Source organism: Pygocentrus nattereri, chromosome 13, assembly GCF_015220715.1.
Source record: "Pygocentrus nattereri isolate fPygNat1 chromosome 13, fPygNat1.pri, whole genome shotgun sequence".
Taxonomy (NCBI): Eukaryota; Metazoa; Chordata; class Actinopteri; order Characiformes; family Serrasalmidae; genus Pygocentrus; species Pygocentrus nattereri.
In genome coordinates, this window is record NC_051223.1 from 11437224 (window position 1) to 11549412 (window position 112189).

General features: G+C 40.3%; 4 protein-coding genes across 6 annotated transcripts; 1 reads left to right on the top strand and 3 right to left on the bottom strand.

The window, feature by feature from the left end:
- Positions 1-4923: 4923 nt before the first annotated feature.
- Positions 4924-34602, top strand: mapk8b (mitogen-activated protein kinase 8b). 3 transcript variants are annotated; one of them, XM_017714337.2, is made up of 12 exons: positions 4924-5074; positions 10845-11023; positions 12288-12417; positions 14954-15012; positions 16595-16733; positions 18856-19021; positions 23469-23540; positions 26939-27121; positions 28063-28187; positions 30155-30218; positions 30455-30532; positions 30884-34602. In XM_017714337.2, exons 2-12 carry the CDS (start codon positions 10902-10904, stop codon positions 31033-31035), a joined length of 1290 nt encoding a protein of 429 aa, XP_017569826.1. In that variant the 5' UTR covers positions 4924-5074; positions 10845-10901; the 3' UTR covers positions 31036-34602. The 3 variants fall into 3 exon arrangements, with proteins under 3 accessions (XP_017569826.1, XP_017569825.1, XP_037400095.1); XM_017714336.2 differs by lacking the exon at positions 23469-23540 and adding an exon at positions 25486-25557 and having other exon boundaries at positions 30884-31035; XM_037544198.1 differs by having other exon boundaries at positions 30879-31034.
- Positions 34603-39457: 4855 nt separating this feature from the next.
- On the bottom strand, positions 39458-74517 carry si:dkey-191m6.4 (rho GTPase-activating protein 22). The gene is made up of 10 exons (XM_017714321.2): positions 73945-74517; positions 63009-63208; positions 59114-59201; positions 50840-50968; positions 45984-46191; positions 44602-44734; positions 43345-43418; positions 43140-43261; positions 42051-42975; positions 39458-40269 (listed from the first exon to the last, which is right to left on the bottom strand). The coding sequence occupies exons 1-10, from the start codon at positions 73985-73987 to the stop codon at positions 40047-40049; spliced, it is 2145 nt and encodes a 714-aa protein (XP_017569810.2). The 5' UTR covers positions 73988-74517; the 3' UTR covers positions 39458-40046.
- A 5062-nt stretch (positions 74518-79579) lies between these two features.
- lrrc18b (leucine rich repeat containing 18b) lies at positions 79580-82536 on the bottom strand. Its single transcript, XM_017714322.2, has 2 exons — positions 82312-82536; positions 79580-81325 (listed from the first exon to the last, which is right to left on the bottom strand). The coding sequence occupies exon 2, from the start codon at positions 81318-81320 to the stop codon at positions 80553-80555; it is 768 nt and encodes a 255-aa protein (XP_017569811.1). The 5' UTR covers positions 81321-81325; positions 82312-82536; the 3' UTR covers positions 79580-80552.
- A 7730-nt stretch (positions 82537-90266) lies between these two features.
- vstm4b (V-set and transmembrane domain containing 4b) lies at positions 90267-108289 on the bottom strand. Its single transcript, XM_017714339.2, has 8 exons — positions 108157-108289; positions 105450-105848; positions 97674-97727; positions 95394-95501; positions 95259-95292; positions 94315-94436; positions 94134-94198; positions 90267-92273 (listed from the first exon to the last, which is right to left on the bottom strand). The coding sequence occupies exons 1-8, from the start codon at positions 108206-108208 to the stop codon at positions 92148-92150; spliced, it is 960 nt and encodes a 319-aa protein (XP_017569828.1). The 5' UTR covers positions 108209-108289; the 3' UTR covers positions 90267-92147.
- Positions 108290-112189: the final 3900 nt, after the last annotated feature.

The window sequence follows — 112189 nt, forward strand, 5'->3', positions numbered from 1 at the left end:
AGCTTCTTTGTTTGAAGTGTCCGTCTCCTTTTCTCAGTGAGGTTCTTCTTGATCAGCTACACATCCTTTCAGACCCACAGCGCTGAGTGGTCTTCTCACACTGCAAGGATGGACAGAAACACCTGTGGATGTTTTCAGATCTGAAGCAACTTGATTTTCTCCTCTCTCTCAGAGATCAAAGCTTTCAGTGCTACTTATCTGATGGGGGCAGTTTTGGGGTCGACCAGCTCTTCCAGGTGGTTGCTAGGAGACGTATTTTCTCTGTAGCTGTTTATCAGTTTTTGGAAACTCCTGTTTTTTCACTCTGACTTTCTCCTTCATTATACAAGTGGATTATCTAACATCTAATCTCCTCACAGGCGCCTCCTGAAAATGAATAACTTCTACATAACGGCTGTTTTGACTGGACATTAAATAAATACATGAATTAATGATGTGTCTCTGATGTTTACGTAGTGCTGTATATTATAAAACCATTCTTATGTAAGAACTTAATGTCATTTAAATGTTACATTTTAATCTAAATGTAAACATTGCTGAGCACAAAGGCAGATTTTCAAGATGCGACCTTAAGCTGGTATCTCTACACAATATCATTTAACACAGAAAATGCACATCTGGACATGGTAAGGGTCAATTTCAACACCGAACAACTCCAATATCACAACAACTGGCCGGGATTTATCACTGAGATTCATACAAACGAAAAAAGGATTAATTTAAAAGGGAATTTGACCGATTTGTCAATATTTTGGTAGAATTATACTGTTCAGGAATGGTTTGACAAAAAAATAAGTCAACACGGTTCACCTGCGAAAGGCTTTGGGATGTATTTGCTGAAATTCAGGTGACTATTGAGATCTACTGGCTTTTGTTTTAGCCTCAAGGCTCCAGCGCCAAACTAAAGAAGCAAAAAAAATAAAATACAGCTCTTCCAGGTGGTTGTTAGAAAACACATTTTCTCTGGAGCGTTTTAACCATCTGAAAAGGAAATTAGTTGGATGGTTTGGCTACAGCACCCACATTTCTTAGTACTATTTTTGTCCTTTAGGTGAACATAGTTGTCACGATTGGCCCCTCCCAGTCGTCTGTGTGCTTGTGTTTACCTTCTGGTCTTGTCCATGTGCTTCCTTGTTTTGATTCTTCCCTGTCCTGCCCCCTTGTTTCTGGACTCCACCCTTGATTATTTTCAGCTGTGTCTCGTTAACCTCTTCCTGTATTTAAGCCCTGTGTTTTCCCCTGTGAGTTTGCTGGTCTTTGTATTATATTATACAGTGTTTTTTGGTGTCATATCTTCTGGCCTCGTCTAGTTAGCAATCTAAAACTAGTCTCTGTTTTTGTGTTTAGTCTGTGTTCCTTTTTGTCATGTCTGTACATCGTTCTTTCCGTGTTGGTTCTGTTACCCTGGATCGTCTAGGCCCTGCATCTGGATTTGCCCCAATACATCTCGCTTCTCTTCGTATATGTGTCTGCCTCATCATTGTTCCCCACGTTACAAGAGTCACCCTTTTTATTATTTTTTTAGACATTTTTAAGCAAAATTAATATCGTTTTCATCTCAGTTTGACTGTTTCTCATGAAACTTCTCATTTTATGAGAAATGATCAAATTGCAACGACATTAGTTTTTTGTTCAGTCTGTCAGATGCAGCTCGTTGAATAATTCTGGCCGCCAGCAGCTCCGGAACATCAGCTCTAGGTGACCCTGTTTTGAAGACGTTTTAATATAATAACCATCTGGTTTTATGTGATCATGGAAAAACCAGCCTGCTTGCTCCATACTGTGGAAATTCCTGCTGTCTTTACAGAAGCTCTACATGCATCCTGGTTTATTTATTAGTTCAGAAAAGCCATGTGGAGCCTCACAGCGGCCTCAGAGCACCACGGCGCCAAAACAGACGTTAAGACCTTTCACTGGTGTAGAGCAGATCTCATCTGAGTAGATCTTATACAGACCTTATCACTCTTTAGGTGATAAATAAATAAATAAATAAATAAATAAAGGAATGAACTCAATGTCAAAGGCAGATCCATTTGGGAAAACCAGGAGACAAAGTGAGGGTCAAAAACAGGAGAGTAGTACAAGGAAAACAACAGCTCAGAACTCGGAAAACAACAGTCTTCCCCAACACTACACCAAACAAAGGGTTTATAAAAGAGGGACAACCTGTCAGGGGTTGCTTGCAGGTGAGGCTATGAATTAATATATTGCAGTGTCCCGCCGGCTCGTTTACTGCGGCCAGCTGGAGCGGCAAACGCGGAGAACCATGGGTATCGCCATGGCAGCGATGAGATACTTAAAACCATGTAAATAGTTGTTGTTGTGTGTGTCTGAGGGTGTGTGTGTCTATGTGTATGTGTGTGTGTGTCTGTGTTTGTCTGTGTGTATGTATGTGTGTGTGTATATGTGTGTGTGTCTGTGTGTGTATGCATGTGTTTTGTATGTGTATATGTATGTGTGTGTGCATGTATGTGTATATGTGTGTCTGTGTGTATGTATGTGTTGTGTGTGTGTGTATATATGTGTGTGTGTCTGTGTTTGTGTGTATGCATGTGTGTGTGAGTGTGTGTATCTGTGTGTGTGTCTGTGTTCAGTGTTTTGTCTGATTCTCTGTGCTGTGATTCCCATTTTTGTAAAGCTGCTTTGTGACAACATCAGTTGTAAAAAGCGCTATATAAATAAATTTGATTTGATGATTTGATTTGTGTGTATGCATGTGTGTATGTATGTGTTGTGTGTGTCTGTGTGTATGTATGTATGTGTGTGTGAGTGTGTGGGTGTGTGTGTGTATGTATGTGTGTGTGTGCGTGTGTGTATGTGTGTGTATCTATGTGTCTGTGTGTGGGTGTGTGTGTGTGTGAGTGTGTGTATGTGTAAGTGTGTATGTGTATGGGTGTGTATGCATGTGTGTGTGAGTGTGTGTGTCTGTGTGTATGCATGTGTGTATGTATGTGTTGTGTGTGTGTGTGTGTCTGTGTGTATGTGTGTGAGTGTGTGGGTGTGTAAGTGTGTATGTGTATGGGTGTGTATGCATGTGTGTGTGAGTGTGTGTGTCTGTGTGTATGCATGTGTGTATGTATGTGTTGTGTGTGTGTGTGTCTGTGTGTATGTGTGTGTGAGTGTGTGGGTGTGTGTGTGTATGTATGTGTGTGTGTCTGTGTGTGTATGCGTGTGTGTATGTATGTGTTTGGTTGTGTGTGCGTATGCCTGTGTGTGTAGGTGTTCCTGTGTGTGTGTGTATGTGTAAGTGTGTATGTGTATGGGTGTGTATGCATGTGTGTGTGAGTGTGTGTATCTGTGTGTGTGTCTGTGTGTATGCATGTGTGTATGTATGTGTTGTGTGTGTGTGTGTGTGTCTGTGTGTATGTATGTATGTGTGTGTGAGTGTGTATGTGTGTGTGTCTGTGTGTGTATGTGTGTGTGTGGGTATGTATGCATGTGTGTGTGAGTGTGTGTGCGTGTATGCATGTGTGTGTAGGTGTTCCTGTGTGTGGGTGTGTGTGAGTGTGTGTATGTATGTATGTGTGTGTGTGTGTGTGAGTGTGTGTAAGTGTAAGTGTGTATGTGTCTGTGTGTTTATGCATGTGTGTGTGAGTGTGTGTGGGGGGGGGGTGTATGCATGTGTGTGAGTGTGTGTAAGTGTAAGTGTGTATGTGGCTGTGTGTTTATGCATGTGTGTGTGAGTGTGTGTGTGTGTGGGTGTATGTGTAAGTGTGTGTGTGTATGCATGTGTGTATGTATGTGTTGTGTGTGTCTGTGTGTATGTATGTGTGTGTGTGTGTGTGTCTGTGTGTGGGTGTGTATGCATGTGTGTGTCAGTGTGTGGGTGTCTGTGTGTGTATGCATGTGTGTATGTATGTGTTGTGTGTGTGTGTGTATGCATGTGTGTGTGTAGGTGCTCCTGTCTGTGTGTATGTGTGTGGGTGTGTATGTGTCTGTGTGTGTATGTATGTATGTGTGTGTGTGTGTGTGGGTGTGTATGCATGTGTGTGTGAGTGTGTGTAAGTGTGTATGTGTCTGTGTGTTTATGCATGTGTGTGTGAGTGTGTGTGTATGTGTAAGTGTGTGTGTGAGTGTGTGTAAGTGTAGGTGTGTATGTGTCTGTGTGTTTAGGCATGTGTATGTGTGTGTGTGTATGCATGTGTGTGTGAGTGTGTGTAAGTGTAAGTGTGTGTCTGTGTATTTATGCATGTGTATGTGTGTGTGTATGCATGTGTGTGAGCGTGTGTAAGTGTGTATGTGTCTGTGTGTTTATGCATGTGTGTGTGAGTGTGTGGGTGTATGTGTAAGTGTGTGTGTGAGTGTGTGTAAGTGTAGGTGTTTGTGTCTGTGTGTTTATGCATGTGTATGTGTGTGTGAGTGGGTGTAAGTGTAAGTGTGTGTCTGTGTGTTTATGCATGTGTATGTGTGGGTGTGTGTATGCATGTGTGTGAGTGTGTGTAAGTGTGTATGTGCCTGTGTGTTTATGCATGTGTGTGTGAGTGTGTGTGTATGTGTAAGTGTGTGTGTGAGTGTGTGTAAGTGTAAGTGTGTATGTGTCTGTGTGTTTATGCATGTGTATGTGTGTGTGAGTGGGTGTAAGTGTATGTGTGTGTCTGTGTGTTTATGCATGTGTATGTGTGTGTGTGTGTATGCATGTGTGTGAGTGTGTGTTTATGCATGTGTATGTGTGTGTGTGTGTGTGTGTGTATATGTGTAAGTGTGTGTGTGTGTGTGTTGACAAATTAATATATTGAAACCACGAGGTACTACATTGAGGCCACTAATTAATACATTTAGACCACAAGTCTAACTATATATTATGATATAAACAAAAATAAACAAACAAAACAACAACAAAAAATGAATTAGAGTAAAGAGCGCAGAAACTGCCTACGTAGGCTTGAGCGCAGAAATGGTGTGACGTAGTACACCAGTGTGTGCTCCTGGCCTGGCAGGGGAAGGAGAGGCGGCGGGCTGAGGCTCCGAGACAGAAAAACAACCGGGATATTTACACCATTCCGCCGCTGCTCCGCACAGAGGACACGGAACCCGTTCCTGTGGGTGTGGAACCTTCTAGACCCTGTTCCAGTGGGTGAGTGAAGGCCGGGGTGACCTGCTCTGAGGGCTGTGTTGTTGCCCGTGGTGGGGGGGAGCAGGAACAGTAATTATATTAAAATCATTACACGGGAAATCCCGCAAATCCCGTAGCCCAAAGCTTCCCGATCGGAGTTCAGATATCCTGGGAATGCGTGTAAGACGATGCTAAAGAAGACGGCTGCCTATTCGCCAGCTTCTCATTCGAATTTCCCGTTCCACCTTAAACGGTGCGAGCGCCAGAATGTAACTGCTGCTCCAGTTAAGGTGGAACGGGAAATTCGAACGAGAAGCTGGTTCTAGGTCAGTAGAAGGGGTGTGTTATTATTTTATCACCTTTCTGAATATCACAGGTGGTCCCTTTACGCTTCTTACCTATCACTATTTTTACGTTTTCGAGGCGAGTGCTGTACTGTCCCTTTAAGGGGGCTAACGTTTAAAGGGACGTTCCACCCCACTTTCATAATTCCTGCATAATGTCCGTCTGAAACAGTGCAGTTCAGCTGTGTAGCCATTTAGAGTGGTTTGACGTAAAACTGCATTGCAGAGACACCTACTGGTTTCTTTACTGTGGTGGTAATGGGAACCAGACGTCATGATATCCACAATTCACTGTATTTGCTATAAAATGTCAATTTGCAGTATTTTTCATGTGCATATGTGCAGATTCTTATATATGAGCTTATATATGCGAACACTGGAGCCGTTTAACAGGAGTTAGTGCGTCACAGTTTGCCGGATATTTTGTAGAAATCATTCTGAGCGCAGTTTTGATAGTATTTTTTTTAAATATAACACAACTGGCTCTGTTTTCTCTGTTGAAACGGATCAGATATGTGAAAAAATAAATATTGTGTGTTGTTACAATTTCTTGAAATGTATGAACAGGAATTAGATGAACCTGCACTGACACTATAGTGAGATATACACTGCTTATTTACATCTGTAATCTACTGTCCATCTGCCGAAATAATCAAATTTATGCTGTTTTTCACTTGCGCTGGATTGAGTCGACCAGCTGAGACTTGTTTGGTGCCCAAATTTTGCTTCTTTGGTTTGGCACTGGAGCTTTGAGGCTAAAACAAAAACCAGTGGATCTCAATAGTCATTGAAATTTCAGCAAATACATCCCAAAGCCTTGCTCAGGTGAACCGTGTTGACTTATTTTTTTTGTCAAACCATTCCTGAACAGTGTAATTCTACCCAAATATTGACAAGTCGGTGAAATTCCCTTTTAAATACATCCTTTTTTTCATTTGTATGAGTCTCAGTGATAAATCCTGGCCAGTTGTTGTGATATTGGAGTTGATAAACTGGTTTAATTGTGTTGTTCAGTGTTAAAATTGACCCATACCTTGTCCAGATGTGCATTTTCTGTGTTAAATGATATTGTGTAGAGATACCAGCTTAAGGTCGCATCTTGAAAATCTGCCTTTGTGCTCAGCAATGTTTACATTTAGATTAAAATGTAAAATTTAAATGACATTAAGTTCTTACATAAGAATGGTTTTATAATATACAGCACCACGTAAACATCAGAGACACATCATTAATTCATGTATTTATTTAATGTCCAGTCAAAACAGCCGTTATGTAGAAGTTATTCATTTTCAGGAGGCGCCTGTGAGGAGATTAGATGTTAGATAATCCACTTGTATAATGAAGGAGAAAGTCAGAGTGAAAAAACAGGAGTTTCCAAAAACTGATAAACAGCTACAGAGAAAACGGGTCTCCTAGCAACCACCTGGAAGAGCTGGTCGACCCCAAAACTGCCCCCATCACATAAAGCTTTGATCTCTGAGAGAGAGAGTGGAGAAAGTCAAGCTGCTTCAGATCTGAAAACATCCACAGCTGTTTCTGTCCATCCATCCACTGTGAGAAGACCACTCAGCACTGTGGGTCTGAAAGGATGTGTAGCTGATCAAGAAGAACCTCACTGAGAAAAGGAGATGGACACATCAAACAAAGAAGCTGAATGATGGACTGACCGCCCCAGAGTCCAGACCTCAACACCACTGAATGAGTTTGATCACTTCAGAAAATACAATCAGCTTCTAAGACCAAGCTTTGGAGGTGTGTCTGCAGATTCTTTGAGGAGCTGAATGTGAGTCTCCTGAGAAGAATGGAAGCTGGAATAAAGGTGAAGAGAGACTCACTGAACACTGATGAATGCAGGTCACTGTGTCACTGTCCATCGCTGATGTTTCTCTGCTTCATTAAACTGATAGCACTGCAGGGATGATTGTATACATGATGTGAGACGAACTGTATTGTCTTAATTGTCTTGCGTTAAGCTGTTATTACGTTCCTCCCCTCCCTCCTCCTCCTTTTTTCTTCTCCTATTGTTTCTTCTTCTTTCCTTCCTTACTTCTTTTCTCTTCTTTTTATGTTGGGCCAGTTTTTATCTTCATGGTCTGAAAGATGGTTTTGTTACTCAGACCGAATGAATAAACACATTATAGCAGAATCACAGTTTAAGAGAGCAGTTTCATGTTCCTGAAAAAAGGGTTCTTTAGTAAAGAAAGTCATTTTATATAGAACCATCAACACTCAGGGACCCATTTGCACGATTAAATGGTTCTTCAGATTGATTGAGAATGTGTAGTATACGGTGCTGTATAGAACCATAAACACGTTCTCCGTTAATCTGAAGAACAAGTTCTCCATGCAGAGAACCCTTTAAGCACACAAAAGGGTCTTTGGTGGTTTGTGGTTCTTTTTTTAAGTCTGTACATTAACAAAAATGATATCTTAAGTTTTAAGAGGAAAATTTTAACCTAATAAAACATCTTCAGACCAATCAGATGCAAGCAAACCTACATGTGTTGTGACATCACAACCACATCTTGCTGGCAGTCTGGCCGTTCAGAGGTTGAGCCTCAGGCCAGAAAAAGTGGGTATTCTGCCCACTTCCTCTAGGCCAGAACATCAGGATCTGAATCTCAATTAAAGACAATAATTGCAGTTTAAATTTCATTCGTAATATTAGTCCAGAGATCATTCGGCTCTGTTTATTCCAGCTCAACTGCATTTTTTACTGACTTTTCATTTTCGTAGTCGTTTCCGATGCCCTGGAGTACATTAAAGTGAAAATGGTCCTCAGAAAGTGAAGCGTTATGAAACGGGCCTGTTAGTGCAGGTCTGGCTCTGACTGGGTGAAGCCTTTAGTCAAAGACCTGGGAAGCTTTTCTTAGACTCCACATCCCGTGTGAGACCTCCAGGCTTTTAACTTGATGGTTTTCTACAAAGGGGAAGCATTTCTTTGCTTGGAAAGAGATGGAACGATGTGGCAAAATACTTCAGTTTTTTACAGTGTTTCATGATGTGTATTTTTTCAGGAAAAGACAAATTAGTGCCGTGGTGCTGCACTAATTAAACAGGACTAATTAACCTCTCTTTATAATCATGCAGTTGATCCACAGTGTACTCAGAAAGACGTCTTGTGACATAATTTATTATGGTAACGATAAATATTGTCATATTTCACACCCTAGATATGATTATAAGTGTGAGTGCTATAGGTGAAATATTTGTCATAGATTTTGTAACAATTCAGAAGTCATTTGCAAAGTTATACCCCATAATAATTAATCTGTGTCATATACAACCCAAAAAAGTTGGGAAGCTGTGCAAAATGTAAATAAAAACAAAATGCAATGTGCAAATCATTCTAGTGTTAAACCCAACATTTCATTGAAACTATTACAAAGACAACAAATAATGTTGAAACTGAGAAATTTATTGTTTATTATAAAATATTTGCCCATTTTGAATTTGATATCAGCTACATGTTCCAAAAAAGTTGGGACAGGGGAGCAAAAGGCTTGTAAAGTTGTGTGATGCTAAAAACACCTGGTGGTTGATTGACAGCAGGTCAGTAACATCATTGGGTATAAAGAGCATCTCAGAGAGGCTGAGTCTTTCAGAAGTAAAGATGAGAAGGGGTCAACACTCTGTGAAAGGCTGCACCATGAAATAGTGCAACAATTCAAGAACTTTTCTCAACATAAAACAGCAAAGAAGTTCTGCTTTTCATCGTCTACGGTACGTAATATCATTAAAAGACTCATAGAATCTGGAGAAATCTCTGTATGTGAGGGACGAGGCCAAAAACCAGTATTTGCTGGACGTGATCTTTGGGCCCTCAGGCAGCACTCCATTAAAAACAGACATGATTGTGTAGTGGAAATCACTGCATGGGCTCAGAAACACTTCAGAAAACCACTGTCTTTAAAAACAGTTATTCATTGTGTCCACAAATGCAAGTTAAAACTCTAAAACACAAAGAAGAAACCAAATATAAACAGGATCCAGAAATGCTGCCACCTTCTCTGGGCCAGAGCTCATTTAAAATGGACTGAGGGGAAGTGGAAAAGTGTCCTGTGGTCTGATGAATCAACATTTGAAATTCTTTTTGGAAATCATGGACACTGGATCAACAAGAAATTGATGGCTCATGTGCAGCTGCTCCAGAGAGTCACATTTCATTGATCAGTGCTTTTCTGTGGAGATCAAATGAGCCGTGTCAGCAGTGTGTGACGAAGTAGTTGAAGTCACTCATTAGAAGGAGTGGCCAGATACCGGACAGACGGTGCGTTATTAGAAGAATCAACCCATTGGAATAGACAGTGATGCTGGGAGGAGTTGAAGTTACTCAGGAAGAGGATGACCAACAAGATGGATGGAGATGATCAGAGGAATCATGAACGAGCCATTAATAAGCCTGAACCCCAAACAGAAGACGGGACATTCTGGAGAAACACCCTGTTTATCTTATCTTGCGTCAACATATCTCAAGTTAGGAAATCCTAATCTACTCAGTAGATTAGTCGAAAATTGGCTGTCGTGTCGGTTTCCTAGCAACCGACCATATGTACACAGATGAAACATAAACCCGTAATTAAAATAATCAAGTCAGTTGGCCAGACATATGTAAAAAATGTCAAAACAGAACTGAGGTACGATAAACTGTAGGTTGTGAATACTGTGAGAGCTCCCCCTGCTGTTTATCAGAGTCGCCCCCTGCTGTTAATCAGAGTGTCGCCGCTCCCCAGTTTCAGTCTGTTTCCCAAGCGCTTTAGCCGAGCGGGCTAGCGTTACTCCTCCTAATAAAAAGACACAAGTTCAGCTCCGCCTCCTCATTATTCACCACCATCACTGTAATATTTCATCCTCAGCATTAACACAAGAAGGTGATCAGATGGGCCGTGGAGTTCGAGACGGCAGTGTCTAAGATTTTTAAAACGCAGAGTTAGAAAAGAAAAACATCTCCCAGGGAAAGTCGCGTTTTCCAGTAGAAATAAATGGAGCTCATTATGTTGGTAGTGAACTACACTGCCTGACTCAGCTGCCTAAAAACCATAGAAACGGGCCTTAAACAGAAGTTAGGACCCTGTTGGGGCTCATCCTAGAGTTAGGACAGGATTTAGGAGGTTTAGTCTAGTAAGGATGTTTTTGTGATGCTGTTTTCTGATCTGGAGTTAACGATGAGATTATGAAGGTAGGATCTGTTATCCTGTAATAGATACTGTCCAGAATTCAGTCAATGAGACCAAATGGATCAGATTTCAGAGTTAGGATGTTTCTGTAATTCGCCTCCAGGAGCGTCTTGATAGCGCTTAACGATATAAAATAGACATTTTTTCCTGTTATTTCTGACTTGCAGGTCAAGAGAATTGTTTTCAGATGTAGCGTTCAAGCCCTCATGATTTGGTGGTGGCTCCGTTGAACAGCAGCAGTGAAGCTAACGTGTCTTTTCTTTTTTTCAGATCTTGCGTCCCGATTTCCATTTGAATGCTGAAGACGCAATCGTCCCGAATATCACCATGAACAGGAATAAGCGTGAAAGAGAGTACTACAGTATAGACGTAGGAGATTCAACGTTCACTGTTCTGAAACGCTATCAGAATTTAAGACCTATTGGCTCTGGAGCTCAAGGCATTGTCTGGTAAGCTCTTGGAATAATTTTCACTAGGGTGCCCCCCTATCAAAGGGTTGTTCACCACATATTGTCAATTTTTTATGAAAATAATGTGGCGCATCAAGTTGGAAAAAAAAGATAATTTTTTGCAAATTGTGCACAATTTAGATTTGAAAAACTAAAATATGAAAAGGTGCCTTAACTTATGCACAGGCTACATTGTATTTTACTTGTTTTTCCTCCAATATGTCAGATTCAGAAAATAGGTATTTTAATTGTGCACTGAAATGGTTAGAAGCATGTTCTCTGTAGAGAACGTGTTAGCAAATTTTTACTTAGAAAATCAGTGAAAACATAGAAGTTTGCCAGGTGTGCCCAAACTTTTGCCTTCAGCTGTGTATATGCACCAGTCAGGCAAAACGTTCTGACTGCCTCCTCGTTTCTGCACTCCTTGTCCATTTTATCAGCTCCACTTACTGTATAGCTCCACTTTGTAGTTCTACAGTTACAGACTGCAGTCCATCTGTTTCTCTGATACTTTGTTACCCTGTTCTTCAGTGGTCAGGACCCCCATGGACCCTCACAGAGCAGGTACTATTTGGGTGGTGGGTCATTCTCAGCACTGCAGTAACACTGACGTGGTGGTGGTGTGTTAGTATTACTTGTGCTGGTCTGAGTGGATCAGACACAGCATTGCTGCTGGAGTTTTTAAACGCTGTGTCTACTCACTGTCCACTCTATTAGACATTACTACCTTGTCGGTCCACCTTGTACATGTAAAGTCAGAGATGATAGCTCATCTGCTGCTGCACAGTTTGTGTTGGTCGTCTACTAGTCCTTCATCAGTGGTCACAGGACGCTGTGGGCTGGACATTTTTGGTTGGTGGGCTATTCTCAGTCCAGCAGCGACACTGAGGTGTTTAAAAACTCCAGTAGCACTGCTGTGTCTGATCTACTTAGACCAGCACAACACACACTAACACACCACCACCACGTCAGTGTTACTGCGGTGCTGAGAATGATCCACCACCCAAATAGTACCTGCTCTGTGAGGGTCCATGGGGGTCCTGACCACTGAAGAACAGGGTAACAAAGTATCAGAGAAACAGATGGACTACAGTCTGTAACTGTAGAACTACAGAGTGAAACTAAACGGTCAGTGGAGCTGATTAAGCGGACAGTGAGTGTAGAAACAAGGAGGTGTTTCTATTAAAGTGCTCAGGGAGTGATGGATTTTTCTGAAAGTCATGGCTTGAGGTCACATGGGGTCACTTTCTGTCTTGTGTTCTAGCTCGGCGTATGACCACATTTTGGAGAGAAATGTTGCGATTAAGAAACTCAGCCGACCCTTTCAGAACCAGACGCACGCTAAGAGGGCCTACAGAGAGCTGGTGCTCATGAAGTGCGTTAACCACAAGAATGTAAGCCGTGTTTTTACCTCACGCTCACGCACACAGTGACGCACATGTGGTCATTTTTATATTCAAGTGTCCATAGGAGTTCATGACCGGATGCCTGGTTAACTGATGTGAAGAGGAAAAAAAATATTGTGTAACATGATTGCAAAATGATCGCAGTGTAAGCTGACTGCAGTATTTTTCCACAGATGTTAGATTGCACAGTCATATTATGCTGCAATAAATGCAGCAAATAAATGTGAATGGAAGAAAGCAGGAAATCTTTCCGCTGAGGTATCATAGTAGGGCTGGGCAAAATTACATTATATGTATCATTATTGTGATAAATTGTCAAAATACAATACAATACGCTCATTATATAATATATTAGTGTGTGTGTGTGTGTGTGTGTGTGTGTATATATATATAAATTTATTTACATAATTTCCCACTGATAAAACTAAAGTTGGATCCAAAATGGCCACCATGGTCACCACTCATCTCATCCCATATACTAATCTACCACAAACAGGAAGTTAATATCAGCCATTCTCATTTTATTTGGGTGTATCCATATAAATGGCCCACCCTGTATAATATTACTCTGAGCCAAGGCAATAAAGTGTTGTTCCAATGTGCACTGTACGGTGTTCATTTGAATGACAAAGTCTGTCCAAGTGTAATTATACTACATACATGCATACACACACACACACACACACACACACACACACACACACACATCATGACATAGTATTGCGATAATTTTGCCATATCGCCCACCTCTACGATTATGTACTGCTATCATGATAAATTACACCACAATATGCTTTTCTGAGTATATGACAGTATTAAAAACGAAATGCATACGTGATATATTATTATATTGCCCACCCCTAGGATACAAACTGATGGACATCGGGCTGTTATGTCATTTTCTTCTGTAAAAAATAACTTGATTTCCCTTTTTAAATCACTTAATTTTTGTATTATGTATGTATGTATGTATGTGTGTGTGTATGTGTGTGTGTGTGTGTGTGTGTGTGTGTATGTATGTATGTGTATGTATATATATATATATATATATATATATATATATATATTGTGTGTGTGTGTGTGTGTGGCGCTTATGAATACTTATAAGGCAGTGCTGAGGAATGTTTATTAGAGGCTGAATGAGTTTTATGGTTTCACTCCTATGAAAAACTTAACTTTTCTCGACTCTGCATATAATTCTGTGTAACTGTAGACGTTTGTGTGAGTTTGTCCTCAGTATTGATGTGACGGTACCAATTGGTAAACGTGGCCAATCGGCCTATTTGACTTCTTTAGACTTGTATTTTAATAGCTGCAGACAATGAACATGAAAATTAAACCCATTCACTGAGGACAATCAGCTAAAATGCTGTGATTGAGATTTGCCTTAACGACAAAAAGGCAAAATAATGAATATAGAGGTGTGGTTTATCCTTTTAGCTGACTTGAGCTGCCATCACAGTGGGACGCATTTAAAAACAATGACGTTATATTATTAAAATAGTAATAATAGCCGAGGGATGCCTGTTCACAGTTATTACAAAATTCCCTTATTGCAGTTGAGATGATGGCGTTTATTTCAGCTGACTGCAGGTGTCCTCTTCAGTAAATGCGTTCATTGAGACATTGTGGGGCTTAAAGAGAAGATATCACAATAGCAGACAACATTTAGCCAAAGATAATTGGATGTTAATTTGTTTGGCTGTAGTTTTTAGCAATGCAGTCACTTGTTTAGCCGTAGTGGAGCTGAGAGAAGGAGATAAACCGTGATGGCAGGCTAGCTAATCGCTTTAGCAGATTCCTACATGATTCACTACATGACCAAAAGTATATGGACACCCCTCCTAATGATTGGCTTCAAGTGTTCCAGCCACACTTGTTGCTAAAAGGTGTATAAAATCAAGCACATAGCTGTGCAGTCTCTGTAGACAAACACTGGCAGTAGAGGGTTGCACTGATGAGCTCGGTGCATTTAAACATGGCGCTGACATAGGATGATGCCTCTGCCTCAAGTCTGTTCCTAAAATTTCTGCCCGGCTGGATCGGCCTCGTCAACTGTAAGTGCTATTATTATAAAAATTAAGCTTCTAGGAGCAACAACAGCTCATTCGCGAAGTAGTAGACCACACAAATTCACAGAGCGAGTAAAAATGGTCCATCCTCTGTCACATCAGAGTTCCAAACTGCCTCTGGAAGCAACATCAGCACAAGACCTGAGCATCAGGAGCTTCATGAAATGGGTTTCTAAGGCTGAGCAGCTGCACACAAGCCTAAGATCACTATATGCAATGCCAAGTGTCAGTTGGAGGGTCAGATCAAACATCATCAGACACTCTCCAAAATCCTATTGGAGCTTCCCAGAATTGTGGAAGCTGTTGCAGCAGCAAACATATTAATGCCTAACGTCCAGCAAGCCATATAAATAGGTGTGATGATCAAGTGTCCATGTACTTTTGTCCTTAAAGTGCACATGGAACACTGAGGCATCAGAAACCTCATTAAAGTCTCTCTCTTCTTTTCACAGATCATCGGCTTATTAAACGTGTTCACGCCACAGAAGACTCTGGAGGAGTTTCAGGACGTGTGAGTTGATGTGCTGAAGCATGTGGCAGTAAAACGTCTCATTTTCTGAACCCAATCACACGTGTAGAATCTGGATGTAGATTAGTGTTTGGCTGAATGTGCGTGACAGAAGTTAAAGAGATAATTGATGGATTTGCACATTGATCACTGCTGTGTGGAGGGAAGAGTTATGCAGTGCTAATGTGCGGCCTGCTCTTAGAAGCTCTGCGTGCTTGATGGTGCTCTAAAGAACGTTAAAATGTTCATCCCAGGGCAAGTGGAGCGATAGAGGTGTTAGATACGTTAGAATGGCAGGAGTGTTTTTGATTTTTTACAAGGAGTTATGTTCCTTTTCACAAGCTTTATGATTAATCAGTTAAGTTCCATTTAAAAATGACTCCAGTAATTCAGCAGTGATTCGTCGGCAATATGTATTGTTTATTTCTTTTCAAGTGATGTACAGTGATATTGCAATGGGTAAATATTAGTTTAAAAACTCTCTGCATTGGTCAGATGTTTAGATCATTATCCATATTTCAAACTGATATTTTAATGATATATTTATTGAACTCCAGTGCAGTGTTTGATTCTGGGCTGCTGTGCCCAATTTTTTGCATTTTAGTCATTTTAATATTGCATTTGTGACCCTGTACAGCAGATACACTGATCAGGCATAACATTCTGACCACCTCTCTGTTTCTACGCTCATTGTCCATTTTATCAGCTCCACTTACTGTATAGGTGCACTTTGTAGTTCTACAGTTACAGACTGTAGTCCATCTGTTTCTCTGATACTTTGTCACCCTGTTCTTCAGTGGTCAGGACCCTCACAGTCCCTCACAGAGCAGCTACTATTTGGGTGGTGGGTCATTCTCAGCACTAACACTGACATGGTGGTGGTGCTGGAGTTTTTACACACTCACTGTCCACTCACTGTCCACTCTATTAGACACTCCTACCTTGTTGGTCCACCTTGTAGATGTAAAGTCAGAGATGAGAGCTCATCTGCTGCTGCACAGTTTGTGTTGGTCATCCTCTCGTCCTTCATCAGTGGCCACAGGACGCTGCCCACAGGACGCTGCCCACAGGACGCTGCCCACAGGACGCTGCCCACAGGACGCTGCTGGATGGATATTTTTGGTTGGTGGACTATTCTCAGTCCAGCAGTGACACTGAGGTGTTTAAAAACTCCAGCAGCACTGCTGTGTCTGATCCACTCTGACCAGCACAACACACACTAACACACCGCCACTTTCAGTGTTACTGCAGTGCTGAGAATGACCCACCACCCAAATAATAGCTGCTCTGTGAGGGTCCATGGGGGTCCTCACCACTGAAGAACAGGGTAAAGCGGGGTAACAAAGTATCAGAGAAACAGATGGACTACAGTCAAACTGTAGAACTACAAAGTGCACCTATAGAGTAAGTGGAGCTAATAAAATGGACAATGAGCATAGAAACAAGGAGGTGGTCTTAAAGTTATGCCTGATCGGTGTAGACTTGCATGCAAAAGTTTGAGCTCTAGCCTTTTGATTTGTATAGAACAAACTCTGAACCTCCTCCTGAATGTATGTGTCTGACTGTCTTCTGGCGTCACCTGCAGTTACCTGGTGATGGAGCTGATGGATGCTAACCTGTGCCAGGTGATTCAGATGGAGCTGGACCATGAGAGACTGTCCTATCTGCTCTACCAAATGCTCTGTGGCATCAAACACCTACATGCAGCTGGCATCATACACAGGGTGAGCTCCTGAAGCCTTGACTGTTTAACGTAATGATGAATGGTTAATGTTTCAGTGCTGCGTTGATTATTTTCATGCAGATTGTCAAAGCTTGCCAAACTGATATTTCACACTCGGAGAGCTTCTTTTCCATCGAAACCCACTGCTTATGGAATCCACAGTGTGCCCTATTGTGGGTTCAGTAAGTCCAACACGTTCTCCAAGATTTGCAGCAGGTTCTCATTACCTCACATTTGGAGGTAGATTCTTTTATGGCTTGGCTGCAGTCGTTTTAACTGACTAAATGATCTTGGCAGTAAAATGAGGTGTGATTAATGGTTTATGCAGTTGAAAGTGAGCCGTGAAGTTAGTTTTACATTTACATTTGTAAAACCTCGTATCTCCAAAATGGTAACTTTACAGGAGAAGGAAAAAACCTACTTTACTTTTAATGTAAGTCAATGGAACCAGCCGTGTTTCAGAGATATTTTGGGTTGTGTCTTTTGGTCCATTCACCGTGAAATTTACCCAGTATTTAAATAACAGGCATTTTCAGATTACGCCAAAAACTGAAAAACGACAAAAATGGAGATACGAGGTTTTCTTCCGACAGCAACGATATGTAAATTATTACTGTTTGCATCTCAGTCAGCTACACTCTTAAAAACGTTGGTTCTTCAAGGGTTCTTTAATAAAGAAAATGGTTCTATATAGAGCCATAAACCCTCAAAGAACCTTTTGTATGATTTAAAGGGTTCCTGCATGGTAAATGGGTTCTTCAGATTGATGGAGAATGTGTTTTGGAAAGGGCTCTATATATATAGCACCAAAAAGGGTTCTATTAATACAAGCTTGACCTTGTAACAACAGAACCACGCTTTTTGGTGCTGTATAGAATCCTATTAAATAGCACCTTCAGCACGTTCTCTGTTTACCTGAAGAACCGTTTTACTATGGCCCTTACCCCTCTGTTTTGTGTGTTCATTTCTACGGATGATAATACATAATTGCCCCCCTCTTTGAAGGCGTATGATGCTGTAAGTAAAGCCCAGCAGTGAGGAGTTGAACTTTACCCTCTTCTACTGTCATTGCAGACGGGCAGGGTCACCTACAGAGCAGTGCTAGTAGCTGTTAATGAGGTGGTACTCTTTTTATTTGAGGGTCCTATTTCAGAGGGAAGATCTCAACCACTGCCCTGTAACTCAGTAACAAGGGATGAGGGTGACACTCGAACACAAGGGGTAGGGGTAAAAAGAAGATGGGACTGGGCCTATGAGTTCCCTTTGAGTGTTAATCTTAAGTTTGAATGTGCATCTTAATTCGTGTCTGAAACTGGCACTGTTTTTCATACAGTGTGTTGATTTCTATGAACAGTCCTGACTGCCGTGAGCTGCTGGGTTTGTCCACAAATATAACTGCGAATAGCGACTTGGTTCAAGCGTGGCGAAGGGAGATTTATGAGTCAGTGTGGGCATTTAAGCAGTTAAATGTGGGGATGCGCCAGCATTTTAAGTATCCTAATGAATTTTTTTTATTAGATTTTTAATTATCCTAATTGATTTTTGGAGATATTTAGTTATTCTAATTTAATTACATTTTTTATTATACTAATAAATTTTTTTATTTGATTTTAATATTCTAGTTTATTTTTTAGATTTTTAATTATCCTAGTTTAATTTTTATTTAGATTTTTAGTTTAATAATGTTCTCCTTTAAAATCTCTTGTTTGAATCATGTTTTTAATTTCTATCTTTACATTTTAAATTACTGTATTTTCTCATTTGGAAAGCACTTTGAATGACAGCAGTGTATGAGAGGTTTTAAATAAACTTGCCTATAATGATTGTGAACATGTGCCAGTTTTTATGAGGTGTAAAGGGGAGGGCTCGGTTTATTTCTGAACTCTCTGAACCTTCTTCACACCTCCTGAGTTTGCAGGTCTGCTATAAAGGCACTTGTTGGATCTCTTTTGGCCTAAAGGCAGTTTAAACACCTGAAAGGTTTGAGTGCTAACATCATAAGGTCATGGTCCTTCAGTCATTTGTTCCTAGGTTTCTAGGAAAGAGCTTTTTGAGAAGCTTGGTGTCCCCAAACTTTTGGCCAGTGTCTCTCAAACCTGTAAAATGCCTCTCTGTTCATCCAGGACCTGAAGCCCAGCAACATCGTGGTGAAATCAGACTGCACGCTGAAGATCCTGGACTTCGGCTTAGCCCGAACGGCCGCCACAGGCCTCCTCATGACCCCCTATGTGGTGACGCGCTACTACCGTGCCCCCGAGGTCATCCTGGGCATGGGTTACCAGGCCAACGGTGAGTGTGCCAGCCTGGCACCATGCCACAGCCTCATCACTGCATTACAGCATGCCCAGAAACAGCTCCTCACACCACGAGCACCCCCCTCACCCCCCCAGCAAAGCGTGAGATGGAAAGGTGTGCTGGCTGATGCTTTATGGGACAGTGGCAGTGCTTTTAGAAGCCAGGGCTCCTCTGCAGACTCAGTGGTTTGAGCCGAGTTGGTTAAATCATTAATGCATGGCTCCTGCTCTTTGGGTTCACCTGCCTCTAAGCGCTTGGCATCCTACAGCCATGACAGCTTGTAAGCACATGCAGAGGGACGTGATTATCATTTTTATCATGATCATCTTGGCTTGAGTTTGAAGCAGGTATTTTCCTGGATTTTGCAGGATTGATGTAGATTATATTGTTAAAGAGGACCTGTTGACTCAAAATGTAGCAGAAGCCACTGGGCAGATGCTGATGTCAGTTAATAAACATTTTGGGGGACGTGGGCCTGTGCCCAGTGACTGGTAATCGAGTTAAAGGGGAATTCCGCCAATTTTTAAAACAGTTTTTCCATAATTCTGTCATTGAGATGTAAACAAAGTCATTCAGAGTGATGCTTCATTGTATCGAAACGTACAGACAGAAGTCACAATGTGTAAATATAAACGCAATTATAGACATTTTATTTACTATCCGAAATTGCCAGTGAACCCACACGTGAGTTTCTTTATGCTATGTTGGTGATGAAAAATGTGAAAAAAAAAATATGTGTATATATATATTTTATATAGGGACCATTTTTGCTTCACAGCACTGTGCATGTTCCCCTCCACTATGAATGAAGTCTTGGCCTAAAGAGTTCTGTAAATCCATAATCCAAACTATCACAAAACTGTGTCTTAGCTAACAAGCAGCGTATTCATAGCTATTTCATGTTCTTTCTGTGAGGGAGCTTTTAGAGGTGGACGTCTAGTTCCTATCACCACCACTGTGAACAGTTCTGACCTGAGATCACAGTATTTCATATCAAACCACTCTGAATGACTTACCACTCTAAGATGTTTACATCTTAACCATGTAGTCATGTAGAAATTTTGAAAAAATTGGTGGAGTTCCTCTTTAACATGGTAACAGCCCCCAGTGAAGATAGAAACTCATTTGCAGCCAATTGAAAAAGGTGATATCCTACATTAATACCACGACATAGATGAGAAAACATGAGTAGGCATGTTTTTGCTCTCGTACGTTACTCTCAGACGGTGAAGTTTATATGATGCTCAGCGTAGATTAATTACAGATTTGGTTTCCAAATTAAAGATCACAGTATGTTACAAGCACAGCATTTACTGAGAGGCTGTAAGGGATGAAACACTATAGCTCCCTTCAAAACCCGGTTTAACCATTAATCATATTTTTTTCCACACATTGCCCAAATAAATGGACTCTGTTACCAGCGCAGGCCTAGAAGGACACATTTTTAAACAAATACCGTTGAATTCTTCAGTCAAACGTGTGTAAATTAAGCTGTGAATCCTTCACAGATGCATCTAGTTTCCCAGAGAGAAGAACTTGCGGTAATTTTATTATAAAGGTTAAAAGGATCCACCTCCTGATCGTGCAGGGATCATGCAGAGAAACTTAAGGAAAGCAGAAGTAACTGGAATATTATTATTATTATTATTATTATTTATTAGGTTTGGATGACACTTCAATGAGCACTTGTTACAGTCCGTCACATTTACAGTATATTAGTTATTTTAACTAGGCTGCCTGAAATCCCTTGAGTCGGTCAGTCTTGTGAACACAGTCGTCTCCTCCTCTTTATATCGCGGTGCATTACCTGGTGAGAAAGTCAGGCACGGTTGAGGCAGCTAGTCATAGTTTTATCGTCAACTGCATGAAGTTTATATGAGATAAACGGACAATATAGACATGTACGTCACGTGAAAACGCAAAACAAGCAGCAACTGCTCCTGCTTTGCAACCTGTGACGTGTCCGGTGGGAAATTTCATTCAGTCTTTCTTTACTAGTAAGTTTTAGGTCAAATTTATGCAGAAATGTAGAAAATCCTAAAGGGTTCACAAACTTCCAAGCAGCAAGTCAAGGCAAGACAAAGTTTATTTATGTGGCGCTTTTTACGACAGGCGTGGTCACAAAGCAGCTTTACAGAACAATCCGGGTCCGAACCCCCATGAGCGTCGCCAGTGGCGACAGTGGTGAGGAAAAACCCTCTAAGAGGAAGAAACCCTGATGGGAACCAAGACTCAGAAGGGGAACCCATCCTCCGCCGGACCACACCTGACAGCAAACAGCGTTAGAATAAAAGATTATAATACAAAACGAGGGAAAACGGGCGGGTCAGCTTTGTATAGCGAGAAGCTCCATGGTAGTTGAAACCCTTGTGGTGACTCTAGCAGCTCGGGTGGCTCCCATGTGGCGACGCTCAAGGGCTCAGAGAAAGAGAGGTTAACAGGACAGCTCCATTTATGGAGAGATATTAGACAGTAATAGTGCAAACAGCTGATATTAGCGAAGCACCACTGTATATATGATAAGAGATCAGAAAACTCCTTAATTTACCCACATAATGTGTCTAACAAGACACGTCTCCCCCTGACGGGTGCAGTAACGAGAGGGCAGCAGTCAGTCCTGTTTGTTTACTTGAGCTCGAGCTGCATCTGTCGATAGATTGAATATCAAAGCAGCAACGTAACTAATCAGCCAGTTTGACTGCGCTGGGCTTCTGCTTTCAAGAGTTGTGTGCAGTGAACAAAGAGCCACAAATAAATGGTTAATTACAGTTTTTTTTCTCTGGTAATTAATCATCAGCTGTCATGATCGTGATGACCCAGTGGCTTGTGGGGACAGAATTGATGATCATTGACTTGGGCTTTGTTCGCACTGCAGATAAGTGGCCCAAATCTGATCTTTTTCTTCATGAGTGACTCAGGTGTGTGTCTGTGCGTCAGTGTGAACAGAAACACTGAATCTTTTCAGTTCCAGTTTGAGACGCTTTCATATGTGGTGCTGTAATCCGTATCCGATCTGTGGGAATGTGACTCAGTCTGAACAGCCACATCGGAATTCATGCTACTTTTACCTCAATCCAGCTCCACATTTGTCATAGTTTTGTGCTGCTGAGACTCATAAACATTTAGGCTGATGTTTCTGTGCAAAAAATGAGAAGAGACTCATCCAAAGCCCGCCGTGTTCAAAGAGGCTTCATACGAAACGGCCGAATGCGTGGGGGGGGGTGAGATGAGCCCAGCTGTCAGTCAGTGAAGCTTCATGGTGGCTCCTGTGATGCTGGTGAAGATGAAGCTGATCCTCCGGGAGCGACTGGCGTTCATTGGCAGTCGTGATTGTTTACTTCTGGACGAGCCGTGAAGCAGCGTGCCGCTCTGTTCTTTTGTGCATGTGGGTCAGTTTAGGAGTTGATGTGTTCAGACTGATGTCTGTACAGATCACATTTAAAAGATAATCTGCATAGCCAAACAAAACAATCAGATTTGGTGAGAAAATCAAATTGCACTTTTACCTGCTGAGTCAACGTAGCCGTAAGATGCACTTAAACTAGTGTATGTTATATAATTTAAATGTATATTTCAAAAAATGGGGGAAAGAAAGGAGACACTACTTCCCTGTTTTTGTTTTTTTTTTTTTCATTTTTTACTGGCACCTCCACCTGGTAAGTGGTCCCGGTCTCACACAATTGTAGTTTCAAATTGGCATTATATAATCACATACTGTAAATGTTTATTCTCAAAGTAAATGAATAAAGTACAGTAAACAGCTGAAACTACGTTCAATGATAATCGAGGCTGTGACAGTTACTGTAGATACAAATTAGGTTGAAAAACACTGGAGTATTTCTTTTAACCTCATTAACCACCGATGGTCCCAAACCGCGCTTAGTCATGTTCTTCATAACCTTCATATTTCATAAGCTACATTCAGAAGCTGGGCGTTGTATGAGGCTGTAACTCTTCCCTCCAGTCTAATAGATGGTGATGTCATTTTAAATCCTTATAACAAAATAAGCTGAACTCAGTTTGCTTTTCTACTGAAAGTCGAGCCATTTTTCCCCAAATCTGAGCTATAAACTATAAACAGACGGTGTTTCTTCAGTGATCTGCTCTGTAAACATTACTTTTATAAAATAACTCAGAGTGTCTGAGATTTTTGGCTTTCAGCAGTAAATTGTAGGCATATAGTAATATGTGTAGATCATAAAACACGTTCTGTTCATTTGAGGGGAACCAAACACCAAAAATTGACATTTATTTCATGCAGTTCCTGAATAATTTTCCTTATGATTTGGGCATGAAACTTCAGATGGGAAAAAAGTGATATACCCACGAGCATAGGAGGTTAAACGGCTTGTTGAGTTGTGGAATCATGACTTCAGCGGTTGACTGGATGCTCTGCTTATGAAGTCTGTTCTCTTCTTCCTCTTCTGCTACACGTGTTTAGTGGATATATGGGCTGTGGGCTGCATAATGGCAGAAATGGTTCGTCACAAAATCCTTTTCCCAGGGAGGGACTGTATCCTTGTACTGCTTGTAAAGCTGTTCTGCACTCGCTTACCAACTTATGTTTGGGTATTTTCATAAATTGCGGTATTGTCTGTTGTGAGAAGCCGAGATCAGGTCAAATAACAGCTTTTCCGCACTTCATCAGTGTCATAAATGCCACCTCATTCCATTATATCTTTCTTAGAAGGTGAGGATGGAATTCAGTTGAATGTCTGCATAAAATACATATGTTTGAGTTATATGTCTTTGTAAAAACCACAGTGATTATGAAGCAGTGCTGATCTTACAGGACACTTTGCATATCATTAAAGGAGAATTCAAACTAATGTTTTAAAATGTCTGCATAATTCAAACATTCAGATGTAAACACAGCGCTTCAGAACACTCTTCTAGATAAACTTACCGATTCAGAACTGTTCACAATGGTGGTGATAGGAACCAGTTCCCCCTCTAAAAGTTCCCCCTCTAAAAGCTCCCTCATGAAATGGTTATGAATAGGTTTTTAAATTCATTTTAATCCATTCATGGTGGAGGGATACATGTTCAAAGGCAAAATTATTTCAGATTTTCCACTATTTTTCATCATCAACATTCCATATAAACTCAGAAGACTTGGGTAGGTTCTCTGGTGGTTCTGGATGGTAAATAAAGTGTCTATATTTGTGTTGTAGTCATGGCGATGCCTGGTTCCTATCACCACCACTGTAAAGACATCTGAACCATTTCATACCAAACCGCTCTGAATCTCTCTGTTTACATCTCAAACAGTGTATTATGACTTTTTTGAAAATTCTCTGGAATTTCCCACTTAACAAATACGAATACTTCATGTTTTCATGAATTATCAGCGTAATATCCAGGTCCAAACTGAACTGGCTACATTTTTCTGCCATCCAACTTAGGGCCTGAACGATATATCAGTTGTCTGATAACATCAGTTGAGGTCTTGCTGGTTTATTGGAGACAGCAGAAATTCAGCATATGACCCTAAGACCCTAAAGCTTGGTAAATTAAGCTTTCCACAAAGATCAGTAGCATGGCTACTTAAATATTTGTTTTTATTTTCTGTCTTGGCATGCACCCTTAAAAAAAAATCTGGTTCTTTAAGGGTTTTTTAGTTATGACAGTAATTCTCTATAGAATCATGAACCATTTGCAAGCTTATAGGGTTCTTTGCATGGTGAAACTTCAGGTTCTTCAGATTGATGTAGAATGCAGTTTTGTACAGCACCAAAGAGGCTTTTTGTGCTGTTATAAGCTTGATATAGTAACAATAGCAGAATCCCTTTTGGTGCTATATAAAATCATGTTCAAAAGGTTATATATATCCTATATATCTATATATAACCATATATCACCATGCAAAGAGCCATTTAAGCATGCATGTTTCTTTTGAGTTTTCATGGTTCTATATAGAACAGTTACATTTACTGAAGAACCCTTGCAGAATCATTGTTTTTTTAAAACTGCAGAAAAGTGAATATGAAAGATATAAATATTTAATTCTGCTTATGATGATGCAGGTTTGTTGTAACACAGAGTGAGAATAGTCATCTCAGTTTGAAGCATTTTTACAGGTTAGTAATTAGATTTAACTTGCAGCCCTAAATTATTTTGATCAATATTACCGATCACCAGAATTTGTAGTCCCTTAAAATCGGTATCAAACGCAGGCTGTTCATATTGGTTCAGGTCCTGTTCGTAATATGTTCCACAGCAGTGTCGGAATGCTCTTTATTGGGAAAATGATTAGATCCACCCAGAAGTGATTTCAGGCCTGCATGCTGTCTTTTATTTTTCCTTTCTTCCGTTGCATCCACATCACTTCACCTGCACACTGTTGTTGTTGGTTGTTTGTTTGTTTGCATTAAGCATGCAGTTTTGTTTGGAATGATTTTTGTGTGTGTGTGTGTGTGTGTGTGATTTTTAATTTGGTTGTCATTTCATTTTTTCAGTTGATGTCTGGTCTATTGGCTGCATCATGGCCGAAATGGTCAGAGGCAGCGTGCTGTTTCCAGGCACAGACCGTATCCTTCCCTGGACCTCCATCGTTCTTCCATTCTGTCTGTTATTGTTTGTGTGTGTGTCCTCCTTTATTTTCTTCTCTCCCTTTTATCATCATTAGTCAGTTGAAACTGCAAATTGAAACGAGCATTGGCCATTTCAGTTTTGTTTCAGCAAGCTGGAAAAACCACTAGCTTGAGGAATAAAAATTTAATATGATGCAATGCTTAAAGTCGCTCATAAAAAAAAAAATTGCTTCTGTTTTTCCTTGAAGAAGCATCTTTTTTTTAAAGAATGTAGTGCTAAAACTAAAAAAGCAACTGGCAATCATGTCTGATCTTCTGTAATTAAGTCGTCAAACAAAGTTTATTTATATAGAGCTTTTTAGGACAGGCGTGGTCACAAAGCGGCTTTACAGAAAAATCCAGGTCTGAGCCTCCATGAGTGTCGCCAGTGGTGAGAAAAAAACTCCCTAAGAACAAGAGGAAGAAACCTTTAGAGGAACCAAGACTCAGAAGGGGAACCCATTCTCCTCTGGACCACAGCGGACACCAAACAGCGTTAGAATAAAATATTAGAGTACAAAACGGGGGAAAAACAGGCGGAGCAACGGTTGATTAGATAGTTTGAGTTTATGCCGCAGCAGGAGGGTCAGTTCATGCAGGTGAGGTTTTTATACAGCATAAAAATCCATGGTGGTCGGAACGGTGAAGATCATGGGAACCACCAGAGCTGCTAGAGCCACCAGAGCTCCATCTCTGGCTCCCATGTGGCAACTCAGGCAAATGTTGCTGAGAGAAAGAGAGAGAGATTTATAGGACAGGCCAATTTATGGAGAGGTATTAAGAGAGTAAATAGTGCAAATACCTAATATCAGCAGAATTCTCATGCAAACAGAGAAGTTTTGACTCTAGTTTTAAATGTAGAGAGGCTGGGATTTTAGGGAGCAATTTTGGGGCTACGTAGGAAAGAGCTCAACCCCCTGCTGTGGTTTTTCTAACTCTAGGAACTCTGAGCTGGCTGTTATTTTGTGGGTTTGTACGACTGAATTAATTCACTTAATAAAATACTGTGGGGCCAATTAATGATTTATACGTTAAAAGAAAAAGCTTATACTCCACGCCAAATTTAACAGGTATGCGAAATTTAACAGATGTTGTGAATAGTTGTTTCGTTTCTTTCTAAGGTGTAGGAGCGTCATTCTCAGTATCTCTCTTCCAAACGTTCACCCTGAGGGTAGAACTCTCTGGAGTTAACAGTGATGCAGTCTGGAGCCTAACATGATTCAGCGTTGACCTCCACACTTTGCCATTTCTCAACCTGGCCAGGTTTGCTCAGTGTCAGAACCGTACGTGTCTTGTATCTGCAGTGTTGTTTTTTTTTCCTAAACTGAGTCAATTGTAGATATTGACCAGTGGAATAAGGTGATCGAGCAGCTGGGCACGCCATCTCAGGAGTTCATGATGAAACTCAATCAGTCTGTGAGGACCTACGTGGAGAACAGACCTCGCTATGCAGGCTACAGCTTCGAGAAGCTTTTCCCTGACGTGCTCTTCCCGGCCGACTCTGACCACAACAAACTGAAGGGTGAGTAGTTTGAGCTTGGACTAGTCTGTGACGGGTGCCTCATTTCTTCTTCACGTTTCTACACAGTGGAGGCCATGATCTGCCGGTCTTCTCAGTGCTTACTGGCCCCTCCTAGATTTCTTACGTTACTAGCAATATTGCCGTGTGTAATTTAGTTTGGAATAACTCGTCAGTAGGGTTGGACAATTATGGCGAAAACAGTATATCACAATATTTTGATGCTGATCAACACATCAGTAAAGTCATATTTACAAAACGCAGATCAGACACACTACAATACACTATAATAATACTGGAGATATCTGCAATATGCTCAGAAATAGGGATGGGTGATATGGCAGAAATTATATCATGACACTTTTATATTTTCAGGATGCACAATATGCTTCAAGTAATACATTTTTTTCTGAGATTTAATAAATTGGAACAAAATTGAGCCAATTGCCCCATATAAAAATAATAATAATAACGATAATAATCCTAAAACTGTAATGATTTTATTCAGAGATTTGCAAGCCTCGCTGCACTAAATCCAGTTAAACAGGTCTAATTATGCTCAGTTTGTAATGAAACGTGTGGTCAGTGTTCTTTAAGTACTGATGATATCCATGATATGCTCAGAAAAGCATATTCTAGCATAATAAATCACGTAACGATAAAATATTGCCATAGTTTGATACATTTTCAAAAAACATGCAGCACATTTTCTGTCAATCTGAAGATCCAGAACCAATGATTATAACCAGAACCTTTTCCCTTACTAAAGAACCCTTGAACCATATTTTCAAGAATGTGGGTTTTTAAAATGGTGCTTTCTTTTGAATCTCCATATGGTACACATGGATAGGATTCAAGCTAAGCTGATTATGTAAAGAAGCTTAAAAAAGAACCTGAAATGTCTTTCATTTCACTTTCTCCTTCCCTTCTGTTTCTCCTTGCAGCCAGCCAAGCTCGAGACCTCTTGTCCAAAATGCTGGTAATAGATGCGTCCAAGCGGATCTCGGTGGACGAGGCTCTTCAGCACCCCTACATCAACGTGTGGTATGACCCCACTGAGGTGGAAGCGGTAGGCATTTATTTACTGGCTCTTGTGCGAAGGACAGCAGGTGTGTGCATCGACAAGGGCTGCCTTCATTAGGTTTAGCCTTCAGAGCTTCTGACCGCCCTGCTGGGCCTCTTCACGGGCTCCCCAGAGAACGAGGCTGATGGGGCACATCACATCTCCTCTAATCGGATATGAACTGTGTGACATCTGGCCCTCTGAGTGGAGACCTCAGCTGTTGTGCAGAAAGACATCAGCATTCGATAAACAGCATTTTTCAAAATTTGTTCAGAAACCTAAATGTCTTTACAGTGCTGCTGATAGGAACCAGGCGTCTCCATGACTACAACACACATAAACATTTTATTTACCATCCAGAACCACCAGTGAACCTACACGAGTCTTCTGAGTTTATATGGAATGCTGATTATGGAAAATAGTGGAAAATCTGGAATAATAAGTTTTCTTTGGGGACTATTTTGCCGCAAAGCACCCTGCATGTATCCCTCCACCATGAATAGAGTTTAAGTTCTCTAAACTATCATAAAACAGCATCTCAGTCATCAGGCAGTGAATTCATAACCATTTAATTTAGGAACTTTCTGTGAGATTTTAGAGGTGGACATCTGCTTCCTATCAGCACCTACTACATAAAGCCAGATCAAATCCAAGTTCCAATCCTGACGTTAGGCTGTTTCACCCCACTGTGGTATGTTTACACCACTGTCAGAGAGGTGACAAAAGTGGATCTTATCCACAACTCTTGGCAGTGAGATGGGTTTTCAGAAGTGGTGCAAATATCTGTTGTACAGTTAAAAAAGAATGCTGTTGATGTTCATCTGCTTGTGATATCTTGGTCAGTGCTTCACCTGTGTTTAAAAAAAAAAAAAAAAAAAAAACTTCTAAATTTAAAGCCTGGCAGTAACATTAATTGTATACTTGAATATGAGAAAAGGACAACATAGCCTACTTCAGATGTGTCATTCAGCACATGTTAAAGATTTTACTGCCGCATTTTAAAGTCTTTGTTTTGGTATTCTCCATTTTTTTTTTTTTTTTGGTGCCATTTTCACATACGGTGTTCATACAATGTTTGTTCACTCTTATTTCAGTATTTGCTGTTAGTTTACTATTGTTCACTTATTGACCAACCACCTGTAGTTACTGTAGCAACAGTCTAGGAGCCTTAGTAACCACCTGGGATTCTATAGCAATGGCGCAGCACTACTTTAGCAACCACCTGGAGAACCATAGCAACACTCTAGCAAGACCTTAGTAACCATCTGGTATTCTATATCAAAGGCACAGCACAACTTTAGCAACCACCTGGAGTACCATAGCAACAGCCTAGCAACACCTTAATACCTATCTGAGATTGTTTAGTAATGTTTTATCAAGAGTACCATAGCAACAGCCCACCAACACCTTGGTAACCACCTGGGATTCTATAGCTACAGCACAGCATCACTTTAGCAACCACATGGAGTGCCATAGCAACAGCCTAGCAACACCTTAGTAACCACCTGAAGTTGTAGTGCAACAGCTTAGCAACCACCTGAAATATCGTAGCAACAGCCCAGCAACACCTAATTAACTACCTCAGATTCCATGACAACAGCCCAGCAACACCTTAGTAACTACCTGGGAATTCATAGTAATATCATTGTCATGGTTTTGTTGTCTTTAATGTTTGTGAAATGTGCAACTACATAATCTTCAAAAATGCAAAGATGGGGTTTCACTTGACATCAGCGGCATTCAGTATTAAAGAACTCTGTATTATAGATTACGGATTAGGGGCAGCCGGACTTGACTAGACTATCCCAACAACAGCTGAACAGCTGCTACATTTCTGTTTAAGGTGCTCTTATCCATCAGAAAGGAATGTCCACTTCATCTGCCAGCTGGAGAGCAACTGGAGCTTGTCTTGCTGTAGATTGATAAATGTGCTGTGTTGGAGTTAAAATGATAATTGCTGTTGTCTTTTCCAGCCACCGCCACTGATCACGGACAAGCAGCTGGATGAGCGAGAGCACACTGTGGAGGAGTGGAAAGGTGCTGTCCTATAATTAACGGCTTTATTATTAACGGAGAAATGATACATGTATCCCTTACCGTGTCTCTTTAGAGGGCCAGTGTTTTATACAGTTATTATGTGATGAAGCACAGCAGCAGCCGTGCACTTTGCTGCTGAAATGAGATCAGGTCTCTGGAGAACGAGCTGTGTGCTAATCGTGAATTTCTCTCCATGCCGTCTGACTCTCCCCTCCGTCTTTCTACTTCCTCATCAGAGCTGATCTACAAGGAGGTGCTGGACTGGGAGGAGCGCTCCAAAAACGGCGTGATCCGCGGGCAGCCGGCCGCGCTAGGTTAGTTTACAAAGTTTCCTCCTCAGACGGCGCCTGGCCGTTCTCACACACGGCAGCCTTCAGAACTTTAGAATCACTTCCATATTGTTCATGATCATCTGTATTTTATAGGCATTATTGTACTGTAATAGCCAGTAGTAGCTGAATGCTAAGCGGTGTGCTGTGGTGCTCAGAGAAACGGAGCCACGTTGGAAGTCATGCCCAAATTTTCGGTAAAAGTGTTTTTATGGAAGAGCGGTAGTGAGTCTGTGTTAGCGTGTCCCTCCTGACCGCGCCGTTCAGAACAGAGCTCTGTTTCCACAGCAGCTCCCAGTCTGATGTTCTGATGTGCTCTTGTTTCTCATAGCACAGGTGCAGCAGTGACTGGTGACACCCAGCGCCCCTCAACGTCCTCCTCATCCGCCAACGACGTGTCGTCCATGTCCACCGATCCCACCCTGGCCTCGGACACGGACAACAGTCTGGAAACCTCTGCCTCTGGGCCGCTGGGCTGCTGCAGATGACCATCACTTTGTCCCCGTCCCTGTCACTATCCCAGCTACCACCCGTCTCCACTGGTGTAGAGTTTAGGCCGGCACGGAGCAGCGTCGTTGCCGTCGTCCCACTTCCGTTTCGGACTGACAGTTTCTTTTAGGTCAGTGGAATAAAAGACAGAAGGTAAGATTTTTTTGAGGGCACCTTCGAAGCTTTTACACCAAACCAGCGTTCATGTAATTTAACTTAGAGTCGAGACTGACGCTGCCGTCGTCTTTGCCATGCGGATGTGGAACTGTCACGGTTTGAGGTCATTTGTAAAGATTGTATGGTAAATATATTTTTAAAGATGTTGTTTTTATTTTTGATTTTGCGGTCTGTCATGTTCATCTTGGAATGATCCCACAGCGTTGGGAGCTCTTCCGTTCTGTTGCTGTTTCCTGGTTGGTGTACAGATTGCGTGGACTGAAGTTCCAGCCTCATCAGATGTCAAATACTAAGCAAGTTTCTTCGTGGTGTTTGTGAGACATCAGGTCATAAAGCATTTACACGTTTCTTTTATCTTCAGTGGAAATCTTCAAATGCTTGTCGAATCCTTAAGCTACTGATTTTTTCCCCTCACTTTGACGCTTACGAAAGATGCAGTACTTCATACTGTACTCAGAATAATACAGCGACATTTGAGAAACAATGTGATCGACTCCAATTTTTAAAGCTAATATCTAAAGAGGAGTAACTTCAATGTCATAGTTCTTTTATTTAGTGCCGTGTGCAGCCCAGTTTGCTATGAACGTGGGAAAGTGTTTGAATGTAAAAATGCATTACAGAGGACAGTAAACATGAACTTGAGTGATGATTTGGCATAAGGCTGTCACAGTCAGTTATATTACTAATTGATTAATCTAATGATTGCTATAATCAAGACATTGGATGCCAGACAGTAAAAGCAGTACTGTATGGTAAAGGATAAATAAAGAGACCTTTAAATAAGCAACATTAAACTAAACGTGGCAAATAGTGCATCTATATGGGTTTGACTGTTAGGCTCTGTTTTTTTTAAAGGTTTCATTAACACATCAAATAAACAACACTTGCCGTTGCCCTCTAAAACTGATATTAACAAACATCAAATAAACAACAAACATCAAGTAAACAAATGTCTCTTGCTGCCACCCTTTAAAGGCGATATTAACAAACATCAATTAAACAGACATCACTCACCAGCACCCCTCTAAAGGCTTCGTTAACGAACATCAAATAAACAAACACTTGCCGTCTCCCACTAAAACTGATATTAGCAAACATCAAGTAAACAAATATTACTTGCCACCATCATAAACAATCATCAAATTAACAAACATCAAATAAACATTACTTGCCGAAACCCTCTAAAGGCAATTTTAACAAAAATCAAATAAATAAACATTACTTGCCGCCATGCTCTAAATGCAATTTTAACAAACATCAAATAAACAAACATCAAATAAACCTCGGTCACTGCCTCTCTCTGAAGGCTTTGCCACTGAAATGATCCCAAAAAGTCAATGTAAATGTGATTATTTTTAAGGTCATTTGACCGTGACGGCCCTATTTGACAGAATACGGTTACGTGGATGGAAATGTATGGTATTCTACAAGCTTGACCCTTAAAGGACTGCCCTCAATGTTTCTCTATTGAAAATCTGAGTGTTTACCATGACTTCATTATTACAACACACACTGTACTTCCAGTAACCAGCTTTCAATAATTGTAATATAGAGTAACTCCAATATAATGCAGTCTGTCTGTAGACTTGTATGCATGCTCTTTGACTGTCCACCCCTATGCTTGATACTTTGAATGCAACTACACTATCACAACCAAATGAAACAGGTCAGTGTTAACACCATATGCAATAGTAGTGTCTTTTCTTTTAAAGGGATATTTTTTGTTGCTAATTAAAGGATAAAGTGCCTGGGTCGAATATTCATTCGCAAATAACTCATGAAAGGAGTAAATGAGGTGAAGCCTATTCATTTCACCAACCAAATTCGAAGGCTGTTGGAATGCTGGTATACTTTAGCATGACGTATACGGTTCTTTGAGTTTTTTACGCTTTTTCGGGCAGTTTTTAGCAAGGTCTTTCATCAAAGTAATTCAGAGGTTTGAGAAAGGTGGTCATACAGGGTTTTCAGCTTTACTTAAACGCAAATTCCATTTTTTTCTGGATAAATTCAGTGATTGTGATGTAAACAGAGAGATGCAGAGCATTGTGGTTCAGATGTCTTTACAGTGGTGGTGATAGGAACCAGGCGTCGCCGTGACTACAACACAAATATAGACATTTTATTTACCGTCCAGAACCACCAGACTCATCTACATGAGTCTTCTGGATCTTATATGAATGTTTATGGTAAAATATGTAAAATAAATAAATAAATAAACTATCTTGGCCCTGTAGGTACCTTAAGTACACTTTAACACTTCTCAGAACTTTTAGCGGTGGACGTCTGGTTCCTATCACCACCACTGTGAACAGTTCTGACTCGGTAAGTTTCTCTAGAAACACCAAACCACTCTACATCTTAACTGTTTAATTATGCAGAAAATTAGAAAAATGTGGAATTTGTGCTAATGCTAATGTCGGAAAGCAAAATTTCGTTCTGGAAGGTAAAGCGATGGGTTATTGAGAGTTTGCGCGTGTGGTGGCTGGTGGACAACGTCGGAGCTTTGAAAAGCAACCGAATGCGGAACGTCTGGCCAGCATGGTTGTATTCATCAATAACGAAGTTAAAGGTTTTTTGCGATTAGCTTTTTGTTCGTCTCCTCAATTTTGTTCTAAGTGCTCTTATGTTTTCTTGACAGCGTTTTGACGTCAGATCTTGCTTTTCTTCCCGTGTGATCTCGCGATTGCAGTTCTCACATTATGATTTTGTTATAATCCTAATTAAAGTAGACTTTGATGAACTACCTCACTCTAAATTTCTACAAGCTCTTGGACATTTAGCTGCCCATGTGTTAGTTGTTGAGAACGTGTTAATACAGATTCCATTATTTATTTATTTGAAAGTAAACTATTGTCAATAGTAGGAAACGTCTAGTTTTGTACAGTATGTATATTTCACTTAGAAATAAAAGGACTGTAATGTAAATGTAATTTTCTTTTTTTTTTTTTTTTTTTACTTTTACAATTCATGTGCAATACCCTCTGCTGTCTGTGCTTGGTCGTAGGTGTATGTTTCTCTAGCTGCAGTATGTTAGCTGTATGTCCCCAAACATTGTTTGGTACTGTCCGTTCAGTTCCATTTATTTCAATTCAATTCACAAATTTCCTTTTTTTTTTTTTTTTTAATGAGTTAACTTACCAAAAAAAAAAAATGGATGAACTGGGACTCGGCAGCGGTGTGTGAACGCCTAAACAACTCGTATAAGCTGGTTTGTAGTGTTTGCTAGCAATATGGGCCCTGAAACGGTTAAGAATTCCCGGCTCTGTGTGCACATTACTGCATACAGCCAACGAGACGTGCACTACTAGAATAAATGCACTGGGATCTCAAGATGCCAATGTTGAAAAAAATGACATGTACTGCAAATAAATACTTCTGTTTGAATCGTGTCTTGTGTTTCTTCTGCTTCTGTGTCTCTGGATTCTCTGAAATTCTTCTGAAGCCCCTGTGTATTATAGCGCTGTCACTGTTGATGAAATTCGGATGTGAAATAAGCTCCCGCCTGGATTCTCGGCATCCAAGCTACAGATGAAATAAAGGGAAGGCCTTGGAAAGATGTTTGCTTTAATGTTCCTTATGTTCATAGATTTTGCACATCAATCGAACTGTTCTGGAGGGATGGAACACCAGTTTTCCTAAAGATATTCCCCAAGATGGTCTTGTCGATAGTGGTGGAGAATGTGGGCTAATCTCCCATAGGTGTTCAACTGGGTTGAGATCTTCAGTCTCAGTAGCCTGAGGTGAACAGAGTCTTTCCACCAGCCCTGTTTACTGATGTCCCTCCCACAGATCTAAAAGCAGAGGTCAGTTAGTGTTCCTATTGAAACACTGGAGACCAGCTCAACAGTCTTTCTGAAGCTCCTGCCCTCTGTGCCTCAATAATAAACCCTCTTTGAGTCACTGAAACCTTTTCCTTTTGGCATCTTGGTCCAGAACTGAGGTCGACTGGTCCTGCTCAGCTTTTTTATACCAGGTTTGCTTGGATTAAAACGAGGCCTGGTGTGATTGCTGTGTTCGTGCGGTTCGTTGCTCCAAACAAGTGGACTGAGACCCCCTGAGTAGGTCAGTCTGGATTCGCTTGTAAACGAACCCTGAAGTTCATTTGAAATGTGAACACAATACAGACCAAAGAAGTGGCGTCTGCACCATGGAGAAGACCAGTTTCTGGTTAAATTAGATTACGTGACCCTTATTTGTCCCACAACGGGGAAATTTGACCCATCCGTGCTGTGAAACACCACACACACACACTAGGGGGCAGTGAGCACACTTGCCCGGACTGGTGGGCGGCCCTATTCACAGCACCCGGGGGTTAGGTGTCTTGCTCAAGGCTCAATCTCAGTCACGCTCAATCTGAGTCACGTACTGTCGGCACTGGGGATCGAACCGGCGACCTTCTGGTCACAGGGCCAGTTCCCTAACCACCAGCCCACAACTGCCCCCTTAAGATGCTGCTGCTGCTGCTGCTGCTGCTGCATTTATCATCTCTTCATCAACTCTGAATCTGTAATTACTGAACAAACACTTTGTGGTTTAAAATGACATTTGAAGTCATAAAATCCTGCATATACACGGACGTGGTAGAGTGTTAGTGTGTGTTGTGCTGGTCTGAGTGGATTAGGGTTAGGGTTACCACTGAAGAACAGGGTAAAACGGGGCTAACAAAGTATCAGAGAAACAGATGGACTACAGTCTGTAACTGTAGAACTACAAAGTGAAACTATACAGTAAGTGGAGCTGATAAAATGGATAAACTAGGCGGCCGGTCAGTGTAGGTTGTATACTTATTTGCTTTTGTTAGTTACTGTAATAAAATTAAGTGCCTGCTGAAAGGCTAAATTCAAGTGTATTGTCACAAAGTTACAACAAGGTCATGTTTTCAAAAAGAAAAGAACAGGACCGAGTGAAATGTCCAGTTTTACATTTATTGATATGTTCATTTCAGCTACGTAGCACCACACTGACTGTTCAAGGAATCCTTCAGATTAATTATGCTATAATACCCTCATTTTCTCAATAAAGATGTAGTAAATTCTGTAGTATAGCACAGATGGTGACAGTTCTCTTGAAAATATATTTGGAAATATCTAAAAACTCTGAAAAGTGGCGACACGCCCCAGCTGAAGGTCAGGAGGTTAAACATTAGCAGCATCATATTAGCACCCAAGTGTTTGGATGCAATCCGCCTTTACCCACTTTTCAAATTGGTCAGTTCCACTTTAGATGGGTCCATAAACATGGACTGAGTGTCAAGGTCACTGAAAGAGGGATTTACTCTGTCACCGAAAGGATCACTTCAGTGTTCAGCGTTTAGGAATCTACCACAGAAACATGAAACATTCATTAGGCGTCCATAAAACACGTTTTTGCACAGTATAAAATAAATGAAGTAGGCCTGTCCAACAACACAGTGACATCATTCTTACAGACACACGTTCTTGTAGCGTTATATTATCTTCTGAAGCATCTTATAGGTTCTGACAATAATAACATCCCATGACTTTTCATAACATGAATCATAACAATCTCATAGAATGACCAAACATCAAATGACAAAAATCGGTTCTGAAACTGAGAGCTATTCTAGTCGAGCAAGCCACGTTATGCTTTTCAACACAAGACCTCCACAAAGGCACTGTCACTGTCACTACTCCTACTTCGATGTCCTGACACCAGAACCTTTGGTTCTGAATGGTCTTTAAAGGCTGCGCTAGTTGGCAGTTAGACTAAACTAAGAGCGCGCAAAATTAGGGCTTGACTGATTTGAACTTGACTGATACAGATTTTAACAGGCTCAAAATTCCATTAAAGTTGACCAGTATTATTTTATATTTATGTTCTGTTTTTAATGTTACACTCCAGCAGTTTTAGTAAAATGCTTTACATATTCAAATCGCAATGGTCATATTTCTTAAACTCCAACAGCACAAAACTCACCGTCTTAAACATAAACACTGAAGCTCTGTGCTCGGTTTTGGTCTCTTTGTTTCATCAGTTTTCTTCATAGAAAAGGTTTTGTGTTGTTATTCTCATGCTAAAGAATAACTGGGGAAAAGTTGCTGATTATCAGAACATCACTGACAGTATTATTGCCAGTACCGAAAAAACTGTTGCACATTTCGTCCATATATATAAATCAGACTACACAATCAGTGGCCGATACAATATTCTTTGATAAATGTGAAGCTTTCAATATTGTTACTGGATCCGATACTGGATGATATTTCATAAAATTATGTAGATCCAATCAGGCATAACATTCTGACCACCTCCTTGTTTCTACGCTCATTGTCCATTTTATCAGCTCCTCTTTCTCTATAGGTTCACTTTGTAGTTCTACAGTTACAGACTGTAGTCCATCTGTTTCTCTGATACTTTGTTAGCCTGTTCTTCAGTGGTCAGGACCCCCATGGACCCTCACAGAGCAGGTACTATTTGGGTGGTGGGTCATTCTCAGCATTGCGGTAACACTGAAATGGTGGTGGTGTGTTAGTGTGTGGTTGCGCTGGTCTGAGTGGATCAGACACAGCAGTGCTGCTGGAGTTTTTAACACCTCATTGTCGCTGCTGGACTGAGAATAGTCCACCAACCAAAAATATCCAGCCAACAGTGTCCTGTGGGCAGTGTTCTGTGACCACTGATGAAGGACTAGAGGATGACCAACATAAACTGTGCAGCAGCAGATGAGCTATCGTCTCTGACTTTACATCTATAAGGTATACCGACAAGGTAGGAGTGTCTAGTAGGGTGCACAGTGAGTGGACACAGTGTTTAAAAACTCCAGCAGCACTGCTGTGTCTGATCCACTCAGACCAGCACAACACACACTAACACACTACCACCACATCAGTGTTACTGCAGTGCTGAGAATGACCCACCACCCAAATATTACGTTCTCTGTGAGGGTCCATGGGGGTCCTGACCACTGAAGAACAGGGTAAAAGATGGCTAATAAAGTATCAGAGAAACTAGAACTACAAAGTGCACTTAAACAGTAAGTGGAGCTGATAAAATGGACAATGAGTGTAGAAACAAGGAGGCGGTCAGAACGTTATGCCTGATCGGTGTAAGTATATAATGGAGATTCACCAGGTTGAATGATGAATTATTTCTCTTTGGGTTTTTACCTGTGTTAAGGCCTTTACACACCAAGCACGACTTGTTCAACATTGATAATTAACAATTAGTTTGATTTTTGAACTTCCACAGGAGACGAACTCACGCCTCTCAAAGTGGGTTCTGGGTGTCCAAATCACTGACAAAATAAAGGAAAAGCCAATATAAAATGTTGTGGTTAGATGTTTGCTTCAATGCTCTTCAAGTCTCTGGAACTGTTCTGGAGGGATGGAACACCAACCTTCCTAAAGATATTCCTACAGTTGGTGTTGTCAGTAGTGGTGGAGAATGCAGGCTAATTTCCCATAGGTGTTTAACTGGGTTAAGATCTTCAGTCTCAGTTGCCTGAGGTGAACAGGCTCTTTCCACCACAGTTTCCAGATCTGTTTACTGATGTCCTTCCCACAGATCTGAAAGCAGAGGTCAATTTAGTCACCGCTGCTATTGAAACACTGGAGACCAGCTCAACAGTCTTTCTGAAGCTCCTGCCATCCGTGCCTCAATAATAAACCCTCTTTGAGTCACTGAAACCTTTTCCTTTTGGCGTCTTGGTCCAGAACTGAGGTCGGCTGGTCCTGCTTAGCTTTTTTATACCAGGTTTGCTTGGATTAAAACGAGGCCTGGTGCGATTGCTGTGTTTGTGCGGTTCATTAGAGCGAGTGTGAAAGCTGCATTCTGTACTCTGCTGCTCCAAACAAGTGGACTGAGACCCCCTGAGTAGGTCAGTCTGGATTCACTTCTAAACCAAGCCTGAAGAAGTTCATTTAAATTGTGAACACAATACAGACCAATGACCAAGCGAGCCTCTTGACATCTTGGTCCAGAATTGAGGTCAGCTGGTTCAGGACCTGTCTGGAAGAACTCACGTTTCTCCACTCATTTTTTCAAAATGAAAAGTCTAGGTAGGACCATGAACATTCAAAGGACGCTTAAATGGTTTTTCAGATAGATGGAGAATGTGTTGTATATAGTTCACATGTTGTAGAACCTTTCTGAAAATGGTTCTGTGTAGCATCAAAAAGAGTTTCTTTTGTTGTTTTTAGCTTGACATCTTAATAGCATGACCATTTTTGGTGCTATGTAGAACCTTTTCATATTCAACTCATTCTTCATCAATCTGAAGTCTTATTTAACCATACAAAGAACAATTTAAGCATGCATGTAGTTCTTTGAATGTTCTTCGTACTATGTAGAACCATTGTCTACTAAAACCCATCAACAATCTTTTTTTAAGAGTGTATGTCACTGTTTTTCAAGGAACAGATGTGCTTTTATTACTTGAAGACAATCTTCCTACGTTATTTTCAGAAAATAGTGGCGCTTCTGTTTTGGTGTCATTAATTTGTGTCTCGTTTGGTGTGTATTGGCCTTTATCTACAAACTTCATGGATTGTAGGGTAAATGTTTTAACAGTATCGGTATCGGTCCGAACAGTGTTATCAGCCCAGAAATTCTGTATCAGTGCATCCCTAGCAGAAAGTGGCTGCCCTTACATGCACAGTGATACACAAACTGAAGGTCTGGATGAATGAGGCCTTTCATACGGATGTCTTTTAGGTCCCCATCAAGACAATCAAGTAAGGTAAGGTTACCATTGAACACATGGAATTATCCCCCCACACTTTCCGAAGGGTAACCTGAGGTAACGCTGCCCACACTTAACCACAGAGGCATTTGTGGCGATTTTCCTGCACATCTTTAAGACGGAGAAGCTCGTTTAAATATCACTTGTCCGAGCTCCGAGAGCCAGGTCCCCAAGGGTGGAGAAAAAGTCCTCCATTTCTTTTTCGAGGAGCCGATTGCGGTTCTCTGCGTCCTCTCGGGCCCTTTCCGAGTTCCGCAGTTTGATCTCCAGCATTCTTTTCTTCTTTCTCTCTTGCTCCATCTCATGTTCTAACCTCTCCATCTGGGCACAGAGCGCCGCACTCGACTCTTCCAGCCTGAACATGGAAAACAAACAGATGCAGTCAGGGCACATAGACGTCTGTTTCCATTACAGTACATCACTGAATGTTAGTGAGCCTTTTTGTGAAGAGAGGAAAAGTATTTTTTGTTTGGTACACTCTTAAAAATGATGGTTCTTCATGGATTCTTTAGTGAAGAAAATGGTTCTATATAGAAGCATGAACATACGAGCCCTTTAAAGGATTCTTGCTTCATTAACTGGCTCCTCAGATTGATGAAAATGCGCTGGTTATATATAGAATCTTTTTGAAAAGGGTTCAATGTCAAGCTTGTAAGTATAGAAGAACCCTCTTTGGTGCTATATAGAACCCTTTTCAAAAAGGTTTTATTCAGAACAATAACACATTTTCCATCATTCTGAAGAATGCCTCAATGTTGCAGAGAACCCTTTAATCATGCAAAGGGTTCTTTGGGTTTGATGGTGCTATATAGAACCATTTTCTTTATTAAAGACCCCGTTCGTAAACAGTTCGTTCTCCAGCTCCACACAGACTGACTGACAGTTTTGGAATTTAGTGTCGTCTCATCTTCAGAGACCAAATCGGCTGTCAGTCAAATCTGATCTTAAAAGTGTCCGTTTTCTGTTTGTGGCAAAGTAAGAAGTAAAAACGTTCAAATGGCTTGAGCGTCTCCCACAGCTGTCAAAGTCGTTGTTTAGCAACAGCGTCTCAGCAGAGTGATGCAGTGTTTGTGAAAAACCTGTGATGTTATGACGCATCAGCATCACAGCACAGTTAGAACGCCTCTCAACCAATCAGCTCACGTGGCCGGAACAAACTGTTGTCTAATTGACTGTTATTACATTCACTAAAGTGTACATTAATAATAAAAAAAAAAGAGCTATGGTGTATTGTTTGTGTGGGACTGTATACACAAAAAATACACCATAGCTCTTTTTAAACAATTCTGAATCGGACCAAAATAATTCAGTTTATGATGCATTAGATTGTTTAAAAAAGATGTGCATTAGAATTCAGTTGAAAGATATACATCCCTACTAGCACCGCAAGCCTATCGTTAGAGAGTCTGGTGCATTTCAGCCCTTAATGTGATGAAGTACCGGTAACTTTGACAGGAAGGGGCCGTCTGACATGCAGAACAGCCAGTCACAGGATGTTACTGTATAAGCACAAGAAACTTTCACAATGGTGCTACAACAAAAATTCACCCTGGGGAAACAAAGTAGTGCGTTGGTTAAAATATGAGATTTTCCCCACTTACAAGCTATTAAATGCTTCAAAGTCTTGAATAAGACATAATTCTGGAGCTTATCCAAAGGGTCTTTGGGCAGACATATACATTCACACCTAGTAGCAATTTAGCATGTTCATTCGGCCTGACTGCATGTCTTTTGACTGTGGGAGGAAACTGGAGTAGTCGAAGGAAACCCACACAGATACAGGGAGAGCCCTGGTCGCCCGGCCGGGGAATCGAACCCAGATCCTTCTTACATGCCACCCAATTAATGTACAAAATGTTGTAAAACGCTATATGTATGTATGGGCAGACCATCTGAGATTACATCCCTTTCTTTAGGAATTAGTCATTAAAATGTATTACTAGCCTGAATTATGTCTGGACGATATCTGACTATAATTATCAGAAAGTAATACACAATCACAAAAAGGTCCACAATCAATTAAATCTGCCTATCAATTTTATTGTCCAAACATGGGCGGTTATTGACTGGCATTGTGTTATTTTCCAGCCATCTCTGATTACATCACCCAACCTTGGCCTAAATGACAGCACTTACTTTTTGATCCTGGATTCATATGCCTGTTTCTGGATCCTCAAGTCCTCTCGCAGTGCAGCCACCACACTGGCCAGTGATGAGGGGCTTTCATCAGCATCTTCGTTCATAACTGTGATGACTGGCACCACGTTGCTGTTGTCGCTGCAGCAAGCACTGCTGATGTACTCCTCCACTATGATGCTAACATCTTCTTCCATAGATTTCACCTCGTCTGCAGTCTGCACAGCATCTGTCAGGTTTTCCTCCGGCTCCGTCCAGCGATCCTTTCCAGGGTCTGCCTCTAAGTGGTCACTCATTGAGTCTGGGACAGAGATATCGCATGATGAGGTGGACCACGGAGTGCTGTCTATACTGGGCACGCTTCCCAGGCTTGAAGATGACGTGACGTTGTCATAGGTGGACAGTCTCTGGGATGACCCTGAGTCTCTGACCCGTTCCCCTGTCGAGGTGCGGCGGTGACCTCTTAGAGAAGATAGCCCGTTCATGAGCCAGTTCCCACTGGAGACGTTGGTGACATTGGTGACGTCTACTGTCGAACCACTGATCTTGGCAGGCTGCGGTCGTGGTGAGGAACTTTTGAAGGTGTACTTCCATGAAGGCAGTGTCTTGGCTTGTTTGCTGGGGCTGACTGCCGTCTCGCCCTTTCCCTGAGGGCCCGATTTACAGGAAGGGCCTGCTGGGCTGCCATCCAGGGATGAGGCACTGCTACTGGTGGGGTTGTCGCTGGCGTTGGAGTTTTTCCCTGCAGCTGTGAGGCTTTGGAGGTCCTCCTCAGAGATCCAACCCACCAGGTTAGATTGCTGGGGTTGCAGGTCTTGAGATTTCACTTCTGCACAGATTTCAGGAGCCTCGGGGTCTCGCTCAGGATACAGCCGGTCATGCTTGCTGATGAGCACAGTCATGAGATGCTGGACAAGAGAGGTTCCTGTGAAAGGTAAGAGAGAAACTTACATCGCGGAGGACCAGGCCTGGTATGGGAGTACCCTTTTTAGTGTTTTCCCTGCTCTCCAACTCTGGAAGGGTTGGGTCTAAATTGTAAAGAATCCACAGTTTCACCTGTAAAGAGTGCTGAATTTCCTGAAAATGTACCTTCCATGATGGCTACCGGATCCTCCAGTTTAGGACGCAGAATGTTTGGTCCGAACACAGTGGCCAGGTTCTGTACACTCATTTTATTCTCAGCAGAATGTGACTGAACTTCATCCAGGAACCTGAAACCACAGATGTTTATTAGAGTGAGAAGCTAAAAGGAAGCTGGTTCTGGTTTTGGTTATCTTCTGTAAGCTGCACTTACTTGCATATATATTTGAGGAGGTTGTAGTTCGCAGGAGGAAGAGTCTTTACCTGCTGCCCCAACTCCTGCAGTCCCTGTAAAAACAGGCGAAAGACCCTTTGTTAAGGCTGGCACATACAAAATGATTGTAGATGTGAGGTACAAATGACATACAAACTACTCTGCATCCGATTCCTGTCATTCAGCATCTAAACAATGATTTCGCTTAACGCAATCAGTGAATCAGAGTTATTGCATGGGAACAAGTAACTGAGCACTGGTGGCTTATTTACATATCATTTGTTTATGAGCTTTATTAGTGGCCTATTATCATTCAGTGGCCTATGATCAGTCTTCTATTTTTATTATTACTGATATTGATGGTGGTGAGAAAGTTTGTGAACAAAGTTTAAGTTGGCTTGAAAAAGTTGCTATCATAGCTGCTGCTATGAAATTCCAAAGTGTTGCTATGGTGTTGCTATGGCATCAACAGTGGTTGCTATGGTATCAACAGTGGTTGCTAGGCTGTTGCTATGGTATCCAAGGTAGTTACTATGGTGTTGCTAGGCTGTTGCTATAGTATCCAAGGTAGTTGCTGTGGTGTTGCTAGGCTGTTGCTATAGTATCCAAGGTAGTTGCTGTGGTGTTGCTAGGCTGTTGCTATAGTATACAAGGTGGTTGCTATGGGGTTACTATGCCATATGGAAACCCAGGCGGTTCCGAAGTTGCTGTTAGGTTGTTATGCTGTCTTGTGTGGTTGCTGTGGTGTTACTAGTACATTGCTATGTTATTCCAGGTGGTTGCTAACTGGGTGTAGATATGTATGTGTGCTAGAATGTATGCATGTAGTATTCACTTCCAATGGGGAAAAAATCTTTTTTGAACAAATGGCTAAAAGCACAAGCTTTAGCTTGAAAACTGCGACCCATGAAAACAGTGAAAAAAAAAAGAATAATAAAATAGTGAAAAGCATTGTTCAGGTTGGTAAACTTTTACTCTCCAATTTAAATTATTCCCACCTCTAACATGAGTTTAACAAAATTGTTATTCATTTTTTAATGATCACATTTAACAAAAATGCCTGATTTGGGGCAAATATCTTTAATTGGGTTGAGTCAAAGTGATCAGTGTTGCTCATTACTTTTGAGGAAGAATCAGTGAATGTGATTCCACATCACTATCCTGGTTCCAGCTCATCTGTTGAGTTCTTTGGCCTCACAGTGTGAGATGTTCTAGCAGCCTGTTGAGCACAGAACCAGCTGGGAGTTGCACACTTACCTCCTGCTCATCTTTGGCCAGGAGCTGAGCACAGGTGAGGAAGTCCTCGTACTTGCAGAAAGGGATGACCGGCTCTGGAAGCTCTCTGAGATACAGCTTCAGCAGTGACGCCACAGTGTGGACATCAGTGTTACTGCAAGCAGGTATAACAGTGTTTGTTCAGGAACGAACAGTTTGGTGATATTTTACAGTTTAGGGCAGTAACCGCAGGACAGGGGATGTTTTATGAAGTAAATGATGTACTGATATGTGGCATTCCAAACTAGGCCTGTTCCTCCTGCACAGTGAAGAATCGATGTGGAAAGAGAGGAAGTGCACAGAGGATTTTATGAACAGCATTATTATCGGTTTTGACACGTTTCATTTTCTTTTACAAATACGTTTGTCACTCATTTATGATTTGGTTTATTAGATATGCCAGTCAACATTGCTGCATTGCTACACTTTCAGCTGCACATTTTACGGGTTAATTAATGTAAACAAACGAACAAAAAAATGTCTAGGTCAAAAAATCTCAAATCAGTCCTACAGGGTGAGTCAAAAGTCACAGGACACCGTTTTACTTTTTATTTTATTATCGATTTTTATCTCTGGGGTCATCTCAAACAAATTGTGTATGCTGAGAAAATCCGCAACAAACACCACCTTCAGCACTGCATCGTGGAGGCTTGTGACAGCATAAAAAATAAAATAAAATGGCGTCCTGTGACTTTTGACTCACCATGTACAATAAACTGGGCTGAGCCCTGGATCTTTACATGCCCAGCCAAAGCCCCTGGATAGCATTCAAATAAAGTGTCGCAAAGACTTTCATCTCATCGTCTTGCTCATGGGCACCTTCCGATCACAGGGCTGGTTCCCTAACCTCCAGCCCATGACTGCCCCAAAAGAGCCTCATGAAGCTTCAACGTGGAAGCAAAGCCCATGGAGATGCGAGGGATTGAACCCTGAGCCTCATACATGCAAAGCATGTGCTCTACCACTAAGCTACATCCCAAGTTTATCAGTGAGTGCAGTAGCCACTTTTGTCAATCATTAACTTTTTAGTTCCTAATTCCCTTTTTGGGATGATTCTTATTCTGTTGTGCTTCACTAATTTTTTCACAACAGTGCTTATTGCTTTTCTCCTTCCATCCTCTCACTTCAGAACCGTAACATTTTATTTCAGAACCAAAGTTTCCAAAAAAGAGAAGAACGGACCCATACAAACTTCAGCTGCTGTACAGCAATACTCTTTTTACAGTACTCTGGTGGTTTGGTTAGTTGATTACTTGGTTAGGTTGTTTGATTGACTGGTTGAGTGGTTTGTTAGTTGGTTATTTGGTTGATTTATTGTTTGGTTAGCTAGTTGGTTAATTGATTGCTTAGTTAATTGGTTATACCTGTCAAACTGTGGTTTATCTCCACAGTCAAAAGCATCTTGAAGCTCCTTTACTAGGTTGGCCTGGCCCGGCATCCTGAAGAGACCCTCCTCATCCAGTCCCCGCTCTCGGATAAAATCCACACACTGCTCAACCAGGAGAGGAGCGAGACGTGGACCAAACTTCTTCTCATACTGAACCGTGTCCTCCAGCCTTTGCCCAAATATTCCTGTAGGATTGTAGAAAAGCAGACAGAAGTCACTAATTTTACTAAATTCCTGGATAATTAAATGGTGTAAACAGAGTGGGTTCAGAGTGGTTTGGTGTGAAACGCTCCGTTCAAGATAAACTCACCAAGTCAGAACTGTTCACAGTGGTGGTGATAGGAACCAGACATCCCCCTCTAAAAGCTCCCTCACAGAAAGTTCCTACATGAAGTGGTTATGAATTCACTGCCTGATGACTGAGACACTGTTTTATGATAGTTTAGAGAACGTAAACTGCATTCATGGAGTTACATGCAGGGCGCTGTGCGGCAAAATACTTATTAAAGAAAACGTATTATTCCAGATTTTCCACTATTTTCCATCATTAACATTCCATATAATCTCAGAAGACTTGTGTAGGTTATCTGGTGGTTCTGGATGGTAAATAAAATGTCTATATCTGTGCTGTAGTCATGGTGACGCCTGGTTCCCATCACCACCACTGTAAAGACGTCTGAACCATTTCATACCAAACACCTCGGAATCTCTCTGAATCACACAGTTATGCAGAAAAATCAATGGAAGCGGTAGGATGTTCTCACCCATAAAGCCCATAAGGGTAATACTGTAAGTCCTGCATTAAAACAACACTCAGTTATTCGCACACCTGCATTTCTCCATCCAGCGTCTGGACCACAATCACAGTGTCCATATACTGTGCAGGAATCGTAGTAATTCAGCGAGGAGCAAGAACTACATAGGAACAGCCTTTTCTCAGCTACAAAAAAGCCATGCTTTCTGTTTTCTTGGGTCTCTGCTGGTCGTGGTCCCATTCTGTGAGATGCCATGAGGCTCACTGCCAGCCCAGTTGGTGTGAGAGTAGTTGGTTATGTTGTGAAGGCAGATTTGGACCTCAGCTCACCAAACAGTCCAACAGCCTACATGTCATAATATTTAACACCAAATGTAGCCGTTTGTACCTTCCAGTGACCATATTAGCTGCTCAGAGCTGCCAGGTTCTGAGAGAGAAACTCAAACCTTCCTGTGAAGCCACAGCAAGAGATTTCTTCCTCTCCTTCTGCTTTAAATGCAAATGAAATTCTTCTGTTTTCGGTCCTGGCGGCCTCCACATCAGAAATGTGAAGTTCATTGTTCCTGAGGCTGGATTTCCCTGCGGAGAGAACAGCGCTCCTCCATGCGCTCCATGCGTGGGAGGTTCACTGGTCCATGTGTTTAACAGGGCTAGCTTTACATCTCATGATGCTGCTATTAATAACATAGACTTTGAAACCTAATCTCGGGAGGGGCAGCCCATGACACCCCGCGCTAGAAGTCTGATGATATTTTTGTTGTCAGCCGGTTTGAGATAAAATAAGCGAGAAGAGTCTGTAATGTGTTGAAGGATTTGTTAATGTGGGAACCTACAGATGTTGTTTATGTGCAAACATGATGGGTTAATATGAGGCCGTGAAGCTGGCTCATTTCTGACATCTGGTGGTGGAGAGGAAATCTTACAAGCTATGACACAGTTTCGGCACCAGACTCACTGCTGTGGAAGATCTGGGCCTGTTGTTTTCTGATATTACACAACGACAGTTCAGCTGATATTATTCTCATGACTGACGCTGAGACGTGATATGAAAAGTGAAAATGACTTTTTTTGGATATTTGGATATGTGAACGATGATGCGGCGACGCTGAAGTGCACTGCATTCTCTTGTTAAATGTTCTAAAATGCAATGACTTCTGATTTGTATTATTTATTTTATATATTATTTATTTTTTTAATCCATGGCCCTTTGGAATAATTAAATAATAGTTTTCAATTCAGGTGACGCAACACTTTAAAGATGAAAAAATGCCCCCCCAAAACTTTTCATAGTGTGTATGCTATGAATGAAGTATTTTAAAGCAAAATATATCTTTTATCTTGTAATTTTATGTCATTAACACAACATGTTTTTTCTTTGTGCTGGTGTCACGTGTTCTCATCCTGATAGTTTACAAAGAAAACATTAGAAAGATTCAACAAACTTATGAATTCTAATTTAAAAATAAATAAATAAATGATAATTTGCTGCCACACATAGAGCTTCAATCGAGGTACGGAATTCTATGCTTGTTGTTTCTCTATGTGATCATCATAACACTTAAATATTTTGTAAGGTTCTAATCTGTTCTAATATCTTCCTACATTTTGAGAAATCTGTCGTTCCTTTTGGTTTCTGTGTGTATAAAAACGTAACATGTCAAAATGAAAGAAGCGCAAAGCAAGAACACCAATCAGGACACAGCGGTCACTTTGTTTATAGCTGGTTTTGACCTGTTGGTCATACCGACCCAGTGCAGCACATGGTTCAACGTCAGTGCAGCAGCGTAAAATTTTGGGAGAGTCTGTTCAACATAAATGATGAACTAACCTAACTTTGTGTAAATAGAGCACAATATAGAAATATGTCCACATATGCAGTCGTGACTGATGCGGCTTTTTACTGAATTTATACAAACACCATTTCATTTTATAGTAAATTAGTTTGGGCTGGTTTATGTTTATGAACAGAGGCCTACAGATCAACATAGTAAAGGAAGCTCATTTGTGATCCTGAGTTTAAAGCCAGTTTTTATTAAACGTAAACTTGGAACTAAGTTGTAAATAAATCTTAAACTGAAACTTTGCTTGTTTGTAAAAAGTGATTTCAGAAGCACTCGGTTCTACCTGATGGAAACTAATTAATGACGTTCTATTAAAAGACTGGTTTACCAAGAGAGACACTGGAGGATTTTCACCTAAAATGAGTTCATGAAGCGAGTCTTGTTATAAAAATGATAACAGGACATTACAGCCATAATTAATCTTTTAGTACTTTTACTTTTGATAGTTAAGTACTAAAGGGAGGAACTTCTACTTTTACTGGAGTAATATTTAACCTTGGGTGTCTCTAACTCAACTACAAGGTTTGTGTACTTCATCCACCACTGTTATTTAGATGAAAAGAAAAGAAAAGGAAAGGAAAAAGAAAAGAGATAAATTGTCCCAAAAATAACAGAAAGAAGCAAAAGAAAGGGCAAAAAATGACTAAACTGCCCCAAAACCACTTAAAAAACAAACAAAAAAAAGCTTGAACAAGAAACGGCCGCAAGCCAGACAAAAGTATTTGTTCCACAAAGAGCAAATAGGTGAAACATAAAGCTAACCTTCCTCTCATTCACCTCAGATGAAGTGTCTTTTATTTCACTTTTCTATCTCAAAGTTGAGCACGCAACTTTCAGCGTCCCCTTTATTTGCCCTTTCCTGACGTTTTTATTTTCCATTCATTGAGGTGGTCAGCAGTTCGAGGCTCTAGTGGTGGTTCTGAGCCACCTCAGCCACTCAACTTACACTCCATCACCTCATTAATTCATTTAAAAGACTTTCCCACAGGTTTCACTCTCTGCACTTGGGTCCACCTCCCTGCTGTCACATAACATATTTATGGCGTTATTGTAAGAATGGGACGTTTTTTACATTTGGTGATTTAAAAAGAAAGGCTACCATAGAGCTGGGAGATATGACAAAATGTAATGTCTTGACACTATCAAAAGTTTTCATGCTACACAATATACATCACAATATTTCACTGTTGTCGGGACAAAACCTTGTATCTCCATTTTTGACGTTTTTCAGTTTTTGGCATAGTTTGAAAATACCAGTCACCCTTTACACTGTGTGTAAATTTCATAATGAATGGAGCAAAAGAAACGACCCAAAATGACTTGGAAAACCGTCTGGTTCCATTGACTTACATTAAAAGTAAAGCAGGTAAAACTGCGATTTGTTTTTTTCTGACATTTGATAAGATGCAGCAAAAAAAAATCAGAAACTATTAATCCAATTATTTTTATTTAACATACTATGCTGCACTAATTCCAGTTAAACGTGAATAATTCTGCTTTATTTGTAATCAAACAAGCAGTTGGGAAATGATTTTAAGCACTGATGATGTCCACGATATTCTCAGAAGAGCATGTTGTTGCATACTTTATCACAATAAAGATAAAGATGGTCATTTTGCCCAGCCCTGGATTAACATGTACTAAAATCACCAAATCACTTTAAACTATCACTCCATTAACTTAAAATATAATTTAGAAAAGTAAAGAGTTCAAAGGGCCCATTTATTTTACAACAAGAGTGTGATGTAGAATATTTAAACACTATTAAAGTTTCCGGAGCCCACACAGTGCAAGTTTTGAATGTGTTGCTTTTGTGATGTCACAAAAAACAACAGCTTTAGATGCATCTGCAGTTTAGCTGCACCCATTTACACTGGAGTTATAAGGAGTGTTTCAGCCCAGACTGCCTTTTGAATGAGGCAGCCAATCAGAACAGAGCTCATTTACATACATTAGTCTTAAAGGCGCAGCCTGTTTAAGTGTAAGGGATAAAGAGAGGTTTGAAAAAATGCTCATGTGAAATGAATTACGGTTGTTTTTTTGTCACATAAACACACGTGTTAAAAGTGGAAAAGGTAAAATACAAGAAAAGTGGCTTAACGAGCTTAAAGCACTAAATTTGCTTTTTCTATGTAATACGATTAAAAGGGGAGAAAAGGCTTGTAAGCCGAAATCTGGGATCCTAATCACTCCACCTCTGTTTAAATCAGCATCACATGCATGCTCTTCTGGTTTTACCTCCTCCAAAAGGAGCCCAGATGACCCGTCTGATGGCCTTGACCCAGTCATCCATATCGTTCTGGGAGTTTGCCATAAGTAAGAAGGCCTCATGGCTGACGGCTGCTCGCTCTTTCTCCCCAGCTGCTCCTGAGAAACAGAACAGAAGTGAAAATAATTTTTTTTTTATAATTTATAAGCTGCTTATGGGTAGTTTATATATAAAACTATATTATAATGAAATGATAAATAATAAATAAAAAAAGAGTAAATATATGAATGTAAATATAAACAAATATAATGATATAACAAATAATATATATATTATACAATGTATACACTACATTGCCAAAAGGGTTTGGTGCTGAAGCATTAAGAGTTCCTTTCACTGGAACTAAGGGGCCGAGCCCAACTCCTGAAAAACAACCCCACACCATAATCCCCCCTCCACCAAACTTTACACTCGGCACAGTGCAGTCAGACAAGTACCGTTCTGCTGGCAACTGCCAAACCTGGACTCGTCCATCAGATTTCCAGATGGAGAAGCGTAATTAGTCACTCCAGAGAACATGTCTCCACTGCTCTTGAATCCAGTGGCGGTGCTTTACACCACTGCATTCCACGCTTTGCATTGCGCTTGGTGATGTAAGGCTTGGGTGCAGCTGCTCAGCCATGGAAACCCATTCCATGAACGTCTCTATGCTGTTCTTGCGCTGATCTGAAGGCCACATGAAGTTTGGAGGTCTGTAGTGATTGACTCTGCAGAAAGTTGGCGACCTCTGCGCACTATGCGCCTCAGCATCCGCTGAGCCCGCTCTGACATTTTATGTAGCCGACCACTTCATGGCTGAGTTGCTGTCATTCCCAATCCCTTCCACTTTGTTATAATACCACTGACAGTTGACTGGAACATTTAGTAGTGAGGAAATTTCATGACTGGACTTGCACAGGTGGCATCATGCAACCACACTGGAATTCACTGAGCTCCTGAGAGCGACCCATTTTTTCATTAATGTTTGTAGAAGCAGTCTGCAGGCCTAGGGGCTTGGCTTTATACACCTGTGGCCATGGAAGTGATTGGAACACCTGAATTCAATGATTTGGATGGGTGAGTGAAAACGTTTGTAAATATAGTGTATATACTATAACATTTGAATCATCATCTGCTGAAGCCTAATCTTTACTCAGGAGGAAACACTGGAGCTGATATGTCATTAACATGTTTATGTTTGTATATAGAAAGCTGAATATTCGATTTATTGCCAGCAGATGGTACTGCTTTCCTTATAAAAGACTGTAGAAGTTACACCTCTGTCCTCTCAGAGAGAAAATGAAATAATTAAGCCTTGACTAAAGCTTAATAAGGCATGATCCCATTCCCACACTTTACTAAGTCGTGGCCACACATAAGCTCTATAAAACCAGTCAACACATGATTTTAAAGAAATGTTTAGTGCTCAGTACTGATATGTACAAAGTAGTGGAACCTTTGGCACTAGAACAACTAGAATTGTGCTTTTATCCAGGTCTAAATGTTCCAGTTGTATGGTTTTAAGTACAGTGTTTAAGACTGGCACCAACAGATTCTAATGGTAGTGGAGGGCAAGATAGAGTTTATGTGAAGGATAGAGTTTGACTTAATTATCTTGTTCCCACGCCTTACTAAACCATTGGATCTTGTTAGTATGAGTGTTAATACAGCCTGGCCACACATTATCTTTATTTATAAGGAATGTCACCGGCAGGGAACCATAGATGTTTGGCTCATACTGTGATAATACAGTGTCTTAGGACTGGAAGCAGTTCCTACTCAAGTTACTGTTGGAAGATTGGGTCAGTTAGACATCTGAAGGTAACATGTTCCCTCCAAGCAAATGGAAAAGCTGGTGGCTCATTTCCCACCGAGGTGAGGCATTCAGACAAGTGTCACAGTGCACACTGATGCTGCAGGGAAGAATGTGATAAATCGGCCACAACTGTGCTGTATCCACTCGGCTGAGCAGATTTTAGGCACCTGCAAGTCCTTCAGTCAGGCATGAACATCTCAAACACAGACCACTGTGTGCTCCAGCAGACGAGCGCACACATATGAACGCTGACTGTTGTGAGTGGTGATAATGTGGAATGTCATTACACTCTGGATCAGAGCAGATTAACTCCAGCTGACCTTTGGAGATTGAATCATTCCCAGGAATGACAACTAACAGGAAATCCCTGCACAGAGATAAACAAGCTGCCACTTCATGGGCTACTAAGAGGAGTTTACGTCAAACATCACAGCTACTGATGGGCAATCCAGCTCTTTACGGAGGTCAAGTCAACTGGGTGAGAGTCACTCTTTTGGCTCCCAAAAATCTCTTTGTTTAGTTGCAATCTCGTACCTGAAATTAGCAATCAATTATTTATTTATTGATATACCGTTCACACCTATCTTGTTTGGTATGGACCTTCTGACTTTTTAGTTAGGTCCGAACCAAATGGCACGGCTTTGGTCCTGACTAAAATTGGGTCTGAACAATAAAGGTGGTCTCACCCTGGATCAAACTGAACCATGATTTGGTCTGTCTGCAGTGTGAAGGAGCTTTTTTGGATGCTTTGGACTTGATCTTTGAAAGTTGAGGCAGGCTGTCGACTCCCATTAAACAACAGAAGAAGAAAAAGAACTGGGCTCACAGGGATGAGACCTAATATTTAACTGTAAATTAGTACAATGAACTTCCGCCCAGCTGCTATGAAAATTCAGATGACTTTGCTATGGGAAGATGAGAAACTACAAAACCTCATCTTAAGTTGTTCTCCCTGCTTTTCTGCTAATTCATGAACATATTTTGCAGATATGCAATAATTACATCAATAGATTGTCGTGTAACTTTGTTAAACTGGCCACTGTATATCCTGAAGATCTCATTAAGAGGTCTGACTGTACCTTTTGGTGGTTTGCGCCTCCTTCTCTTACAGCAGCCCTGCCCCATGTCACGCTGGCAGAGTCCTACAGCAGTTCCAGGCCACTCAGTCCAACGGGCAGCCCTTGGACCCAAACCCAGTACAGGCACCGAACACTGCAGATGAGAAGCTCAACCGCGCCATCGCTGCCTGTCACGCCAGCCAAGGAGCTCAACCACAACATTGCTGCACAAAGCCTGAAGAACGAGTCCTCATTTGCTTCATTAATCCTTATTTATGTCTCATTATTCCATCAAAAAGCCGGTTTGCAATCCATTCATCCTCCAAAACATCAGTTTCACTCCGTTCTCACCGTGGACTGACTGACTGAGGAGACCATCTCCTCTGGCCTTCCCTCTGTCCTAACAAACCCCCAACCTTGGACAAACAAGTAATCAAACAAATAAACAGACAGACCCGTGGCTCAGTTGGTCCAGGGCTACTCCTGAGCTGCTAGTGTCTTTCCTTCTTAAAGGTATTTCCTCTTATTGGTAGAGGCCACTGAGAAGAGGCTGGTATACAGTGTGGGTTAAGCAGATGCTCAGGCAGCGAGCCTCAGGGTCACAGTCATGCTCCGTAAGGCTTAAGCCTCCAACAAACACAGATGCATGAAATTCCAGCCAGCCAGCAGCGTTTTGTAAATCTATAGAGATCACCGCCCTCTGCAGTGCTCGTCACTCACGCCTCAGTAATGAACAAAGCCAGTTTCTGGTTTTGTACAAGTAAACAGACGCATGACTTGAGCCACAATAGGGGGAGAAACTGATGGCAAAACAAAATGGTCCAAGATGTAATATATTAATAGCGTTTTAGATGTCATTGCTTCTCTGCGCCATTTCTTTTAGAATTAATAATGTTGACTAAGTTTTATTTGAGTTTTCTTGATATCTAGAGAAGCGTGGGGCACAATTTAGCGCAGACGTTTTATGCTGTTACAGAGTGTCGGTCAACGTGAGATTCTGGCCACATCACCACATTTCCAGGCAGCGGCCTCCCACCAAAATTCAGAGAGATCGGTCAGCGTTTTAAAGAGATCTGAGCCAAAGAGTGTTTTCAGGGCACGCCGGTCACTTATTTCAACAAGTTTTTTTCGGTTGCTGTAAATCACAAAATCCAGCCTCATATTACTGTGATCACTGTCTTGTTTCCTACAGTGCAGCACCGTTTAGAAGCAGCTGACCAGCTCACAGCTGGGCTTCAGTCCAGCCTCTGCACTGTGGGGTCAGTCCTTACACAGTGTTACAGCTCAGACACCTTCAGTACACAAAGACTAATGAAGCACATTCAGTCTTCCAGTTCCAGTTTACACAGATTTTAAACTGAAACAGAGAAACGTCTGAAATCAGGGATCTTCTGCTTTATCAGTGTATTGGTTTTAAATAAGTTCATTAATGGAATTTATTTTATCAGCTGATTAATCTGTAGTTATTCAGCAGCAATGTGCATAGTTTACTGATGTTTTTATTAATTGGACTAAAATAAATCTGTCGCTGTTTGGCTTACAGACAATCAGTGTTCATATATAATCTGTGTATCAGCTGATCTGTCTGTCTGATAGATGATAATATATAATGGCGTATGGAAATATAATACGTAAATATATATGTAAACTCTGTTTACACTGACTGATCAGTTTCTAGCAGGTGTTAAACTGACCCTCTGTCTGTTACAGTGAACCCACCCATGGGCTAAACTGGAACATTGCGCTTCCCTCATTTAGGGTGGACTTGTCCTGAACAGTAGAAGCTGGAAACAAAGTTCAAGTGTTTGTTTGTAGCAGAGATGTTTATGTTGCTTATATAAAAACTTGAGCTCATATATTTTTACCGTTATTTCGCAAATAAAGGCTGGGCCCGCACCACTACTTTTTGTTTCATTTGTAAATCTGACAGTTTTTGTAAAATATGTTATTATTATTATTATTATTATTATTATTATAAATCTCTTTCCTGCCCATACTTAGAGCAGGCCCTGACAATGTACATAGTTCTGTAATGTTTGCAGATAAAATAAACAAAATCTATTACATAAATAAATACATAAATAAATAATTAATATATGCGCTTGTGGCACTTTAATTAAGCCTTATCAGGCCAATAATTGCTAAGTAATTGGTGAAAATTAAGCAGTATTAAGAGGGTTAAATGCAGGGCGCTGTGCGGCAAAAGAGTCCCCAAAGAAAACTTATTATTCCAGATTTTCCACTATTTTCCATCATCAACATTCCATATAAACTTGTGTAGGTTCTCTGGTGGTTCTGTATCGTCAATAAAATGTCTATATCTGTGTTATTGTCATGGTGATGCCTGGTTCTTATCACCACCACTGTAAAGAAGTCTGAATGATGTTGCATCTCAACCAGTGAAATATGCAAAATAATTTTAAGCATCTGTGGAATTCCCTTCCTGTAGACTTGTCCTGACTGAATTCCTCTTTGGTTGCCCCTGGTTTGCTCATTGGGCTAGACCTGCGTTTCTGGAGGTGTGTTTGTGACTGCATGCTGTTAGTTCAATACTGATAGATCTGGATTAAATTTACGTGGCTCCTGAAAGCTTCTCAGTGTGTGAAATGAGAGGAAAGCTCTGTAGCACTGGGACTGATACATTAACACACGTTCCTTCCCAGGCACATTAGTACATCATTGATTTCAAGGAGCTTACATGAGTTTTCCATTAGAAATTCCCCTGTCAGGTAAAAATCCCTAACATACTGAGGCAATACAATTTATATATGTTCTGTGTTTATTGGTATCACACGGCTAAGACAAAAAACTGCCTGGATGTATGATATTACTTTGGTGTAATGCATAGATGGGTGGCAAATGGAAAAACTGACAATAAATCTACTGAAGCCAGAGGGGTGGCCATCCTGGCTGCCACCACAAACTCCCTGTCATGTAATTGGCTGTTTAGAATGATTCCATCCAGATGAACCAACTAGTAGACAGTAGTTCTGCACGTTACATTACATTAAGGGTGGGTAGCTATTCTTCTACATACAGTCAATTTACTGAAATGAATGCAGATAAAAAACTAGAGCAGTTATTTTGTATTTCTACCAGTAACGTTATTCTAATTTCTGGCTATTAAAATCTAGTTCTTGCCACAATATCATGAGCTCTGGGGTCCTCAAACATGCCTGCGTGTCAGGTTCTCTGTTTCTATATCTGTATCTGTGTCTTTGTGATGATCCAGCTCAGAAATCCAGCTCAAACCCTTCTTGAATCCGTAGAGCCGCCCTTTCCATTCCATCTCATCTCGAGATCGTACGAGACTCACATCCGGAGTTATGAGCCTATGAAGCGGGGCTGAGATAGACGTCATCTGCCTCTCACCGTGTGGAGCTGGTGGATTTGTGTGTCTGTCTATATTTTCTGTGAAACTGACCAACGGACACTCAGGAAATCACTAAGGACTGACCGTCATGCCGGGAAACCCTTCATTCTTCATTCAGTCCACATCGGAGAGTCGTGTGAAACGGCGTCAGAGAGTTTACAGCTGCTGAAGCTGCTGCAGTGGGTTTGGAAAGTGGGAGCGTTTAGATATGAAACATATGTGGATCGTGTTCTATGAAAAGCCTTTAGAAGAAAGTTTAAGAAGAGATGGACAAACCAACAATATGACCTCAGACCACAGTGGATTTACTAACCTTTGAAATAAAGGGGGCGACCTGAAGAGCTGAACTAACTAGCTGCTAGTAAAGGTTAGTCGCTTTGTCTCTGCACACATCTCTGACTGCCTGACAGAATGTGATCCATATTTTGTTTTAATATTATTGTATGCTTATTAAATGTTCTCAGGATCTCAGGATTAAGCACAGGTGACGGTGAAGTGGCACACCGAAATCTGGAAATCTTTACCAATTCACATTCATCAGATAGCTCAGCAGTCTGTTTCCTGTTGTATTTTATGTTTATTTTGTTACAATTTCTTCATATTTGAATGTTTAATTGTTTATATTTCTTTTTATTTGTTAACTACAATTTTTTAATCAAACAAGCACTTATTTCGATTGTTTTTCTTTTACTATTATTATAAAATTATATATTAATTTCCCACTAATGTTATGTATGAATTAGGTGGGTCTGTTTCTTCCAGTTTTTGTTTTAATGTTTGAGCCGCGCTGCTTTCAGCTTTAAAGCCATTGCTGACCCAAACAGCTCTTGTACGTGCTGAGGAATGAAAAACATCACACTTAATCTGTTTAGAGTAGAAAAGAAGAAGGAAACTTTGTAAGGTGCCGTCTTATAAGCTCAGAGTGAATGAAATATGCTGTGAACAGTGGGGGGTTTGGGGGCGTGTGCAGGTTGTTGTATGTTTACCTAAGTGACAGGTGTTGTTACAGAGCACGGCTGCAATCTGAGTCTTAGTTCGGCTCTGTGGGATCTGCTATAAGGCCTTCGGTCACAGTGAAGACCAACTTGCTGCTGCCTCGGAAACTTACCCATCGGCTTTTCAGAGCTGATGCCTGTCACACTGCTGTGCCGTGTTTGCTGGCAGTAAATAAAGCACACATAGCTCTGCAGCAGTGAGTTACAGTAAACAGGGATGAAATCGAGAGAACCCACTAGAGTAGGGGAACTCAGACTGGGATTAGGTTTCTCACTGACAACAAATAATTCTAGGCCTCCTTGAGGAAAGTTTTGAAGCTCATTATATACGGATGGAGACTGAAACCTACAGTTTATCAAACTTTAGTTCAGTTTTACCTTTTTCACATCAGTAACTGTAGCTGTCTGGTTAACTAACTTGATTACTTGGTTTACGTGTTTACGTTTCAACCATGTGTATGGTTGGTTGCTAGGCAACAGATCTGACAGTTGGTTGCTGACTTCGATCGAGCAGGTTAAGATTTCCAAAGTGGAGATAAGAAGATAAAAAAATTAAGATTTCTTCTGTAATATGAATTAGTGAAAAATCTTATTTTGACCTGTTAGATCTTAATTTAGAACTAAGATTAAGAGACCCTTATTATTTCACCTCTGCAATTTAACCCATCCGTGCAGTGAAAAACCACATGCACAAAAGTGAACACACACACACTAGGGGGCAGTGAGCACACTTGCCCAGAGTGGTGGGCAGCTCTATCCACAGCACCCAGGGAGCAGTTGGAGGGGGTTAGGTGTCTTGCTCAAGGGCACCTCAGTCACATACTGTCTGCTCAACGGATCGAACCGGCGATCTTCCCGTCACAAGGCTGGTTCCCTGACCTCCAGCCCCCAAAAGAGAAGAAGTTTCTCTAATACGGCCCCAGAGCTCCAGCCCAAGCTCCTTCACCTCCTACAGCTCACAGCCACTCCTCATAGTACATCCAGGTTCTGCTGCTTTTGGGATAGTGATCATTATCACTTACCTGGGACAATCTCAAACAGGTGTCGGCCAGGCTCCTCTGGGTTGGCTGTGATCTCATTCACTTGACTGCCCTTGAGTGGAATGCATCCCTGCGGTGGATAAAAGGAAGCTCAAACTTAACAAACCACTGATCTTCCCCATACATTTGTTGAAGTTATTGGATTGCATTATGTGAGTTGTCTTGTGTAGGAGCAGTGGCTGTGATTATGTGGTTTGCTTGTGACTTTGAGAAGTCACTTTACACTCACTTACACTCACTCACTGTGAGTGACATGGGACATGGCACAAAGCCACTGAGCTCATTTAAGCAATTAATCAGACATTGCCCCCACAGACTGCACATTAAACAATGCCCACTGAAGCTGAAATTTGGCCTGAGCTTGAAATTTAAAAGTTAAAACTATTGTGAGATGTTTTTCAGAGTGATTCAGAGGGGTTTTGTGTGAAATTACTCAGATGTCTTTACAGTGATGGTGATAGGAACCAGGGGTCGCCATGACTACAACACAGATATCGACATTTTATTTACCATCCAGAATCACCAGTGAACCTACATGAGTCTTCTCAGTTTATATGGAATGTTGATGATGGAAAATAGTGGAAAATCTGGAATAATACGTTTTCTTTGGGGACTATTTTGCCGCACAGCGCCCTGCATGTATCCCTCCACCATGAATGGAGTTTAAGTTCTCTAAACTATCATAAAGCAGCGTCTCAGTCATCAGGCAGTGAATTCATAACCATTTCATGTAGGAACTTTCTGTGAGGGAGCTTTTAGAGGTGGACGTCTGGTTCCTATCATCACCACTCAAACCACTTCACATCTTTACCATTTATGTATGCAAAAACTTTGGAAAAAAATTGTGGAATTCCCCTTTAAGACTCTGTATGAGAAAGTGCTACTGGCTTATTTGACTTGAACGCCTCCTCCAGGAAGCTGAACCACGAAAGAAATGGCCAGATTATTCACCATGACAACAAACTATTGGATTTAGCAGCAGCACTGCAGCCAGAAGACGTCAAGCCATTCATCACTGTGACGGACAGAGCAGGTTAACATCACTGAGCACAGCACATTACAGTTTCATTCACTGGTGGTTGCTGGTGAATGAACTCTGGGCTAAGGCAATAAATGATCAGTTCCTATTAATGCGATTGGCAATTTATAGCATCAATGCAAGTGGATTATTATGTTTAATTAGAATAATTTCATTTGATTTGCAAATGTGATCAACCGCTTGGTTTGGTTTTGTTGCTCTCTGAGCTATTAATGACTCCCATCATCATGGAGTGAATAAAATATCTGCACATCTTTCTTCTCAGTACAATCCGGTCTCCTCCGCATCCTTTCATCCCAGCATGTGATTCGCTGTGTGATTTGAGTACACAGTTTGCCGCTGCTTTGAATCTCCATTGATTAAAGGCAGGAGAAGCGGGCCAGGCTGACATTTTCAGACGCCCTGGAGAGCGAAGCACAGAGACGGATCAATTGTGACGAGTATTGATGGGCTGACAAGTGAAGCTGTCCATCACACTTCGAACCAAGAGCTTAATATAAATCTATGATATTGATTGACTGGCAGAAAATTGTCAGCATCCTGTTCAAATTATTGTCTACAGCTTGGTAAAAATGGCGAACAATCTTTCTGTCCATGTACTTCTATTGTGTGCTAGATGTCTTGCAGCTGGTACGGTTCTCCAGGAGTCTGCAGAGAATAATGGCTGTCACATCACATAATGAGCTTCAGCAGCTTTAGCAACAGCTTAAAGGTAAATTCAAAAAGTTGTGTAATTACATGAATGTAAACAAGGTAACTGGGTAAGACTTTCTATGGATCCTGTATCCATAATGCATTATAAATAAATGCATAAGCTGTTATGTGGCACCTTATAATACTGGGCATATGCTTGTGTAATGTCTTGTAAGTACACTCTTAAAAAAGGTGGTTCTTCAAGGGTTCTTTAGTAAAGAAAGTGGTTCTATATAGGACCATGAACACTCAAAGAACATTTTGCATGATCAGATGGTTCTTCAGACATATGGAGAGTTCTATATAGCACCCAAAAGTGTTCTGTTTGTAAGGGCCCAGCCTGCGCCGCTGGCTGCCAGCAGAGGGCAACAGTGGCGAGGTGTCACAAGTTCAGGGAAGCCCTCAGGCTGATTAGGCCCAACCTGGCACACCTGTGGACTTTTACACTTAAGGCTGGGGCAAACAGCAGCCCTTTGTCACACTTTTGTAGAGGGGTGACCAGTATGGTAGTTAGCCCAGGTGGGTATTTAGACAAAAAGAAAAGAAAGCAGGGCTGGAAAAACAAGAGAGAAATTGCCTCAAAACTACTTAAAAGTGAAAAAGAAGGCCTGAGCAAGAAACAGCTCCAAGCCAAACAAAAGGTGATTGATCTGCAAAGAGCAAACAGGTGAAACATAAAGCTGATCTTCCTCTCATCACAGAGGAAGTGTCTTTGTTTTCTGATTATCTTTTTATTTCACTTTTCTATCTCAGCCTTTGTTTGAGCACGCAGCTTTCAGCGTCCCCTTTGTTTGCCTTTTCTCCGCATTTTAGTTTCCCATTTGTTGAGGTGTTTTTCCCGTTGTTGCCATCAGTATATTGATGGTTCGAGCCACCTCAACTCCAATGTGCACAATCACCCAATTCACCCTCCATCACCTCACTGCCATCCCACAACACTCTATACAGCAAGCGTATATGACTTCATAAAGTCAGGTACCACATGGTATTAAAATTTCTGTTATGTTACCAGCTATTATTATTATTATTATCATTATTATTATTATTATTATTGTTAAGTGCCGTCAAGTCATTTCTGACTCCTGGTGACCGTATGGACAGCATTTCTCCAGAATGTTCTGTCTTCTGTTTAGGTCTTTGGCTTCTGAATGGCTGGTTCATGATTCCTCTGACTGTCTCAATCCCTCTTGTAGCTGAACATCCTCATTTACCTTCAGCTCTTCTCAGCATCACGGTCTGTTCCATTTAACTGGTTCTTCTCAGAATGTGTCCAAAATAAGAGCCTTAGTTTGGCTCTCAGGGCTTTGAGTGAGAGGTGAGGCTCAATTTGATCTGTAATGCTTTAATTTTTTTCTTTGCCATCCAAAGTTCTCTTAAAAGTCTTTGGCAACAGCTTCTAGCTAACTAAACAAAAATGGCTCTATTAAATTTAAACTACATATAAAAGTGTTTTTTTTTTTAATGACTATTACAAATAAGGCTCAGCTGTGCGTCACAGAGTGCTGCAGTTGGTAGCAGTTGTTCTGGATGCTGCCCAGAAAATACAGCAATCATATTTACCTGATAACATTTTCATCATATTCTTTTACTTTATAAAGTTTTGCATGACTATATCTAATTATACAGGCTTATGACTGGCATTATAAGGTGTTATGTAGGCCATAAAATGTCTTATGAACACATTTACCAAGTACTGTGAATACAGGATAGGAAGAGTCACCTGTAATTCATACTTGAACACAGTTATGCATACGCTGCCTGATATCTGAGACACTGTTTTATCAAAGTTTTAAGAAAGTTTTGATCTTAAAACATATTTTTAATCCATTCATGGTGGAGGAATACATGCAGGGTGCTATGAGGCAAAATAGTCCCCAACAAAAACTTATTATTCCAGATTTTTCACTATTTTCCATCAACATTCCATATAAACTGAGAAGATTCGTATAGGTTCTCTGGTGGTTCTGGCTGGTAAATAAAATGTCTATATCTGTGTTGTAGTCACGGCGACGCCTGGTTCCTATCACCACCACTGTAAAGACATATTTTCCTTTTATTTTTCTAATTCCTCTTAGAAAGCTCTGAGAAAAGAGATTTTTCAATGTGTGATAAACCCTGAAGCTCCTGTGTTGGATTCTACTGCACCTGAGGCTTGGTTTCTTCCTCGTCCTTATAGACGTTGAGGTAATCAGAGCGCAGCACAAACCAGCGCAGCTGCCAGTTCTTCATGATGCTCCTCTGTTTCTTCAGCCAGCCAGCCTTCAGCACCCCCTCTTGGAGGCCCGGCGAAGGAGACGGACCCGAGCCGCGGGACACCTCGCCCATCACCATGCTCTTTGACCTGGCTGTAGAGGAGCAGCAGATGGGTAGTGTGAATATCACTGAATCACTTCTCTGTTAACCAGACAGAAAACATTGTTAGATGGAGTGGATCAGGCCTGCTTGAGTGAACATGCATCATTAGGATTATTACAGATGTGCAGGGACTCATACTCGCATCACAAGGCTGGAGTAAGTGCATGTTTTTGACATGACCTCATTCTGTTTCATCTATTTAGGGCATATGTTTAGTTTTCAGGGAAATGAATGTGAAATTAAAGTGAAAGTGCTTATAGTAGCACTTACTCTCCACACTGAATGGACTTCAAGCAGCGGACTGTGTTGTTTGGAGACCGGTGTGTCCATGAAAGATGAATTGTCTTGCCCCCAGAGAGCTGGCAAGTTATTATTAAAAATAAGGTTTTTTGACTGTGATTTGTGTTTTTAGGGAAAAAGAAACCTTGCAACCTTTACCTTATGTGATGTTTTTTACAGTCCAACAAAAAGCCAAACAAACAATCCTTCAAAGAAGTGAAAGGTTTAGGGAACCCAGTGTGTTTCTGTTGTATTGTATTACCCCAAAAAAGGATAATAGATAAAAATCTTCACTTCCATTACTGAGTAAGTTGTGGGAACAAGATAATTAAGCCATGGCCATGCCTGAGTAAGTTGTGGGCACAAAATAATTAAGTCGTAGCCATGACTGAGTAAGCTGTGGGAACAAGATAATTAAGCAAAGGCAATTACTCAGTAAGGTGTGGAAACACGATAATTAAGCCATGGCCATGAATTAGTAAGTTGTGGGCACAAAATAATGAAGTCATAACCATAACTAAGTAAGTTGTGGGAGTAAGATAATTAAGTCATTGCCATGACTGAGTAAGTTGTAAGAATAAGATAATTAAGTCATTGCCATGACTGAGTAAGTTGTAAGAATAAGATAATTATGCCATGGCTATGACTAAGTTGTGGGAATAAGATAATTAAGTCATGACCATGACTTGGTAATGTGTAGTAATGCAAGAGTAAAGTTGTGGTCATAAAAGATTGTGTGATCTTCAAATCCTTCAATAATACCTTTTTAAATGTGAAACAGTTTTCAGTTGATCCATTTAAAATTCATTTTAGTTTCTATTTTTTTCTTGGGCGGAAAAGGTGATAAAACTGCATTTTTCCTTTTTCCCTCAAAATCATGCAAACAAGTCCTAAAACACATTTTGACAGATAAATAATGCTAAATATGACAAATATGATTAGAAAATGAGTAATATTTAGCTCTGTCTTTCAGTTTACATTGATTTAGAGTATTAAAAGTGCCTGTCTTGCTGTGTATCAGAGTTTTAGCACTCAGCCTGAATCCAAGAGGACAGAAGATCAATAAAAACCATGTCCACCTTCTGCTTATTGTTTATTTTTACTCATAATAACCAACAGAATGAATTACCATCAAAATTACTGCACTTTCAGCTCAGAGACACTCCAGACTAACAATTTGTTTTATTAGAAATGATACAAATTTTTAAATATATCAAATTTCTGTCAGCATTTATGTGTCAAATAATGGCATATCTGATGTGTGTGTATATATATATATATATATATATATATATATATATATATATATATATATATGTGTGTGTGTGTGTGTGTGTGTGTGTGTGTGTGTGTGTGTGTGTGTATGTATATGTATATGTAAGAGTGTTCTTGGTTCTATTATTTTTTTTCTTTACTACAGAACCCTTGAAGCACCATCTCTTTTTTAAACTGTTTTTTAAACTTGCTAGAATTTAAAAGATTCAAATCAAATATAAATTCCTTGCTAAGGCCCCACATAGAGGCTGTGCTCACATGAACCACAGGGGCTCTCAGAACAATCTCATTATGTATAATTTATAGAAATCAATCCTGTGAGCCCGGTGCCTCCAGGCTGTAGACGCTCAATCAATGTGTACGTAGCTTTGGGAAAGAAAATCAATATATTTTTCCTTCTCTCTTTTATGCCACACTCTTATTCATGTGGATCAGGTTGGCCTCAGGCTTTGGTCTAATTCTGATTCAGCCCTGTAGAACTCGCTCACTGAGAACATCTAAGAAGTAGCGACATGGTGGTGTTTGTGTTGCTGGTGCGAGTGTATCAGGCTTTAAATCCAGTTTCCAGTGACTCTAGGAGGCCAATCAGTTACGTTAACTGCTCATTAACTAGTTTGCTAGCAGCAATTAAAAATCCAGACCTCTGTGTTAGAGGATGGCTGACGATGCTTCAGCTGATGGATTACAGCCTGTATACCAGTTGATAAAATGAGCAGTAAGGCTTCTTCTTCCATTACACATTTATAAAGAGGAGGAACAGTTTTATGTGTAGTTTTAGTTCGTTGTCCACCTGCTTGAGAGACTAATAATGAAATTGTCTTTTCGCTGTTTTCTGCCACTCTAAAGTGTCTAGTTTGGCGAATTTTAAACTACCTTGCTTTATGGTTAGTTTAACTTACATTCTGAAAAATGTCTAAATTACATTTATTCTTGTGAAGGATCAGAAAAAAGTTCATGGCTTTGTTCAGACTGCCAGCCCAAATCTGATTTTGGTATATTCAGATTGTATACAGACTGATTTATGATAGTCTGGACAAAAATCCAATGAAATCCAGGTATAACATCCAGGTTATATCCAGATTTAATTTTAGTAGCATGTAGAGCAAAAGTCCATATGAAGTCCAATTTTTGGCATATCCGGATTGTCTCCAGATTGAATTTTGGTGGTCTGGACAGTTGGATCCAAACCACATTTGGAGGTGGTTTAAAATGTGACTCCAAATCAGATTTCAAAGTGTCTTTTGTGTCACTCAATAAAGACGATGTCAAATCCAGAGTGATGAAGCACTGGGAATCAGGAAGAGCTCCAAAGATTCATGATGATGGAAAGAGATCTGAGGAGTTTGGAGGGGAGACTCCATCGCTCCTGCATCCTCCATCGCTCCTGCATCCGCGTTTCAAATCTGCATCACCGGCGTAGCTACATGGCTACTGACGCCTGCATCATTAACACCAGCAACCCATGCAGATAGACAGTGCTGTCTGGACACACAAATCTGATCTGGTCACTCACAAATAACAGAGTGGACAAAAGATCTCAAAAGATCTGATTTAAGAAATTTGATTCGCCTGCAGTCTGAACACAGCCTAAATGTTCCTCTGTCGAGTATGAAATTATAATTAAAACACACACATAAATGGAAGCAACGCTAGCATTGGCTTCAAGCTTATGGCCCGATTATGAAGCCATAATTGTAAACATATAAAACGACACATCAACGTGCCGCTCTATTTACACTCTGGAGCTCTCAGTGAAGTAATAGTGATGTAATAGTGTTTGTGACTTTATCTTCACCGGGAAGAGTAAAGAATTTTCTACACTGGGAAGAGACCACCCTGGAGTACTGTTCAGTCTTGTTGGTACCAATTTTGAGCAGTTACCAAAAGACATAAAGCTGGACCCTTCGGTCCTGGACTGATGGCCAATGGAAAAAGCAGTTCCAGTTATCTGGCGCCAAAGGTTCTGTTACTCTGTGCAAAAACACCTTAAGGACTCCAGAGTTTCTTCTGAAATTAAGGTGTTTATAGTGAGTCTGTGCTGCAGTAACAGCTGTAGATGTTGAACATTGCTGTGAGGGTTTGATTGAGCATTAGTGAGGTCAGGTACTGATGTCAGGTGGTCAGTTCTGGGTCACTCCAAGTCATCCCAAAGTTATTGGATGGAGCTGCATCACTCCAGAGAACACAGTTCTACTGCTCCACAGCCCAGTTCTGGGGGGCTTTATACCCCTCTAGCCCATGGTTAGCTTTGAACATGGAGAACTTAGGACCATGAGCAGTGTCTCATGTCAGTGCTTTTCTATGGAAATTATTCAAGCTGTATCAGTAAGGAGCTACACTGACGGCTAAATTCACTCATTAGAAGTGCTATCAGGGAAAATTTTGGATGCGTTGACTGAGTATCAGTGTCTTTGAAGAGGCTCAGTGCAGAGTTAGCACTGGCCTGCTGAGCTCCACAGCTTCGCAGCTCAGGAAGTGAGTGGGCAAGTGAGTGGGCTGAGTCAAAGCGCTTGAAGAATCTGAGCTGCACCCTGAAGCCAGTGTTGGCTTAGTGTTTGAAATGATGCATATCTTGCCAAAGGTTGCAGTGAGTCGTCGAAGATCTGCTGAATTAAGTTGCTGAGGAGAGTAGAAATGAAGTATGCAGTATGGACTCTTTGAGAACTTCATTAGTAACCTTGTTTCTTCACTTACTGTCCATTTTTAGCTCCACTGACCATATAGTTTCACTCTGTAGTTCTACAGTTACAGACTGTAGTCCATCTGTTTCTCTGATACTTTGTTACCCTGTTCTTCAGTGGTCAGGACCCCCATGGACCCTCACAGAGCAGGTACTATTTGGGTGGTGGGTCATTCTCAGCACTGCAGTGACATTGACATGGTGGTGGTGTGTTAGCGTGTGTTGTGCTGGTGTGAGTGGATCAGACAGCAGTATTGCTGGAGTTTTTAAACACCTCAGTGTCGCTGCTGGACTAAGAATAGTGACAAAATGTTTGCTGGGGGGCTTCAAACTGCTCTAGCCCACGCTTGGCATTGGATATGGTCAGCTGCTCTAGAGTGTCCCATTCTACTGGCCAGTGCTTAAAGGCTAAGTTAACTTATTAGAAATTCCTTTGCAACCAACCATAGCAACCAACTAGCAACCACTTAGCAACATCACAGCAACCACATAGCAACACCAGAGAACCCACCATATAAACTAGCAACAGCCTAGCAGGAAATGGGAATCATTTAAGCTGCTTAACCGTTCTGCACTGGTGCAGTTCTGAGTTCTTCCTCACATTAACTGAGATCTTCTTCGTCTCCTCTTCTGTAACATCTCTGTTCTACTGCGGTTCTGAGTTCTTCCTCACATTAACTGAGATCTTCTTCGTCTCCTCTTCTGTAACATCTCTGTTCTACTGCGGTTCTGCGCTCTTCCTCACAGTAACTGAGATCTTCCTCGTCTCCTCTTCTGTAACGTCTCTGTTCTAGTGTGGTTCTGCGCTCTTCCTCACAGTAACTGAGATCTTCCTCGTCTCCTCTTCTGTAGAGTCTCTGTTCTAGTGCGGTTCTGCACTCTTCCTCACAGTAACTGACATCTTCCTCGTCTCCTCTTCTGTAGAGTCTCTGTTCTAGTGCGGTTCTGCGCTCTTCCTCACAGTAACTGAGATCTTCCTCGTCTCCTCTTCTGTAGAGTCTCTGTTCTAGTGCGGTTCTGCACTCTTCCTCACAGTAACTGACATCTTCCTCGTCTCCTCTTCTGTCTTCAGTGTGAGGAATGACGAATAGTCACTCTTCACTCCAAACTCTTGAGAAATGGGTGAGTTTTCAGCTATTCAGATCTGCTGCAGCTCATTGGAAAGTGTATCAGAGGAATCTGGGCACAGTTGTGTTTTCTAGACTATGAAGGACCAACTGGATGAACCGGTCTGCTACAGCACCACCCTGAGGCAGAGCAGAGCTGCAGCTGTAGTTAGTTATGACCACCAGAGACAGAAGCTGATTGCGGAGGAAGCAGATAAACAATCAGCTTCACTGAATCTGGATTTGACCATCTATTTTGCTCTAAATGAGAGCAGAACTTCATAATAATTTTATTTATGGGACCCCTGGAATTTTGGTTTTGAGTCATTCAGGGGGTCTAAGAGGTTAATTAGGAGGTCCTGGACCTCCCAGGATCCCCTTTATTCAACACTTTAGTTAGGATACTGACTACCCAAGATAAGGACCTCCCAGTTTGTATCAAGATAGGGAATTTATTGGCCATTGAAATGTTTTATATATATATATATATATATATATATATATATATATACATACATACATATTGTGCCCACAAGATCAAGATTTCCCTACTTAGAAAGACCTTTTTCTGGGTGACTCTTGTGATGACTTGCCTTGTGAAAGTCCTTTTTGTTCAGTAAATTTTATTGCTTGGCTGTTTGTCTGGAACTCATGGCTCTGTTTGGCTGACGTTGCCAGCGTTTCTATTATTCTGCCTGTTTTTTTTAGTGATCATAATCACTCTAGAAAGAGTTGCTCCATCTTTTTGCTGTGGAAAAACTGGACTAATTCTAGTCAGAGTGGTTTTATTTCTCTCTTGGATAAACAGCACGCTTAAAAGTCACCTGATGTGTGACATTTGTTCATATTATGAGCTGTTTACATTGCCAGAATGCATGTTTCCTATTGTGAAAGCAGACATATGAGAATCCACTGTAACAGTGGCACAGTTAATGGACATGCTGGCATTTGAAGTGTCTCAACTTGCCTGTAAATTTGTGGCAGATCTGTTTGCACTGTTTTTCATCATTTCTCTTTTTTTGGGCCAGTTGAGCAAAAGCAAATGGAGTGTGGCGTAGTACCCCAGTCCTGGAGCCGTTCTGATGTGGTGATTCATACCTTCCCTCCTTTCGTCCTGGGCGTTTCTAAGATGCGGTTGCTAAAATATCTGTTGCCGAGCAGCACAACTTTGCTGCATATCGCTTTCAAAATACATGAGAAAAGATTTGTTCAAGGTTTTATGGTCATAGTTTACTCCTTCATCCTATAGCATGTGACCAGGTCTGTTTCAATGAGCTGTTCTGACTGTAGTAGAAGCTACAACTGACTACTAAAGCATCACCATCCATGCACAGGAAAGATATCACTGCTGTCAGTGCACAGTCATTTTAAATACAAGTTTTATCTCGTTTTGAAGAGTATTTTCTGTTGTTCCAGCATAATAAAATAGATTTATAAATATAGTCATATTACATGAATGTAAACATCACTGAATTATGAAGTTTCAGTATTTGAAATGTTATATCAAAATATGTATAAATAAACTATATATATATATATATATATATATATATATATATATATATATATATATATATATATATATATACACACACATACACTCAACAGCCACTTTATTAGGTACTTATATTATTATTACTTTATATTAGGTACTTGCTAGTAAAATGTTGGACTCCCTTTTGCCTTCAGAACTGCCTTAATTCTTTGTGCCATACTTTCAACAAGGTGTTGGAAACATTCCTCAGAGATTTTGGTTGGTTATTTGAGTTCTTGTTGCCTTTGTATCATCTCGATCCAGTCTGCCCATTCTCCTCTGACCTTCCGCATTTCTGTCTTTCACACCATACATACCCAGCACCTCTTCATCCCCTCTGTTCCCTTCACCAACATGTCCATTGGAGTCTGCACCAATCACTAATCTCTCCTCTCTAGGGACACCATCTACCACTTCATCCATCTTACTCCAAAATTCCTCTTTCGCCTCTAACTGACAACCATTCTGTGGTGCATATGAACTGACCACATTCAAAATTACAACCTCCAACTTCAGGCTCATGATCCTGTCTGACACTCTCTTTACATCCAGAGCACTTTTCACAAGCTGTTCCTTTACGATTATCCCTATTCCATTTCTCTTCCTCTCTACACCATGATAGAACATTTTGAATCCACCTCCAATGTTCCTGGCCTTGCTTCCTTTCCATCTGGTCTCCTGGACACACAGAATATCTACCTTCCTTCTCTCCATCATGCTTGCAAGCTCTCTGCCTTTACCAGTCATTGTCCCTATGTTCAGAGTCCCTACTCTAACCTCCACCCTCCTGCCTTTCCTTCTCTCTCGCTGCCTTCTAATCTGCCTTCCTCCTCTCCTCTTTGATGGTCTTTGACCTACAGTAGTCCAATTTCCACCGGCACCCTGCTGGTCAAAAGCACCGGAGGCGGTCGTTGTTAACCCGGGCCTCGACCGATCCGGTATGGCAATCATATTTGTGATCCGCATGATAGTTTTGGCACAAGTTTTACGCCGGATGCCCTTCCTGACGCAACCCTCACCATTTATCCAGGCTTGGGACCGGCACCAGAATACACAACGTACACCCCTAATGGCTGGTTTAACAACAGCGATATGCTGTGGTGACCCCTAAAGGGAGCAGCCGAAAGAAGAAGAAGATATCCTACTGTACATTAAATAGAGTATTCATCTTATTTTAATGATCTGTTAGTCTGCCAGGTTCTCCCTGCTGGGGAGAGAAGTTGGACCTGCTGTGGATGCCTTGTCATGTACAATAAAGGGAAGAATGCACTCCTGACGCTCAGCTGTTGAATTCTGTAACCTGTACATTCCCTGTTAGCCACAACACAGCGAGGCCATGTTCAAGTGGGTTAAGTTGCCTTTCTTCTGCAATAACACAACTTCTCCACAACATGGCTACTAATATTTTTCTCTTATACAATATGATATTGTCTATAATCATGGATTCATCAGTACATTATATAGTATATAGGTACATTATAACAGTATATAAGTATGAGTGCAGCATGTATAGGGTGTTTTGTTATGTAATATCTATATCAGTGCATCATATAAGACTGTTACTGGGAACAGCAGTATATCAGCTATTATTTAGCATTTTCAGCACAAAATGAATCTCTACATCTTATTAACTTTTAAGATGAATTATTTAGCAGAACTACATAAAAAAGATGGTTCTTCAGATTGATGGAGAATGTGCTCCTATCTGGTTCTATACAGAACCATTTTAACCTCTTAGTCCATCAGAATTTTCGTGACCAACTCGTGAGGCAAATTATTCAGTAACTGCATAAAATGTAGTTTTTTATTTATGTATTTATTTATTTTTGTAAAAGTTTCCCTCAAATGAACAGATCATGTGTTTTATGATCTACACATATCACTATATGCTTACAATTTACTGCTGAAAGCCAAAAATCTCAGACGCTCTTTGTGTTATTTTATAAAAGTAATGTTTACAGAGCAGATCACTGAAGAGACACCGTCTGTTTATAGTTTATAGCCCAGATTTGGGGAAAAATGGGTCAACTTTCAGTAGAAAAACAAACTGAGTTCAGCTTCTTTTATTATAAGGCTTTAAAATGACATCACCCTCTATTAGACTGGAGAGAAGAGTTACAGCCTCATACGATGCCCAGCTTCTGAATGTAGCTTATGAAGTATGAAAGTTATGAAGAACAAGGAGTTGAAGAGGTTAAAAAAGGTTCTATATAGCACCCAAAAAGTCTTATTCTATTGTTACAAGCTTGAGATCATAACAATGAAAAAACCTTTGTTTGGTGCTATTACCCTTTCATATATTCACCATCAATCTGAAGAATCACTTCACAATGCAAAGAAGCATTTGACCATTTAGACATGATCATGCAAATGGCTCTTTGAGTGTTCATGGTTCTATGCAGAACCCCTAAAGAACCATGTTTTAAGAGTGTATGTAAACCAGAATATAATATTATATTATAGGTTGTCTAATATGTGTAAGCATAATGCGAAGTGGAGTAAAACTCCCTTCCCTGTAATGAAATCACTGACATGATCTGACATGTGAGTTTGATGTCACCTAAGCACAGAAAGTTTTAATGTGGAATAAGCCTTTGTACAGGTTATGTAGATTTATATCAGTCACTATGAAAGGCTTATGTAGGTGTTGTGTGTGCTTATGAATGCTGACACTTAGTTCATTGGTACCCAAAATGTTCCTGAAAAAAGAAAAAAAAAACATCAGCTGGTTTTTTCAAATTATGTAACAGTTTTGATTTGATGTTGTATAGTTACTGTGTACTGTGATGTTGTACAGTACTGTGTGAACGTTTTAGGCATCTATGCAAATTTTTAAACAATTGACCTCAGCAGTGAGTTTATCACAATATACATTAGAATAAAGCCACATTCATAATTCAAATAAACATAAAAACAATAAAAAGTAACAAGAATTCTTGGGTCCATACTTTTCCTTGACACTTTCACAACCGCCACAGAGACTTGTTAATATCATCAATTACATCATGAGCACAATTTACTGAAGCACTGATTGGTCAAACTGGGCTTTCATGAGGAGAGGTTTGAAAATGGTTAAACAAACACACTAACATCCAGAAAATAACTATTCTATATATATATTTTTTGTTTATTCAAATATTATACAAATAAATAGATTTTGAAAATGTGTCTTGGGTGCCTAAGACTTTCGCACAGTACTGTGTATATATATATATATATATATATATATATATATATATATATATATATATATATATATATATATATATAGTTGCTGTTGCACCTCATATCATAAACCATGTGTAACTTATAGTGGAAGTTAATGTAAAAAAAAATATTTACAAGTAATTCTGGAGTATTTTCCATCCATTCATCATGCATTTAAGTGCAGCTAGTGTTTGCAATTTATCTATGGAGGTTGATAGCAATGATATATTGATTACTGATATTGGTATTGGCCAATGTACCGCATACCAATGTATCATATGACATATTATTAGCTGTCTATTATTAATTCATTTACTACCTAATATGTATATATATATATATATATGTTATTGAACAAGCTATTAATCAACATTTTCCTACCAGAAATTCTATATCAGTGCCTCTCTATACATCATATTATTAGCTTTAAGGATAAATGCATTAAGACTGCGTAAGCCAGTTTGAGTTATTGCAGTGTAATATTTTTATCCTACACAACTGATCATTAGCATCAATTACAGGCTCATTAGAGCCCCATAAGGCATTCTGACAGCAGTGCTGCACCTACAGCTGTAGGATGCTGAGAGATGAATGCGAGCATGGCGTGATGAATGGTAGTGAAGGATAGACGGAGCTGAACCGTACCTCTCCTGGTCTGTCTGATCTTAGGGCTTAGCATGGTTGTCATCGTTGCACCCTCCACATACTCCGTCCTCCCCTTCTCTCTGGCTATGCTCCCTCTCTCTGTCTCCTCTCCTCCTCCACCGTGGCTCTCTCTTCCCTCCTCAGCCTCTCCTTGCTCTCCTCGTGCTCTGACTTCACAGAGCGGGCGGGGGGAGGGTTCCCTCACACGTTCAGCGGTCCACACCCACGTCGAGCTGCATTATTCACCACCACCCCCTGCTCTCCGTCTCTGACCGGTCCTCATTTCTGGCTTTATTACGACAATCTGCTGCTCAGCCAGCCTGAGAGTGAGGGAAGCTCCTTTCAATTGGCCGCAGGCATGTGGGCTCAGCCTCTCTGCCTCTCCAGGGGATCCTCCCTCTCTCTCTTTCCTCTCCTGCTCTGTCCCTTTTTCCTCCTTCTTCCCCCTCTGTTTACTCTCCTCCAACCTCCAGCCTCCAGTCCTCGTGGCCTTCTTCTTCTCCTGTCTCGTTTTCTCCATAAACATGCTCTCAGAACGCCACCTCTGGATGGATAATGGCTCCTGCTCTGACACTTCAATTGAATCAGTCACAGCTGCTCCATCTCTCAGGCAGGGTGGGGGAGGGAGGGCCTGCAGCAGCAACCAGCAATAAAACGCCTCCTTCACCACTCACACCAGGCTGGGAGCTCCTGGTTCAACCACCGCACTCCTCTTCCAGCTCCCAGATAAGCTATGTGTTCTTAAAGTGGCACTCCGGCCTAACGCAACACGCTACAAATTATGGTTCTTCAAGGGTTCTTTATTAAAGAAAAAAGGTTCTTTGTAGAATCATGAAGACACAATGAACCCTTTGGATGATTAAAGGGTTCTTTAGTTTTATTACTGAAGTCATCTGTCATGACATGTTTATGTCAGTGTTATGTCTCAGCGTTCAAGTGAAGTGGGACAAATATTAAACCACATGACAAGGAATGAATCGAATGCTCCGCACTTAAAAATGATGGTTCTTTTAGGGGTCTTTAATAAAGACAGTGGTTTCGTATGGATTTATGAACACTCAAAGAACCCATTGCATGATTAAAGGGTTCTTTGCACTGTTGTATTACTGAAGTAATCTGTCATGTAACGCAAGGGGGACCAAGTATTAAACCACATAACAAGCAATGAATCGAATGCTACACACGTAAAACTATAGAACACTTTTAAGAAAGGTCTGTACAGAACCATCTACAGCACTATAGCATAATCTTTTTAAGTGTGTAGTTCAGAAGTTTAAATCAGTGTAATGTAGTTAGAAGTGTGCAAAATAACATTGACATAACCATGCTATAAACGTGTCATAGCAGATGTCATATGCTGTCATGACTGATTTTTGTTTTGTGCTATAACACTGTGATGTTACTGGTATGTCTCATATTTGTTACATTTCTCATGATTAATAACTGAAGTATAAACAAATTAGCAAAATGTGACATGAGCTGTCAAACATCATGGCATTTATAAAGACAATTACTGGCGATGGAGACATAAGCCTGTTATATTACTGAAATAAATCTGCCATGACATGTTTATGGCAGTGTTATGTAGCAGAGTATCTATCTATCTATCTATCTATCTATCTATCTATCTATCTATCTATCTATCTATCTATCTATCTATACAGTACCACAAAGGGTGCTGCTATTGTTATGATGACAAGCTTGGATCAGTAGAAGAACCTTCTTTGGTGCTATATAGAACCCTTTTCAAAAGGCATATTCTATAGCACTCCATCAATCTGAAGAACCCTCAAGTGATGCAAAGAATCTTTTGATCATGCAGACGGTTCTTTAAGTGTTTGATTCTATACAGAACCATTTTCTTACCAAAGAACCTCAAGACACCATCTTTCCTAAGAACGTAGTTCATGTTCTGCAGCGATGGTCTTGGAGGAGGTGTCGTCTATGGACTGTATGAACTGGAGTGTAAACTGTGTGTTTACGTTCTGCACGGCAGTTCTATTTAGAAAGAGCCTTTTTTCACAGCCCTTTTGTTCCAGTGTCCTACAAACACACAGCCAGTCCTATTTTAGAGATGGACTCAGTGCTGTTTACATGGGCTGTTAGACCAGCGTAGCTTCCCGTTGCACCCAGATGTGCAATTTGGTTGCCAGGTTGGTATTTTTAGCTACTTTATTCATTTTGAAATCTGAGGCTCTGACAGTGGCGTAGACGTACGGTCGCTTGAAGACACAGCCTGTGTACAGTAGCAGTCCTGACCTCGTCACATGTTTGTCTAACAGTGTTTTTGGTGTTTGAGTGACTGATCTTTGTATTCCTATCAGAATTGATTGAGTATTAAAAATAATAATAACAGAGGCATCATATTTAGAGGACGGATGCTGATGTACTGAACCACTAATCAAGATCAGACACATTTTATGTATGAAACTGGCACACAAGTCTGAACACACACCTTAACATGCAGTGAAATGATCTTAAACTTGGTCAATGTACCTAATATTTATATTATTTCTCATTATACTATTGTTGTAAGAATGTTATTATACTATTTAATTTATTTCTAGACATTTTGACCTGTTTTAAGGAATTGTATCTACAGAAATTGGCTTCTATTAGTAAATAATTGTGCTTGTTTGAAGAAATAATGCTTGATAAAAGCAGCAGTATGTGCCAAAAGAATAAAACAATTAATGCAATAACTAAAATCACAATTTCTGATTCCTGTCACCACTGCTGTAAAGAATCTATGAAGGAATTTTGGAAAGTTTAGTGGACTTCCACTAACAAGGCAAGCTTCCCCTCACATTTTCAGGAATTTATTATCAGCTTTGTTACAACTGCTGTGTAATTTAATTAGTATGAGACACTCTGCTGCACAGGCACTGCCTGCTGCTCTGCTCACATTCACACTGTGCAAAAAGAGTGACGAATGTGACACGATCAATAAAAGTGACCTAAGCTTTAATTAGAAACCCCTCAAGAAAAATGCAAATGCAATCAATACAATCTAACTGCAAATTATGTAAATTATCACAGTCCTCATACTGTTTTTCATTATGGCTCAGCTGTAAATCAGTTATTTCAAGGCCTTTCAGTGGACAGTTCTAATCTTCCCTTTACAATCACAGGCCATATACTTTAAGTTTGTAGCAAATAAACACTCAATATTTTTCTACTATGAGGTATAAAAACAGTTGAATAGAGTCATCCTTTACATGAAACTAACCCAGAATAGAATAAAGACCATCTAATAAATGTCATATTTTGAAATCTGTAAGGTGGAAGGGGCAGAATTTTCCCTTTATTTAACATATTAAAGACAATAAAAAAAGACTAAATTTGCCTTAATGTGCAGTCCCGGCATTCCCATGTGGTTCTGATGAAAGAACACAATGTAACAGATAATTATAGGACAAAGCATCCAGGTTTTGGAGCAGGTAAGGTACTTCAGACATGGGCTAGTGTGTCCTGTGCTTCCCCCGAGTGGCACATGCAGGCCATAGCACCACAGCTTAATATTGGGCAATAGTCTAGTCTTAAAATGAAATTTCACTGAATTTTTTAACCACATTTCTCCATAGCTCAGTGTGTGAGATGTAATCAGAAAGATTCAGAGCCGTTTGTTGTAAAATGGTTCAGACGTCTTTACAGTGGTGGTGATAGAAACCAGGGGTCGCCATGACTACAAGACAGTTATAGACATTTTATTTACTACCCAGAACCACCAGAGAACCTACAAGAGTCTTCTGAGTTCATATGGAATGTTGATGATGGAAAATAGTGGAAAATCTGGAATAATAAGTTTTCTTTGGGGACTATTTTGCCACACAGTGCCCTGCATGTATCCCTCCACCATGAATGAAGTTTAAGTTCTCTAAACTATCATAAAACAGCGTCTCCGTCATCAGGCAGTGAATTCATAACCATTTCATCTAGGAACTTTCTGTGAGGGAGCTTTTAGAGGGGGACGTCTGGTTCCTATCACAACCACTGTGAACAGTTCTGACTCAGTAAGTTTCTCTAGAAACCTAACTGCTCTGTTTACATCTGAACCACTTAATTATGCAGAAGCCATTTCAAATGGAAGTTTAATTAAGCCCAGTGATATATTTGGTAGACTGGAGAGAAAGAAAGAGCAGTATCTTATTACTAGAGCTGCACATTGAGTTGTTTGTTGGTATCATAATATTGGCCTTTGCAATACTTATAATAACACCGTGATATGCAAATAGGCCCTCTAACCAGTCAATGCTGTGAGCATTCAGACCAATCAGAGCTCCAGATGAGTCTGTAATGTGTCACATGATTGATTCACTAGTGATTTCTAATCCCTCAAATATCTAGAACCCAACAGCGTGTCCAAAGTTTATTACACACTGCTATAACCTAAGAACAGCTCAGCCAGTTTGCACTGAAGTCCCTGTATTTTCTGAATTATAAGCCCTACTATGTAACAGGTCTGGGATTTTATGGATTAATATGCTGCACTGTGGGCTGAAATTGCCATAAATAGGAAAATAATCTCAGCACTAGAATCTCCTTCATGTCGTTCCGTCCTGCTTCACTGCGTTAGAGGAAATCTGAGGTGTTCAGAAAGGCTGATTTAGGCCCGGTGCTAAGTAGTTTAGCAGTATGAAAGCAGATTTATTGGCAGGCATTCAGACAGTGAGTGGCACTGATCTTGTGGTTGCTTTGGCAGCTTATCAGTGGCATTACGCACAAACCTTTTATCACCTCTTACAGAGCCGGAGAGCGACACCCCCTGCTGTCTCAGAGCGCTGCCAAATCAACGCATGGAGACGCTGAGTATTACTGTTCTATATCTCACTTTCTCACTTACTCTCTCATTCTGTCCATTCATATTTAATATACACATTCGATCTCACTGTTTTTACCCGGATTTAATGAACAAAGCAATGTTTTTTTTCATTAGAAACTTGTAATTGCAAATCCACAAAAAAGCATGTTGCAGTAGGACAAATCAACTGCCTCGTGGATATTGCCAATAGCACTACACTGGATTTTAATAATAATAATAATAATAATAATAATTATTATTATTATTATTATACTCTTATACTGCTTATACTGCTACTGCTACTACTACTAATTATAGCAGTATCTTTATTTTTCATACATCCCAGAGTGCTTTACAGACAGGTGACAATGCTTAACAGTTATAGAAGAAACTATATCACTACTGTCAGAAAAAAACTCATATCTCCATTTTTCAGTTTTCCAGTTTTTGATGTAATTTGAAAATGCCTGTTGTTCTTTACATTGTGTGTAAATTTCATGATGAATGCACCAAAAGAAACAGCCCGAACTGACTTGGTAAACCATCTGGTTCCATAGACTTCCACAAGTAAAGTAGGTTTTTTCCTTCTCCTGTGAAGGTACCATTTTGGAGATATAAGGTTTTCTTCTGACAATTAAAGACCATAATAATGCACAGTAACACAGATCATATTAAACAGATAAACCCAAAGAGCCTAGAGTTTTACTGAAGCTCTGAGTTAAAGAGCTACATTTTCAGATGTTTATTAAAAGTGAGCTCTGAGCTCGACTGTCTAATAAAAGCTGAGATGAGCTCCACAGTTTAGAAGCAGAAGAACTGAAAGAGTCTCTCCATGTTTTCTGTGTTTTACTGAAGGTGTTCAGGATGTCAGTATCTGCAGATCTAAGATCATAAACAAACAGATGTTCAGGAGCTTTAAGCTCATTTAAGGCTTTAAAAACCAGCAACAGAGCTTTAAATTCTCTATAACAGATCCAAATAATGTAAAATCTTGAAACAACCTAAAAATTGTCCAGTCAGGTTTGGCCATTAGGTAGATACAACCTAATGAACTCTCATTGGTTTGGACTTCTAGACCTAGAGGTTCTAGATGCATTACTGCCTAAATCTGAGCTATAGTCTAAGCAGGTTTGTTGTTAGGAATGTGAAACAGTGGCGGCAGCTTTACCTCAGAACTCTTTACTGAAAGAGTCACTGTAAAACTGATACATACATACTCAGATATACATTCATGTCTGTTTCAAGCTTCAGATAAAACATATGGAACAACTTTCATAGGCTTTTATATGTCTGTGTTTATTCTAGAACAACCACTGTGTACCAGTATTACCTTAGCTCTAATATATTATATAAAACCCCATAGAGGTGCTAGTAATATTGAACATAATATTGTTATAAAGGTGTTTTTCTCTCATTTTCATGACAAAGTTCTGACTCTTATGGCTTGAACTGAAGGCCCAGCTCCATGGTTCAGCTCTATATGCTACTAAAGCTGTTGTGGTTTATGTTCGGTTTAGTTTGTTCTGTTTTTATACTAAAATGAGCAGATTAAAGTGATTCACAGGCAGATTTAGCCAACATTTAGTAATGCTGATACAAAATGTAAATGAGCTGTAATTTATTGTTTTACTACCATGTAATTATTATGCAATTACATTGTAATTATATTGCAAATTATGTAATAACTATAGATTTCTAAGGGTTATTATTTAACCATTATATTTTTAGCAGGAGTGTCAATTTTCACACAAAACAGTCCAAAAATGATCCTATCTTGGTCCACATGGAACCCTGCTGCAGGCGTTCTTCATCTGCACACTGCCTTGTCATCTTGTGCCACAGAATTGGGTGTAATCAGCCCAGCAAGGATGGATCTCCTCTGAACCAGACCCTTACTGATCCTACTATCCACCTTGCCCCTCTCTTCTTTGCACTTCTGGAGACATTCACTACAGAGGCAGCCCTCCCTGACTAGGTACAGGCACTCCACCCGCCGGATGGGGTCCAGCTTTTGGGGCTCATCTGAACATATGGGGTTGCTCTTGACGTTGAGCGTCTGCAGGTTGGGCAGGCTGTGGAGCCATTGTGGCACGCCCATGAGCAGATTGTTGAAGAGGCCTAGGTGGCGCAGCTCCTTGAGGGCAGCAAGGGAGGGTGGCAGGGTCTCAATGCGGTTCATGCCCAGGTTGAGGCTTCTCAGATTCCTCAGCAGACCCAACTCATACGGGATTCCGTACGTGGTCAGCAAGTTGTTGCACAGGTTCAGGCTGTGGAGTTTCGGCAGGCGCCCGATGGCCTCGGGCAGCTGTTCCAGCTGGTTGCTGTGCAGGTCCAGCCAGCGTAGGTTGACGAAGCTGTCGATGATGTCAGGAATCTTCTTCAGCATGTTTCGGCTCAGGTCCAGCTCGTCCACATCGCAGAGCTTCAGGATGCACTTTGGGAAGGTGGTGATCTCCATGTTGCTGAGGTCCAGGCGCCGCTTTCCATCCACAGTGAGCTTCAGGGCATTCTTGGCCATCTTCAGGGTGATTTTTCTCCCTTTTGACTCACTTGACTTCTTTTTACCTTTTGCCATTGGGCCTGTGAGAAAAAAGAAGTGCAGTAAAGGAGCGTTTTTTTCCATCATCAACATTCCATATAAACTCAGAAGACTCGTGTAGGTTCTCTGGTGGTTCTGGATGGTAAATAAAATGTCTGTATCTGTGTTCTAGTCATGGCGACCCCTGGTTCCTATCATCACCACTGTAAGGAAACCCGAGTTGGCATTTATTTATTATCATTGCGTCTTAACCATTGAATTATGCAGAAATGTTCAACATACTCTTTACTCCTTTGTACTAACAGTCTTTTATCATGTTTTATTCCCCAAAATAATGTATCAATAAAGCACAGAGCAATTTGTCACATCTGCATCATTAATTTTAACCCTCCATCTGTTTCTAAACGTTTGAGGATACTAACCTACATTTTCCTGTACATCTCATTACTTTTAATTCATCATCCTTTCCATTCATCTCATCACAAGATCATACAAGACTCACATTCGGAGTTATGAGCCTATGAAGAGGGGCTGAGATACAGGTCATCTGCCTCTCACTGTGTGGAGCTGGTGGATTCATGTGTCCATCGACATTCTGTGTGAAACTGACCAATGGACACTCAGGAAACCACTAAGGACTGACCGTCATGCCAAAAACACTTCCTTTTTCGGTGAGTTGCCTCAGACAAAGGCACGAGTGGTGAGTAAAAACTTTGGAAAGTAGTGATGAGGAGAACATATCTCTATTTTATTCATGCATTGCAATACCTTTATGAACTTGAGACTTTTGTAAACACATTTCGAGCACCAAAACAAATCTGAGAAAAGCTGTTTTCACAAGCGTTCTAAAAATAAAACAGATTTCATTTTTTCAGCTTTCAGGGTGAATGATCTATATACTCAGTGCTCCAGGTTTAAAAGAGCATCATTATAGCGAGAGCTGAGATTCCTCTGAACATTTTAATGTATAATATGTGGGTATTATGTCAGAATCCTCAAATGCCAAAAGACAAATTCACAGTCTTACCTGCTGTGCGTATCTTCGTCCACAGGTGGATTTAGTGTCAGATATCTTCCCGTCTGTCTGCAGCTCTCAGAACCCTCGTGTGCTAGGCGTCTTCATTTGCTGAAGGTTCTTCCATGTGAATTATGCATGAGCTCTTCTCGGAGCCCTGTAAGTAAAACCCAGCAGGGCTGAGTGGAGACCGACTTCAGTTCCTGCTAATGCAGCGCACTGCTTGCCTATTCAGAGCAGAGCTGTTGTCCTGTAGTCACCAGGCAACAGCAACTCCTGCCTTATTGTCTCAGACCTCCCAGTGGAACAGTTCGGCGGGGGGGGGGGGGGGTCTTTGATTGTTCATGGTTTTATATAGAACCATTTTCTTTACTAAAGAACCCTTGAAGTGCAGTCATTTTTAAGTGTGTATGACAAGCTTATAGCATGATTATGTCACAGGGCTCAAGTATATAATATATATCTATATATCTACATTCAGTAACTTCAGTAAGCAAGCATTACTGTCCCATAATCCATTGATATTATAGTTTTTAATTTGCATTGTCAGACACAACCTATTTGACTCCAGCCTGTTAATTTTATTGTTCTGTTTTAAAACAATAGGTTGTAAAATTTTTTTCCCTGATAAAGAAAAAAAAAAACAGTAACACTTTCTATGAATGTCAAGTTTGTAAGCATCTATAAACACATTGGTAACATGTTATAATGCATTTATAAGGCATTATAAACAGTTTATAAATCCTGATAAAAATTAATAACACTGCATTACATTATGTTTATTATACATTAAGAATTGTTAATATAATGCATTATAAGTAGTGTTAATAACATGTTATACTGTCAGTGCCAAAGAAGTCAGTCCCAGCTTGGACAGTGTAAAGTAGACAAATGCAGTTTATTTACATCCTGGGATTTCCAATGTTTTATTTCTCACCATTGGTGCTGTTAGAGCTGCAGTGTTAAGTCAGTGCCAGGCTAACGGTGGTGTACATTAACAGTGGCTCACATTAACAGTGGTGTACATTGACTTTCCCACATTGGATAAAACACTGAGGGCAGCTCAGCAACTCTGATATTTGAAGCCTGTAATGAGCTTTATTGTGGATGTTTTAGTGTTTCAGTAAATCCTTCAATAAACACTTGAAGCCTCACTCTTAACACTGGAGGAGGCTTTAGTACAGTACGCTTCACTTTACTTAGAGCAGACAAATACAGCTTATGAGCTCTTATAATTTGTTATGAACAGTACTTATAATGCATTATGTTAACAATTCATAATGCATAATAATGCATGGCTATAAAGTGTAATGCATTTTTATAAATATTTATAGCCATGGTAATGATGCCTTAGAAATGCATTATAACATGTTATGGATGTGCTTATAGATGCTTACAAACGTGATGTTCATAGAAAGTGTTACAGGCACATTTACACTGTACTGTTGTACCTACACAGAGCCTTTTTCTAACCGTTAAGTTGACAATAACAGAAAAAGGACACCACTACACTGAAGCAGTGCCACAGATGGCACATTGCACAGGTGACATTTGAGCCTCAATCCCGGATATAGCAGTTAGAATTCAGCCCTGATCTAATATATTCTTCTATAATATGCAAATACTGTTGCTAAAATGTCAAATCTAGACAGCTCTTCTGTTAACTAACAGCTGATGTCATTCGTACAGTCATATCATTTCTGTCATATTCCCGAGGTTGTACGTCTCTCAAACTGTAATGGCTTTTCCCACCAACAGGAGGCACCAACCTGCCAAAATTCAGTAAAATGTAAAACTTACTCTGAAACTGAAGCATTCAGACCTCATCAGTCAGACGGTAAAAGTAACTCAGAGTTTCCACATAGAATGGAATTAGAATGCACTCTGTGATGTCATCCTTTCACACAATGAGGAACTTGTTGAAGATCATCAATCAATTCTTTGATCAGCATCAATTATGTAACGTGTTGCTGGGTTTCTCGTGTTTTGCCTTGAAGTGGTGTTTTATATTTTGCTGAATAGTTTTAACTTTTAAAACCTGGAAATGAGAATTGATTCATAAGTATTAACATTTTATTTGGATTTTTTATTCATAGTTATTCATACTCGTATATAGACATAACAAATCAGACACAAATGCAGCTTCAAAATCACAATTAGGAACTTAGGAATTTGCATAATGTGAGTTTTAACAGTTTGCTTGTGTAGCATCAATTAACCTTTTTTTTTTTTGCCTTTATTGTCTTTATTTGTATAGAATGCATTTGTGTAAAATTTCTGCTGTTTATTAGTTTTCATCCTCTATTCTGGTCCTAAATAATAGCTAAAGAATAGGGATGAATTATGGATCATAACAATGCTAAAATTGGTTGGAGTAGCATAGTGGTTAATACCTCTGCTAAGAGTGTCCACCAAATGCTGTAAATGTAAAACTAATAAAGATATAAAAATATTCTGTTATGAGAACTTTTATCTTTTAAATGGTAAGGTTTGTAGTTGTTACCACATAAAAAAAGTTTGCTCTTTTGGAAATTTTCTGTCCTATCATAAAGAAATGTCACACCATGTAATGGTCAATTCTTCTCAGTGTTTCCGCTGATTTATTTGACTTAAATCAGTGACAACAGGGATAAGAAGAATATATCCATGTGTACATGTGTTTTTCCTTTTTCAGAGTAAACGACCACCCACCTGTCCGGCTGGACATTGATGGACGACTTACTGAAGGTACCCACTTCAGACTAGCTGCCCATGCCCCAACTACTGCCCCCTGCCTTGGACTAGCTGCCCACTCTACATTAAAGTTCTGTTGGACTCCTAGCTATTACTACTACTAATACTACTGCTATTAATATTAGTAGTGTAATAACTTTGTAGGTAGCTTGACCAGAGGCCTTGAGGCAGTGAGCCTTGGTACCTCCCAAGGTTTCTTCCTCAGCTCTGAGGGAGTTTTTCCTTGCTGGAAAACTAACTGGAATGAAATGATGATTCCACCAATTAAACATTGATGCATTAGATAAGAGAAGAGAGGAGACAGACATATGATTGACTTTAACCTAACAGTGATGGCCAGCTCTAAAACAAACATAGAGAAACGATGTGGAAAGTACTGATTGTAAACTTCCAACCCAGACTACAAGTCTGTAAGTAGAAGAGGAAATATTTGATTATTATTGAAGCCTGATGAAAAGTGATGTGTTGAGTGTTGTTTTGTGAATGAAGAGACATTGTTTGCAGATCTATAGATACAGAATGTAAAGGTCTAATTTGTTTCAGTAATAACTGTATTTTTATGAATAACATGTAATTTCATTTAAATAGTGAAACAATAATTCTTCATTTCTAAGGGTTAAACAAACTCCAATGTACCTGACAACATGACTTCACCTCCTGAACATAGATGCAGTCATGTATACATTTCGGTTTGGATATAAACATTTTCCAGTAAATCTCTGGTTTAACCGTATAGTCTATATTATGTTTACTTTATAAGAGGATTCATTTTTTAGAGGTTACGATTTATAAGAACTTTCAGCCTATTTCTTAAGAACCAAGACTCAAAAGAAGAACATTGATTAGACCATGAGTATTAAACACAGAGAGGATCCAAGACTCAAAGGGAGGAAGTCTTTGAGAAAGTGGTTTCCAACCCTGTTCCTGGAGATCTACCTTCCTACAGAGAGAAGTTCCAACCACAACTGGCCACAACTGCTCTAGCTAACTAACATCTTAAGACTCAAGACTCAAAGGGAGAAAACTCTGGAGGATTCAATTGGTGATATCTGCCTGAGAATGCAACTGAAGAACCTTGTCACTGGCTAGGTTCTCCTCAGGTTCATGCGTTCCAATATTTCACTCTTCTTTGCTTCCAGGGATTCAGTTATCTCTTAATTATTAATATGTCGGGTTAGCGCTTCTGAGTTACACAATGTTTTGCACCTCTGGCATCAGTTTCCGTTTAATCCTCATAGTGCACACGATACCATCTTGTAGACAGATGCTCTGTCTCACGAACCCGGGAAGGTAGTGATGAGTAGAAATAAATTAGGCCGAGACGTGAAGCTGGAAACCTGGCAGTAGAGGGCACACGGACCTCGCTCTGTTTACTTAGGCAGCAGAAGGATGTGGTTCTTTACTTGGTTCTTTCTCCACAACAGTTTGTCATATAGCATGGCACACCTCAGTTGACCTACTTCATAAATGTTTGCTTGGATGTCGTTCAGAGGCTTCTGTCTGAGCGCGATCAATCAGCCGAAACCAAAAAGAAGAAAGCAACTTGTTTTTATGAGCTAATCGCTGCATCTACTTCTGCATTTATTCTTTACTTCTGAAAGGTTTTGCTTACTGTAGACAGATTAACAGCAGTTTACTAAGTATTTGTTGAAATATTAAGTAGACGTAACGGCAACAGCTCTCGTGCGGTGAAGTCACCACCTTGGACAAAGCTTTTCCAGAGTGGTACAAACATTGCATTAATTATGGTCGCACGGTGGAACAGGGTCCGGCGTAAATCTTGGGTTTTAGGGCAAGCTGCTTGTAGACTTGCAGTTCTGGGATTTGAATAGAGGTTCAGTAATGATGAAAACAGAGTGAATGGAATACAGGATGGTTTCCACTGAAATATAGCCTAGGATTTGTCTATGTTCCCAGTGTGCTTTCACTGTTGCGGTTACCAGGTTATGTCATGGCAGTCACTGCATTCGATGTACCATTAGGCGCCTCAGCACTTAGCAGATTTATAATGGCTGTAATTGCTGCTGTGTGCAGTTTTCTGTAGATATTTATTAGGAGGGGTGGTAGACTCTCACTGCTCTAGCACTGTAAGAAAGAAGACAACAGTAATGTGCTTAAATTGGGCTTTTTGTGTACAGCCTCAATTTTAGGACACCAAAAACCATGACAGGATTTTCACCATAAAGTAATCTCTAAAACCTGATGAAAACGGGATGCTGTGATAATGTTTGTCATATTGGCCAAGATTTAATTAGAAGTAGAGCTCAAAGATGTAGAGTCCTGCAATCTTTAATGTATGACTAGATTTTGTTTATCTAAATATAATACTTATGATAAAGCTAATAACTGCTCGAGCGGGGACTACAGACCACTTCTCAGTACCGATGCTTTCTGGCTGATGTTTTGGTCACTTTTGAATGTTGGTGGTGCTTTCACACTCGTGGTAGCATGAGACAGACTCTACAACCCACACAAGTGGCTCAGGTAGTGCAGCTCATCCAGCATGGCACATCAATGCGAGCTGGGGCAATAAGGTTTGCTGTGTCTGTCAGCGTAGTGTCCAGAGGCTGGAGGCGCTACCAGGAGACAGGCCAGTACACCAGGAGACGTGGAGGAGGCCGTAGGAGAGCAACAACCCAGCAGCAGGACCGCTACCTCCGCCTTTGTGCAAGGAGGAACAGGAGGAGCACTGCCAGAGCCCTGCAAAATGACCTCCAGCAGGCCACAAATGTGTATGTGTCTGCACAAATGGTTAGAAACCGACTCCATGAGGATGGTATGAGGGCCCGACATCCACAGATGGGACCAACACCGTGCAGGACGTTTGGCATTTGCCAGAGAACACCAGGATTGGCAAATTCGCGACTGGCGCCCTGTGCTCTTCACTTATGAAAGCAGGTTCACACTGAGCACATGTGACAGAGGTGCCAGAGTCTGGAGACGCCGTGGAGAGCGATCTGCTGCCTGCAACATCCTTCAGCATGACTGTTTTGGCAGTGGGTCAGTAATGGTGTGGGGTGGCATTTTTTTGTGTGATTTTGTTGCCAGCACATTCAACTTTGCACAGAACAAAGTATTCAATGAGGATATTTCATTCATTCAGATCTAGGATGTGTTATTTGAGTGTTCCCTTTATTTTTTTGAGCAGGGTATATATATATATATATATATATATATATATATATATATATATATATATATATATATATATATGTATCACAGAAGAAAACCTCATATCTCCAAAATAGTAACTTTACAGGAGAAGGAAAAAAACTACTTATAATGTAAATCAATGGAACTATAATTTTTTCAAAGGCATTTTGGGTAATTTCTTTTAGGCCATTCATCATGAAATTTGCATAAAATGTCAAAGACAACATATATTTTCAAATTCTGTCAAAAACTGAAAATTTTCAAAAATGGACAAACGAGATTTTCTTCAGACAACAGTGACACATGCATGCGCGCAGACACACACACACACACACACACACACACACACACATACACACACACATATATATATATATATATATATATATATATATATATATATATATATATATATATATATATATTTGCTCATCTGACTTGACATGCATATGAATTAAGTGACATCCCATTCTTAATCCATAGGGTTTAGTATGATGTTGGCCCACCCTTTGCAGCTATAACAGCTTCAATTCTTCTGGGAAGGCTTTCCACAAGGGTTAGGAATGTGTTTATGGCAACTTTTGACCACTCTTCCAGAAGCACATTTGTGAAGTCAGACACTGATGATAGACAAAAAGGCCTGGCCCACAGTCTCCGCTCTAATTCATCCCAAAGGTTGAGGTCAGGACTCTGTGCAGGCCAGTCAAATTCTTCCACACCAAACTGGCTCATCCGTGTCTTTATGGACCTTGCTTTGTGCACTGGTGTGCAGTCATGTTGGAACAGGCAGGGGGTGTCGCCAAAGTGTTCCCACAAAGTTGGGAGCATGAAATTGTCCAAAATCTCTTGGTGCTGAAGCTGAGTTCCTTTCACTAGAACCAAGGGGCCAAGCCCAACTCCTTAAAAACAACCCCACACCATACTCCCCCCTCCATCAAACTTTACACTTGGCACAATGCAGTCAGACAAGTACTGTTCTCCTGCCAACTGCCAAACCTAGACTCGTCCATCAGATTCCCAGATGGAGAAGCATGATTGGTCACTCCAGAGAACACGTCTCCACTGCTCTAGAGTTCAGTGGCAGCACTTTACACCACTGCATTCCACGCTTGCATTGTGCTTAGTGATGTAAGGCTTGGATGCAGGTGCTCGGCCATGGAAACCCATTCTATGAAGCTCTCTATGCTGTTCTTGAGCTGATCTGAAGACCACATGAAGTTTGGAGGTTTGTAGCGATTGACTCTGCAGAAAGTTGGCGACCTCTGCGCACTATGCACCTCAGCATCTGCTGAGCCCGCTCTGTCATTTTACGTGGCCGTCCACTTCGTGGCTGAGTTGCTGTCGTTCCCAATCACTTACAAATTGTTATAATCCCACAGACAGTTGGCTGTAGAATATTTAGTAGTGAGGACTTGGACGACTGGACTTGATGCACAGGTGGCGTCGTATAACGGTACCATGCTGGAATTGACTGAGCTCCTGAGAGCAACCCATACTTTCACTAATGTTTGTAGAAGCAGTCTGCAGGCCTAGGGGCTTGGTTTTATACACCTGTGGCCATGGAAGTGATTGGAACACCTAAACTAAATGATTTGGATGGGTGAGTGAAGACTTTTGGCAATGTAGTGTGTGTGTGTGTGTGTGTGTGTGTGTGTTTGTATATATATATATGTATATATATATATATATATATATATATATATATATATATATATATATATATATATATATATATATATATATATATATATATATATATATATATATATATAGGACCTGCTCTGTGAGGGTCCATGGGGGTCCTGACCACTGATGAAGAACAGGGTAACAAAGTATCAGAGAAACAGATGGACTACAGTCTGTAACTGTACACCTACAAAGTGCACCTATACAGTAAGTGAAGCTGATAAAATGGACAATAAGCGTAGAAATTGTCATAATGCTATGCCTGATTGATGTACATGACTATATCATGAGTTGGATTCAGACAGGGAGATCATGTGATTCTTTTCCCTCAAAGTTGGGTAGCATGTGAGTTTAAGTGTGGGGGAAATGCTGCATTCATTCACCACTGAAACAAACACAGTAATTTTTCTTTATTTACTTCCCACATTCACAGACAATACAAACCAAAACATTATAAACAAGGCACATACATAGTGTCATTCATAAACATTCTCCAACACACTCACTATTTGCAGTCTCCCCAAAAAACTAAGCGTGAAATGTGAGTGCACTCACTATGTGAGCTGAGGATGGTCTGTTCGAGCTGAACTCACAGCTGGTGCTTATTAGTGGTGCATGCATTGGCCTCCCCTTCATGCTCGGTGTGGTTTTGGAGGAGCTTCTCATTTTCACAGTTAAGGAACTTTCCTGTGCTGGAGGTTTCTGATAACCTTCTTCTGAACGTAAAGCAGGTTAATAGTGACCTATACACTATATAGTAATGTGCGATATGAGTAAATACAGAGAGTTTTTCCACCTTTTGCTGATAAAGTGGAAAACGGTTCCTGCCTGTGCGGAATGAGCGGCCTTTTTCTGAGAGGAGCGAAAAGCTCTTTGTTGCTTAGCTTTTCCATGGTTAAATCCAAGGAGCTATTAAAGGGAAGAAAAAACAACACCACTAAGTAACTCCACACTCACATCTAAGGAATGGCAAATGTTGTTTTCTGAGTATTCAAGTTTAGATCTCTAAATGCTGATGCATACAGTTATGGAAGTCATTATTTTCAGATCATACACTGGCTTTACATGTAGTGGAGAGATTAGAAAAGTACGACCAATTAAAGCAGACGATTTCACAACATTTGCTCAACCACAACCAGCAATTAAAGTCTACCTTGGCTCCCTAATTTGGGCATGGCTGGAGAAGGGAGTTGATGTTGGCTTGCAGATGAGAGGGCTGCTCTGATAACAGGACTAGTCTTCTGGGAGGGGATGGCTAAAGATGGCTGTTTATGTAATGCCATAAGCTACAATTCGCTGTCAGACATAACACAGAGGAGCCTGTACTGTACATGGAATGTGTCACAAAAAGCTATGTACAAAACAAAAGCTAAGCATACAATACTGTGTATGTGGCTAGAAAAACATAACAGACATTGAAATGAATATTGTGTATTATAAATAACTAATTTCCTCAGTGAAATGGGACAGTCCAGGGCTTCATTTGTAAACATTGAGATCCCCGAACACAAAGTACAGTGGGGTCAGGGGAGGTTCCCAAACAAAACATGATTAGGCACACAGCTTGAGATTTTCCCATTACATTGGCTCACTAACGAGTGAGGCTCTTAAACGAGGCTCTTAAGCATCGAACCTTCTCTCAGATGTGGGTTTCCCAAAACTAAACAAACAGTTTTTAATGAGTAGTTAATAAACTGACTCACTAGTTTCTCATCTCTTCTAAGGGATGAATGGCAGTAGTGGTGCATAAACAGCATCTGTATTGTTTTTATTACAGTTTCTATTGTCATGTAAATGAACAGGAGCTGCAATTGAACCATGGCACACCAAGTAGCTCACTGCTGTTTAGTTACCTGCTACGTTGTCATGCTCTAGAGCATATCACTGTTGTTGGAACAAAACCTTGTATCTCCATTTTTGTCAATTTTCCATTTTTGGCTCAATCTGAAAATGTCTCTTGCCCTTTACGTTTTGTTTAAATTTCATGATGAATGGACCAAATGAAACAGCCCAAAATGACTAGGAAAGACGTCTGGTTCCATTGACTTTCATTAAAAGTAGAGTAGGTATTTTCTTTCTCCTGTAAAGTTACCGTTTTGGAGATACGAGGTTTTGTTCTAACAGCAGTGGCATGTCAAGTTGTTTGTAGAAAATATTCACCTTTTTCTCCACAGATCTCTGCAGGTATCTCTCACCATAGGTATGAAGATAAGTTCTGGACCTGGTCTGGGACATGCTAGATCTAGATTTGGTACAAATTAAGCCCTGGCTTAGTCCTACACTGTTTTGCCCTCAAAAAGTATTTGGGCATACACAGTTCCTGTTTTTGACGTTTTGGAGTCCGGTAATGGCTTCACCAGTTCAAGCTCTGCATATGTCAGATTCTCCTCGGCGATCTTTGGCTGAAAGGTCAACAAGGGGGGAAGCAAGTTATTCAAATGAATCAATTAAACAGTTATGGTGACCAGAAGCCAGTTGCACCAGCTGAACATAAGCTTGACTGCAAGTTGGGGTGTAAAGTTCATCGTAAACCTCACGTTGAGAGTAGTTAGTTTAAAACTAGCAACACACAGAATTTCAGTTGCACCACAGACACTTACGGTACACCTTCAGAACACAGAATGACGTTTTCACTTTCTGGAGCCAATCACGGACATCTGTGATCTTTTCTCCAATCAATGAAAATGGAAGCTTGAATATAAATCAAAGTCATCAAATTGATCAAATGGGTGTATCTGTCCTGCAGAACTGGTTGCAGATGCATCTGAGACATATTTCGTTTTCTTGCAAAACTGATTTTTACAGCAGAATTTACACCCATTATAGTATATGTGTACATTTTAAGCCATAATTTAAAGCTACGTTTAAACTATGTTACTGGGTGCAACCAGTTAAATTCTATTTGCTCATGAACTTGAACGTAGGGGCACTTTGTTCAAACTAGGCTGCAATCAAACTTACATTCAGCTGGTGCAACTGGCTGCTGAAATATGCTGATACCACGGAAAACAACATCAACCAACATCAAGGAGAAGCTCTAACATAAGGCCTCACCCAATGGCATCTTTTGAAAAAGTCAAGAAAATTAATCAATAACTTTAAAAAGTGCTTTGAATTATTTTAAGGAACTGTATTTTGATATAATCTTAAGAAAAATGGTGCTGTGTAATACCTAAAGATGTTTTTTTGGCTCATAACAATAGCAGAACCTTTTTGGTGCTATCTAGCACCATTTTCAAAACGATTCTCAAAAGAACCATGTACGATAGCATGATAGCACTTTATCATGAACTCTTAAAAAAGTTTCTTCAAGGGTTATTTAGTAAAGATAATAGTTGTTCAAAGAACCCTGAACAATCAAAGGGCTCTTGGCAAGGTGAAATGGTTCTTCAGATTGATGGAGAATGTATGAGGTTCTGTAAAGAATCTATTTGAATATGGTTCTATATTGGACCAAAACACATTCTTATGTTGTTATAATGTCAAGCTTGATATCGTAACAATAGCAGAACCCTTTACTCAAGAACCCTTGGAAAAACATTTTTTAAGAGTGGAAGAATCGTTTAAGCAAGTAAAGAATTATTGAGAAATTATTGAGAAAGAATTATTTGAGTTACTGTGGTTCTAGATATGGTGATTACCTTTTGTAAATACTCCTCAAAGGGCATTTATGGTGTTTGGCAGACTCTGAAATTCAGAGCAACATTTAATAAAGCTGCATGATGTAGTGAAATGTATCCTTAGGAGTCTTTTTAGTGTAGAGCGATATGGTTGGCTGGACAAAGTATCAAACAGCAGCCTTTAATAGCACTGCCTGTGAAAGTCAGCATTACCTGCTATGCTAAACCAGCTACTAAACAATGGGATTGTTGCTGAAGCAGGGATTTGAAGCCCACTCTCCCCCATACTGAGTTGTACTTTTATCCACTATGTTGTCTCAGCTCTCATTACGTATTTAAAGGGTCTAAAGCAAATAAAGTTTTAATTAAACACACAAAACAGAAAATTAACTCACTTAAATGTCACATTTTACCAGCTGTGTCAAATTTGTGTTTTGTTGCAGCAGAACAGAAGGCTGGGAAATTTGCATGAGTAGAGCAGCTGTTGCCATCCTAGCTGTACCTGTTGCCATCCTTGCTCAAAATCCCTTAAGCTGTATCTCAGAATTCGTTCTGCTTGTAAAACAACACTCAGAGTTGCTGTAAGACAGTCTGCATCTTCATTTCATTGACAAACATTTTGAGCATCATCAGGAAACTTACCAAAATGATCTTTCTCGGCTGAGGCTTTAAAAGTTTTGGCTTTCGTAGTTTGTCTGCAATGGGAGCTGGGAAGTGATACAAGAGTAAAATGATCAAATGGTGTTATAAAAGTGGTTGAAAGACTTTTTAAAGTAAAATAATTTTCCAAAACAGTGACGTCTAGCAGTACATTCAACAGTACCTTTAGCAGGGATCTCTGGTGGCACGTCCACCTGTTCTACTGTTTTCCTTGTCTTGTACTTCCTCTGCTTTTTGGGTAGAGCTGGAGATAGGCTGACCACACTAGTGACCGTCTCCCCAGAACTGAATGCAGAAAGATGTCCAAATCAGTTCAGGACAGGTGTGTTTGTCTAGCACTTCTTGGAGCTGACATTATCCTAAAGATGCTTTCCAGAATTGTGAATTTAGGCCCTTAATGAGCAGCTCCAAGTGTGACACTGACCAGAAAACCCCAAAGTATGTTGAGTGACCCTTATTAGTCCCATAATGGGGAAATTTAACCCATCTGTGCCGTAAAACACCACTAGTGAACACACAGTGAACACACTTGCACAGAGTGGTGGGCAGCCCTATTCATGGCACCTGGGGAGCAGTTGGGGGTTAGGCGTCTTGCTCAAGGGCACTTCAGTCATGGACTGTTAGCTCAGGGGATTGTACCAGCAACCTTCTGGTCACAGAGCTGGTTCTCTAACCTCCAGCCCATGATTGCCCATATAGCAATGTTTAGTACAGATACTAATATTTCACTTTTAATTAGCATTTGTTTAGTAGTGCCTCTATAAAAAAAATCATATTTGACAATTTAATGTTAATGCAAAGCTTTACTTTAAATTCAGTTTGAAAATTCAGACATACATATACAAGCAACACATCACTGCTGTCACAGCAAAAAACTGATGTTTTTTTATGCAATTTGAAAATGCCTTTTGCTCTTTACATTGTGTGTAAATTTAATCATGAAAGGACCAAAAGAAACAGCCCAGAATTACCTGTATAAAGTCACAGAATGTAATTACACCTGATAGATGAAAATTGACACTGGAGATCATCTTTAAATCAAGATCATACAAACTGTAGTGAGTAGAGCTGTCTTTCTTTGACAGTTTCCTATTGAACGGGACTCACCTGTTCTGAGGGCTCTTGACCAAATGATAATTTTCTGCAAGGAAAGAAGATGATTAAATAATAAAACATGAACATAAGCCATAGGTTTATTTTTGGTAACACTTTCACAATGTTATGCATGTTTGATGCTTGTACCTTTTAAATGCCTCTTCCTCTGCAGATACTGACAGCTCACGGCCACAGTGAACATACACATGCACAGCAGCCCCACACTACAGATCAGCACCGCACACAGATACACATCTGAAAGGCAAACCAAACGCTCTCTTCAGCACGTGTAGTCTCATAGGACCAGATGTGATCTCATAATGAGAACGTCAGGGGACAAACTTGAGAAACTTTAGGCTAAATGTGGGGAAATAGAGACTTGGAGACTTGGACAGTGGGAAAATTCTAAAGCAATCCAGCACCTTGTGAAAGCGGAGCTCACAGTAGGGGGCACTGGTGAGCTTGTCAACATTGTCTGATGGACAGCAAGCCTGTTGTTAGCACATGGATGTGACAAATATAAAAAGACTCCCCCAAAAACCTAAGGATGTCCTATGAGACCAGACTGTAGACTGAGCTATAGAAGATATCACTAGGCTAGTGATAAATCTTGGGTTCCCAGTGGCTGCATGAGGCCTGTTTACACACCTGTTAACAAAACTAAACTGACCCTCTGAGGTCCATAAACTTGCTTGCATGTCAAATTCTCTGTCTCTGTATCTGTGTCTGTCTTTGTGATGATCCAGCTCAGAAATCCAACTCAAACCCTTCCTGAATCCGTAGAGCTGCCCCTTTCCATTCCATCTCATCATAAGATCCTACGAGACTCACAATAGTTATGAGCCTATGAAGAGGGGCTGAGATACACATCATCTGCCTCTCAACATGTGGAGCTGGAGGATTCGTGTGTCCATCTACATTCTGTGTGAAACTGACCGATGGACACTCAGGAGATCACTAAGAACTGATTGTCATGCCGGAAACCATTCTTCTTTCAGTCCATATCGGAGACACAAGTTGGGGACCTACCCTTTGTTTACAGCCAAAATCTGTCCCCAGATGTGTGTACTTGTAAGACTATAGTTTATGTCCTTTATTCTGGGTGCCAACATAACAGCAGTGGTGGACAAAGTTTCCCGTTCCTGCACTTGAGTGAAGGTACAGACACCCCTGATAAAATATTGCTTAAGTGCAAGTAAAAGTTCTCTGTTTATATTTATCCTTGATCACTTGCTGTCAGATGTTCTAAAAGGTGCAAATTCATAATGTATTTATAAAGATATAAAGACAAATATTCCTTATTACACATATCCACAATGAATGAATTAATTAATAAATCAGTCAAGAAAATGGTTAATAATTTAATCAGTAGCTTTTATTCATGCACATAAGTATCATTAGCTTCTTAAGAAACTGTTAGAAGTGGTTCTTTATAGAGGCCTGTTATGATAAAGCATTACCCACTTTCCTGAAAAAGAAGGTTCTTCAAGGTTTCTTTGCTGAAGGGTATGGTTCTATTCAGAACCATGGGTTCTATTTAGAACTAGTTGCATCATTAAATGGTTCTTTGCATGGTGAAATGGTTCCTCTGATTGATGGAGAATTTGATGTACGTTGTTAGTAAGGACAGGTACATTTCTTGGTCATCAAGGTACAAACGGTGTAAATGTTCCCTCAAAGGTTCTACAGTGGTTTTAAGGTCTGACTGTGAACCTTAAATCAGTTTTTCCAGGTGAAAAGTTGGTATTTGTACCTTTTCATAACCGAATGTTTTAAAACAGAACAGTAGAATAAAAGCCTGGAGGCGAGGCGGGGTGGAGTCAGTACAGCTTAGAACATATAATTTCAGAGGATTATTATTCACTTATGTGCCCTGACAAAAGGGACTTAGATGGAGCCTTGAGGGGTCCACCCCGGTGACAAGAGGGGCACTGACCCAGAGACAGTCTATTACCTTTATTTCTAGAGTGTATATGGTTCTATAGCGGCCAAAAAAGGGTTTCTTCTGTTGTTACAAACTTGATGTCGCTTGATGTGTAGGACCATTTTAAAAAAGGCTCTATCAATCTGAAAATGCAGAGTTCGATATAGAACTTATGATTTGAAATAGAACCTTCAGGAAAGAACCTTTAAAGAACCATCTTTTCTAAGAGTGCATGTACTGTTAATGTCCACCACAGTAGCTTATAAAAGAAGCTGACCAACTTTGACCCACTGCACTCAAACAAACAACCATAGCAGGTCTACTTCCGAGTCTCACCGTTTAGACCAACTCATCCGGAACTTGTCCTGTGGAGAGAACGAGTGGGAGGCGGTTTATTTTCTCGGGTTTGTCTTAAATCGGAAAGAAAGGCGGCCCTTCCTTTCACCTCCGTCGGCTCAGTTTTTCTCCAACACAATATGGGTCAGTGCAGCGTTGTGGCTTACCTTCAAACAGACTCCACAGTCCCTCCTTGGCACTGCTGGCTGGGAGGACGTGCACTGTGGAAGAAGAAGCAGAAGTGCACATTCATCACTGTGGCTCCTTTTCCTGGGTAATTGCACAGAGCGCAGGGTTAAATAAAGTTAATTATAGGGAGGTTACATGTGGGCTGACAGCTCGGAGGCTACCCCTTTCTCTGAGCGCTCCCCTTCTCAGCCAGCAGCTCGCGGTGGCTGATACCCACTGTGATGCCCTGAAATATCCATAACCACCAGCAGCTGACGACAGTAAGGCTGGCCTGGCCTGAAGATGCCATGAGCAGGACTGCTGACAACAGGACAGTGTCAGCCTACAAGCTTCCGTCCTCACGGTTTAGTTCTTTATCCCTCATAACTCATTGAACTGTGAAGAATCCGTACTTTCAATCCATGATCATGATTCAGATTTGATTAAAGTCATCTTGTTTTCCACAACATGTTTTTGCCATCAAACCAAGGCAAACAAGGCAAAACCTGTCAGCACTGATTGCGATTGTGGCAGACTTTTGACATCACTTTGTTTGACAGCTTCCAATGTAGGAGCTTCATAACACTGCATAAGCATTGAATTACATACTGGTAAGCAACATAATCAGCATCTAATAGCTTGTTAATGATAGTAAGTACTCATATAAAGGTTATGCATGCATTAATAAATTCAAATGTTATTTAATGACATGCAAAATCAGCCATTATGAGGAATTGCAGAAGCATAATCATTAATTATAGTCAATAGTTAACAATAATAATAATTTAGTGTTTTCATTATTATATTCTCATATCTCATACATGATATGACTTTATGCATTCATATAGTCACATGACAACAATAAGTTATCATGAACAGCAAATTGTTTAATATTTTAAATGATTTAGTAGTTATTTACTGTCTGGCTACATTGTCATGCCATTATTAAGTGGTTAATATATATGTTTATAAGCATTAATAATCATGAACTGAAGCCCTGATATAAAGGTGCAAATTTATAAAAGATTTATGGCGCCATATCACTCACTTCGAATACATTTATGAAAAGCATTTATGTATTAATGTCACTAGGTAAATGGTTAATAATTTAATTGGTAGCAAACTTGTAAATAATTATTAAATTATTGATTGGTCCCACTTTATGTTAAGTGTCTTTAATAACTATGTAGTTACATGTAAACAACATATGCAATAACTATGTAACTGCTAATGACTGCTAGTCACTGTTACAGATAGATTACATAAGTACAGCTTATGTAATTACACAAGTGTATCTTAATAGTTGTTATAGCCCATCATCTCTTATTATGGTAATAACATAATTGTAATTACATTGTAATCACAAGTAGTTTCTTTCCAGCAGTAAAAGGAAGTGTGTTAAAACCTACATTAAGGCATTATTTACACTGTATCTGCTGGCTTTCCTCACATTTAGCCAGCATTTTTGTGGTTATTGCTGTGTCACTGTAACCAGTTTCAGCTTTAAACCAGTCTGTAATGTGACAGAACAGCAGACATCCCTTATATTAACATGCAACTGTTATAACATTAATTAAATGTGTTAAATTACTTGAAAGTGACATCTACATTACCACCCTGTTATTACACAGTAACTACACTGGCCTGCCCACTTATATTAGTGTTACTTTAACACTAAACTACAGGAAAGTTCCTGTGAAGAACATCCGCTTGTGTAATTAAATAAGGCAAATTTGAAGTTGATACACATGTGTAATTACATAGGCTGTGCTTTTGTAACATTGACTCAATCATCAGTATTTACAGTGTTGTTGCACATGTTATTCATGTATACCTACATAGTTGTTATAGACACTTGATAAAAAGTGGGACCAATTGTTTTTATAAATTGCTATTCATGGGATCGTTTTACCAACATGTATACAGTCAGTGAACTCTATTAGAAACAACAAACACATTGTCCACTCTATCAGCTCCACTGAGCATATAGTCTCACTCTGTACTTCTACAGTTACAGACTGTAGTCCATCTGCTTCTCTGACACTTTGTTACCCTGTTCTTCAGTGGTCAGGACCCCACAGGACCCCCACAGAGCAGTGCAAGTGGATCAGACACAGCAATGCTGCTTTGTAGTTTCAATGCAATAAAATTAGACAGCCTCTGTCTGAATTTGTACACTAAGACCAAGAGAACAATAGTGCTTGTTTGTATTACATCACTGTGATGAAGAAGTACTATTAGGGAGAGTTGAGTAGCTTTAAAGATTTCCTTGATAGAAGTTGTACTTTTGTACTTTAAGTGATGTAGAATGTTACATAGCTGATATGCATAGCTTTATGCATACCCTCTATTGCACGGTGCTGCCATATGGCAACAATTACTTCATCACAATTTCACTAAAAATCAGTAATATAAAATCTGTGTTTAAAGTCTTTAAAAGGCCAACTGCTTCCGACATGACACAACCAGAAATTCCAGTTGAAATGGTATTAATTTCCAGTGTTTTTAAATGTTGGGTCGTACATTTTACGAGTATGTTTTCAGTGTAAGTTGGATTTATTTGGTCTTGTTTTCACTAAAAAGATGGTTTAGAGAAAAATTTTATATTATAGTGCTTTTTTTAGATTTCTGGTGGTGTGGTACATTTATAGCATTTTGCTGACGCTCTTATCCAGAGCAACTTACAATTTGATCATTTTACACAGGTGGTGTTAGGAGTCTTGCCCAAGGACCCTTATTGGTATAGTGTATGGTGCTTGCCCTGGTTGGGGATTGAACCCCAGTCTACAGCTTAGAAGGCAGAGGTGTTAACCACTACACTAACCAACCACCACAACTGTACGCCTGTGCATTGTTGCCATGTGGCAAGAATTTACTAAACACCCCACTTTTAAAAATATTTCCATTATTTAAGCAATTTTACATAACAAAAACTTTGTTTTTACCTAACAAAAAAAATGGTCATATTTAAGTAATAATTCATACAATAGAGAGTAAGAAGGCCTCTGACCTTGTATGGTCCATAACATTGGGAATGATGCTTCAAAACTGTGTCATAAATGGAAAGAATAAATGTTATTTTCAATTATGGGTTAAGTGACCCTTCAGTTAAGTGATCCTTATTAGTCCCACAACCGGAGAAATTTTACCTCCATGCAGTGAAACACCACATACACACTAGTGAACACACACTAGGGCGCAGTGAGCACACTTGCCTGGAGCGGTGGGCAGCCCTATCCACAGCGCCTGGGGAGCAGTTGGGGGTTAGGTGCCTGTTTGTTTCAAACCTCAGCTCATCTTTCGCTGCTCTAATGCAGAATCTGGCGATGCATATTCATTGGGAGGATAAAAAAAGCCATGATAACCCACATGCCATGTTTAGTTTATGTGTTTTTATTCACAGACTGCTTAATAACCCGCTTATTTTCATGGTCTTATTCATGCATGACGGAACTGGAAAATGAACACAAGGCTCTTTCTGTTGAGTCACATGGTTAAAAAGGAAAAAACAGTGGGCCTCAGCTTTCACTCTTTATGAAGGCTGTAAAAAGGGGGTGGACGGCACTGCGGCAGAGAGATGTCCAGCTCCTCAAAGTCCTTTTGGAAGATACAGAGTGAAGCCCTTAAACCACAGCATCAATAGAGGAGCTGCGAGCGCCGAGATGTCGCTGCATTTTCACCAAATCGCTCCTCAAATGGAGCAAATGTGGCCGTGATGACCATCTCTAATATCAACTGAGCCACTCCAGCAAAAAAACATGTATTAACAATTACAGCCTTTTTTTTTTGACTATCAGTTATTTTATTTTACAGCCTTTGATATTAAAAAGCTAAACTGCTTTGTTTTTTTTTAGTGACACCTTTATTGTAAATACAAGGCATCAAACAATGCCGTACCATATATGATTTGTACTAAAAAATGGCATTGCGTTATACTGTACGCTACTATGGATAATTCGGACCGTCAGATTACACTGTGTCTTTACAGTGGTGGTGATAGGAACTTGACTGTGACTGTGACTACAAGACAGATATAGACATTTTATTTACCATCCAGAACCACCAGAGAACCTACACGAGTCTTCCGAGTTTATATGGAATGTTGATGATGGAAAATAGTGGAAAATCTGGAATAATACGTTTTCTTTGGGGACTATTTTACCGCACAGCGCCCTGCATGTCTCAATGCTAGTCTAGATCTGATGTTTCACATTTTGAGTTAGATGTAATAAAAATTACATTAATTTTAGACATTTAAACTTTTTAAAAGTCATTTTAGCTGGTGAAATGGTCTTTTTCCATTGGCATAATTTACTTGTTATAATATATTTTTTCTAAAAACAAATCATCCACCCATCGAATAAGACAATATTTCTAGATAAAATAAGTGAAATAGTCTTATAATATTCTTATTATAGTCTCAAAATGAGAAGTATTAGATATTTAGACTGGACGCTTGTTGTATTTTTAGAATTTTCACTCAAACAACCAAAACTCCAGGCCTCAAATTTAGATCTCATGTAGATCATTTACATTTCAGCGGACTAGGCTGTATTTCCTGCCATGTTGTTCATGGAACGCCTCCCTGCAGCGTGTTGTTATCCTGCCCACAAATGTTGTCGGTATTCTCTCCTCTCACTGTGTTACTGTATACTTAAATCCCGACCACATCCTCTGCAGCACTGCGGATTCTCCTGCAATCCCAACAGCTCGGCATGACCATCAGATACTTTCAGGAGAAAATCTCGTCTCATCATGACTGGTGATAAAGATCAGGCACAGTGTTGCTACCCAGTTAAAGTTAAAGTAGAGCCAGCCAACGTGAAGGTGCTTTCAAAAACATGCATAGGAAAATACGATTCTTCAAGGAGTCTTCAGCAAAGAAACTGGTTCTATAGGGAACCATGAACACTCAGAAAACACTTTGCATTACTGCATAATGAAATGACTATTCAGATTGATGGAGAATGCATTGTAGATGGTTCTATCATTTTTCAAAATGGTTCTGTACAGCAGCAAAAAGTGTTCTTCTATCATAACAAACTTCACACTGTAACAATCCTCTTTGTGGTGCTACATAGAACCCTTTTCAAAAAGCATATCCCTTATCAATCTGAAGAACCCCTTCACAAAGAATCTTTTAATTAGTGTTCATGGTTCTATATAGAACCATTTTCTTTGCTAAAGAACCTTTGAAGAACCTTCAGGTAAATGTTAGCGTGCACAAGATTCACATGGGTTCAATTCTTTAAATAAAAACACCTATTTTTTAAAAAATGAGTGTTATCAGAAATATATTGTAGAAGGAAACTCAGCCTGAAACCTAACCATGCAATAGTTTGATGGAAACATATTTGCCAGGTTATCAATATCAGTGCAAACTGAATGAAGCCAAATGACTGACCAGATGTTTCTGTGTTTGCAGCCTCAGCTGTGAAACATGAGAAGGCGGTAATGAAATTAAATGACAAAAAAAAACCTCAAACATATCTTCATCTCTTTGATGAACAGTGATGTTAGATGGTAAACAGCTGATTATTGGAGATCTTCTGTCTTTAAGCCATTAAACCCAGCATTAAAGAAATGCTCGAGCGAATTCTCTGTGTTTTTCTGAGTGCGACAAGGAGTTTTATTCTTTTGATGGAAACTCGTCTAATTTGCATCATTATTTGTAAGATATCAGTTATTGGCTTGAATTTGCTTCCACAGCTGGATGGAAACTTCCACTGGAACACAGTGGAGATGAAATCTTCTTGATAGCCACAGTGATCAAAAGTCAGCCCTGGGCTGTCCTCCCTTGTCTGGTTTGATAGCGTATTGAAGTTAAGGAATCTTCTCTGGAATATGAAACGTGATTCCAGATCTGTGACCCCGTTCTCCTCCAGTCTGGAAAACTGCATCTGAGAACCGAGACAGTTTTACCTCAGAAGTGACAGTAGATGCTTTAGTGGCGGCCAGATGGTTAATCTATTACTCTTCCACCACTTTTTCCTCCTCCTCCTCCTTACAGACTCTTCAGCAGCCTGGCTTATACTGCCTCTTTGGCCTCTGTGTGTTTGTATGTCTGGATTGTAATTGAGTGAAGGGAAACTCCAATCTGCAGCCAGTACCAACAGCGTTTAGCTATCATTACTCCCTGAAAACAGCTACACTGAAGTCAGACTTGACTTTTATTTGTGTTAGGAATTTACATTATATTTTATATAATGCTTTCATCACTCAAGCTGAATGTTGGACCATCTGGAGCTTATGAAGTGATAAGGAACTAAAGTCCAGGTTGAAATGTCCCATAACGTGACTGAGAAGGAGAATATGGAAAATATTAAAAATAACAGTGTTCTCAGTACCGACCCTTGTGAGACCTCACAAATGACACCAGTCACCGCATTTTAATGTAATGCTGATAAAAATTGTGTAGCAATAATTGATCTTTTTTCTTGACAACTGGTGCAATGGGTTCTTACCTCCACCAAGTGCACAGCTCATATCACTCCTATTCTTCGACAGTTGCATTGGTTTCCTGTTAGTTCTAGGATTAAGTACAAAATCCTTCTTCTTACCTTCAAGGCTTTACATGGTCTGGCTCCGACATTCTTTTCTGATCTCTTTTCTTTATACTGTCCCTCACGTGCCCTCCGATCTTCTAATGCTGGACTCCAGTTCCCTCAACTTGACTTTCTACTTTCAGTGCTGCTGCCTCCAAATTCTGGAATTCTTTACCTTTCACTCTTCGTCATTGTTCTTTGCTGTCTTCCTTCAAATCCCTGCTAAAAAACTTTCCTTTGTGATGTAAAGCATCCTTGGGTTTGTGAAAGGCACTATATAAATTTAACTTATTATTATTATTGTTATTATTATTATTATTATTGTAATGCATTGTTTATATCACTTCCTACAATTACAACAAACAAACTGCAATGAGTGCAAATTGCAGAAGTGAGAAAATGAACAGAACAGGTTTAGCTTCCCTGCTCTGGCTGCCTCTTTCCTCTAGAATCATATACTATAAAACTCTACTACTAATCTGTAAATGCTATAATACCTTCAAATGTCTCTAAGTGCTGATAGTCCAGCTTTAAGATCATCTAGAGCTGCTTCTCCATTTTCCACACATATTTTTTCACTTTAGCATTAAATTAACTTTTTGTTTTCTTTCCTTTTTCATCTTGTGCATTTTACTATGAATTATGATAATTAATATAACCCTTTCCTGTAATTGCTTTTATTTGTTGAATTTTGCTTTTTTGTTGAATTTCTGGTTTTATCTATTGAGCGTTGATCCAGAGTCTTCTTCACCTTAATTCTCTATGCTTTATTTCATCATGTTTCTGATGTATATGTTTTAGATAGATTTGATGTGTAAAGAAATTTGGATGTAATCTGAAATAAACTGCAGTGGTCTGAGTACCAACCCTTGGGGAACCTCTTGAGTGACACTAGAGCAATTTTTATGTAATGCAAATGTTGTGGGATGGTATTTTTCACCTCCAACTCCAACACTTCACATCAGCAAATCTGAATCTATTAGTATCTGTTAGTATTAAGTGTTAAAAGTGGTACTACAGGTTCACCCTGCTTTTAAAAGCTGAGAAAAGCTACACATAAATAAAATGGGCAATAGTGACCCGTTGCTTGCCAAATTGTGAGCCTACATTTCTTTATAATGTTAAACCTCAGATGTTACTCAGATAAAAAACAATGAGCCGCACAACCTGTAAGACCTTCTCTGACCTAGAAACAGTTTTTGTGGTGAATAGATTGATCAGCTGGCTTACCTTTGAGTTCTGTAGCAGCTGAGGAGTTGGTGGATGCTTTCCATCGATCCCGATGCTTCTTAAACTCCTGAACTCTGCAGCTGTAGAGACCTCTGTCATCACTAGTGATGTTGATGATCAGAAGGTTGTAGATCTTCCCTTGTTTCACCACTGTCAGCTTCATCTTAGGCTTGGGAAAGCTCTTGGTGTAGTTTCCGTAGAACTTGGCCTTCCTCATGTTTACTTTGGCCACGAGTTGTTCGTCACCTCCCAACGTTGGCTGGAACATCCAGCGCACCACGGGAAGGCTGTCTGTCTTGTGCCGCTGGGTCACCTGACATGAAAGCGTGACGTTCTCCCCCTCGGCTGCCACCGTGAACGGAGATGGAGTGACTGTGACGTTGATGGCTCTGCAAACATCTTGGGAAGGTGGATATGAGGGTCAGCACTATTTTGAATAGTTCAGCATCATTTAGGATTACTATGTAACAGTATTCCAGTTTCAGGCTTTAAGGGCCTTTGATTGTTTGTTTTCTTTTAGGCTTACACCTGAACAATATGGACATCTTGTGACTGGTCAGGATTCTTTTCTCTGTGGTATCTAAGTAGATAGCCAGCCCTTCCATTGGTTAGCACTTCAGGATATTCAGGACTTCAGTTAATTGCCAACATAATGAAAACTTGACTGAGGAATCAGCCAACTAGACTTGTTTTGCAAGGAGTGAAGCTACTGGTGGGAGAAAAATTGTCCTTCTGGAAGTTTTAGGTACATCAGTGACTGCAAATATGAGTCATAGTCTAAGCAGATTCCAGTTGTTAGGAATGGAAAATAGTGGCGGCAGCTCTGCACCAGAACTATTTACTGAAAGGCTCACTGTAATATTGATACATACAAGCTCAGATATACATGAATAAATAGTAAAATATATGGAATAAATTTTACAAGCTTCAAATTTTTGTATTTAACCTAGAATAGCTGAAAAATGTTAACAAGTAAATCACTGGTAGCTTAGTGCTAACATAGTAACAGAATATATAGGGACTCCAGCGGAAACTGGCATCATTGTAGGGGTGTTTTTTTCCTCCTGTTTTAACAATTATGGCACTGCCATGTTTAATATTTCTTAAACTAAGAAAGTCACAAAGTCTTAAACAATATATTAATACAAACATCTGTAAATGTAAATGTCATTGGTTTTAGATTGTTGGTATTACACAGGTGGACCTGGCTCATAACTCACTCATTTAAATTCAGCAGGCTAAAGATTCTCCACAAGAGGGCACCACTAGAATCAAGTAACTAACTTCTGGTGCTTCAAAAGAGCAGCATTCACTGAATTCTGGATGCAAATTAGTTCTGGACATTCTGGATGCAAGTTAGCTCATATTTTCATCTCTTCACTTAAAGTATTTTTGTATGATCAATTTATTGTATATGCTCAAGTTAAAATCTATGTTATGTTTGGATGTATTTCTCCAATTTGTGTCAATGTGTTTATGGTGTTTTGTGTTGAGGTTAACCAGTTTGTCTCCATTATTATATAGAACATGGAACTCCAAGGTAGTATTGGTGCTTTATTAGCAGGATTTTTGATACTAAGAACTTAAATTCCATGCTTTTTACATATTAAGGCTTATTATTCAGTAACTACAGGGACTTCAATGGTTGAGTTGACTGGTTAAGCTATTCTTCGGTTATAGAAATGTGTAATAAAGCTTTGGGCCTGCTGGTGTTTAAGGGGTTAATATCAGCCACATGGTATACCAGTGGAGCCCTAAGTATTTCCCAAATTTTAAAGCTCTAAAGCAATATATCTGAAGATCTGCTGCGACATTTTCCAGAGCTGGCTGCCTCTGCTCTACTTAATGAACCCTTTTTGACAGCCCAGCTGGAGACCGTTATTATTTGGGTGGAACTTGAATGCAGGTCAGGAGACGAGGGCAGTTTAACTGACTTTATTAAACATAAGTGTCTCTGTTGTCTATTATACTGCATTTCAGCCTCAACATCTGGTTTTCTTGCGTCGAAGCTTCGACAGACGGTGGGCAATTTTTTTAAAGAGCAAATAAACATGCTGTCCAGCGGCCTGCTGTCCCCTCTAATGCTGCTGGATATAGTAACAGCTATCGTGGCTGCTTGTATATGATGGACTCCAGAATGGGAGGCATATACACTATTCTAGTGAGGGAGGAGTCAGAAACCGCAGCATACTCCTTTTGCAGGGAGAAAAAGGAGTCAAGAAAGAGGAAATTATCTTTGTTTGCAAGTTTTTCTCTATGTTCTTCAGGTTGACAGGCCAATCTTTATGTTTCTGAGCTGTAATTTTAATGTAATTTACTGAATTAAATATTAAGTTGTTATTCCCTCAGTAATTGCAAATATTTCAAAAAGAGTCTTGTTTTGTCCCCTTAATCACACACACACACACACACACGCATTTTCTGAGCTGCTTCTCCCTCAGGGTCGCGAGGGGTGCTGGAGCCTATCCCAGCAGTCATTGGGCAGAACTCAATTAACAGTTCGTAAAAATTTTCTACCATTTCCTCATGAACGCAAACTTGAAAATGCATTGTTTTGGCATCCATCATCCACACAAAGTTCTGGCTCTGGCTGATCCACATTTAGCATCCTTAACCGCACATTTAATGCTCATGCTTATTTCAGGTCCATTGGATAAGCCATAAAAACTTCTCAAACTGAACAGTGATATAGTTACAGTGCCCTTACCTCCGAAGAGAACACTAGTCAGGAAAACCGTGAGCACTGCAGAGATCTTCATCCCCCTGTCCGTCGGGCTCCATAAAACCTCAGTTAAATGTCGCTACAGAAAGGCGCCAGTCGAATCCTCCTCTCTTTTTCCCCCCGTCTGTGAAACCCGAGATGGGGCATGCTCTGTTTCTCTTTCACTGATGCCATCGCTCCTCCCTCCCGCACTCCCACGCTCCTTTATTCCCTGAGCCATGACTCATATACTGTTAAGGAACTCTCATTCCGTGAGGCGTCAGGTCCTGTTATGGTCTTGACTTCATCTTTTAGGGTGTTTTCACACCTACCTTGTTTGGTGCAAGCTTTTCCTTTAGTTTATTTAGCCAGGTGTGAAGGCTCTACCCATACTTGGGTCCGCACTAATCAAACTGTCCATCAAAATCAGAGGTTTTTTCAAGTGCACACTGCTGGTGGGAACACATCCACACCAAACATACTGTAATATGATATGATCTAATCTAATCTCATATATATATAGTGCATAATTTTTGTGATGAATGGACCAAAATTAATGACCCAGAATTGCTTGAAAGTTGTCTGGTTCCATTTACTTACATTAAGAGTAAAGGAGGTTTTTTCTTTCTACTACAAACTTACCATTTTGGAGATACAAGGTTTTGTTCCAACAACTGTGATATATATATATATATATATATATATATATATATATATATATGTGTGTGTGTGTGTGTGTGTGTGTGTGTGTGTGTGTGTGTGTAAGGCCTCAAATGTCAATACAGTCTCATTTACTTCTTAAAGTATCTTACATCACTCTCAAATCATGTCATAACCTGTGCACTAATGATCAGGTATTGCTTTATAAATATGTTATTCAGTGCTTATACATGTGTTAGACCCAACACAGTTTGGACCCAAGAGCAGCTTCTGGTTGTCCTACAGAAAGACAGAGACTATTAATAATGAACCATCACTGGTATTGGGTCAAGCCTATAGCTTTAATCCACATCAGAGAAACCAGGGCTAAAGCGTGGGTGGCTTTACTCTGAGTTTGAACAACAGAGCTTCAAGCGAACACTCAGTCTCTCTCTACATGTTGATCATGTTTGATACAATGGTCGTTGCTGATCATCTGTTCTTTAAAATGGACAGTTTGTTCTCTATATTGTGGTTTGGACGTTCAGAAAGTGTTTGAGCTGTTTTAAAGCAGGACCTGGGCAGAGCTCAAGTAAACAGACTTGTTTACAATGCCACTGTAGCATTTGAAAGTGAGAAACATGAGTGAGTTTATTGTGCTTATGAAACTTGGAGAACCTGTGTACAGACTGGAGTGGGCAGATCGCCCTCTTCTGGTAAAAGTGTGACATTACATACAGTTCACAAACAAGCAGGTCAGTTCACCACTTGCATGCAGATTACAGACCTTTGGAAACATAACGTTGATTTTTCATAATTTCTGCATCATTCAGAATGGGTCACTGTAGAGAATCGTTCTGATTTGGATGTCTTTACAGTGGTGCTGATAGGAACCAGGCGTCGCCAGGAACACAGACGTTTTATTTACCATCCAGAACCACCACAAGTTTATATATGATATTGATGGTGCTAAAAAAAAACAATCTGATGAAAGAATATGGTTTAAAATCACTTCCCTTAGGAACTTTCTGTGAGGGAGCTTTTAGAGGTGGATGTCTGGTTCCTATCACCACCACTGTGAACAATTCTGACTCAATAAGTTTATCTAGAACAGAGCGTTTCACACCAAACCACTTTGAACCACTATGTTTACATCTTAGCCAGTTAGCTATGGAGAAAAGTTGATTTGGATTTTCCTTTAAGCATGGTTGTGGTTCTCAGAGGCTTCCAGAGGGAATGAAGGCCTCACATTAAAGGTCTCATTAAACCAAACTCTGCTCTGCATTACTGCCTGAACAACCATTCAGAAACAGCACTGAGAGTTCAGTAAGAAAGAAGGAGCGTGTGAACTTTTATCTTTGGTAAAAAGTGAAAAAACAGCATACAGTTCTGTACATCATGAATTTTTCAGTACAGACCAACAATTGCAAAACATTGAATAACACCATGGCGCTGTAGTATCACTGAGAGAAATGGCAATAATCAGACATTTCAGTGTTTTCAGAATTTAATCATTAAGTTCATAATTCAGGATGGTTTGCATAAAATGGTTCATTGTAGCCAAACTTACTGTTTGCTTTACAACAGATCATGTCACATCTCACCACTCTGAATGACTGTGAATGAAATCCAGTTTCTGATAAATCACTGGATTTTTCTCATGAAAGGTCATTTATGTATTGATAGTCTACAACCCCAATTCCAATGAAGTTGGGACATTGTGTAAAACATAAATAAAAACAGAATATGATGATTTGCAAATCCTTTTCAACCTATATTCAATTGAATACGCTACAAAGACAAGATATTTAATGTTCAAACGGATAAACTTTATTGTTTTTTGCAAATATTCACTCATTTTGAATTTGATGCCTGCAACATGTTCCAAAGAAGTTGGGACAGGTGCATGTTTACCACTGTGTTACATCACCTTTCCTTTTAACAACACTCAATAAGCGTTTGGGAACTGAGGACACTAATTGTTGAAGCTTTGTAGGTGCAATTCTTTCCCATTCTTGCTTGATGTACAACTTCAGTTGCTCAACAGTGCGGGGTCTCTGCTTCATAATGCACCACCCATTTTCAATGGGAGACAGGTCTGGATTGCAGGCAGGCCAGTCTAGTACCCGCACTCTTTTACTACGAAGCCATGCTGTTGTAACATGCAGAATGCAAGGCTTGGCCTTGTCTTGCTGAAATAAGCAATTATGTCCCTGATAAAGACGTTGCTTGGATGGCAGCATATGTTGCTCCAAAACCTGTATGTACCTTTCAGCATTAATGGTGCCTTCACAGATGTGCAAGTTACCCATGCCATGGGCACCAACACACCCCCATACCATCAGAGATGCTGACTTTTGAACTTTGCACTGATAACAATCCGGACAGTCCTTTTCCTCTTTGGCCCGGAGGTCACGACATCCATGATTTCCAAAAACAATTTGAAATGTGGCCAGACCACAGGACACTTTTTCACTTTGCGTCAGTCCATCTCAGATGAGCTCGGGCCCGGAGAAGCCGGCGGCGTTTCTGGGTGTTGTTGATATGTGGCTTTCACTTTACATGGCAGAGTTTTAACTTGCACTTTTAGACGGAGCGACGAACTGTGTTCACTGACAGTGGTTTTCTGAAGTGTTCCTGAGCCCATGTGGTAATATCCATTATAGAATGATGTTGGTTTTTAATGCAGCGCCGCCTGAGGGATCGAAGGTCACGGGCGTTCAATGTTGGTTTTCTGCCTTGCCGCTTATTTGCAGAGATTTCTCCAGATTCTCTGAATCTTTTGATGATATTATGGACTGTAGATGATGAAATACCTAAATTTCTTGCAATTGCACATTGAGAAACGTTCTTAAACTGTTGGACTATTTGCTCATGCAGTTGTTCACAAAGTGGTGAACCTCGCCCCGTCCTTGCTTGTGCACAACTGAGCCTTTCAGGGATGCTCCCTTTATACCCAATCATGACACTCACCTGTTTCCAATTAACCTGTTCACCTGTGGAATGTTACAAACAGGTTTCCCAGTCTTTTGTTGCCCCTGTCTGAACTTCTTTGGAACGTGTTGCAGGCATCAAATTCAAAATGTGTGAATAGTTGCAAAAAACAATAAAGTTTATCCGTTTGAAAATTAAAAATCTTGTCTTTGTAGTGTATTCAATTGAATATAGGTTGAAAAGGATCTGTAAATCATTGTATTCTGTTTTTATTTATGTTTTACATAACGTCCCAACGGTGGTATGGTGGCGTGGTGGGAAGCGCTGTTGCCTTACAGTGAGGAGGGCCTGGTTTTGATTCCCCGGCCGGGTGACCGGGGTCCTCTCTGTGTGGAGTTTGCATGTTCTCCCCATGTCTGCGTGGGTTTCCTCCTGGTTCTCCGGTTTCCTCAGACAGGCCAATTGG

What these genes read in the sequence shown, in the direction of transcription:
- mapk8b (XM_017714337.2), top strand. Translation starts at nt 10,902, where the DNA reads ATGAACAGGAATAAGCGTGAAAGAGAGTACTACAGTATAGACGTAGGA. An exon ending in TGACCACAACAAACTGAAGG is followed by an intron (nt 27,122 to 28,062) that starts GTGAGTAGTTTG and finishes TTCTCCTTGCAG; the next exon opens with CCAGCCAAGCTCGAGACCTC. An exon ending in CGGGCAGCCGGCCGCGCTAG is followed by an intron (nt 30,533 to 30,883) that starts GTTAGTTTACAA and finishes CTCATAGCACAG; the next exon opens with GTGCAGCAGTGACTGGTGAC.
- si:dkey-191m6.4 (XM_017714321.2), bottom strand. Translation starts at nt 73,987, where the DNA reads ATGACAACCATGCTAAGCCCTAAGATCAGACAGACCAGGAGAG. An exon ending in GATAAACCACAGTTTGACAG is followed by an intron (nt 44,735 to 45,983) that starts GTATAACCAATT and finishes ACCTGCTTGCAG; the next exon opens with TAACACTGATGTCCACACTG. An exon ending in TCCGGTAGCCATCATGGAAG is followed by an intron (nt 42,976 to 43,139) that starts GTACATTTTCAG and finishes TACCTTTCACAG; the next exon opens with GAACCTCTCTTGTCCAGCAT.
- lrrc18b (XM_017714322.2), bottom strand. Translation starts at nt 81,320, where the DNA reads ATGGCAAAAGGTAAAAAGAAGTCAAGTGAGTCAAAAGGGAGAAAAATC.
- vstm4b (XM_017714339.2), bottom strand. Translation starts at nt 108,208, where the DNA reads ATGAAGATCTCTGCAGTGCTCACGGTTTTCCTGACTAGTGTTCTCTTC. An exon ending in ACTGTGGAGTCTGTTTGAAG is followed by an intron (nt 95,502 to 97,673) that starts GTAAGCCACAAC and finishes TTTGCCTTTCAG; the next exon opens with ATGTGTATCTGTGTGCGGTG. An exon ending in GTCAAGAGCCCTCAGAACAG is followed by an intron (nt 94,437 to 95,258) that starts GTGAGTCCCGTT and finishes TTCTGCATTCAG; the next exon opens with TTCTGGGGAGACGGTCACTA.